This window comes from Musca autumnalis, unplaced genomic scaffold (genome assembly GCF_047663935.1).
Source record: "Musca autumnalis isolate F117 unplaced genomic scaffold, ASM4766393v1 scaffold_5, whole genome shotgun sequence".
NCBI lineage: Eukaryota > Metazoa > Arthropoda > Insecta > Diptera > Muscidae > Musca > Musca autumnalis.
This window is the reverse complement of record NW_027412088.1, coordinates 211,403,355-211,547,533: the sequence shown is the minus strand read 5'-3', so window position 1 is coordinate 211,547,533 and position 144,179 is coordinate 211,403,355. Positions and strand designations below refer to the sequence as shown.

Here is a 144,179-nt window from a genome sequence, read left to right as displayed (position 1 = left end):
TCTGCATCTTGCTACTAAATTCACTCTCTAAAAATGTCACGTCTCTACTCAACTCGACCTGATTTCGAATTGGGTCGTAAAATCTATACGTCTTAGAGTGATTTGAGTATCCAACAAATATGACTTCTTTACCTTTATTGTATAGCTTCCTTCTCTTTTGTTTTGGGATATGGATGACGGCTCTGCATCCCAATACTTTAAGATATTTCAAACAGGGCTTTTTGTCCGTCCAAACTTCCTCAGGGGTAATATTGTTGATGGATTTACAAGGAGTTCGATTAATAAGGTGTACTGCTGTATTTGCAGCTTCGGCCCAAAACTTCTTGTCGAGCTTCGATTCGATTAAAAGGCATCTTGTTTTCTCTATTATTGTCCTATTCATTCTCTCAGCCATCCCATTTTGTTCTGGGGTATAGGGCACTGTGGTTTGATGATCAATTCCATTTTGAATCATTATTCTCTTCATTTGCTTGTTACAGAATTCCGTTCCATTGTCACTTCTGAAGGATTTGAATTTTATGTTCGATTGATTTTCTACTAATTCCTTGAATTCCAGGAACTTTTCTGCAACTTCCGATTTTCTTTTTAAGAAGTATACAAAAACTTTTCTTGAGAAATCGTCTATAAATGTGAGCATATATTTTGATCCACTTATCGAAGGAACTTCCATTGGGCCACAGAGATCTGTGTGCACCAAACCTAAAATATCATTGGCTCTCGTTCGACAATCTTTTAACGGCGCTCTTGATATTTTACCCTTCAAACACGAAACACAATCTTTATCACTTATTTCGCAGTCCACACCTAGAACAGCACCTGAAGACATTTTCCTCAACGTTTCTTTATTGACATGTCCAGTTCGCTTGGCAAATGAGAGATTTGTTATTAGCAATATTCATGCGAAACATACCATCTATCAATTCGCCTGTAACGATGATATCTCCGGCTTTGTTCAGAACTTTACATCCCTTTCTGTTGAATACAACTTCGTACCCGCTTTCCACGATTTTGGAGACTGATAGCAAATTAATACACAAATTTGGAACATGCAGGACGTCCTGAAAAGTTACATTTTCCTTCTTGAACTTTCCAACCATTGAGACCATATCCACATTTCCAACACCATTCACAAGCATCTTTGTATTATTCGCTATAACTACTTCAGAATTCTTTTTTTTAAAGTCGTCGTTAAAAAATTCTGATTTGGAGCACATATGGGCGGTTGCACCAGAATCAAAGTACCAATCTCTATTTTTCAACGTTCCCACCGCAACTGCTCCCATCGCAGAATTGCCTTTATCTTTCTTCTTAGAATCGCCTTTTGAATTTTTGCATGGGCATTTTGCAGCAATGTGCCCGTACTGATTACAGCTGTAGCATTTAGGTCCTCTAGCTTTCCTTACGTTTTTGTTGCTAGCAAATGCCACATCCGTTGATTCCGTCTTTACATCTTGTAGCAATTTCAATTTTATTGAATCTCCCGTGATTTTAATACCGGAACTTTGGATTCCCATAATCATCGGCTTATATTCCTCGGGTAATCCAGCCAGAAGCATAGATCCAATCCATTCTTCGTCGACATTGAGCCCAGCCGACCTTAGCTTCTATGCCGTATTAATTATTTTATTCACGTACTCTTCAACGCTGGAGCAATCCTTCAATTTGGTTGAGCAAAACTTCTGGATGAACCCAACTCTCCTTACAAGACCGCTATCTTCGTATATGCCCTGTAATGTTGTCCATATTTCCTTCGCACTTTTGCACTCACGTATGTGGGGATACACCGCTTTGTCCACCAACAAAATCAGTTCAGCTTTGGCTTGAACTTTCTTATCTTCCTTTTCTTCTGTTCCTTGAACTGAACTCCAAAGGCCTTTCATTTGAAAATAAGCCTCAACTGCAAATTTCCAATCTTCAAAATTCTCGCTTCCACGAAGCTTTTCCAACTGAAAATTGGTCGACATTGTATTATCCTCTTTCTATACACGAAATCACACAAAAATTCAAAATTATATGCGGAAGGGGAGGCCCATAACCTGTTATTTTGTTAAAAGTTTCAACGGAAGTAATACATTTTATTTTTCAATTCACAACTTAGAATACAAAGGTATATTGATGATACAATATTTATTATAGCAAAGTATTATTTTGGGAGTTCATATCACTCTTCAACACCTAAAATGAACTTAAAATTCAAGGATCTACAAGAGGAACACTTGAAGAAGTTCCTATCTATGTTTGGGTTGCCAACTACCGGAAGTAAGGCTGTGCTACAAAAACGCCTTTTGGAAGAGTTAAAGTACCGTGAAGTGGACATCGACAAATGTGAGTTTGATATTAGAGATGAAACTTCAGAGGCGGTTGCGAGTTATACGGAGGTTGCAAAAGTGATTACAGCTACATTGGCGAAGGAATTTAGTAAGAGAATGGAAGAGGAATCTATTGCAATAAATGAAAGCTTCAAATGTCTGACGGAGGAATTGGACGAAAATTCCCAAAAATTGGAAGAATTGGAGGCAAATTTTAGAAAAGTCAGCGAAAGACTCGAGAATGTTAAGCAAGTTATTGAAAAGCGATTGGAGGTTGTGGAAAAACATTTAAAGAAATTGGATGGACAATTTCTGGCCCACGACGAGAAGTTTGTGAATCTGGAAAAGAAAATGTCGGAACTGGAAATCAAAGGAGGACCAGTGCGAGTAATTGATAACACCCTGAAAATCAAGCCTCCTGAATTCGACGGATCTACATCGTTTGATGTCTTCAAATTACAATTCGAGATGGTGGCTTCGAGAAATTTGCGGAACGACAACGACAAGGCGGCACGACTACTTATGGCATTGAAGGGCGGTGCTGCTGACGTATTACAGAATATTCCCGCCTCTTCTAGAAACAACTATGGAGATATAATTGCTGCTCTCGAACTTAAGTACGGTGGCGGACATAAGCAAGAGACAATGGTGAAACCTCAGGCTTGCAATGTGCAGAGGCTGGAAGTTGAGGACAACAATCCCCAGACCGTTGTCGAACTAATGAAAGATGCACTAATGCAGGTAATAGATAAAGTGAAACGAGGTGCTGGCAGAACGAAAAAGGCGTGCTATAACTGTCGGAAGGCTGGACACATTGCACGGGAATGCAGATTGCGACAACAAAGGCCCAGGTCCGCCTCACCGCCTTCAAAAAGCGACGACCAACCGGTGGCCAAGAATCTGCAAAGAGAGACATCAGGTGAATCAAATAAAGTGAATTCCGTCAATCACGAGGCGCCGCGGGCAGAGGATGAAAACGATGGTCCCACAATTTCTATAGCCATAGTCCAGCAGGAGAATCACAACCTAACGGTTAAAGGCTTCATCAATGGTGTATTGCGTACCTTGACATTGGACACCGGCACAACAAAGTCCATTATTAGACCGGATTTGGTGAAAGGGAAGGTATTGCCGTTAAATGGAGTCAAATTACGGACGGCCACAGGCGAGACTACAGCGGTACATTGAAAGGCCTACCAAAGGCTAAGTATGGGTAAAAAATCTGTAAATTTCGATTTTATAGTGGCCGATATTGTGGACGAAGTTATACTTGGTGTAGACTTCATGATTGCCTTCGATATCAACCTGGACATACAGCACCGTGTTATGACATGGTCCAATGTGGAAATACCGATAAGTGTGGGCTACAGCGAGATCGCTGTCGATGTCCGTACGGTGAAGGCGGAAGCCGCCGACAATTAGCCCGTAGGAAAGCGGAAAAATCCAGCAACGAGGACGAAAAAGCGAAGATGTACGTCGAGGAAAGGTCCATCGAAAAGCGGCCGTACAACAAGGAAGGACAAGTCCGATGAAGACCAGGTGGCACTTAAGAAGGTGACCACAAAGAAAGAAGGTATAACGTCAAGATTCCTGGAGAGAAAGCAACGTCGACCAGAAGAGCAAAAGTCCAAATCTGACGTAGTAGAGGGTACATCTAAATCAGGGCTGATCAAAACACAGACGGAGAGAGTATGCGTGAGAGTAGCAAACATTGCACCCTAAGAAATTGATCAGAAGTCAGTGGTTGATATGAATGCGACATTTCTTTAACGATATTAAAAAATACAGTCAACCAAAAAAGTCTACATACACCCTATAAATCTCGGGTTTTAAGGGTAAGGAAACATTTTTATGAAAATCCAAGTACATAGTTCTATTTCATATTCCTAATAAACAATATTACATATAACAGAAATATATTCCATAATACGAATAACGGTAAATTCTATAAAAATTAAAAAAACAATAGGGAAAAAGTGTACATACACCCAATGAAATATTAAGATTACCGTAAAATTTATGGAATAAGCAATACAAATTTTACATTTTATTGCTTTATCGAATGTCTCTGGTTGTCTATGATATATTTTAGACAAAATAGGAACATATTTGTGCTTTAATTGACGTTATTTAAGGTCAGACTTCGCGTATAGCTCGTTAAGGCGGACACTTGCAGATATCTTTGAGTTTTTCAGTCTGGTACTTTATAAAACCCCAGGAAATACAGTGGGACTAATTATTTTGAGATCCTAGAGCGCTTTGAAGTTGTTCTTATGGATAATATATGCCCCTGAGCTTCGCTAAATATGCGAATTCCTGAGTTTTTCATAAATTTTATAGTTTTCACAGCATTCCAAGGGTCAAAGTACAAGCAAGAACCTTGGAATTACCTTGTAATACATTTTTGGACCTTAACTCAATCAGAAATGTACAACATTATTATACAAACCCGTTCCTAAAGTATCCAAAGTATCAAAATAAAAGCACCACCAAAGAATGCATGCAATTTGTATGAAATTTACACTGTTACTAGTATGCTCTCGTATTATGATCGTTAGGGTCACTTGAAGCGCTATAAATGTCGGATACTTTTACATTGCTTATTCAATGGATGCTCGAGGATTGTACCAGACCTTATTACAAGGTAATTCAAAGGCTTCTGCATGTAATTTTTCCCTTGGAATGCTGTGAAAACTATAAAATTTATGAAAATCTCAGGAATTTGCATATTTAGCGAAGCTCAGTAGCATATATTATCCATAACAACAACTTCAAAGCGCTCTAGGATCTCAAAATAATTAGTCCCACTGCATTTCCTGGGGTTTCATAAACTACCAGACTGAAAAACTCAAAGATATCTGCAAGGGTCCGCCTTAACGAGCTATACGCGAAGTCTGACCTTAAATAACGTCAATTAAAGCACAAATATGTTCCTGTTTTGTCTAAAATATATCATAGACAACCAGAGACATTCGATAATGCAATAAAATGTAAAATTTGTATTGCTTATTCCATAAATTTTACGGTAATCTTAGTATTTCATTGGGTGTATGTACACTTTTTCCCTATTATTTTTTTAATTTTTATAGAATTTACCGTTATTCGTATTATGGAATATATTTCTGTTATATGTTATATTGTTTATTAGGGATATGAAATAGAACTATGTACTTGGATTTTCATAAAAATGCTTCCTTACCCTTAAAACCCGAGATTTATAGGGTGTATGTAGACTTTTTTGGTTGACTGTATATGATTATAATTATCAATTTATAAAACAAATATTAATAAATAATGCGAACCTTTGGATATTCTTATATTACTTTTTATAAATATTTATGTGTTTATATTAATGAATAAATTGTGAAGTATTTTATAACAGTATAAATAAGTGTTACTTTTTATTGTTTGAGGATAATTATCTCAAAGAAGTTATACATCTATTTAAAGTAGAACATTTCGACATGGATCGTTTCGTATTACCTTTAATTCGAATGCTTTCCAGAAGTCAAATTATTTAACCCACTTAGCGACTAGAAATTGTTTTCGTTAAAACATAAAAATATTTATGAAAATTATATTTGAGTTTAAGAAAATAATCTTACTATATTCCTAACAAATCCCTGAAGTTATATGAATATAACATTTTTGGCCTGTTCCCGTACTTTATAAAGTGGTAAAAGTTGTAAAAGTCGTAAACGATTTTCATATAAATTTTGTGTACGGGAACGCAAAATGTGTAAAAGTGGTAAAAATTGTAAAAACGTTTTAGTTCTGGAACAGGGCTAATACTATAACAATATGCAAAAAACCCACAAAAACTATGCGAAAATACACGAGTTTTACGTAAATTTTTGGAACCATTTAGTGAGGTTAATATACAGTGAATCACAGTCAAAAGTATCCACTTCAATTTCTTTCATTAAAATTGCGATTGCTAAGAGTCAATTAATGATAGCAATTTCATTCTTTTTATGTTTTTACATTAGGGTCTTAACATAAATATAATACAATAAAATTAACGAAATTCGGGTAAATTTATAAAAAAAATAAAAATTGTTAAACAATTGTTATCTAATAACACATTTGCTATAATTGCTCCTAGTTGATGACAGTTACGAGCTACGCTGAAACGAGATAATGGCACAGATTCTATTAAGCTTCGTTCCAGTACTTTTTAATGGTAAAATGTTCAAAAGAGAAAACTGTCAAAAATGAGTCCAAAATGTACGGGAACGGAAAAATGGCAAAAACGTCAAAAAACTGGAACAAATGTCAAAGTCGGCGTGTCAGCCAATCGGAAGCCGGCAAACATGTTGCACATTTTTGCTCGCTCAAATTTATCGCGTAAAAAGTTTCTAAAGAGAAAGTCATTCAGCGCCATTTTTGTTCAAAGAGAAGTGAACATTTTGCAACTTTTTTGGTGTACGGGAACGCATTTCGGGGAAAAATGTTCAAAATATGTAAAAACTTTTTAGTTCTGGAACGAAGCTTTAATTTTACACCATATTTGAGAGTTCCATTGCTTTAGTTAGATATTTTTTTGATATAAGGTCCATCCGTAAATGGCCTTCCTTGCTTAATTATTTCAAGCGTTATGATTTTTGACATATCTCGATTTAATTTTGTGTATTGTACGCTGTTTTCTTCTTCATCAATGTCATACAACCATTCCCTTATTTTATTAATAAAACTTCTCTGTTTTTCATCATAAAAAGTTCCTTTTGTTCAGTATTATATTTATTTATTTCCCCATGAAAAGTACTAAAATGTTTTTTTAAATCCCGTTCTACTTTACTCCTAAATTTTTTAAAACATAGCAAGCACTGAGCATTGTCATGCGCTTTATTTGTCATAAAATATGATTTTAAGGCCTTGTACACACGCTGCGACTTTTGATGCATGCATCACCATTTTTTTAGCGGTGTTGCAAAAAATAGTAGTGATGGAGGAAATGAAAATGTACGAAATGTATGAAATGTAAAATTTGATGACTAATCATTTAATTTATTAATACCATTTAGAATGTTAAAGTCAAAGTCATTCAGCGCCATTTTTGTTCAAAGAGAAGTGAACATTTTGCAACTTTTTTGGTGTACGGGAACGCATTTCGGGGAAAAATGTTCAAAATATGTAAAAACTTTTTAGTTCTGGAACGAAGCTTTAATTTTACACCATATTTGAGAGTTCCATTGCTTTAGTTAGATATTTTTTTGATATAAGGTCCATCCGTAAATGGCCTTCCTTGTTTAATTATTTCAAGCGTTATGATTTTTGACATATCTCGATTTAATTTTGTGTATTGTACGCTGTTTTCTTCTTCATCAATGTCATACAACCATTCCCTTATTTTATTAAAAAACTTCTCTGTTTTTCATCATAAAAAGTTCCTTTTGTTCAGTATTATATTTATTTATTTCCCCATGAAAAGTACTAAAATGTTTTTTTAAATCCCGTTCTACTTTATTCCTAAATTTTTTAAAACATAGCAAGCACTGAGCATTGTCATGCGCTTTATTTGTCATAACATATGATTTTAAGGCCTTGTACACACGCTGCGACTTTTGATGCATGCATCACCATTTTTTTAGCGGTGTTGCAAAAAATAGTAGTGATGGAGGGAATGAAAATGTACGAAATGTATGAAATGTAAAATTTGATGACTAATCATTTAATTTATTAATACCAGGGTTTAAAATGCTAACTCCATATTAGCAAAAGCACCGAATATTTGCAGCTTTGCCTGCTAAAATTTCTTCGAAATATGTTTAGCAACAATGAACAACGGCAACATGTAGCAACAAATTTCACAAAAATATTGCTAGCGATGCTGATGCTATTGATATTGTTGCTTTAATAAAAAAGCATCGCACACGCATACTCATATTTTGCAGCACACATGATCAACACATATCAGAAAAGAGAATAAGCAACAAAGTTTCAACGCCTTAGCCATGTTTTCAGCAAACAATTGCTTTTGAGATCAGGGTTACCAGTGTAATCCATTAAAAATCACGATATAATTAATTCCACTTTTTCGTTCAAAGGACATGTGAATTTTTGATGAAGCCGTTCAAAATATATTTTTTTATTTTTAAACAATAATAATTAGTATTCTTTAGGTTCTACCATATGATGGGAGCATTTTGACATTAAATGACATCTTTTTTATTACTGCGTTGGCAACTCTAGTGACAAAAAACACCCTCTCTGGCTAATTCGCTGCGACGAATGGTCAGCCGAATGCTAAATATGTAGCGTGGTTGTCGATTATGCCTAACGAAAAAAAGATAAGGCGTAAAAAACGAAATAAGCAAAAATGTACAAAAATAAATATGCGTTCGGTTGCTTATTTAGCCGTGTGTGTGAATATTGTGTAGCAGTTGAAGTGTACAGCTAATGCTAATGTTTTTAGATGCTGGCTTTTAAACCCTGATTAATACCATTTAGAATGTTAAAATTAATTAATTTAATTTTTTGAATCGATTGGATTAATATTGACGTCGTTCGTTGCTCAATTTCAATAATTATAATTCTGTGAACGCCCATATTGTCGGAGTTTTATTACCTGTATCTCGTAGAATGGAATAATGCTTGGTTTACATTACGAAATCCACTCGGTTTAAACTGTCAATTCCTTTGCGTATACGTCAAATGCAAACTCATCCGAAATCCATTGGATTTCATTTGACGTTTAAGCAATGGAATTGACAGTTGAAATCGAGTGGATTTCGTAAAAGTAAACCAAGCATAACCCGAATGTTCCTTTACTTTTGAAAATGGTAAAACCGGCAAAAGTAGTAAAAGGTATAAACTGCTCCCATATGATTTGTATGGTGTCTGAAGTAAAGGAACGCTTTTCAAGTAAAAAGTGGTAAAACTTGAAGATTCTTTTACGTTAAGGAACAAAGCTAATGTTTTTTCCAAAAATTTTGTTATTTACATTTGTATTTTTACCTGTTTCAATAATTTTGGTTTGTCCCAATTTACATTAGGCGAGTTTACTTGCGGCAATTGTCAGTTTGTGGGTGAGAGAGGGTGTTGAGAGGCAAAGGGTTGCCATATACCTCACCTCTCTCTCCTTCAAACTGACAATTGCCGCAAGTAAACTCGCCTAATGTAAATTGGGACTTAAACAATTTATACCTACATGCATTCAACAAACATAACTGGCCTGTTCCCGTATTTTATAAAGTGGTAAAAGTCGTATAAGTTGTAAAAGTCGTAAACGATTTTCATATAAATTTTGTGTACGGGAACGCAAAATGTGTAAAAGTGGTAAAAATTGTAAAAACTTTTTAGTTCTGGAACAGAGCTAACATGTATGCATGGTACAATAATACAGGTAGCATTATCACGCCAGCTGATGGTAACATAATGTGTCAATTGCTTTGAATTGATGTCAAATTTTGACATCTTATGTTGCCAACAATTGCCGATGCGGCTACCTGTGTATTTGTACCATGCATGTATGTAAAATCGTACTTGTTTGTTACACTTCTTACAATATTACGAAAAAATGCAACCCTACAAGTACGAAAATGGTGATGCATGCATCAAAAGTCGCAGCGTGTGTACAAGGCCTAACATATTGTTACGAATGTAACTGATAGGTTTAAGTTAGTTTAGTTTAATTTCCGTTAATTTAAAAATTTGAATTGTAACGTAAAGTTTTTTATTAAGGCCTGCGTACATAAGCTGCTCTGCCTGATTGCCTTGCTTTCCTGCTTCATTTTTGACATAATAAAAATAAAAGAATAAAGAAGGCCGAGGAAATTTCGAACTGGGTTGCCCTTTTCTTTTTTATTCTTTTATCAGAAGTAAGCAAGGTAAGCAGGCAAGGCAGCTTATGTACGCAGGCCTTTACGCAGTTACTTTATTTAAGCAACAACAACTACCATGTAGAACTCTCTTGATTATTCTAGATTTTACTTTACCTTTCATTAATGTGCTTTTATTTTGTTTTGCCATAATCATGTAATTATTGTTTAGTTTGTTACTTCTTTGCACTTGTTTGTTGTTGTTACGTCATTACTGTGCTTGTCGTCCAATTGTATTTCCCCATGTATGTATGTGAGTATGGTTGTTCGCTTAGTGCGAATGTGCGTTTGTGTGTTCGCTGCACAGATTCGAGATGTTGCCATATGTGTTCTGGAGGACTCTAGAACAGGGAGACTTTGGGCTATAAATACTGGGGAAATGGCAATGACGGAGTAGTTGTGTTTTAAGCGTTGAACTGAACAGATCGGTAAAAGAGTAGCTGCGTGCTAACTAGAGATTTGCTGTGTGCTTAATAATTAAAGTCGGTTCTGAATAAGTGTAATAAAGTAAATAAAGCATTGTAGAAACGTAATCTAAAACGAACCCTGTTTTATTTGGTACAAATCGTATCGGGGAATAAAACAACGTCTACACGGACATTAGTTAAATCTAATTCCGTAACAATTGGTGTCAGGAAGTGAGATTACGATCATCCTACAATGAAGTTCAAGGATCTACGAAAGGAAGATTTGAAGAAGGAGCTAAGTAAGTTGGAGTTGTGTTCTACTGGCAACAAGGCCGAACTACAAAAACGCTTGTTGGAAGAGTTCGAGCGCCGTGGAATGAACATCGACGAATATGAGTTTGATATTAGAGATGAAACTTCAGACGCGGTTCCGAGTTATACGGAGGTTGCAAAAGTTATTGCAGTAACGTTGGCGAAGGAATTTAGTAAGAGAATGGAAGAGGAATCTATTGCAATAAATGAAAGCTTCAAATGTCTGACGGAGGAATTCGACGAAAAATTGGAAGAATTAGAGGCAAAAATCAGCGAAAGACTCGATAATATTACGCAAGTTATTGGAAAGCGATTCGTGGTTATGGAAAACCATTTAAAGAAATTGGATAGGCAATTTCTGACCCACGACGAGAAGTTTGCGAATCTGGAAAAGAAAATGTCGGAACTGGAAATCAAAGGAGGTCAAGTGCGAGTTATTGATAACACTCTGGAAATCAAGCCTCCTGAATTCGACGGATCTACATCGTTTGATGTCTTCAAATTACAATTCGAGGCGGTGGCTTCGAGAAATTCGTGGAACGATCACGACAAGGCGGTACGACTACTTATGGCATTGAAGGGCGGTTCTGCTGACGTATTACAGAATATTCCCGCCGCTTCTAGAAACAACTATGGAGATATAATTGCTGCTCTCGAACTTAAGTACGGTGGCGGACATAAGCAAGAGACAATGGTGAAACCTCAGGCTTGCAATGTGCGGAGACTGGAAGTTGAGGACAACAATCCTCAGGCCGTTGTCGAACTAATGAAAGATGCACTAATGCAGGTAATAGGTAAAGTGAAACGAAGGGCTGGCAAAACGAGAAGGACTTGCTACAACTGTCGGAAAGCTGGACACATTGCACGAGAATGCAGATTGCAACGACCAAGGACCAGATCCGCCTCACCGCCTTTGAAAAGCGAAGACCAACTTGTGGCTAAGAATCCGAAAAATGAGACATCAGGTGAATCAAAAAAAGTGAATTCCGTCAATCACGAAGCGCCGCTGGCAGATGATGAAAACGATGGTCCCACAATTTCTATAGCCATAGTCCAGCAGGAGAATCACAACTTAACGGCTAAAGGCTTCATCAATGGTGTGTATTACAGAATATTCCCGCCGCTTCTAGAAACAACTATGGAGATATAATTGCTGCTCTCGAACTTAAGTACGGTGGCGGACATAAGCAAGAGACAATGGTGAAACCTCAGGCTTGCAATGTGCGGAGACTGGAAGTTGAGGACAACAATCCTCAGGCCGTTGTCGAACTAATGAAAGATGCACTAATGCAGGTAATAGGTAAAGTGAAACGAAGGGCTGGCAAAACGAGAAGGACTTGCTACAACTGTCGGAAAGCTGGACACATTGCACGAGAATGCAGATTGCAACGACCAAGGACCAGATCCGCCTCACCGCCTTTGAAAAGCGAAGACCAACTTGTGGCTAAGAATCCGAAAAATGAGACATCAGGTGAATCAAAAAAAGTGAATTCCGTCAATCACGAAGCGCCGCTGGCAGATGATGAAAACGATGGTCCCACAATTTCTATAGCCATAGTCCAGCAGGAGAATCACAACTTAACGGCTAAAGGCTTCATCAATGGTGTTTTGCGTAACTTGACATTGGACACCGGTGCAGCAAAGTCCATTATTAGACCGGATTTGGTAAAAGGAAAGGTATTGCCGTTAAATGGAGTCAAATTACGGACGGCCACAGGCGAGACTACAGCGGTACATTGAAAGGCCTACCAAAGGCTAAGTATGGGTAAAAAATCTGTAAATTTCGATTTTATAGTGGCCGATATTGTGGACGAAGTTATACTTGGTGTAGACTTCATGATTGCCTTCGATATCAACCTGGACATACAGCACCGTGTGATGACATGGTCCAATGGGGAAATACCGATAAGTGTGGGCTACAACGAGAAAAGCAAACATCGTCCAAAGGCAGAATCCGGCGAGATCGCTGTCGATGTCCGTACGCTGAAGGTGGAAGCCGCCGACAATTGGCCCGTAGGAAAGCGGAAAAATCCAGCAACGAGGACGAAAAAACGAAGTTGTACGTTGAGGAAAGGTCCATCGAAAAGCGGCCGTACAGCAAGGAAGGACGAGTCTGATGAAGACCAGGTGGCACTTAGGAAGGTGACCACAAAGAAAGAAGGTATAACGTCACGATTCCTGGAGAGAAGACAACGTCGTCCAGAAGAGCAAAAGACCAAAGCTGACGCAGTAGAGGGTACATCTAAATCGGTTGCCAACTCTACGGAACGAGAATTGTGTCTAGTCAAGAGGAACAGGCTTAAGCGGGAGGCAGTGTTACCAATGCCCATACCACAGAGAGGGAACTGTGCCTATTCGGGACGAACAGGCTTAAGCGGGAGGCAATGTTACGAATGTAACTGATAGGTTTAAGTTAGTTTAGTTTAATTTCCGTTAATTTAAAAATTTGAATTGTAACGTAAAGTTTTTATTACGCAGTTACTTTATTTAAGCAACAACAACTACCATGTAGAACTCTCTTCATTATTCTAGATTTTACTTTACCTTTCATTAATGTGCTTTTATTTTGTTTTGCCATAATCATGTAATTATTGTTTAGTTTGTTACTTCTTTGCACTTGTTTGTTGTTGTTACGTCACTACTGTGCTTGTCGTCCAATTGTATTTCCCCATGTATGTATGTGAGTATGGTTGTTCGCTTAGTGCGAATGTGCGTCTGTGTGTTCGCTGCACAGATTCGAGATGTTGCCATATGTGTTCTGGAGGACTCTAGAACAGGGAGACTTTGGGCTATAAATACTGGGGAAATGGCAATGACGGAGTAGTTGTGTTTTAAGCGTTGAACTGAACAGATCGGTAAAAGAGTAGCTGCGTGCTAACTAGAGATTTGCTGTGTGCTTAATAATTAAAGTCGGTTCTGAATAAGTGTAATAAAGTAAATAAAGCATTGTAGAAACGTAATCTAAAACGAACCCTGTTTTATTTGGTACAAATCGTATCGGGGAATAAAACAACGTCTACACGGACATTAGTTAAATCTAATTCCGTAACAATATTGACAAATTTCGCTTGATAAGAAATATAAAAAAAATTTTCTAAGTGCATACAAAAGAAATCGATGCGTGTAAGCGCCACTGTGTTGTTTCTGCTGCCTGCTCAACAGAGACTGATGTCGGGACAATAACAATGAGTGTAATTTGACTGTTGTGCTAGCACATAAATGAAGACATAAATTTCCATGTAGAGCAGAGATGCACACGAAGAGCATGCTATTCTTGGCAATTGTATGGGAAAGAGAGTTGTGTTTAACGTTTTCGTAAAGGCGCGTGCATGGCTGATGTAGAGACAACGCCTACGTTCTTTAAAAATTAAGTTCGCAAAATGGCGCTGTGTTAATCCAACGCTTAACATGTGCGTAGTTTCGAAATGTAATATTCTAAAACAATTCTGGGGCTCAATTCTGTTTGTCCCAATTTACATTGGGCGAGTTTACTTGCGGCAATTGTCATTTTGTAGGAGAGAGAGGTGAGGCACATGGTAACCCTTTGCCTCTCAGCACCCTCTCTCACCTACAAACTGACAATTGCCGCAAGTAAACTCGCCTAATGTAAATTGGGACTTTCTATGAAACTGTGAAATGAAAACTTTTATAAATGAAAAAACTGTCAAATTAAAAAAAATATGAGCTCATTTACACGAGGAAACAATGAGCGTTTTCAGACGATAGGGTTTGACTGTTCAAAAACGCGTTGTCCGTTTTGGTTCTCATTCGCAAACTGTGCCAGTGTTGAAACAAAATGTGGAAGTAAGTGAACGAAAACGTACATAAAGTACTTTTTTGATAAATTCGTTCATGAAATATTTTTTATTTATTTTGTATTATACAAACATTACTTCAAGAACATGTTATGATTTTTTAATTAATTTCTTTTATAGTTTTCGTAATTGAGATTATTTTAAATATTTTGAAATAAAAAAATGTTCGAACAGAATTGTTTGTATAAAAGGTAACGAAAAAATCCGTCAAGGTAAATTGCCTAACGCTAAAGTTACACATGCCAGTAAATTGGTGCCAATTAAGTAAGTGTATTATACTCGAAAATGCCGAAAAAGTGTTCGACTGGCATGCAGTTTTCTTGTGTGTTTACACATGCCAGTGCAAGTTCAATTTCAAAATTATTTTAAGCCGCATTAAAACACAAAAGTGCATTATACCCCGGTTACACTTAACAGGATTAACCACTGGGTTTGGATTTCAAATGTCAGTTCCATAGCGCAAACGTCAAATAAATCCTCTCGATGTTGGTTAACCCGGCAAAAAACGCTAGTGTAACCGTACTGTTATATTTCAGATTTAAAACACAATTCACAACATATTTTATTACTTTTTATTTTATTTCGTTTTAGAAAGATTGTTTTCAATCATAAACATAATGAATCTGGTATTGCCGTCTTTTCAATTATATGTGTGTTCGTTTACTAAAAATTTGTACAAATTGTTACTGGATGTTGTTCGTTTACTCTACAGTACAATGCAAATTACCTTAGGCGCTTACAAGAAGTTACTGAACTTGTACAAATTTGTACGAATTGTTGAGTAAACGAACACACCTATTGTATAATCCCAGAGGGGAAATTATTTGTCAACCTATATTTGCATGAAAAACATCAAAATTATGTCTTTACTAACCACTAATATACTGCAGCTACCAAGACGTATTATTTGTGTTTCCTAATCTTTTGGAAAATATGCATTAAATCTTTGCATTCCTAAAAGAAACAAAAATGTACATGGATTAAAAAATAGTCTCGGCAACTCTTTTTTCATTTTCGACATACCACTGGCAGCCAGCTCAAAATTTTTGTTGCTTTTTGCCCAAAAAATGACGATTTTTGGTTATTTTGCTAATTAAGTCATAATTAATTTGTTAAAACACGATTTTCTAAAAACTGCTCAAATATTCTTAGTTGATTTTACTAATTAATTCGTAGACAATAATTAAATATAGTTATGTGTATACACAAAGGAATTGTTAACAAAAAACAAAACAGGATTCAAGTGAACCAAGCAAAATATACAATTGCTAGGCTTCAGAGCCTGCAAAAATATATTATTTTTAAATTTTTTGGAAAATTTATAAAAAAGCTGATCAAAGTTTCAATAATAGTATACTCTTGTTTTAAAATTGAAATAAATCTCATTGTGATAGCAATTTTATTAGTTTTTCGAAATCTTTAGAGAATTTTCAAATTTCGTAAACATGGAAAAACAAAAAAATGGATTCAAAATTTCGTGAACTAAGATTTTTGGATATTACGGAAATGTTTGAAAATAATGAAACGGATTTATTTCGCTTTCGGAATGCAATATTCGGTTTGAAACGTGGTGATGTCTCATATGCATTTCCTATTAGAACAAAATTTGTAAAGAAACCCACCAAAAATACCCCATAACAACCCTTTATTTTAAGAAGGGCATGTCGCGCGAAATTTGTGGTTATTTTTGTCCACTAAAATAAGTAATTACATAAGTAGTCACGATTTTAAGCGACTACTTTCTAACTACTTATTTCAATGGTCAAACAATAACAATAATTGACGCGACAGGCCCTTGTTAAAATAAAGGGTTAGTAAGGGGTTTTGTAAGGGGTAGTTTTGCTGGGAGTTAATGATAGGTATTACCTCATTCGTCAGAAAATGTTGAATGTGTTCTCAGCCAAGTAAATCTTAAAAAATAAAATATCAAAAGATGATTTAAAACTTAACAAAACATATTGTTATGCCATATTTATTAAGCCTGATAAACTAAAATATTTATTTACAAAAATAAATACATAACTTAATGGCGAAATGTTTGTTCACATTCTTGAATACCCATTTTATGTTTCTTTTAATAAGAAATATATTAAAATATATCTAAAAGTGCGTATTTTAATTTTTGACGATTTCTAAAATAAAAATCGTCATTTTGACGATTTTCCATAAAAATAATCTGGCAGCCCTGGTTAAATGCTGTAAGAAGGGACAATACCATGGTACAATAATACAGGTAGCATTATCATGCCAGCTGATGGTAACATAATGTGTCAACTGCATTGAATTGATGTCATATTCTGACACCTTATGTTACCAACAATTGCCGATGCGGCTACCTGTGTATTTGTACCATGGACAATACACACATAAACCTTAGCTCTGTTCCAGAACTAAAAAGTTTTTACAATTTTTACCACTTTTACACATTTTGCGTTCCCGTACACAAAATTTATATGAAAATCCTTTACGACTTTTACAACTTTTACGACTTTTACCACTTTATAAAGTACGAGAACAGGCCACTTTTTGGTACATTTATGTAAAACCGAACTTCTTTTTGTTCAAAAAGTATGCTTGTATAAAATGACTTCAAAAACGCAACACTAGATGTGAAAATTACGAATGAGAGTCAAAACGGAAACCACGTTTTTGAGCAGTCAAACCCTATCGTCTGAAAACGCTCAATGTTTCCTCTAAAACGTGTGTTCCGTTTTGATTGAAATGAGGCGCTGCATCGTCGGTGTTCTTCTGCTGCTATGGAGAGGATGGCCTCCATGTACGGCATTCATACTGTTATCTGACTAGTCAGAATGCTATGCAAGCCTGCCTCATAGGCTCCTTGATCTAGATATTTTCGCTCATGAAGATCTCTCCTGACGTGCCTGAGTGGTGGAAGCCTGTCCACTAGATCGTGTCAGGAATCCTCATGGAGTTAACACTCATGCCGGTATTGCATCGACAACATAATAGTCCACTGGTGTCATGAGGAAACATCCTGTTGCAGTCAGTCTTGATTGAGGGCGGTATTCTGGGAACTTTTAATATTCTTCCATCGCGCATCGCTAACTTTTGCTTACCACTGAACGGGTTTTGTCACACATTTCCGAACACAAGCAAACATTTATCAATGTTGTCGGAGGTGGAGTTCTCATCCAATTGATTTGATTTCAACAATTCAAAATTTTTAGACACCGTGACCTTGGGTTATGGACTCCTTAGTGATATTATCAACACGTTGTCCGTTGTCGTGTTTGACTAACTACAATGTCACATTGGAAGACCAGGCGAGAAATTAATAAAATCACAACAATCGAATCCTAAAAAAAACATAATCAAACGTTTGGCTATTAAAATAAATAGATATAAAAAGGGAAAAAATTATTAAATAAATTATGGAAAACGGTAATGTAAGTAAAATAACTTATTTTGGAGTTTCTGGTGACTATTTTTTTATTTTATTAATTTTCTCGTTTAGAGTTAAGCTTAATGATCTGAAATTATTTGCAAGTGAAAAAGGAAAGCCATGGACTCGAACCCACATAGTCACCAAATTACGTTACCTGGTTTCATTGGTGGTAAAGCAAATCTTCGGACGTATCGACTATGTAATGGCTTCTCTGTCCTAGAACTTATCGTTTTTCAAATGCAAATGTGTTTTTATACATTAACGGATATTTGGCCGTTGAAATGTATTTTCTTCACAACAACCGCTTTTTGCGATGCCTTTGAAGTTATGAGTTTTGGCTTTGAACGCTAACACGCCGTGACAACATTTTTTTTGATATGTTTTCAAGGACGTGGGTTCAAATCCCAGCCGGGCTCAGCCTATTTTTTATTTTTTGAAATTTTGCCTGTTAGGGCGAAGATCATTTTTTTTTAATGATTTTATTAATTTTCTCGTTTAGAGTTAAGCTTAATGATCTGAAATTATTTGCAAGTGAAAAAGGAAAGCCATGGACTCGAACCCACATAGTCACTATTTTTTTATTTTAAAGTTATCAAATCTCAGCAAAAATCAGTGCATCCATGGAGTAGGAGAAACACAATGTAGACGGCCAGGTATTTCCAACGATATCAATATATATGTATGCCAAACATCGCACTGCGTTCCAGTATGTTTTATATTTATGCATTGGAAAGCGAATTATAGTTGTAGTAACACTAAGGGCCTCGTCACATAAGAGGAAGAAATGCTTTCAGCCAGAAATCCAGGCTTCTTATGTACCGAGGCCTTAACACGATAGCCGGGTGGAACTCAGTTCCGGATCATTGGCGCAAGTCAAGTCAACGGGTTTGCCTGCATAAGTCAATCGACCACTATCAAATAAGAACGTGGAAGGAGAGCCACTATATTTGAATGCACAAGCTACAACACCATTGGATTTTCATGTCTTGGATTTCCGTGTTGCCCTATCTCACAAATTATTGTCATAATCCAATCCGCATTCTCGCACTCAGAACAAGATGTAGGAAAGGCCAGAGAAGGAGAGATTATTTTCACATCTGTTGACACAAAATCAAATAATATAGCTCTTAAGTGTGTACAAGATTTTATGGATCGAAGAAGAATTTTAAATGGAAAATAAAAAAAATGGTAGACACCTACAATTGTTAAATTGGAACTCATTTCCTTTACCGACCTAATTTCTTTTTCATTGTGAAATAATCGTCAAACAAAAGTCGAAAAATCAGTTCTGCCATTTTTTACCTGCAGAAATTTTGTAGCCTGTGGTAGAAGAGAAAGTCATTTTCGCTCTCTCTCCACTCTCACTCTCTTAAAAATTGCTTCCAGTTTTGCCACTTTTCGGGGTTAAGGAACGCTTTGCAGGTTAAAAATGGTAACCTCAGGTAAGTAAAGGAACACAGCTAACGATTGATGGGACCATGGTACAATAAAGTAGAGGTAGGCCAGGTATGAAAATCACTGAGAAATGCCATCCTGCAGCCATGGCTTAAAACGTCAAATGGCATGGTACAATAATAATGGTAGATATACCTGCATAGCTATCCCGTATTACAAAAACATATGGAACTTAAAGCTTCACTTTTTATATGTTAAAAGTGCCATATAGTGTAAAAACATTTCTTTAACTAGGCTCCTGAATATTCTTGTTGGAAATGTGTTCCAAAAACAGCAAAAGTTCTTCCCAAACTTATGACAGTGAAAAAATGTCATTCACTTATTTTCTACTTGACAAGTTTGGCTAATCTGACATCGTGATTGCTGGTATCCGATTTGCAGATAAATGTCAGCAGAATTTTTACAAAAATTGTAATTTTTACGTTCCCATACATTTGGAACAAATTTAAATTAATATCAATATTTGATAAATTGTTCGTTCGTAAGTTTTGCTATCAATTTTATTTTGCCACGCGAATACACATTTTTTGTCCTTGTTTTCAATTTTAAGATATAGTGTTACAGCAGAAGTTTTTTGTTGGAACAATTCAGCGATACATCTACCTTTATGATTGCATAATGTCAAAAACAGTACAAAATGTCAACCCTGCTTTTGACAGATTAGGCCATAAAAAGAAAAAAATTGTAATCAGCTGTTAGCTGTGGCCTACCTTTACTTTATTCTACCATGGATGGGACTTTTGGAAACTTCCCTCAGCAAAAAGTCCCAACGCAGCGCACACTTTTAAAAGTGGGGGTATTTCTGTTGATCTGTAACTTACTTTGAAGTCATCATTTAACGTTTCCACAATGTAAACTACGGCATCCTTTTCAATCGAAAATACGCCTTAAACCTAATGGGCCGATTCCGTACAGCGAGGCGAGTCATGTCGCGTCGTCTATCGTCTCTGTGACAAAATTTAAAAAATGCACTACGTACTGCGATAGAAAATAATCGTCGATAACAAGTTATTTTTATTTTTTTTTTATTTTATTTTTATTCGTTAGTAAAAATGTACGGCGACAGCTAATTTGTTGTCGCCGGAAAATGAACATTTCGGCGACAAAATTTGACGACGTCAGGCGATATTGCCATACGGAATCGAAAAATTGCATTTGGCAACGCGACACGACTCGCCTCGCTGTACGGAATCGGCCCATAAAATAATTTACTGATTATACAGATCTTTCCAACATGAGCTTCAACTTACAGTGCAGATGACAATTCCAATGGATTCGACTTGTCCCTCAAAATTCTTCTAATAGATGTCAGGCCCTGTACATTTTCTTCATCATCAAAAAATAATTCCACTGAACTTATCATTTTAAAATAGTTTTTAGGCGAATTGTGCCTTTTGCATTAATATAGAGTTCACAAGTTTGAAAAAACACTGATCGATAATAGCTATATTACATTATGTGTATTTAATGTGTATGTTTTGCATTTTTTACATCTACATGTTGTACACATAGTGTGATCCATATAAAAAATTTCATCTATCAAAATGATGTGCGAACCCATGTGTAACTTTTTCGTTTTAGAGCCCTTCCTATTTTTGTATGTACAATAAATAGAAAACAGCTGATTTGTTTGTTTTGATGAAAGCAGGAATTTGCAAAATTTGCTGAAAGAAATAATTTCTTAAAGAAACTTAAATAAATCGATTTGATAAAGGATTTGTTTACATTTATAGGTTATGTCACACAAAAAAACATATACTGGTGTAATAGCAAAAATTATAAATCATATGTAAAATGTCATTTTTCGCACACACAAAGAATTACACGAGGACAAAAAAATTCAAAACATACACATGAAATACACGTAATGTAATATAGCTATAACACGTTTAACGACAACCCAGTTGGGTTGACATCAAAAATACAACATTTCTTCTCAGTTGTGCTGACAATTGACAACGCAACTTAAGTTTAGTGGCAATGCACAATCGACCCCTAATTTTTATTGGAATTTGAATATTTCTATAATCGAGGCACAAAGTAATCAACATAATAGCTGTGTCTGGTTACCCTAAAAGTTGTAACAATTTGTACCAATTGTTGCTGGAAGTCGTCTGTTAACACAAAAAACCAGCAAAAGAGAGCGATTCGAGAGAGACATTTTGACAGTTCTTTCACTGAGAGCTTGCAAATTCTTGCTGGACAAATTTCTTCTAGCAAGCACTTGCAAGCTCTTCTTCTTCCTGAAAACAATCAATCAGCCGTTTTTAGTTTTTTGTTGATTTATGTTTGTGAACATTAAAAACAATTTTATTGTGGAAATAACATAGTCTAATTGTATTGTTTTATGGAGAACAAATTTGTAAAGTGGAAAAATACTTTTTTGTTTCATTTTCTTTTTTATTTTTAATAAAATACAACGTGTTTGCTTCCTTTGTAGGCGGACAAATTGTTCTGTTTTGGCAAGTCAGCTGATTGCTTGCTGGTTTTTGCTGGGAAGGTGTCTGTTTACTTTTTACAATTTTCTAGCAAAAGAGAATAAAAAACCCTTACTCTCTGAGAAAGTTCTTGCTGGACAATTCTTGCTGGGAAAGTAACCAGACAGACTTAATATTGAAAAATACTTTGTTTTAAGTTGAAATGGTGGAAAATCAAAATTCACAGGTAATTTTTCGTTCAGAATAACCTCCATTGTTAGTTTTAATTCCTGTTTTGTAGTTTTTGGAAACGCTCTTGGCCCCTTTGGGCTAGGTTCTCATTTATAAAATCAATTGAATTAATGACATCACCATATGTATACCGTGAAAGTCAAAAGAAAAATCGCGGGAATTACTCGATTTTATTACACGTTCATTACTTTTTCCAGTTATTTAGTTGACATAAAAACATGTACCTATACTTTTTATACCCTACACCACCTTGTGGTAAGGAGTATTATGTCTTTGTGCATTAGTTTGTAACATGCAAAAGGAAACGAGATAGACCCATAGTTCCTTTTAGGGATATACATAGAATCATTTTCTGAGTCGATTTACGCATGTCCGTCTGTCCATGTATTTTTGTAAACAAAGTACAGGCCGCATTTATTGTCCGATTCGCATGAAAATTGGGGAAGATAGTTTTTTTTGGCCAAAGGACGAACGCCATTTATTTTGGTAAAAATCGGTTCAGATTTGGATATAGCCCCCATATATATCTTCGCCCGATTTAAGGCATTTGGTGCACGAAACACGCTATATATGTCCGATTTGAATGAAATTTCGCTTGCGCGACGGAATTTAGTCTAGAAATAAGTGTGCCAAATTATATAGAAATCGGTTCAAATTTGGCTATAGCTCCTATATATATTCTCGGCCGATTTTAGGTATTTGATACACGAAACGCGCTATATATGTACGATTTCAATAAAATTTGGAATGTTTGCCGGGATTTGGCCAAGAAATAAGTGTGCCAAATTATATCGAAATCGGTTCAGATTTGGATATAGCTCTCATATATATTTTAGGCAGATTTGAGGTATTTGATGCACGAAACACGCTATATGTGTCCGATTTCAATGAAATTTGGAATGTGTGACGGCGGTTAGTCTGGAAATAACAGTGGCAAATCATATCGAAATCGGTTCAGATTTGGATATAGCTCCCATATATATTTTCGACCGCTTTGAGTTATTTGATGCACGAAACACGCAATATATGTCTAATTTTAATGAAATTTGGACTATGTGACGGAATTTGGTCTACAAATAAATGTGAAAAATTATATCAAAATCTGTTATGATTTGGATTTAGCTCCCATATATATTTTACATATTCACAGTGGTGTATAGGGTACTATATAGTCGGCCCCGCCCGACTTTGATCCTTTCCTTAATGGTTTCCAGTTGTCTTTGTTATTTCCGACCGATTTCTGCATTTATTGCCTTGATGTCATAAAAACCAAAATTACTGAAAGAATTTCTTGTTAGAACACATGTATTCGAGCGTATTGTAGGTAAGTCGAGCGTATTTTCCCTCCAAACATTTGGAAGTTAAATATATCTTCTTTTAGCAAATGCGTCTGTTAAAAGTGCCCGAAATAGCGTTAAAAAGCGACTGTTGTCATTTTACAAAAACAATTTCATTGAACCATGCTCATTCTTTTTTTTAACTTCTTTTACTCCTTGTGCAGAATACCTTGCGCGCCTTACTTTAGATCAAAAAAGCGATTGTTTACGTATATTTATTTTGTACAACGTTGAACATATAAAGGTCATTAGTACATCTGAGTATTATATTGAACGGTGGTGCAATGGATAGCATGCTCGGCTGGCATTCTGCATACCCGGGTTCTAATCCCGGGCCAGGCGACATCAGATTTTAAAAATGGTAAAATTAATGTTGACGACAATTTCTGAGTAGTTCAACTAAGTATGTAAAGTAGTAATAAAATATAAGTAAAAATATGAAAAAATTACAATTATAATAAAACAATAAAAAAGAAATAAAATATCTTTTTTATTTTTGTCTTATTAAGGCGAAGGTCATTTATAGTGATATTTAATTTATTCTCTTTCGAGTTGAGCTGTTTAGACCAAAGAGATACATTGAAAAATTAGGAGTCTACCGAAGTCCCACGCATCCAACCATTATGCTACTTTTCACGGGTGGTTAGACTGAGTGTCAAGGTTGCTGGCGTCTTAGCGTTCTGAGCCACCATCAACTTGTCAAAACATTAGTAGACAATAATTGATGATAAAAATCTTCTGATATAGAAGAGCAAGTACTAATGACGTAGGAATAAAACTTACCATAGCATTTGTCAACATTGAAAAATGGGATTACCAAGGAGGACTATATAAGTAAATCCCTTATTTTGTTAATACTTGACCATTTATTGTTGGATATGTTTGTAATGCTTGTTATTGCCGATAGACTGTCAGATAGGATCACCGTTTCCTTTTTGGTCTTGATAGCAATATTTATGGCTTCTAATATACCGGCAACTTCAGCAGTGAAAATAGAACTGAAGTTTGATAAAATTTTAGATGCTAATAATCCCCGTCATTTTCAGCGTAATTATTCTTGGACGCATCGGTGAAAAGTTGATTCCAGTTACTATATTGTGTTAAAAGTTCTTTGAAGTGTGTTAAATAAATCTCATTTGGCGTATTATCCTTTTTGTGCAAATATAGTGAAATATCACAGGAGCTTTCTGAAAACATCCATACTGGATACCTTGTAGCATAATTTGTTATTTTACCTTTAAAATCAACAATATTATTGTTTATGCATTCATAAAATACAGATGGTACCTTTGGTTTCTTTTTAGCTGATAATATTTTCTTAACATCTTCATCTATTATCGACGAATTTAGGGAAAGCATTTTAGGCAATAGTCGATTTAGGATCTCAATATATCTTTCCTCTAAAGGTGGTAGACCGGATTCGATAAAAAGAATTTTTATTTGCGTTGTCCGATAAGCGAAAAGAAAAAGTACATAAAATCAGTTTATCATGGATGCATAAGGTCCAGGCATCCATGATAAACTGATTTTATGTACTTCAACGATGAATTTGGACTGTTTCCAAATAGGTAGAAACCATAGTCAATTTTGTAATAAATTAGTTGATTAACTGTATTTCATTGGTCACCACTGTTGTAGAGTTTTGTATTAAAATTTTTCCGGAACTGTCTGTATATTTATTTATTTATTTATCAACTTTACAATAATTCTAAGCCATCGGGCCAATTTAAATGAATTACATTATATTACATATGTGTATGTTATCACTACTCAGAGTGCATATAAAACTAGGTATATGATATAATCCTATAATTACAAATACTCCAAGCCATAAGGCTAAAAAAAATACAAATATTTATATTCCCACTACTCAAACGTAAGAAAAGATTAAAAAAAATGTAAAAAAAATAAACTATAGATAATAATAAGGTTATAACCCTTCATATTTGAACTGACAGTTAAAAATAAGTGAGATCACTAAAATAATAAAAAAAAAAACAATTTGGCGTTCATCAAACGATGGAAAGAGAAAGTATCTGAGCGTCAGAGTAGGTGTTGCAGAAGATGTCTTGAGAAAGAAGCTGGTGAAATATTAAATACTTTTAAATTGTTGGGCAAAATATTATATAGCCGCGCTACTCTTACTTCGAATGAACTATCCATTAAAAAAATAGCACTAGAAATATTCAATTGGCTCCTTCTTGTAAAAGTGGAGAAGTTGAACAAAGACATTAAAAAAGTAGGACATTGGTTACGAACCAACTTATAGAAAAACACCAGTAATCGAAGTTTTATAAAATTTGGAAAAGAGGTCCCTAGTAATTTAATGGTATATGGCGTAATGTGATCACGCCTATTAACGCCGTAAACATAGCGAACTACTCTATTAATTGCGAGCGTAATCAAGTCAATAATTCCCTGACCTGCACCAGTGTAAACCTCCAAGCAGTACAAAACAGTAGGCAGAACTAGACTATGAGCCAGACGATATCTAACACTCATGGGCAAATATAGATCTGTGGCATAAAGACATCTTAAAGAAAAATTTATTCTTGAGACTACCATATCAACATGACGGTTAAAGCTAAGTTTATCATCCAACAAGATGCCTAGAATGCTCACTTCATGTACAAACTCAATAATTGTGTTGCTATATTTCAATGTCAGATCATGAACCGGAACAGTGGAGAAACACAGGGCTTTAGTCTTTGACGGATTGATGTTCAAATTGTTATCTAACATCCAAGAGTACAAAACTGACATAACCAGATCAATTTTTGATTGAAGAACTGGTAAAAATCTGACCTCACCAACAAAAAGCAAGTTAATATCGTCCGCATATGCAAACGGCATGCACCAACTCTGCAGCTTGGGAAATAGGTCATTAATGAACAGTATAAACAAAAGTGGACCCAACACCGATCCTTGGGGTACTCCACTTTTAACCGGAAGAATGCCACTATACCTCCCACCAGCACATACAACCTGCTTTCTGTTCGTTAGATAAGACATAAGGAGCTTACAAGCATTATTAGAAAATCCATACAAAACACTCAGCTTGGTTAGCAATAATGCATGATCGACACGATCAAAAGCTTTTTCTAGGTCAAGAGCAACTAGGACAGAGATTTTAGAACCACCAAAATTAGACCTTACACGGTCAGTTAAACCAAGTAGGAGAGAAGCCGAACTTCTATTCCTACGAAAGCCACATTGTGCATCATGAAGGGAAGAATTACTATCTAAAAATGCAGATATCTGAAATTTGAGGCAGTATTCCACAATTTTAGAACAAACTGGCAGTATGGAAATAGGCCGAAAACTATTAATATCATGGATAGCTCCCTTCTTTACAACAGGAACAATCTTAGATACTTTCCAAGCTGTGGGGAAAGTTGAAGTCATTAGTATGATATTGACAAAATAAAGCAAGTGCCTAGAGATCGCTGTATAAATACGTTTCCAAAACTTCAATGATAAACCATCAAGGCCAGCTGCATTAGATTTAATAGACATAAAAGCTTTATCCAATTCTAAAGAGTCAATGCAACGAAATGAAAAGTTGCCATAATCAGGATTAGGGTTATATTGAAAAGTCGAATTTATATTAATTTGGTTATTTACAAAGATACTATTAAGTTCTTCAGGGCTTACATCGCAGTCATAACATTTATCAGCAGCTACACCAGTAGACCTCAGCAATCTCCAAAAATCTTTACCACTGCTCGCACTATCAAATAGAGTGGAGTGGGCCGTTCTCTTTGCCTTACGGACAATCGACTTTGCTTTATTACGGGCCTTGCAAAAAATTTTCCAATTTGCACTACTTTTGTTTTTCGTATACTCACGAAACGCAATGTCACGCAAGGACGTAAAATAATCAATATCTCTAGACTTATACCACTCATTATTATTCGGTCGATATTTAGGTATCCTTTTAACGGGAAAAATACTGTGAACTTCACTAATGCAAGATTCAAAACTACTCCAAAGCGTATCTACATCAAAAAAATTATACAGTGTAGAAAAATTGACAGAAGAAATATGATCGTGCAGTGTGTCTTGGCTTACAGCACCATAATCGATATATTCAATATATTCCCGCACGGAGTTCACTAACCTATCAACCGATAAAAATATAAAAGAGTGATCAGATATACCAGGACATATAAATTGATCAGACACCAAAACAGACTCTGGATTACTGACAAGAAAGAAGTCTAAAAGCGATTCAGAATTATGTGCAGCGCTATAATGAGTGGGGATAGAGTTATGAATAATAGAAGCATTTAATCTTATACAAGAATTCCGAACAATTGTAGACGTATCAATGTCAAAAAGATTACTATTGAAATCCCCCATTATAACATACTCAGGATAGCGCACCAAAAAATCAGATGCCTTATGCTCGAAATCAGAAAAGTTACCGTGAGGTAAATATACTACTCCAACTAGAAACTTCCGACCACCATCCAACAATTCAACAAACAGATATTCGACATTGCTATTACCATCACTTTTATGCACAACATTAAATTTCAATGTATCCAAAATAAACAAAGCAACGCCTCCCCCACGTTGCGCAAGACGATCATTTCTGACGCAAGAGTAGCCCGTCAAACCAATTTTACTCGAAGGAATGTGTGGTTTAAGCCACGTCTCACTAACACCAACAACTTTCAACAAACTATCTTCCACCACATTTCTCACCTCAGACATTTTAGCTGACCTACAAGACAGGTTAAAACTACGACAATTGAAATGCCCGATATTAAGGCTATTGCTGAGACCACCAAATGATGAACGCAAATAGGAATTATCATGAATAACATTGCCAAGGTTACAAGAATTCATATCAAAGATGGAGAAATTGAAGAAATATATAAAAGCGTAAATAAAGACAATAAAAATAATTATTCTCGAAAACTGCAATCAAACACTACACCACTACTCCCACACTAGGCGTGGAAACATTATCGCCAGACGCGCCAAAATAGCGCTCTAATTCAAGAGCATCCAATACTAGCGGTTCAGAGGAAGAATTAGCTGTGACTTTAACCTTAGGCAGGTCGCCATTAATTAGAACATATTTATCTATCCGGTTCTCTCGTCGCAACCTCCGACATTTATAAACCAGCTGAGCAGCCGGTGGAGTTAGGTGATCATTTAAATAAATCCGTGACATGCCACCACTAACAACCACATCCTTTAGGAGAATCGATTTACAACGGTGAAAATTAGCCATAATAGTATCCCTAGTGTGAACCGAAATGAATTTCACCAGCACAGACTTTCCACCATACACGTAACAACAATGGTTAATGTCACTTGCCTGGATTCCAACCCCACATAAACTTACTATCTTAATGATAGGATCACGAAGGTCGACAATACCTCTAGGTAGGCCATTGATTAATATGTTCGAACGATTCATACGCCTTTCGTTAACATAGTTATCCCGTTGAAATCGGGAAAATTTATCAAAGGAATCGGACTTAAGCTTAGCTAAATTACGCTGACACTCATCCACATTGGTATCAGTTATGCGTAAGGACGCCATTAAATTCCGATCGAAAACTACCCACCACATCATTCACCATAGCTTCGAAACTTGTCATACACTGTTGTATGTGATCATCTATCTGTTTCTTCATAGATGCCTCAAAGTCCGACATAAACTGTTGCATACGATCATCAAGGTTTTGCTTTAAGGATTTAGCCAACTCATCAAACAAAGACTGCACAGGTACATTACGATGGACCCGATCACCAGCATTTACGGAGCCATTAGAATCACAATTTACGGAGCTTCTTGAAGCTTCCCCATTAGAACCACGACTGCTACAAGGCATTTGAACAGCAAAAGATGTCCTAGACGGTAGTTTACAGGCTGCACAGGTATACTTCAAAGTTGGTTTTGTCTTTAAATCCTGTATGGAGATATTTATACATTTCGGGTGAAAATATCTATTACATTTCATGCACCCCACTCTGTACGTTCCTTTTGTGGTGGCTTTGTCGCACAATGGACATTTGTGACTTGACACAGCTTTGCTTGGTGCCATAACAATAACGGCGGCAGAAAAGTAAACAAACAAGATGTGAGTGTATTAGCGAATGTGTGTAATACAAAGCAGCAATCCACAGCTCCACCAAAAATTAATTAATATTGACTGACAGCAAATAATTTACACAGCAACTCCAAACATTAGCAAAAATGTCAATGTTCAAGAACACCACGAACAAAATATATTGGTGTAAAACGATTTTAAACTACTCAAAAATCCACTTTTAATAATTTCTTCAAGAGCGCGTAAAAAAGTCAGCTGCTCATGGTAGGGATCTCAAAGTCGATCTAAAATAAATTAAGCACACTCTTAACAGTTTTTATTATAAGGATTTATTTATATGATTTGATTCATAAAAAATAATCTGGAATAAAACAAATTTCGAATTAATAGATAACATAATCATGAAACATGTTTGCAAGAATTTGTGTAGGTTCTTAATATTAACAAAACATTCTAATGTTAGATACCGGGGCACATTACCTAACCTACATTCGGACTATTTTGTTTATTGTAGATTCGATCATATAACAAGTTTCTGATCATTTACTTTAAATAAACAGGAAAATACAAAATATGTACGATGTCCGTTGTGATCTGGCATAGGGTATCAATGGACCAATATAAACAATTTGCAAATATGTTACGTTTTATCCTTTATCAAAGTTTATTTTTAATGTAAGTATAAATGTTATATATGAATATATATGTTAGATTTATTTTTTATTCTTACTTAACACAAGTATTTGTCTTATAACTTGTGTTTTATTAAGCACATAATTTTGATATACATGCTTCTGTTAACATAGTTTTTTTTTGCATATTTTAAACGTACAAAAAGTATACTTTTAAAAAGCTTGTTTTTGTTTGTTTTTAAGTGGAATAAGTTTTGAATTATTCATTCTTAATGTTAACATTTATATTTAATAAGATCGAATTGGAAAAAGGTCCTCTCCAGTATATATGTATGTGTATGTATTTTCGGTATATTGTTTCGGCAATAAGAATATATGCATAAGAGTTTTACAAATATTGCTTACATTTTGCATCGACCGTATAAAGTAAAATTCATTCAGTATATGTTATTTAAACGATATTCCTTTCCAAAATAAATAGTGCAGATGTCATTGATTTTTAGAATAGAAATGTATTGAAAAAGAGTGACTGAGATTTCCATTGGATTTGATCCTGGATTTCTTTTCCGAACTAAAGTACTGTTGTTAACTAGTGTTTTTGCGATAGAAACATCGTCTTTTGCCGGTATGCATTAGCACGGCTAAACTGTAAGACTACAAAATTATTAAATGACATACACTAATAGTGGCAATACTTGGACAACTTGGCGAAACGATTACATTACATGGAAGCCGGTTTGTAAGATTTTTGTTCGATTCCAATGTCTTGGAAAATATGTATATTAATTTAGCTCAATTCAACTCTTATCCATTTAGTCTTATTACTTAGATTTTATAAATATGCTATTATATATATTTTTTATTAGTTTGAAAATTCAATACCATTGGGAGAAACATAAATGCGTCCTGTATATAAGTTTTATTTTGATAAGGTCGAGTTCTATTTTTTAATTTATTAGAGCGGTCATAGAAATTATGGATAGAACCATCTTAAAAAAGCTACACAAATTAAATTTCGGGGAATGTGGAAAACCAGATACCCGACCTTTCCTAATGTTAGCTACCACTACATACATATGTATTATCCTATGTAGTCTACAATTATTCACTCGATTTTCTGCAAAAAGAGTGTATTTTGTGGGAATAGCACCTGCTTTTCATTCAATATTTGTGGATTTGATTGCCGTATGGTTATGTCTATTCACTATCTGTATTTAAGCCTACACGTTTTTCCTCTTCCAGCATGGCATCTAATTCATCAGTGAGATTTGCCAACATATTGCCGATATCGTTAAGTACGTTTACAGAAACTTTCGGTCCATTGGATGTTGAAGATGAAATGTTTTTTGCATCACTGCCACAGGCACTAGAATTCGTTATGGCACTTGCTTCCATAGGACTACCAGAATCATTTTCGTCGGTGTTAGAATTATCAACTCCAGCCAGTGCTGGTACACTCTCTGTCTGAACTGGAGGATATTGTAATGTCGGCGATCTGAGCAGTGTAAGGCCAACACTGCCCCCACTTGCGGTACTGCCGATACTATCGCTTCTTATCAACGACGCGTCATGTAAAGATGATGACGACTTCAATGAATGGAATGAATGTGTTATATTAGCAATTGTATTAGTCGATGACGAGGACGACGACGACGAAGAGGAGTGAAGGTGGCTGCCAGGAGTTGATTGGGAAATAGAATTGGATGCACCTGCCGTCAGTTCTTGGCGGTTAAGTAAACGTTGCTTAATGGTGCCAGTGTTCTCATTAGCAAATGGTATTGTGTCAATGGAATCAATACTAGAAGTGGACTATAAAATTTAACATCGTAAGTGTACAATTTTTATAGACAATGATTACTGTCCTACCTTATTATCATGTGTTTTTTCGCAATGAATTTCTGCTGTTGTTTGCTGTATTGTGGCGTAATTTGCGTAAATTGGCTGGGACGCCTGCTGCTGTAAATATGCAGCATGGGGATGAATAGCTGATGATGAGTTTGGCGCTCCAACAGATCCATAATACATGTTTGTTGCAAGACCATGACTAACTGTACCCGGACCTGCATTTAATTGCGACCCATCTTGGCATATTGCACGAGTGTTCCGTATACTGCAATGACGTCTTGGAGGTTCTGGAGCAATTTTCTTGCCGGTCATTGGGCTTCCCGTCAGATAAGGCTATAATAAACACATATAAAACGACTGTAATATTTTACTAAAAAATATACATTTAACCCATCTAGTATTACATTATTTAGGTTAGTTGTATCGATTGCGTTTGTAGTGGATGCTGTACCAGATGAAACATTTGCACTGGCACTACCTAATCCGGCGGCGTGACACACATATTCTGCTGCAGCAGCATTCATGTAATGGTGATGCTCTAACGGAGGCATAGTGTTCAGAACAGCTCGTTGAAGAATACCACGCTGTTGACGTGGCAGGGTCCCTCCCCCTTCTTCGTATATTAGTTCACGAGCAGCAGCATCGTTTGTAGGTGTTATGTCACCATCATCATATGAACGTCGCCAATTCTAAAAGAAAATATACATGAGAACAATTATCATAATTCTAATTTCAATTACCATTGTGCTGGGATTGCTTAGGATTCGTTGAGCTCCACCTACCGTTGGTACAGGGCCTCCGACTAATCCAACTTGCTGCAAATGGTGTTGTTGTTGGTGCTGCTGCAACACTTGATGTTGTTGAATCTTGGATGGATGAGCAAAATGTCCATAATCCGTAGTTGTGTAATGACTAAATGTCAAATGGCTTCTAGTGCTGTTATCATGTATGTCTTCGAGAGATTCTAAACTTTTACCTCGTGGTTGACGTACCTGGTATTTTCACCACAATTAAAATAATGAATATAGCAAATTACATTTATTATTTTATTATTATGGTAAATAATAAATATAAATATAGTAATTTAAGCCCAAATACGAGGGTAAAAAGTAAACAAAATAACTCAAAATAAATATCGTAAATAAGTCAAAATAAATGGCAAATTGTAACGATGTATTTTTTTTATCTCGTGTCATTCATTGTCTTTTATGCTGACAAAACTTTTTGGAACAAATTGATTATACGAACAGCTGGCAGAAAAATTTGAAATTTTTACCACAGGTACATCTTCTCGTCCTAATTGCAAAAATGTAAAGTTCTTCGGGGGAAGTCAATACTTCCCGAGATATGGCCTTTGAAGTTCCGGAAATCTATCACTATCATATGCAATACAATGTATCTCTAAATAGCCGGCCTTCGGCCGGGGATTTAAGACTTTCTTCTATGGACAGGTGCAAATCTCGGACAAGGGAACAACATTTTCTTTTAAATTGTATTTTTTTCTAAGTAAACAAGGGAATTTACGGAACTTCAGAGGCCCATATCTCGGAAAGTATGGACTTCCCCCCGAAAAGATTTATATTTTTGTAATCAGGATTTAAGATTTTTCTGCCAGCTGTTCGTATAACACTGTGACACAAAATGGAACTTAAAGTCTGGGGGGTGGAATATTTCTTTTGGAGATGAAAGCCCTTGATGAGTATACTAAGAACCCAAAAGGAAATTTTCGCCATAGGTCAAGTTTCTGAGATATCGCGCGATGAAGTTTTTGATTTTTTCCCTATAGTACTTGGGAAAATAGCTCCATATCTCTGTTTGGTGTTGTTGTAGCTTCGTTTTGAGGTGACATGTCTTCAGTGAAATCGATTGGCGAATCTTTCTGTAGAATATTTCATTCCTCTAACTCAATGATTTTCATGTCCTTTTCGTCGTTTATTTCTTGAACCGTAGTGAAAGTACCAGAAGATGAGATTTTTCAGCATCCAAATATTCTACGAAAATATTGATCAGAAGATTTTAGGTACGGTTCTCTTTGACAACTACTCGATTTTGTTCCGTTTACATTGTCATTTTTGACATTTATTCGGACTTGGTTCAGAATTAAATTACACTATGCAACACTGAAAATGCAAACAACTTCTAGTATGGATTTTTTGAAAGTACATATTTAGGCTACAAAAACCCTAGTTGGGTTTTGTCCTGTCAGATCCAGTTCGGATTTTATGGCCTCATCTAAACCGGGCTAAATCTACACTTTTTTGCATTTATCAGGCATTTATCTCAGAAACGAATAGGAATTTGGCTTTGCTGTCTTTAGCAATATTGTAGCCCTAAACTAGTAGAACTTATCTTTTGAAGAAACCACATAAGAAAAACTCCATCTAGGGCATCAAAATCTATAAAATATAGAAAATTTTACATAATTGCTGAAATTCTGGTCAGTATCGGCTAAACTATTGGGAGTTGAACCAAGTAACCTTTTGCAAAAATCTTCCAAATAAAGTTCTCAACAATTCTTCAGAACATTCTGAATCTCTAAAACGCTTACTTCATGTTGTTTCAGCGGTATTTTGCATCATATCTTTTACAACACGTATTTCAAACACAGTTCACACCAAGAGTTTATTCTCGCATTTCGGATTTCACTACATTATTGAAATTTTTATTAAATCGTCGTTGAAAAATGTACTGAAAACAACGGCATAGAGGCATTTTACAACAATGACATATTCTGAAGAGTTGTGTATTACATTCCAGGCAATATTTTTCCAAAAGAAAATACTCAGAAAAAATTAACGGTTTCTGAGTTACGGTACGAAATTTATAAAAATTGTGCTATTTTTGCATATATTTTGAAATTTGAGGCAATTAATGTAGTTTTTCGAGTTCATTATTTCTCCAAATATTGTATTCTTGTCCTTATCTACAAATTTGCTTCAGAGGTCAAAAGAAGATTCGCATTGGTTCCAGAGATATAGCCCCGAATTTCTTTAAAAACTCAATATTTAACCATGTTTAGATGGGGCCATAAAATCGGAGCTGGATCTGACACAACAAAACCCAACTAGGGTTTCTTGTCGTTTGGGTCTGTACTTTCAAAAAATCTTCAGTTCGAGTTGTTTGCACAAGATCACCTTAAAAATGTTGCACAGTGTTATGTTTTGTTTTTCTGTATATTCGTTATTGGTTATGTATATGTATGTAGACATAACAATTGGATATTGGGATGCTTCTGAAATATTAACCACAAATAGCTCTTGTAATGATGAACACGTTAATAACAAATTTTCTTGGAGGATAGATCCGGTTATGTCAGTTTTTGAACCGGATATTCAGACATTAAAACCGATTTTCGAACCGGTTTTAAGTAACCGATTAAACTTATATATTTACCATTAAAAAGCTTGTAGAGTTGCCAATCACATTAAATTAATTCTAGAACAAAAAAAAAAAACGTTTTTCTTGATCTATGGCAATACTCGACATTCGACATAGCCAAAAAGAATTTTTCACCCCCCAGCCTTTGATCTCTATATTTGCGCGTACTGATATTTTTCCTTAAAAACGGTTTTTTTGTTCTAGAACTGCAACTAGCAAAGTTTTCATAAGCGAATTAATTTAATGTGATTGACAACTCTATAAGATTTTTAATGGTATACATATAAGTTTAATCGGTTACTTAAAACCGGTTCGAAAATCGGTTTTAATGTCGGAATATCCGGTTCAAAAACTGAGATAACCGGATCTATCCTCCAAGAAAATTTGTTATTAACGTGTTCATCATTACAAGAGCTATTTGTGGTAAATATTTCAGAAGCATCCCAGATATCTACATAAGCAATATCTAATTGTTGTCTACATACCTATACATAACCAATAACGAATATATAGAAAAACAAAACATAGTTTAATTCTGAACCAAGTCCGAATAAATGTCAAAAATGACAATGAAAACGGAACAAAATCGAGTAGTTGTCAAAGAGAACCGTACCTAAAATCTTCTGAGCAATATTTTTGTAGAATATTTGGATGCTGAAAAATCGCATCTTGTGGTACTTTCACTACGGTTCAAGAAATAAAGGACAAAAAGGACATGAAAAGCATTGAGTTAGAGAAATGAAATGTTCTACAGAAAGATTCGCCAATCGATTTCACTGAAGACATGTCACCTCAAAACGAAGCTACAACAACACCAAACGGAGATATCAAAATCAAAAACTTCATCGCGCGATATCTCAGAAACTTGACCTATGGCGAAAATTTCCTTTTGGGTTCTTAGTATACTCATCAAGGCTTTCATCTCCAAACGAAGTTTTCCACCCCCAAAAATGCTGCTGCACAGTGTAATCAATGTATGCCAACTTTTTTATAATGAATACCTCATTCCTTTTCAAACCATGGCATTTTAAAGGTTCCTTTATACTCTAAAATTTAAGTTAAGGACTACATTTTTTGAGATGTAGGCGTACAAGTGTATAAAAACGGGAATTCTCCCACACTTTGTTTGCGCTCCGATAATAATTTTGGTACTAGAGACTTTTTTTATCTCGTGCCATTCACTGTCTTTTAAGCTGACAAAACTTTTTTATGAAAATCACAAGGAGGAATAAATGTAACTGAACTTTTTGAACTGATTGAAGTTCTAACATGTATCGCTTTATGTAATATTCAATGGGAAAAAATAAGGTATCAAATATTAGTCTTATGATTTTATAGGTAAGAGGTGTGAAGGGGGTGAAACTCTGGTTCTGTAATCTGAAATTATTCTTTGTGTTTAAATTCGTAATTCTTAAAACAATGCAAAACAATGAAAATTAAAAAATTTTATATGATTTCATATACGATTGTGGACGTCAATGAAAATTTAAAAGAGAGTTTTGTCTTTCCGCCGTTGCAACTTAAGGGAGAAAGTGAAATTCACGGGGAATTGCCGTTCATGATAGCCCCCAAAGAATTTTGTAATGAAAATTTTTATAGTCTGGCATAAGACTTATTTTGAGTTTCATGTCAACATGTGCTCTGTTCCATAACCTGCCTACAGCTACTATTTTTCACTACGATAACATTTTTTCCTTTATGTTATCGGAAAAATAGTAAAAATTAGTAGATTCTTGCATTTCTGGAACAGACAAATAAATAGAGTTGGGTAATCTAGTTCGTGTACTACTTCCAAAACGTATGAGTAACATAATCAACCAACTTGACCAAAAATTATGAAAGTTAAAAATGTTGTGAAGCGTTACGTAAAGCTATTTTAAAGGTTTTTAGTTCATTCTGTATGCAATATTGCCACAAAGTATTTACATTCAATAGAGAGAGATCACAATATTTTAGATACAAGTTTGAAATTTAGATGTTTACAATTGAAAATGAACCATATCAGACCACGTTCGATATAGTCCTCATACAAAAGTTTTTACCCAAATTCTCCAACACAACTGAAGCAATCACTAAAAAGCTTCCAAATGAATACTACCCATATAGGTTTACATTTTGGTGTATCTCAGAATTTTCAACCACATTAGCTCTTATTTTTTGGTTCTAGCTCCATGTTTCGCTTTCTGTAATTCGAAGCTGTTAATTTTTAAAAATATTGTCTGTAATATGGATTTAGGAAATCCTTTTGTTGGGAGAACATCCATGCAGAAAGTGGGGTAATTAGATCGGCGTTCGTATACAGGGTTGCATTCGAGAATATTTCGAATAGAGTTATACAGTGTTTTAATGTGGAGGGTTTAACAGTTCTGCCCGAACATAACGCCTTTTCTTCATTAACACGTTCGCGGACGCAAGCAAATTCAGAGAGGTGAAAAAAATGACACCCAATTATTTTCGAAATTAGTTTTTTTGTTTTCATTTATTAATTATTGATTATTATTATGTACTATTTTTTATTTATTATAGAATGTATCTTGTTGAAATAAATCGTATTATGTATATTAATCACCAAAACTTAAGATTGTATACAAGTAAATGAACAAAAATTGGCTGACAATGTGAATGCTATAGCATTCACGTCCGCGAACGTGTTAAAGTACATATCCAGATATCACACACTAACTTCACTTCCATTAAAAAAGTTTTGTATTATTGTAAGAAAATAATTTTATTTTATGTCATAAAAACACCAAAACTTCACTAATTTACCAAAGGTGATAGAGTCCGTGAAAGCCAACTAAAAATTCAGAAAATTACATTAAAAAAAGAAAATATTTTTATCAGAACTCGGGCGATAAATACTACGACTCATAGACTCCGAATCCAACTCGCAGTACTCTTTGAGACTACGCTTTTAAAAAAGCTCGGCAAAATTTTAGCTTAGTCCTGAAAAAATCAATGGTTGTTGTTCCCGTTTATTTCTTAACTGTTGTTTTCTGGGAAAACAAAAAAGTACTCGTTTCAGTCTAGTTTGCCGACAGTCGGCAAAGCCGACTGATACTTTTTTACTTGTTTAAAATCAAAACAATAATTTGGCATGTATATGTATGTACGTTTGTGTGATCGTTGTCGTAGTCGTTGAGGAGACTAACAGATTTTCAATAGAAAGTTAGTCATCTACGAAATCCACTCGATTTCAACTGTCAATTTATTTATTTATTGAAACATTTTGTAAAGTACGCCTGAAGGCCAATTAGTTTTACAATATTCATAAGAAGAGTTCCTACTCCAAACTATAGTAATATAAACAGAATTTTGTTTCTTCAAAATAGTATGGCTTAATCCCATTTTTGTTGTTTTATTATTTTAAAACAACTAATTTATTAGTGGAAAAGGTTTGGCATTGTTCGCCAAGGGGTAAGGCAAGGAAGACTAGTTTCGATCCACGCCACTGGATATCATCAGTTTCCTTGTTTCTTGTTTGTGGATATTCTCCACCGAAGTTATTTTTCAATAACTTCTTCAACAAGAAACTTTTTATACCCAAACATCTATCGTCAGCTCGAAGTATAAAGGTGTACAAAGAAAAAACTTCGATGAGAAGTTTTTCTTTGGCAACCTAACACAACTCCGACGAAAGTGTCTACGAAACAAACCAAACCTTTTTACCACTGCTATGTGTCGTCGAGTTTCGACCTTTCATTTCATTTCATTTATTAAATTCACATAGTAATATAAATAAGCCAACATGGCCAATAGCTTATATTAACTTACTACAGATACCCTTAAAACAAGAGTTTTTAAGCATTAAAACTAAACAATAAAAAAAAAATATGACCAATATGCAACCCCATAAAAGGAAACAAGGATATATAAACTAAACCTACCCTCACATATGTATATAAACCAGAGTATAGAAAATTCAGTAAGAATAGGAAGTATTTATCCTTTCAAAAAAATGCTATTATCCAGTCTATATAATAGAGCAGACCTAGCCACTACTACAAAAAGCATAAAAGTTCATATAAAATATAATACTAATAAATTAGTTGTTTTAAAATAATAAAACAACAAAAATTGTATTAGCTATCCCAATAAAAACGACGCCACCAATGTTCTATTTGTAATATAAATAGTGTATGTATACAAAATTTGTTTGTAATATAAATAGTGTATGTATACAAATTCATATATAAATACAAGTTATTTATAAGCTAAATTCATAAAGCTAAAACTATAATTTAAAGTTATAAATATGTAATTGTTTTGCCTGTTTATTTAATATAACACATTAATACAACAGGATATGTGAGATATTCCATTGCTTAAAAGTCAAATTAAATCCAATGGATTTCGGGTGAGTTTTCATTTGACGTATACGCCAAGGAATTGACAGTTGAAATCAAGTGGATTTCGTAAATGTAAACCAAGCATTAGGTTAACTTTGTCCATCAGTACAACAAATAATTGGTCTGTTCCTTTACTTTCGAAAATGGTAAAATCGGCAAAAGTGGTAAAAGTTGTAAACTTCTCCCATATAAATTTTATGGTGTCTGAAGTAAAGGAACGCTTTTCGAGTAAAAAGTGGTAAAACTTGAAGATTCTTGTTCTCATACAAAAGTTTTTCAAAAAGTTCGGGAACGCAAAAATGGAAAAAACGTCAAAAAAGCTGGAACAAATGTCAAAGTCATCAGCCAATCATCAGTACATCTAAAAGTTAAAACAGAATTGATCCTTCGATTTCCACTGCAAAAATCTAAAAATCATAATAGAAAATCGATTTTTCGATTTTCTATGAAGTCAAAAGTCGACTTCGATTTTTAGATTCTTCAAATCAAAAAATCGAATAATCGATTACTCGAAAATCGAGGAATCGATTACTCGAAAATGGACTTGCGTATCCCGAGTTGCTGTGCTACATACAAATCACAATGAATTTTTTCTTCCAACACTAATATCCGAGTCAATTTTGTTTTGAACTACTTGAAAGTTTTACCACACATTCTATGCTACTTATACTTTAAAATGGGCCAATAACATTTTTTTGTGGGGGTCACCCCTTAAGGACGGTGTATCTGTTACACGTTCAATAAAAATTACCTTTATTAATACAACGTCATTATCATTGCAACATTCATGGCTATTACTATAACAAGTGCATGTGTCTGGCATTGCAGAGGGATTGGCGTAAATTTTGGAATCATCCCACGAAACTCGAGCTGTGGGTAAATAGGTAGGGGTGGGTGGTAAATGTTGCCAAGGTTTGGCATAAATCTAAACAAAACAAAAAATAATAAGAAAACAATATATATATATATAAAAAAAAAAAACAAAAATAAAACAGTAACATTTTTTGCTAACAGACGTTTCATAGTGTACCTGTTGGTTGTAGAGATTTGATCCCCCGGGATTCCACTTCCCACTTATTATATCCTTTACACGCTTTATGGCGAGCAAAATTTTCTTTTGATGTCCCAGCTTGACGATGCCAATATCTTCAAGATCTTCCCAAGTAACTTGAGTTACTTCCCGAACAGTTTTATAATTTTGATCCAACAATGGCTGTAGATACTCCTCCAGACGAAGCAGTTGCAGCCATTCCTCAATAGATCCCTAGTGAAAGAAGTGGAAAGGTAAAATGAAATGTTTTTTTTTATACAGTAACAACCAAGACATAAATGCCTTTGTGCATGTATAACAGTTTTTTGTCCGAACGAAGCTTTTAAATATTCCCTAATTTTGTATTTCATGTTTGTAATTTTATATATCAATGAAAGTAACTCACCGGTACGAAATGTGGTAAATTGTCCAAAACTTGCAATTTATCGATTCGCTGTTTAATACGTTCACGATGGTGTGGGTTCTTTATACCAATGGCTGTTAAATCTTCCGGCGTCATACGAGCTATTGTTGGCAAATCATACCCTGCAGCAATAAATAGTTGGGCATACTCTTCGTATTTCATTTCCATTAACCAATCCACTATCAACTCCTCGTTGCGTTGTCTATCCATGGATCCAATCGAACATGAACTTAATGAGCTACATCTTGGCGAAGAAAGAGCTCCTCCTCCACCACTGCTGCGTATAGAACCTGCACCGGAAACACCAGTTAAATACGACGATGCTCGACCCGAATCTAAACTAGCAGTTGAGTGGCGAGATCCAGAACCTGCTGAACCAGATGATGAACCTGGAGAATCTCGACCAGGTGATTGTGTTAAATCAATTCCTTGGTCTTCTTGCAGTGCCAGCTGCTGGTGATAGTAGACGGCGGCTTTGTGTGTTAATGGTTCCCGCAAAGTGGCACAAAATACTGGTGGGATGCTTGGTATTATCTGATTTGCGTGTACCGATGATTGGGCATTTTTAGTGCCGGTTGATCCGGATATTGCTGTTTGTGAAGATCCCGAAGATGACATAGCAGTCGAATATTCGCCAATCTCGTCTGTGGGCAAAATCGATTATCCTATTGCTTACTTAGAATTACAAAAAACTCACCTTTTATTCTCAGTGCTACAGTGGGCTCTCGAGGCAAATTGAAGCCGCCTTCCTCGAGTGATGGCGACGATACCATACTACTCATTGTTATATCATCCTCCAACTGTACCTTGCAAGCAGTACTCGGTGTGTTTCCTGCTAAGCGGTACAGTACTGCTTGTTGCTGGTATGATGAAGGTGTAGGTACAGGATCGCCTGGAAGAGCTGGTGGTGCAACTTTTGTTATCTTTTTAGCTTGTGTATGTGGCTTCAGTGATCGATGCATGATCGCAGTGGCCACAATGTTTTATAGCACCCTGATGTAAAATATAAATGTAATCTCGCGAGTAATCCTAAATTAAAAGAAAAGAAATTATTAGACATTAAATATAGGTAAAAGTTAATACTTTTGTATTCAGCCCAATTATGAATATCAACTCCCCGTGAGTTTTCTCACTTTTTTCTTTAAGTTGAAACGGCAGAAAGACAAAACTCACGGGAAGTTTACATTCATAATCACCCTGATTATGTGGAAGAAGGCAATAAGGAAGACATATTCTATCTTTGCTATCCCCTGTAAGGGAGTATATAACTCTGCAACCATAAAATTTACAAACCTACAATAAAGGAAAAAAGAAACTACCAATATATTTCCACTCAAACTAAAGGCATGAAATAATAAAGATTGGACAAAATGCATATGGTAATATTCAAAAAAGTTTTACAATGGTTGAAGTTGAGGTTCATCATTTAATAAGTCGCGAACTGTTAATATATTTTATAAAATATGAATATATGTATTTATATTAATTGAAGTGGATCATAACAAATAATTTTCTTGGAAGCTGCGTTGGTGGTAATATAAAAAAATGGGAAAAATGTGTTGAAGTAAACAAGTTTTTTGTGTTCTTTCTTGATGATTTTCCAACCACGCAAAATTCAACCCTGTGCTCAAAGAAAGAACTAAAGAATACCCCTTGGGCAACATGGTTCTAGTGACTTGACTTTTCGATATATACAATGCATCCCCCTAAAATCGATGCTGTCATTTTGAAGTTTTGATTTCAGTGTTTTTCGAATTTTTCTTATAATTAGAGGGTGCGACTAGATAATCATCCAAACTAGTTATAGGATTGTAGAACTCTCGATTCCACGTCGTTCGATGTATATCACATGTGTGTGCTCAGTACAGCTTCCTAGTAATAGGAGTCCAAAGGCGAAAATTAGGTGCGTAAATTTTCTGAAAAAAAAAACCTATTTTTTGGCTTTAAATTTTACAACTGTCGTACAGGTACCCCTGAACCCCGCGTGATTTTAGTTTTTTTACGTGCCGGATCTAATAAGCCCTTCCGCGTTCGAATCCATCCACTAAAACGCCGGATATAGATACCTTGAAAGTAGGAAAATCTGCAAAAATATATTTTGACAATTCCGCGAATTGAACCGCGACTTTCTTTGATTATTTTTAAATAAATGTAATCCTTTATACGCGATTATAATATTTGCCAAAAAGGTGTGTCACAAATTCCAAAGATTAGGGAGTAATATCCCTATTTATCCCAAAATAGAATTTGGTGGCACATCCGCCGCAGTTCTTGACGAATCTGTCTAAAACAATTTATATTGACGTATTTTTAATAGGTGGCCATTGAAATCGGATGCACCTTATAATCATATGCATATCGCGTAATTTTTGCCCACTTGAAGGTTTTTTGAATAGTAAGATGCAACTGATGGCACACTTTGGCCGCTGAATGAAACATTGGAAAAACCATGCATATTAATAGACATGGACTCCCTGTATCCGAAAAGCACATGCAAGCACATGCATGGACTCCCTGTATCCGAAAAGCACATGCAAGCACATGCTCCTCAACTGATTTAAACGGATTCGCAAATTATACGGTTTTTGACTTCTATGTTTTTTCTTTGATTGTAATTTCAATATTACTCTGTACTTCTTAATTCTATTGCTAATCACATTAAGCAAATATACTTTCACGATGACAAACTATTTTTCTTGAAGAAGTTTTAGAAAAATACTTCAGGCTTTGTATAGAAATTTAGCGAAATAGTAGAATAACTACCAACAATTTTTCTCCGATTTTTTTGTATTAAACCAAAACATATATTTTTGAAATAATATTCCAACAATATGTTTTTGTCTTTTATTGTTGTTGCAATATGCAAGTTAAAAGCCCAATCTTTAAAATTGTCTAGATTCTGTAAAATCTCTACAGAATTTTTTTTTTTTTTTGAGATTTATATGGACCCTGAGTTAGAATAAATTAAATTTACTCTAAGATTTTTTCATTTTTTGTTGATTTTCCGCGAAAATAAAAACAAATTTAGAAATATTTTAACATCAGCGGATAGATATAACATTCTGTTAACGATTTATACATATATTTTCTTATTAAAACCCAAAGGAAATTTTTAAAAATTTTTTCTTTATAAGGGAACAAAACCCAAGCAGCATCCAATTTTGTGAACGCAAACATATTTGAAACCACCATTTTTTCTTAACCTAAGAACCAAAAATCGCGGATGTGCTCGCAAAAAAATGTTGTTTTTTTTTCAATGGTATTGAAGAGGAAATTTGAAATTTACCATATGTAGTTCAATTATACTATACTAGGAGGCTTTTGTGCATAACAGAAACAAAAAATAACACAACAAAAACATTGCAGATACATATATTTTTATTATAAACCCAGCAAAATTTGAAGGATGGGGTTCTATGCGATGACATGATTTCATGACATCTTTTGCATTGGTTCAAACGAAGTCGTGAAAGCTCCGATCTTTTCATTAGCATTTGAATTCATGCAAAGGAAGCTGTTAAAGATCCGATCTTTTCATCAGCATTTGAAACCATTCCATCGATCCAATAAAGATGATGTTTGTGTTTTTTATTTACACACCTTTAGATTTTTTTTATTAATCTAAATATCTTTAAAACTATATAACGCTTATTATTTACAATAGGCTTGATCTTGTCGGACACTCGAAATCACGACCAAAGTTGTTAAAACTCTCGTCGTAATGTTGTCATACATTTCCTGTATATCATACAAGTACGACCTCTAAACAATTGGTGTTGTACCTAGCTCGAAACGTCGTTCAGACACTGCAATAAAAAGGAAGTCCCAATCATCGAGCCAAAAGTAGAATCGGACTGCACTTTTTGGTATTATAAACATTCCCTTGTCTGTTCTAAATCTAACATAGAATGAAATCAATCAAATCTCGTTTCTCGAAATTTGAACAAAAAGTCCGAAAAGAAAAGGAACAAGAATCTAAAAAGAAAGAAGTAACGACTTTTGGAAAGAAAATGTTATAACTTAAAAATAAATTAATAACGCATAAATGATATTTTCTTGAAAAAGCCTCTACTCTCCTTTCGTTACATTTGATTCTCTAGAGATTCGTAAAAAGCAAGTCATTTCTTCCCGAAATAAAAGAGTATAAACTTCCAAAAATCTATATATATAAAAGAGCGGTGAGGTGAGGTATTCACTGACTGACTCACTGACTGACTGATTCATCAGCGCCCAGACGAAACCGCTGAAGCTAGAAAGTTGAAATTTTGGGTGTAGGTTACTGTTGGTGTGTAGGGGTGAGATAAGGATGGGTTTTTGGAAATTCGACCTAGAAGTGTACGAAAAGTACTAAAAGGTACTAAATATGGTACCCTTTGTATTAGGCAAACGGTAAGAGCTAGAATATTGAAATTTGGAATGAGGGTCACTGATGGAGAGTTAGAAAGATGTACCAAATGGTTATTGGAAATTCGAACTATAAGTGTACGAAAAGTACTAAAATTTACAAAATTTAGTACCAATTGTATATTTTGAACGGATATAGCTAGAACCATGGAATTTGGTATGGAAATCAAGGTTGGGAAGTGGTGTTGATGTAATTAAATGGTTTTGGAAAATCGTACGAAAAGTACTAAATGGTACTAAATTAAGTACAACTTGGATTTGGGTGAACGGATAGAGCTGGAATCCTGAAATTTGGAATGAGGGCCACTGATGAAGAGTAACAATGAAAGGTTTTTGGAAATTCGAACTATTAGGGTACGAAAAGTACGAAATGGTACTAAATTTAGTACAAATTGGATTTGGGTGAACAGATAGAGCTGGAATCCCGAAATTTGGAATGAGGGTCACTGATGAAGAGTAACTATGAAAGGTTTTTAGAAATTCGAACTATAAGTGCACGAAAAGTACTAAATGGTACCAAATTTAGTACAGTTTGAAATTAGGTGAACGGATTGAGTTGGAATCCTGAAATTTGGAATGAGGGTCACAAATGGAAAGTAACAAAGAAACGTTTTTGGAAATTCGAACTATAAGGGTACGAAAAGTACGAAATGGTACTAAATTTAGTACAATTTGAATTTGGGTGAACGGATTGGGTTGGAATCCTGAAATTTGGATAGAGGGTCACTAATGGAAAGTAACAAGGAAAAGTTTTTGGCAATTCGAACTACATGTGCACGAAAAATAATAAATGGTACTAAATTTAGTACAATTTGGATTTGGGTGAACAGATAGAGCTGGAATCCCGAATTTTGGAATGAGGGTTACTGATGAAAAGTAACAATGAAAGGTTTTTGGAAATTCGAACTATAAGTGCACGAAAAGTACTAAATGGTACTAATTTTAGTACAATTTGGATTTGGGTGAACGGATAGAGCTGGAATCCTGAAATTTTTAATGAGGGCCACTGATGAAAAGTAACAATGAAAGGTTTTTGGAAATTCGAACTATAAGGGTACGAAAAGTACGAAATGGTACTAAATTTAGCACAATTTTAATTTGGGTGAACGGATTGGGTTGGAATCCTGAAATTTGGAAAGAAGGTCACTAATGGAAAGTAACAAGGAAAAGTTCTTGGAAATTCGAACTATATGTGCACGAAAAATAATAAATGATACTAAATTTAGTACAATTTGGATTTGGGTGAACAGATAGAGCTGAGGATGAGGATTACTGATGAAAAGTAACAATGAAAGGTTTTTGGAAATTCGAACTAAAGGGTACGAAAAGTACGAAATGGTACTAAATTTAGTACAGTTTGAAATTAGGTGAACGGATTGAGTTGGAATCCTGAAATTTGGAATGAGGGTCACAAATGGAAAGTAACAAAGAAAAGTTTTTGGAAATTCTAAGTCCCAATTTACATTAGGCGAGTTTACTTGCGGCAATTGTCAGTTTGTATGTGAGAGAGGGTGCTGAGAGGCAAAGGGTTACCATATGCCTCACCTCTCTCTCCTACAAAATGAAAATAAGTACACGAAACGTACTGAATTTAGTACACTTTGGATTTGGGTGAACGGATAGAGCTGGAATCCTGAAATTTGGAATTAAGATTACTGTTGGAATCTAGAATTGAGATATGGAGGTAGCTTTGGAAAATCGTTCTAATGTGGACGAAGCAGTGCTAAATGGTACTAAATTCGATACAAGTTGTATTTGCGTGAACAGATTACTGTTGGAGTGTAGGATTGAGGTAGTTTTGGAAATGCGTACTTATGGAAAAGTGCCAAATTGAACTACATTGCAGATATATGAAAGTAGTTATTGGAAAGTCGTGTACGAAAACTGCTAAATGGTACAAAATTTGGTACATTTTGGTATTTGCTTTATGGTACAGAATTTTGTTCAATTTGTGATTTTGTAAAGGGGTAGAACTGGAATTTTGAAATTCGGTTTTAGATTAGAAATTGGTGTTTAGAGAGGTGGTTTAATGGAGGTTTTGAAAATGCTTATTTATACAAAAAGTACTAAATAGTATTATAATTGGTTTCAGAGGAACAGATAAAACTGGAAAAGTGAATTGCGGTTGGTATTTATGTTGAATATTAGAAGTAATTTTTGAAACCTACCTACATATGTGTACGAAAAGTTTGGTAACATGTTGGTACCAAAACCATGTTGGTATTGTGTAAACGGTTAAAGTGAGAACTGCATACTATAGGGGAACGAAAAGTACTAAATGAGCCGCTCAGTGCACACTTCGACTAACTCCACTTTTTGAAAAATTTGAGATTTTAGTGTCAAAGCCTTTGATATAGCAATATCTATTTATGATTATAATATCTTGCCTGAATAATAAAGATGAGCACCTTTAAATAACAAGTTTTTATTGACCACTGAATAATATGCAATTTATTTCAGTGCACACTTCGATTAACTCCACATTCAAACGTAACTCTGCTCCCAACGTGTACATTTTTACATGCAATGCTCTTTCGGCTTTTGTTGAAACAATAGATGGCCTTTAGGAAATTATATATATTGTAATAATATGTATATGACATACATTTTTGACGTATATTACATACGTCGGAAACGTCGTAAACCTAGCCATGAAGAATGCCGCTAACATAAAGCTAACATGAATTAATTACACATATTGTTTTATAACCGAACTGCCAACATTAATTTTTATGTAAAACCTGTAATATATGTGTATAAAACTAAGTTTTTCGTTAATAAAAAAATTTTAGACCTAACTTTATTACTTTTTTTCAGTGCACACTTCGATTAACTCCACCATTACCACAACATTACCAACGATTGCTTGTTGACTATTGTTTTTTATTTTATTTTATATACCGTTAGATGAAAGCTATACCTGCTATTATGCATTCCACATTCTATATTTGAATCCATATTATCAGGGGAATTTTAAAAAACAATATACACTTCATCATTGCTTTTCTCAACTTTTTGTTTTATGGAGTTAGTCGAAGTGTGCTCTGAACGCCTCAAATGGTACTAAATTTGGGCTCGGTGTAGGAACAAAGCTTGGATTATATAATTTGGACAAAAAACTACGAAATGGAAAAATATTTGTTAAGAAGATCATTCTGAAATTTAGATAAAGTTCGGAGTTTAAAAATTGTACTGAATATTGTTCTATTGATTTTATGCTAACGCGAAGGTGTTTCTAAATAATAAAAAATAATGTACTGGAAGTATGTAGTTAAACGTGAAGTATCTTTTCAATTTTTTGTTTGTTTTTTTATGTTAATTTGAAAACGTGGTTCAATGCGACAATTTTGTTAACTAGAAAGTTATTATCCCCTGATAATAAAAAGGCTTAAATTGAAATGCATCAAAAAATGTACCGTTATATACGGTTACCGTGCACATTAACTAAAATTTTTTGTAAAAAAGTTTTTTTTTCTAACCATAAATTCCGAATTTCGGTCGGAAAATGTGCATAAAATCTTCAAATTACTCTAAGTCTTCAAAATATCTCTTCTAATAAAAGTGGATTAAAGTAGACATTTTTTTAAATGAAACTTTTGTATCCTCTGAGTATACAAGGTCCAAATTTAAAGAAAATTTGGCAATATAGATTTGTTCTATTTTTAAAATACACTAAGTCGAGGGGTACTGTTATATGGTGATATACAAATTTTTGTGGTCATTTTGAATTCCGAAAATTAGGTTCGTAGAATTTTCGGCATTCGTAGAATTTTCGGGTTCTTGGCGAAACCGCTGAAGCTAAAACCTTGAATTGTTGTGAAAGGGTGAGATAAAGTTTAGTGTTTGGAAACTCGTACTGGAAGGGAATGCTGTGTTAGTGAAGGGGTAAAACCAAAAGTCAAGTCTGAAATTAGCAATATGAGTAGCTGTTGGTGTATGTCTGTGATATGAGGTCGTAGTATTGGTAATTCGAAATAAAAAATATAGTAGGGGTGCAATACGGCAGATATTTTTTTTGGGAAATTCGAAATACAGTATTAAAAGGAATTAAATCAATTAAATGTTGGTATTAAAAATAGGTTTTAGTTCAACAGAATCGCCAGTGTTCACCTCTTCCATATTAAATATTGTTCATATATATTTTATTCCCTTTCCGCATACGAAGTAGCGGGCATTTGCTAGTTTGTAATAAAATTGGAAGTAATTCACGAACAAGAAATTCGTAATGCTGTGCAGTTGGAGTCCATGTCGAAATCTGAATTGGTGTTGGGAAGATAATAGAAAACACATTTAGTAAGATGGGACAAAATCAGTTGCGGAGAGCGGAGGAAGTAAAATCTATTGCGGTACAGCGACGGTGATAAATTGTAATTTTTGATATAAATTTTTTCCTGATAAATTAGTTGTAATTATTTCATGTATTCGTTTAAATTAATAAAGAGTTTTGTTTGTCATGAAAATCATATTTCAATACAGCATTTTTCATTTTCCAAACAATACATGAACATTAGGGTTAGTCATTTTTTCATTTTTTTTCGAATATCAAAAATCTGTGGAAATGGCATGTAGGGCAGGCAAAAATAATAAGAATTGCGTTTTTACTTTTTCGTAATTGTAAAAAAACCTTCCGCACAAAATGCAATTACTTTAGCTCAAAACCAACTTTTTTAGTTTACTTTTTTTTAAATTTTTAAATTTGAGAAATTTTTTCTGCAATAGTTGTTCTTGGAAATATTTTTTTTAGTTGGTTTTAGTGCATCGATTTCAAATATGCAATTTGATCAAAAATCTGCCATTTAGTTTTTAAGCTACATCGATTTTAAAATTTGCAACTCGGTTTCATTTCCCAGTCTTAAAAATTTTAAACGAGTTGCTCTACTAAAAGTTTGACAATACAGAAGTAATGTCATAATACATAATTTATATCGTTTTGAGTTTTAAATTATTTTTTCATAGTTTGTGTTCACATCGCCATGTCGTTTAAAAAAAAGTTGCAAAAATGTCCAAAAAAACAGTGATAACTGGGTCAAAAATTTTAAAGCAAAAAGACCGAATGAAATAAAAAAGCTGTTTTGCCGCTATACCATTTATACGAATTTCCGAAAGAAATTAATATAATTGAAAGATATAGAGGATTAGTGCTTGAGAAATCTAAAAAAAAATATTATCAAATTTTAAAAATCACAAAAAAATTCAAATAAAAAAGTTGGTTTTGAGCTAAAGTAATTGCATTTTGTGCGGAACGTTTTTTCACAATTTCGAAAAAGTAAAAACGCAATTCCGCTTGTTTTTGCCTGCCCTATATGCTATTTCCACAGATTTTGAATCTAAAAAAAATGACTAACCCTAATGAACATGCCATGGCAATATTTATTTTTAAATGTTTTTGGTGTCGTAGGGTATGCTGGGTAACTCTAATTATCATTGTTGATACTATTACTCCCATCGGCCTCCTTTTTTCCTGATTATTCTTTACTCTACCCTCTTTTTGCAATTACCTTTAAAACATTCTTTTTGATCTTGTAACGCATTAACCGTTGATCGCAGTTTTTGCATTAGTGTGGGTGATCAGATTAGCCAATGCATGTTACTTAATCTTTGGATATACGATTTGTCAGACTTACACTAGCCCAGGGGGTGAGTGCTGGCGTAGGATGCCGGAGGCCGAGGTTCGAGCCACCAGATGTTATTTTCATTGTTTTTTTGTCATTATGATGAATGAAGGGTAGAAAGGAGAAGATAAAAACCTCTCTTAATATCTGAACAATTCTCTTGATATTCCCTAAAATGAAACGGTTCAACCGAGGTCAAAATTTCATTCTATTTAATCTTCTGATTCGGCAAATATGCAAAAGGTTACAATACAAACATGTTCATTTCTTCTCTTTGTGGTTGCTGAACGAATTAATTAAAGTGTAAAATAAACTAGATTGAAAGTTTTATTCTTGGCATTAAAACGTAAAGTGAATTTATCAAACAATATCTGAGTAATCCTGCGCTAAATTACCAAATTCCTACAAAAATTTTATTGAAAATAAACAATTCTGTACAATTCCGAAAGAATTTCGTAAACATTTTTCCACGAAACTGCTGATGGGGGAACATTTGTCATCTACATAAACGAGTGTTAAGTGGAGTCTAATAATTCAATAAAGGGGGCTGAGTAGAACTGACCAATGAAGAAATATTCCCCGACCAAAATGCAGACTGTAACTAAATTTCCTCATCCTGAACCCATCTTTATAACCTCTACATTGAATTACATCATCAATTTACATCAACTGAATTACATCATCGATCCAGAAAGTTTGACCACTGTTCTATTGCTAGTGTATCACCTATCCCTACACCAAAACTCAAGTTCCACGATTTCGAATTGTGTAATATCATTAAGCACAATTAATAATTTTGCCTTCATAGCCACAAGCGTCCAGATCGATATCTTCGAGGCCTCGACGTTATCAATGGACCGGTAAAGATGATGAGTCACTTAAAACTGTGTTTCATATTTAACTATATGTTTGAATGAACTTTATTGTATAATTAGAAATCGTAAAGGCACAATTTTCCAAAGCTAAAAAAAAAAAACAAGAAAAAGAAAATTAAAAAAAATACTTTGGTGTTCGGGTAAGAGTATACTTTTGCTAATCCTATTGTTGCTTCTTAGCAGCAATAAAATTTGGGTTTTTGACTTGAATATTAATTAGTTAAATAATTTAAAAACTATTATCTTTAACTTCTTAAACTCCTTAAAAATGAATTTAAAAGTCATATCTTAATCTCCAAATTTGCCAAAAAAAAAAAAACGTTTACTTAATCTTTAAACCTCAATTGTTCCATATTCTAATAAACTCCCCTTACCATTATACAATTTGATTGACCACCATTAATTTAAATCTAACATCATTGAACAAACTTAATTTAAAACTTAATTATTAAGCTAATAATCATATACAAATGTTCTATCAAACCAGTTTGAGTTCGATTGTAGCTTAATGTATTTTTGTGTACTATAAATGAATTTTACAACAATAAATATTAACATGAATAAATGAATTCGAATGTTAATGGATTAAACATGAATCTGTAAAATAATCTTTTAGTATGGTTACGATGCACAGTGGATCCACGTGTATGGAGAAAGTGGCCAAAAATATTTAGAGTGTAAAAATCAAGCCAAATGTGCCGGTTACAGCTTGGTGCTGCTGCGAAGAGTGTTTTAAGAAACCACGAGCGTAACATTCTCCCCCCTTTCCCCTCTGGAGGGGGCATATCGTAAGAATTGTTTTATGCTGTTAATACAAAATGACATGAACAAAGGTCCCGATTATCTTATGATGCAAAATAGGCTTGGGGAAGCAAAACAATCTCCAAAACAACATAAAATCCAACCAATTCAGATTAAAAAAATCATAATTTTTGTCTGAAAATTGGTAAATTTTTTTATATAGATCTTATAGCGTTCTTGCTGGAAGGCACGTACAGCCAACCTAAGACAAATTTGGAAGAAGATTTCTTCATCTTGCCAATGATACCAATTATGTTAATGTACGTGGTCTGATAACAGAGTTATACGCTAATATATCCATAGAAACTCTATTCAATGACAGCTTTAGTCAGCGGCCCACCATTTATAGTCTGGCACTAGATGGCAGCTGATTTTAATAATGAATAATCTTAAACCCATGAACTACCTTGGAAAATTATTTCCAAGGTGGGCACTGGTGGGCATCATGACTAAAACCTTAGGTCAAATTTAAGTATATGATCGGCATTACAAAATACACTAAGAAAATATGCATCTAACTAGAATTCCACAACGCGCTAAAACACTATTTTTTAATGAAAATTAATCTATTACCTCTTTCTTCAAAACCCACTATAATATTTTGCTATACGTATTAGTTTCGCGATACTTTGAATATATTTACTTGCACTTAAAATATAGGTTGTACTCACAACCTACTTTTGAAGCGATTCTTAAGAAGATCACGTTCGAATGAAACAAAAATTAATATATTTTTGAAAAGGTCCATGTCATAGCTATCAGTGTTGCCAGATGTTGTACAAAAATTTTGACATTAATTTTTTTATTTTTGGCCAATGGGTGGATCCACTGTGCGATGTAGGGGTAAGCGAATAGAGTATGTTAGGGGCCTTAACAAAAACAATATCCATAAAGGCCAAGGTTGGGACGTTGGGTCATGAGGCTAACGATTTCGTAACATCAGAAATCTTATATTGCTATCATTGAAATTACGATAGAGTGTTGTTGTTTTTTTGGTTGGGGCAAACCAATTTGACCGATTCCTTTTATGATTTTCTTGTAGTTTCAGCTTATTTTTTTTGGAAGTCTACACAAATGATTTTGTTTATGTTGAGGGTAGGAGCTGAGGCATAATGGGAACACGAACCCCCCAACTGACTGAAGCTAGTGATATACGGCTCCCAGTCCCCGTAAAGTCCAGAGATATAGTTAAGATTTTTTTTTGTCAATTCACCTACCACTCATGCAGCTGTTAAGTGCAAGCATACACTTAACCAGATTGTACATTACACAAAGCACTATGGTCTCAAATCAAAATTTTCTGGCCAAAACTATTTTAACGTCCATTTTGTATTGAAATTTATTGTTATATATAATAAATGTGTTAAAACGGCAATTCTTAAGTTTTTTTTCCCACAATTACTTAAAATGGTCATAATTCGTTGAATAGCGTGGTCCCGTTGTATGGGGTCTAAACCAAAACATTGACATATTTTAATAATGTTTGGTACGAAGGATTCTTACCTTCCAAAACGTCGAAATACCAAATTAAAGACGAATCGGTTATACAAAAAGTGTCGCTAAAACCCCCAAAATATCGTAAATTGGGCGGTACCGTTGTATAGGGGCTATATCAAAAAAGTGATACAGATTTGTTTTCTGCACTCTCAAACCCAGAAATATGAATTTGAATCGGTTGATAAATGTTGGTATTACAGTTATATTTCAATTGGATATTACATACAGTTAGAACAGGTTTTTATAGAAAATTATCTCGCCTTAAAATACAAAAATCCGCTTTATTTTAACTGTGGCAAATTTGAGCAAGAATTTACTTCTCTATTTATTAGTATACATCCCCTGCTTGCTTCCGAAATCGATTTGACTGTGGACATATTTGGACATTTTTTATAAAATTTAAATATATATAAAAAAATCATTTTCAATATACATACAAACATTGATTTTACTACGCTATATTGAAACTTTTCTTCTTTATTTTTTAAAATATTATGAAAGAACTCATCATCAGCTTCCCGATTCATAATAACTCTGGTCTCAATTCTGCATATTTATGCAACCACACAATACCACAAAAAGAGTATATTTTACAATACAACATCTTTTTTATTTTTATACAAAAAAGTGCCAACTTTGACACTGCACTAACTTACGGCAGGTAACTATAGGGGCATAAGTCTACTCCCGATTGCCTACAAGATCGTGTCAGGGATATTGTGCGAACGACTAAAGCCCATGGTCAACGAGATAATTGGGCCATACCAATGCGGCTTTAGACCTGGCAAGTCCACCATTGACCAGATATTTACCCTGCGGCAAATCCTGGAGAAGACCCAAGAGATGCAGATCGACACCTTCCACCTTTTTGTCGATTATAAAGCAGCCTTCGACAGCCCACTACGTAAAAAGGTATTCCAGGCCATGTCTGAATTTGGTATACCCGCAAAGCTCATTCGGCTTTGTAAAAAGACTCTAACTGACACGAGATCCTCAGTTAATGTAGGAAAGAACGAACCTCTCCGAAGAATTTTGTACCAAAAGAGGTTTCAGGCAAGGAGACAGCCTCTCGTGTGATCTCTTCAACGTCCTGCTGGAAAAGGTTATTCGAGAGGCAAACGTTGAAGTGGCACAATTCACACCAATAGCCACATGTTACTTGCTTATACTGATGAAGGTCGAAGGAGAATCTGCTAAAGTGGGTCTGGCGGTAAATGGCGGGTAAGCAGTTTAAAAACAAACCCACATCTTGTCAAACAAAAATAACGCTGTACAAAACACTGATACTACCCGTACTGATGTATGGTTCCGAAGCCTGGGTACTTGCACAAGCAGACATGACAGTGCTTGGTGTGTTTGATAGAAAAATTCTTCGAAAGATCTACGGACCAATCTGCGTTGACGGTGAATATCGACGTCGTATGAACCACGAGCTGTATCTGCTACACAACGACATTAACATAGTTAAACGTATTGAGATGCAACGATTGCGTTGGCTAAGTCATATCATAAGAATGAGCGATGATGAACCCGCTAAAAAGGCGTATAAATATGAGCCGCTTGGCGGTACACGCAGAATTAGCAGGACAAAGAATAGATAGCGCAAACAAGTAAATGAAGAGATGACAAGGCGCGGTATTCCAGAAAGAGAAGCAATAAACAGGGAGAAATGGAGATCTTTTCTTAGTTCGGCCTATAGAACAAATGTTCTGTAATGGGCCAGCTAAATAAGTAAGTATTGTTGTATAGGATATAAATAAATATATTAAGAAAAAAATTCGCCGCAAGATTGTAGTTAAAGTTGTCAAAGGCACTATACACCTAAAAGGCAATGTTTTCAAGGAATCTTAATTTCCAAAAAGATGAAATTTCACATCTGTCCCGTGTTTTGCTTACATCCTGATGTAAACTTTAAAAACGTCATATTTCTAGCCCTACTTTCACAATCTGATTGGCTTTTTCTGTAATTTGGGAAAAATGAGTCTTGTTGCATAGTAAATTGGTAAAAAGTAAGGAAAGGAACAAATACGAAAAATCTCACTATTTTTTACACGTAGAACCCTTTTTACTTCTATATTTCATTTACTTCTATATTTAATTTCATTAGCAATTACAATTTAAAAAAGTATTATTAAATAACTACCACGACTGATTTAATCATAGAAAATAAGTTATTTTCTTTACAATTCGTTAATCCGGACAATTTGATAATTCGGATACAGCCGAAACCTGTGGCGTACGGATTATCAAGATTATACTGTATATGGCAAAAACCAAAATTTCTTTACAATTCCATTTGAAAAAAAAAATTAAAATTTTTTGCGAGCACATCTACGATTTTTGGTATAGAGGTTAAGGAAAAAATTCTGCTTTCAAATCTGTTCGCGTTCACAAAATTGGCCGATGCGCGCAAATGTTATAGCGGTTTTTATTCTCTTATAAAGAAAAAAAATATTTTAAAATTTCTTATTTGTTGTATTGAGAAAATGTATGCATATATCAGTAACACCATTTGATATCCGCCCATAGATGCACCATAATTTCTAAAATTTGTTTTTATTTTCCCAGAAAATAAAAAAAAATAAAAAATCTGGGAGCAAATCTAAATTATACTACCTCAGAGTCCGCATAAACTCTAAAAAATAAATTAAAAATACGTATAGAATCTAGACAACGCACAGAGGGGAAATGTGTGTTAAAAGTTGATCAAAAGCCCTAGAAAGCTCATTTACAGTCGGATTGATGTAAAATTTTGCACAATGCATATCTTCTGTACAAGGATTAATCCTATAGAAATTAATGAAAATCGGTATTGGTTTAGTCAGATAAATAAGAGCCCCGGTTATAAGGCGGAACAAAATTTAGTGTGAGTAAACCTTGCAATTCCATAAAAAAATATTTCCAATTTTAGTTAAGTAAAATTAGATTTTTTCGGAATGGCGCAAATATGCGCAATTTTTTATGATTGAATCCGATATTTGAGACTTAAGCGCATAAAACATTAGAAGAAACTATGGTCGGGAAACGACGGGGAAATAGACTTTTTCACTATTGAAATTGTAGTAATCTTAAAAATTATCATAAAAATTTTTCATAAAGAGGATATGTATCACCATTATTAAAGAGCAAAGATGTAAAATCAATCTTAAAATTATAAATGCTTATCCTGTTCGGAGACTGTACAAAAACAATAAATCTTGAAAAATTTAAATTTTCGCGAAAATAATGTCATATTAATGTTTACCTAATTTCTTAGTTTTCGAAAAATTACTTTTTGTTTTCAGTATGGCTGAGTTCAATCGACTGCTGCATTGGATTTGTTAATCTTACAAAGTCGAGGATGGTTATAGCAAATGTAGAAAAGAGTCTGCTTGCCGTTTATCAACATTTTTTTCATAAAAAACGATTTTCATATTTTGAGTTTTGAGCAACTTTAGGCCTATGTTTCCCCTCTGTGCAACGCGTAAAAAATATGAAACCAAAATTATAAACATTGGCTTTATAAATTGCATATTATAGCAACAACAAAAGAGAAAAAAACTTATTGTTAAAATATTATTCCAAATATATTTTTTGGTTCGATTTGAAAAATTATAAAAAAATATTTGAAAAAATTTCTCTAACTATTTCGCTAAAATCCCATACAATAATTAATGTATTCTGCTAAAACTTTATCAAAAAATAAGGTTTACCATCGCGAAATCATAACTGCTAAAGTCGGTTGATGCGCATCCGATTTTTCGCCACAGCTAAACAATCTCTTTCAATAGCTATGCATATTTCGATGATTCACCCAGCGGATATTGTGTGCCGTCAATTGCATCTCACAACACCAAAAACCTTAAAGTGGGTAAAAGGCGCAATGTGCATACGATTTTGATGCGCATCCGTTATCATTAGCGCCCATCAAAAATACGTCAATATATGTACATCTATTTCAAATAGATTCTTTAAGAACCTCGGATGTGCCTCCACATTCTATTTTGGGTGAAATACCCATATTACTCGCGTATCTCTGTAATTTATGACACGCGTTTTCGCAAATATTATAATCGCGTATAAAGGATTCCATATATGTTAAAATTTTCAAATTTTTTCTGTAATCCTATTATGAGTTTGGAGTATTATCTTGTTGCGCGTCCGGATTATAAAAAAAAAACAAAAAACGCCGAAATTCCGGTTTCAAAATGTCAGCATCAATTTTAGGTGGATGTAGTGGATATATCGAAAAATCATGCACTAGAACCGTGTTGCCCATGGAGTATTCTATGATTCTGTCTTTGGCCATAGGTCTATAAAATGTAAGGTTAAGCCAGAAATCGGAAGGGAACATAAAAAACTTGTTGGCTTTAACCCATTCTTACCCATGTTTCTACATTGATGCTAACACAGCTTCCACGAATATTAATTTTAATGGTCGACATTATGGGAATCCCTCCTAAAACACTTAATTTTAAAGAATTTTGGTCAAATCAGAATTTTCGTATCTTTAGCTCTGTTCCAGAACTAAAAAGTTTTTACAATTTTTACCACTTTTACACATTTTGCGTTCCCGTACACAAAATTTATATGAAAATCGTTTACGACTTTTACAACTTTTACCACTTTATAAAGTACGGGAACAGGTCATTTATTAATAAAAACCAGTAAGGTGAATATATGCAGTTGCGAAAACAATAATAGCACCACCGTGAAAAATTTGTTTGCCACTACAAAAACAATCAAGATTGTTGTTGTTCCCACTAATGTTGTTGTTAGGTGCGTATCCTAAGGTGTCCTCTTTTATAAAAAAGTAACATTTATATTTACATTATTACAAATATTTGTTTTTTGGCAGCTTTAACCAAAAACTATAAAAAGAGGCGAAAAAAATAATAGCACCACTTATATTTTCTATAGAAAATATTTTAATTTTAGGACATTTTCTTGCATTTAAACACTTGTTTGACTTATTGAACATTAAATTCCTTTTTTTGACATTCCACCTTTAAAAAAATACGATGTTTTAAATTAAAATATGTCGTAAAAAGAAGCCCAAAATAATGAACAACACCTCTGTTGATAGCAAAGTTTTACAGATAAGTTGGCAGATTTGTTAGAAAATCTAAGAAAATGATTTATCACGCTGTTAACTGTAAAGAAAATGCGTAAAGTAGTGGAATTAATTGATCCCTCACATAACATCAGGTCAAAATTTCACCTGAAATGCAAAAAGGTACTATTACAAAGGTCCTAGTAGGCTATAAAAGGACCATATTCTGTCTGAAACAGTACAAAAAGTTCGCAAATATCTCAGAGAACATATTTCATCGAAATCAAAAATATATATAGCGTGTTTGGTGCAGCAAATACCTGGAATCGGGCGAAAATATATATGGGAGCTATATCGAAATCTGAACCGATTTCTATATAATTTGGCATACTAATTTCTAGATCGTATTCAGTTACACATCAGCAAAATCGGACCTATATACCTACAAATATACAGTATCGGCCAAAACTAAAGCACCCCTCAGTAAATTTTTTTGAAATGATAATTTTTTTATGAAAACTAAATTATAAATTTATATTTTATTTTTCTTTTTATTTATTTATATCTTTATAATTGGAAAATACAAACATAAGGAATTCAGAATTTAATAAACAAAAGTTAAAATTCAAAAAATATTTTAGGTCGCAAATATGAGCGGACAAAACTAAAGCACCCCCCCATTTTGAGGTACAACAAAAACTATTGAAATCAATATTTCGTTGCGTATCCTCTATTCTGAATGACACAATCACATCTTTTTGGTATAGAAGATACTAAATTATTAATTACTGCAGGCGAAATAATTGATTTTCGGAAAATTTAGCTTAAATCCTCAAAATACTGAAAATCGGAAGGTACCGTTATATGGAGGCTATACCCAAACGTGGACCCAGGTCCACGATTTTTGGGGGATATGTTTTGTGACCACTAAGAATCCTAAGTACCACATATGACCAAATTACAGCTAATTTAGTAGGAACATGTGGCTTAAATATCCGAAATACTGAAGATCGGAAGGTACCGCTATAAGGGGGCTATACCAAAACATTAGCCGATATTGTTCATATTCATCCAAAAATGATGCTACAGCATCCACTAGTCAAATACAATACGCTAACGTTTAAAAATTAGCAAAAGAACGAATTGCAGAAGAACGATAGACGCCGGCTTATTCAGTCGACGACCAGCAAAAAAAAAAACCTTTCAGACTGGCATTCGCCAAGACCCATTTGAACTGTTTTCCGATGATTCTATGTTTAATTTAAAGTATTCAGATGGTAAAAAGCTTGAATCAAATGGGCAACCGTTGAAACCTAAATATTGCAAAGACGCTGTAAAACATGGAGGCGGACGGTTTTTTGCTGGTCGTGAATAAGCCGGCGTCTACCGTTCTTTTGCAATTCGTTCTTTTGCTAATTTTTAAACCTAAGGGATTTAGTATTTGACCAGAGAATGCTGTAGCATCATTTTTGGATGAATATGAACAATATCGGCTAATGTTTTGGTATAGCCTCCATATAGCGGTACCTTCCGATCTTCGGTATTTCGGATATTTAAGCCACATTTTCCTACTAAATTAGCTGTAATTTGGTACTTAGGGTTCCTAGTGGTCACAAAACATATTCACCAAAAATCGTGGACCTGGGTTCACGTTTGGGTGTAGCCCCCATTTAACGGTAACTTCAGATTTTCAGTATTTCGAGGATTAAAGCTAAATTTTCCGAAACCCGATTATTTCGCCTGCAATAATTAATAATTTAGTATTCTTTATGCCTGAAAGATGTGATTGTGTCATCCAGAATAGAGGATAAGCAACGAAATATTGATTTCAATAGTTTTTGCTGTACCTCAAATGGGGGGTACTTTAGTTTTGTCCGCTTATATTTGCGACCTAAAATGTTTTTTGAATTTTAACTTTTGTTTATTAAATTCTGATCTCCTTATTTTTGTATTTTTTCAATTATAAAGATATAAATAAATAAAAGAAAAATAAAAAATAAATTTATAATTTAGTTTTCATAAAAAATTATCATTTCACAAAAATTTACTGAGTGGGTGCTTTAGTTTTGGCCGATACTGTATATGGGGGCTATATCGATATCTGAACCGATTTCGACATAATTTGGCATACTTATTTCTAGATCGCATTCAGTTACACATACCAAATTTCATCAGAATCAGACCTATATAGTGTGTCAAATCGGCCGAAAATGTATACTAGTATGGGAGCTACATACCCAGCAAACACAATGTCGAACGTCCGACACGTCTGCTCAAAGTCGGAAGTTTTTTCCGACACGTCTGACCGAATTCGGTCCGAACTCTGTCCGATTAGACTGACGAACTTTTTCCCCCTCTCTCTCTCTGTAGGGATTTTTCTTATTTTTTCTCTTGTGCTGCTTTGGCTATATTCATTGTAAATAAGCAGAGAGAAAAGAATTGTACATGTTGCGCTCGCACATGTTGGGCAAATTGTGTGTATTTCTTGATGTGCCGATGAAGTGCGAACGAAAAAATGAGTGCTCGGGTTTTAATTTCTGTGACGGAGAACAAATTTGTTTTATTTTTGTTATGCGTGTTGATGCATGATAGTGTTTAAAGATCATTCATAGTGAACCGTTGTATACACATTTGTTTATTTTTATAAAGTTAATGAAAGTAAATATTTTTTCGTCAAACTTCAACGCTATTTCGTGGAAAGTCATATGTTTTATAAATATTGCCAAAGTTAAGTTTCTTTATACTTTCATGTATATCAACTTTTGTATGTGAAGACATGTATTTTTTCATATATTAATAAAATGGTTTTACATATTTCACAGATCCTGTTGATAAATTTGTTGTTCCCACTGCTGGCGGGGACGTACGGATTGAAGAAAACCACTGGGTTTCGAATATCAATTCCGTTAGGTCAAATAAGTCCTCATAGAGAAGGTTAACCTTGCAAATATCTATAATATAAACAGGCTATAAGATGATATTAAAACCCTTCATATGTTTATAGTAGGTGACAAACATTTAAATTTAAGGATTTTAAGTTTTCATGAATTAACTGTGTACATTTTACACTTTTAAATAATAAAAACAAATTCTGTGCGAACGGCGGTAAATAAATCAGAAATTCATACAATAGTTCATCAGACTTCGGACCGTATTCGGTCCGAAAGTCGTCCAAAACTTCCAAATTTCATAAGATTTTTCTTCCGAATTCGGACCGATATCTGTCCGAACGTCGGTTAATAAATCAGAAATTCATACGACAGTTCATCAGAATTCGGACCGAATTCGGTCCGAAAGTCTGCAAAAACTTCCGATTTTCATCCGAATTTCGGTCAGAGAACACGTCAACCACGCCATATGACTTTCGGTCAGAGTTCGGACCGAATTCGCATCCGAACTCGGATGTTTTTTCCGACTTTCGGATCGAATTCGGTCCGAATTCGGATGTTTATTCCGATTTTGGTTTGCTGGGTAGCTACAAAAATACATAGACAGACGGACGGACATGCATAAATCGACTCAGAAAGTGATTATATTTATATCACCAAAAGATGATTTCGCCTCCTTTTGTATGTTACATACAAATGCACAAAGACGTAATACCCCTTACCACATTGTGGTAGGGTATAAATATGCGAAATCCGATGGAATTTTGGAATTTTATACAAAAAATTTTGACATAAAATTATTTTGAAAAGTACAGCGAAGATCTACACAAATGTTATTATTTAAATGTCATTCATGTTGTAAAACTTAAATTTAAACTTAACTTTGTTTTACAGTTCGTTCCGGCTAGGAACGCATAAAAATTTGAACATTAAAAAAAATGCAACACTGTCAGTTCGTTTTGAAAAACATTACACTCTGCAATAGAGGTAATAAATGAAGTTAAGCCATTGGGGGAATACTCCAGCTTAAGCAATCAAATGAGATTAAATCTTCAACAATAAACAAAACAAACATTTAAAATATTGCAAAATGTCATGTCTCAATATCGTAGCATACATTGTGTTAAATTTCAAGGATTATATTCCATTTCATTGTGTATGAACTTAGCGATTGAAAACGCCTGAAATGGTAACTATGTTGTTATGATATCGTAACAACAGAGATTTCCTCCATCTGTTGAGAAATGCTAACAATTGAGTTTTCCTATCTTTATGTTTTTATATCTTTGATTTATGTCTTTGCATGGGTAGCATAATGTTAAGTTACCATGTTGTGCCATAACATTATGTTGTACTTAACATAGTTCACGTGTTTATACGTAATTACTTTGCCCAAACTTAGTTTAAGTTCGAAGATGAGCTACATCGGTCCACTCCTTCCTGTACCTCCCCCACAAATGTTCGAAAATGTTCGGAAAGTTTGTGCGCACGATAACTCTTGAAGGAAGGTACCGATTTGGTCCATACTTTTTCTAGCGTAAACTTTCTACCAGAGTAATATGAGGTTCCAAAATGGTCTCAATAGGTCCACTCCTTCGGGTACCTCCCACACAAAATTACGGAAAAGTTCAGTTTAGGGCCATCTCTCGAATCGCTTTGATTTTTGTTTTAGCAACTTGTATTCACTGCCCTCCATACGACGGTACAAGTTTCATCAGGGGCACGTCCATACTTCCTGAGAAAATAGCATGAAAGTTGCAAAAAACCCCTATGACACCCTGTGAGGTGGTTGGAGCGCAAGATAACTCTCGAACGGATCTGCCGATTCGGTCCAAAATATGGCCTTAGTAATATTTTGTTCAAACATAGTTTAAGTTTGAAGATAAGCAATATCGGTCCACTCCTTCAGGTACCTCCCCCACAAAAGTTCAAAAATGTTCGGAAAAATTTTTCGTACGGTAACTCTTGAAGGGAGTGGCCGAATTGGTCTATACTTTACACATCCTAATATATCTACCAGATATAGATCAGGTTCATATATGGACTATGCTTGTCCACTCCATCCGGTACCTCCCACACAAAATTTTGGATAAGTTCACTTTAAGACCTAATATCGACTAACATTGATTTTTGTTGAAGCAACTTGCATTCGCTGCCTCAATTACGATATTAAATGTTTTTTAGGGGCAAGTCCATACTTCTTGAGCAAACAGCCCGAAGAGTGTAAAAACCCCCTATGACACCATACATATGTTGTGGCTGGAGATCCACTTAATTAAGGGTCAATGTCGATCCATTCCTTTTAGTATCTCCTCCGCAAAACTTTTGATCTTTAATCCTAATCAACATTTTTGTCGGTTCAAACGCCCAAATTTTTTAAAACCCCCTAAATACATACGCTGCGCTTTGCGGACATAACTCCCAAAATTCGTTGGGAGTTATGTCCGTGAAGAAAAGCGGACATAACACCCAAAAAAATCACGGACATAACTCCCAACCATTTTTTTCTTAATTTATAAATTATTTCTTTGCTTAATTTTGAAATTTATAGTTATACGTTCTTTTAAATTTTAGAGTAGAAATTAGAATGTAAGCGGAAATATACATTTGAGAAGGCCTAAGTGCCAACCAATACCAAAGTAGCCACAAAATCCTCCTGATTTAAAAAAATTATTTAAAAACGAAATTATGCCCGAAATTATGTAAGCAGCAATTAGGAGAAGTTTTTAATTGTAAAAATATTTGTTAAGAAAATCGCGCTATTTTTTCAGAAATATTTTCGTTTTTCAGAAAGTATTTGAAAATTTGTACAAACACTTTTTATCTTCTTAAATTGTGAACATATGTTTGTAAAAATCGCGCGATTTTTGTTTTCAAAAGTTTACAAAAACTTTTTATCTTCTTAAATTGTGAAAATATTTTTGTAAAAAATCGCGCGATTTTCTTCAAAAATATTTTCGCCTGCGGCGCTTTTCGTTTTTCAGAAATTATTTGAATATTTTTATAAAAACTTTTTATTTTCTTAAATTGTGAAAATATTTTTGTAAAAAATTGCGCGATTTTTCTTTTTTTTATTTTCTTAAATTGTGAAATATTATTAATAAATATTTTTGTATAGCCGATAGCCCTAGATGCTAGTGATATTTTTTATATAATTTTATTGTAATTTTTTTATAATAAATATTTGAAATAAATAAATAAATATTTTTGTAAAAAACCGCGCGATTTTTTTCAAAAATATTTCCGCCTGCGGCGCTTTTCGTTTTTCAGAAATTATTTGAATAATTTTATAAAAAACTTTTTATTTTCTTAAATTGTGAAAATATTTTTGTAAATAATCTCGCGATTTTTTTAAAAATATTTTCGCCTGGGGCACTTTTCGTTTTTCCGAAAGTATTTGAATATTTTTACAAAAACTTTTTATCTTAGATTGTGAAAATATTTTTGTAAAAAATCGCGCAATTTTTTTCAGAAAGTATTTGTGAATTTTAACAAAAACTTCTTATTTTTCGTTTAAAATAGGTTTGAAGGCAAACTTTGAATATAGTTCGATTTGAGGTGGCTACTACTTATTTTGTACTTAATCTTCTTAAAAATTTTAAATCAGTTATAATTTTTTTTATGAAATGAAAAATGCATATGAACTTAAAGTTAATTTTTAATTTTTTTCTTATACTTTTTTCTTCACTAAGACGATTCGAATACAAATTCGTTCGAACTACTACAAAATGTCTGTTTTTTGAAAAATATTTGAATTGTTTTTATTTTCAATTAAACAAACATTTCCTTAAACAACAGGAGTTTGGTAGTAACTCGAACGAATTTGAATTCGAATCGTCTTAGAGAAAAATGCCATTAAATTTTAAAAACGGACATAACTCCCATTGGGACTTATGTCCGCTAAGGGGGGTCGGACATAGCTCCCAAACAATTTGGGAGTTATGTCCGCAAGCCAAGGCGGACATAACTCCCAAAATCGTTTTGCGAGTTATGTCCGTTGGGAGTTATGTCACGGCACCGTATTTTCCATAGTGGATTCTCTAAATATACCAGAAATGGTTACTTGGAGTAATTTATCATGGCGCATACGTTCATCTGCGTCTTGGGAATGCTCGAAATGGATAGAGTGAATCATTCTGATCAGAACTATTAGAGAAAAAATTGCATTTACCCTACTGTATCTACTGTTTGGAACCAAAAATGTCCCGATACACCAAAGGTGTCATCTGGGAATGGGTAATTTTTCAGGAAAATTTTACAGCAGTCTGACATCTAAGGAGACTATCGTTAAAAATCCTTATTAGATGCCGAAAATGTTGCATAGGATTACATGTAAAATGTTTTCTGTCGTATCACACACAGTTGGCCATGTGCCCAATGTCCTATATATAGGACGGCTTCAAAAACCACTTTTTTCATTAAATATTTAAAAAACTATAATCACAGTGTTTTTTATTTCTCATTTTCTTCCAAAATAATATAAAAATACTTTTGAAATCATCTAGACCAAGCAATGGGAATATCTGGGTTAATTGCAGTCGAAACATATCACATATGCAAGAAATAATATTTGCATATGCAAAAAATATGTTCGTATACAAATATTTCAATAACATGTACAAATGTTTGTGTGTACAATTTTTCTGTTGAAACTTCTTTTCAGACAAAATGTATAATTTAACTGAAAATATACATTATGATTAGTTTCTTCTAATCCAAATAATATGGGAAATAATTTTAAAAATAAAGGATTCGAACATAGTTTCAATGTAATTTAAATTAAAGAATTTATTTTTAATTCTCTAATCGTCGAATGTCCAGCCCATCATAACCTTCGATCAAGGTACTTTTCAGCTGTCAATGCATTGGAAAATCCATTTCATCAGAACATCACCAACATCTACAATTTCTTCAGTTTTTTAAATCTCCATTATAAAATCTAGTTTTTTATATATTTCATACCTAATTTAAATCTACATAAATCCGATGGCCGTAGCCGCTAGTGCTTTTAGCTGTAAGTTTATTATTATTTTTAATTGTAATAAATATTTAAATAAATAAAATAAATAAAGCACCCCCTCCTTATATATTAAAAAAAAACACAAACTTAAGAAATTTTGAATTTAATAAAAAAAGTTAAAATTAAAAAAAAAAACATTTAAGTCGCCAATATAAGTGGACAAAACTAAAGCACCCCCAATAAGGAACAAAAAACTAGTGAAGTCAATATTTCCTTGCGTATCCTTTATTTTGGATGGCACACACATATCTTGTACGCATAGAGGCTATTAATTATTATTTATTTCTGACATTATCGCTTTCAATTCTACTTTTGCGGGTTCAAATAAATTTTCTTTGGTTTCGCAATATTTTCTCTATCAAGGGCTAAGACCAGGGGATTGGGCAGGCCAATGGAGAATTTCCGTCGAATTGTTTTGGAATCATTCCTTAACCATTTTCGATACATGTTTTGGCTTATCTTCCTGGAATGTCCATCGAAGTGGCATATCCTTTTCATCATAAGGCAACATCACGCCTTTTAATACGTTACGATACTTGAAACGATCCATAATTCCATTAATTTTATGAATTGGTACAATCCCTTGACCCGAGAGAAAAAATCCAGACCATCGTGTTCCGCCTTTGCAATATTTAGGATTTAACCGGGCCATTTGGCCCACGCCTTATGCCATCTAAATCCTTTAAATTAAACTTAGATTCATCAGAAAACAGCACTGTCCCCAATTTTTGGACACTCCAGTTCAAATGGGTCTTGCCAAATTCCAGTCTGGCTTTTTCATTTTTTGTCGATTTGAAAGGTTTTTTGCTGGTCGTCGACTGAATAAGCCGGCCTCTACCGCTCTTCTGTGAATCGTTCTTTTTTGCTAATTTTTAAATCCAAGCAATTTTGTATTTGACCAGAAGATGCTGTAATATCATTTTTGAAAGAATATTAACAACATCGGCTAATGTTTTGGTATAACCCCTTATAGCGGTACCTCCCGACTTTTAGTATTTTGAGGATTTAAGCTGCATTTTCCGAAAATTAATTATTTCACCTGAAGGATTTAAGCTGCATTTTCCGAAAATTAATTATTTCACCTGAATAAATTAATAATTTAATATCCTCTATGTGCGTGTGTCACCCAGAATACGCAACAAGATATTAATTTCACTAGTTTTGTTCATGGTGCATATTATCCCCGCTCCTCTTTAATATATACTCCCAAAAAATATTTCAAGAGTCAGTTGAAGGAGAACGGATCGGGATAAGAGTTCAGGGTAAAATTATAAATAACATACGTTACGCTGATGATACCATAATTATTGCTAGCAGTATAACTGGACTACAACAGCTCCTAGACAAGCTCACTCTCGTAAGCGAAAAATATGGCATCAAAATAAATATAAAAAAGACAAAATACATGGTTGTAAGTCGAAAAGATGTAAGTTCTGAAACGCCACTAATTATTAAGAACGAAAATATCGAACGTGTAAAATCTTTTATATACCTTGGCGTTTTAATTAACGATCAATGGAACATATCAAACTAAATTAAGCGTCGAGTGGAGATGGCCAGAAACGCCTTTTTTAAATACAAAAACACACTTACCAACCACGAAATAAGTCTCGCAACCAAGATTAGATTTGTAAAATGCTATATTTGGTCTATATTACTATATGCTGTAGAAATTTGGACCATCAAAAGTGCAGATCAAAAAAAATTGAAGCTTTTGAAATATGGGTCTATCGAAGAATTCTAAAGGTGCCCTATACATCGCCCACTTCAAACCAAGAAATTCTAAGACGAATGCATCTCGACAGACAACTCTTCCACGCTGTCAAATCAAGAAAAACCGCATACCTTGGACACTTGATGAGGAATGATAAATACAAGTTTATGCAATGTATTATTAAATGTACCATAGAAGGACAACGACCAAGAGGCAGAAGAGAGATATACTGGCTAAGTAACATCCAAGAGTCGACAGGATACAGATGTGAAACAAATCTGCTACATGCTGCTAAAAACCGAGAGCTGTCAATAATTTCATAATATAAAATATTAAAACATATTCAAATGTAATACTATAACATTGTATGGTCGCTTAATATCCGAAAAACGGATCCGCAAATAAAGAAGAAGTTTTGTTCATTAAATTGGGGGATGCTTTAGTTTTGTCCACTTATATTTGCGACTTAAAATGGTTTTTTTGATTTTAATTAAAGATATTATAATCTACATTGACTACTCCAAATTTGCGTAAATTTTTATGCAGATATGAGACAAATGTCTGGTGTAGAAATATTTCATATATCGTCTGGATCTCAAGAAGAGGTCGAAAATCCAATTTTAATGAAAACCGCGTTTTTGTTACAGAATTAAGGTACAAGTGCAAACACGTCGTACAAGGCAAAGAAAATGGCATTAAGTTGCGTTTTTCTAAATATTTTACCCTTGCCGAAAAAAACGTAAGTCCAGAAAATGTAGAAATTTGAGACGAAACGGCCGTAAGTCCACAGGGAAATTTATATTTTGAAAGAAAACTGCGTCATGCCTGATTAGGGTACATTGCAAGGAAGCAGTCTACAACTTTGGATGAGATTCATATGATATTTGACAGAGCCAATGAAAATACTTTGCATAAAAATCTGATAATTTATATTTTACAACGAAAATTTGCAGTCAAAAGTTTTTTTCCCTCTATAAATATGTGCATTGATTACACAGTGCTACAGTGAAAATTTGCAGGGGTTCTAATGCATAAATTCGGTTTTGTGGGAGTCCACAGAAGACGAAAATACCTTTGGTTTCTTTGGGTCACTTCGGTTTTTCATTTTATAACCGTAAATGTAGTGAAAAATGGGCTTTCTTGAATTTTCAACTTTAAACGGACATTACTTCTTTCTTCCACAACCGATTTGCACACACTGTTTTTCATTATAAAGGGGAGAGTAATGCCTTTCGAACAAGCCATAGATTTTTAGAATTGGTTAGCAAATGGCTAATTAATAGTGGTTTAAGTGTGACAAAAACGTATTAAAAAACAGTAAAATGTTTTTCCTTGTGCTCCAGGCTGCGTAAATGACACCTAACAGTACAATTATTTACAGTTAGCATGTAGGAAATTTAGTTGGCTTTCCAAAATGGGAAAAACCAACAAAATCCGTTGAAAAATGAATGCGTTATGACATTTTTTGTGTTTCAACTTTTTGGTTTTTTTCATATTTTCCTTTATAAAACATTGATATCTTGTGCGTAATTGTTAAGCAGGATAATCACAATTAGAATCATACATGCTAAGAAACCCATCTTTTATAAAGGAAAATATGAAAAAAACCAAAAAGTTGAAACACAAAAAATGCCATAACGCATTCATTTTTCTACCGATTTCGTTGGTTTTTCCCATTTTGGAAAGCCAACTAAATTTCCTACTTGCTAACAGTAAATAATTGTACCGTTAGGTGTCGTTTACGCAGCCTAGAGCACAAGGAAAAACGTTTTACTGTTTTTTAATGCGTTTTTGTCACACTTAAACCACTATTACTTAGCCATTTGTTAACCGATTTTGAAAATCTATGGCTTGTTCGAAAGGCATTACTCTCCCCTTTATAATGAAAAATAGTGTGTGCAAATCGGTTGTGGAAAAAAGAAGAAATGTCCGTTTAAATTTGAAAATCCAAGAAAGCCCATTTTTCACTACAATTACCGTTATAAAATGAAAAACCGAAGTGACCCAAAGAAATCAAAGGTATTTTCGTCTTCTGTGGACTGCCACAAAACCGAATTTATGCATCAGAAATCCTGCAAAAAAATTTTGTCCACTTTTGTATCACAGTGTTATTAAAGACGGACTTCCGGACTCCTCATTAATACCAATTGTGATGATGCATGTGTCCAAAAACCACGTACATATATATATATTGGAAGATTTGTAAAAAAAATCCCAATATTTTATAGTTATTTTGCAGTATGTCCCAATTTACATTGGGCGAGTTTACTTGCGGCAATTGTCATTTTGTAGGAGAGAGAGGTGTGGCATATGGTAACCCTTTGCCTCTCAGCACCCTCTCTCACCTACAAACTGACAATTGCCGCAAGTAAACTCGCCTAATGTAAATTGGGACTAAATCTTACTTAACATTATAAACAAAATCAAGTATTCTACAGTGCCGCTCACTTGAATAGAATCCCCTACCAAATTTTTTTTCAACCTCCAATTTTTTCTATTTATACAAGATATGAATTGTTGAGGTTTTTTATATTTAGTTTCATGTGTTTGGAGTAAACCTAGCCATTCACTTGTATTCAAATCCGATTTATATAAGAATTATACAACGGGAAAGATTCCTTCTATATCAAGTGTAATGCCTAACAAGGCTTGCCTTATTCCTTCAACAAATTAATTTTTGTAAGCGTATAAGCCATTCCAATACATTCTTGGTAATGTTTACCACCGTAGAATATGGCGGCCCCTTCAGAATATCCGAATTTCTTCTCAAAAATTTAGGTTTTGATGGCTCGAAGTGTACAAAAGTTAAAAAAAAAATGCTCCTCACTGCTGCAACAACACTTCATATCTTGTATTATGTAATTGAAAAAATGGAGGTTAAAAAAATCTGTCAAACTGCTGATTTGACATTTATTTGACAATTAAGGCAAAAGAAAAGGAGAAAACAATGCGCACTATCAAAGAAAAATAAAAATAAATAAAATAAATATAAATAATGCAAAATTTAAACCAGTGAAAAAAAATAAAAAAATAGTGACATTTATTTTGTTTTATTTTTCCGTTCCTTTAATTTTGTGCAAAACTTGTTACGTGTGAGCAATTTTGACAGTTCTCTCTTATGCTACTTTTACACATGGTCATACGTCAAACTGACCTGAGTACGCCTAGGCTAAAAACTGTCGAACTTTTCAAAAAAATGTCAAATGACACCTGGCGACACTGCGTGTTGCTTAGGCCAGACGGTTTTCGAGTGACCCTCGCACAAGGAAGAGGTTATTTCCCAAACGGAATGGAATTTGATCAAATTACAGGTATTGGAGCGGAATAAAAACACGATAAAATATTTAATACAGAAAGCAGAAGAATGCTTTTTGTTTCCCTTGAAAAATTCTAAAGATTGACTTACGACCTTTTCCTGCGATATACATATTGAAATGCACAATGCCAGCCGATTCAACACAAATACTATCAACGACGAAACTTCTTGTATGTATTGTTGTTGGAGAATGTTGCTTAGGGGTAGTTTACACTTTATGTAAATGTCATATGACATGAAATTTTACATCGTTATATATTCGCTAATATGCGTAATATTGGAGATTTTGTTTACGCCATTTACTCTGTGCGTCCACACCAGCAAAAATGTAAAAAAAAAACTACATCTCCATGGAATATAAATATATATAAATACATATATAAATATGGAATGTTTTTATTTCGTGTTATAGATAGATAGTGTAAACTACCTCTTAGTATTTGTAAAGAGAGTATCACATACGCTGAATAGACCCCACTGGCGTAAAGCTACAACGTAAATGCATAAGGCTAACAACACAGTTAGGCTATAACCATCACCTTCTTTAACAATGATTATAGTTGGCTACCGACAGACTAATGTCGTATTTATTAGGGGAGAGATGCAGACGTTTGGAAACGCCAAAAAAGGCTATACAATACAACAACTGAAAAACGCACTCCAAGCCAAGTTGTTCAGATGTCATGAAATGTTCAAATCGAAAATGGAATAACCAGTGTCGAAGACATCTAAATGCTATCTGCTTATATGGAATGTCTCTCAAATAGATGTATGTATGTATATTAGACTGGTTTTAACACAAAGGGAAAATCGATGTCGGATTTTGTTATGCCGCACCCCCTAAAGTGTTTAGTTTTGTTAGAGTTTAAGATTGTCAAAAATGCAGCACAATCGGAATATGTTAACACGTGCCACTGGGGCAAGTTTCCGCATAAAAAATGCCGACACCGATTTTTTAAAACCATCCTAATGTAAATGTATGGTGTATCTACCCAGCAAACCAAATGTCGCATATTCGACACGTCTGAACAATTTCGGAAGCAACATCGTTTAGATTTCGTTTCGATTTCTATACTATTTTACGTAGAGGTTTTCGTTCAAATTTCGTTTCGAATTCGGAACGAAATGTCGGGAATAAATGTCCTTCGAATATACCAATGTTTTTCTTCCGAAATGTCGGAACCAAATTTCTCTTCAAACTAGTGTTAATAGACTCAACCATGGTACAAATACACAGGTAGCCGCATCGGCAATTGTTGGTAACATAAGTTGTCAAAATTTGACATCAATTCAATGCAGTTGACACATTATGTTACCATCAGCTGACATGATAATGCTACCTGTATTATTGTACCATGGACTCAACATATTCGTACAAAGTTTACATTGTTCTACTATAACTACAAAATGATAGCAACAGAGAGAATCATAGCGGTATTAAAAAATCGTGGTAAAGTGGTATTTGTTGATCTTGTACATATTGTTAATATTGTAGATATACAACTGTTTACAATAACGCAACAGCAAAGTACATGACAGTTTTATTTATCACAGGGTTGTTAATTTACTCCATCAAAACCATTGTACAATTTTTTTGTGAATAAATAAGAACGATTGTCAAATTGTGTTGGATCTAACGAAGAACACCAATTTTTTCGGCCAGGTATTCATGCAATATCAAATATTAGTTGTTGGAGAAAATATCGAAGGATGCCTCTATCTCACGTTATATAACATGGCGATGTTGCATTATCCGTTCACGCACGACTTAATTCGTTTCTGGAACAACGGCCGTTTTGGGCGACCCTTCGTTTTTAAGCGAGTATCGGCCACGTTTGAATTCATTTTTCGCTTCTGTTCGAATTTTCGCTTTTGTTGTTCCAACAATTTATTTGCTTTGTTCAAGCTTTGTAATTGCAAATCCAAATAAAAAAAACATATTTTGTTCCAAACATACAAAACAAAAACAACTTGCGAAATTCGGCAATATTGTAAAAATCATTAACAATACCGATGGTAGGAACTATTATACAGGGATGTCACAGAAACCAATTCAGTAGTGCGATTCTGTAACTCTCTACCGATGGAATTAACGACAAATGTCGATAGTTAACGATATTTGTCGGTAAGTGCTATTCTGTATACAAATTTTACCGATTTTTACGTCGGCGAAAAAAAGGAGTCGTTAAGTCTACCGATATAAAAGAATTTTCATATTTTAAACAAAAAAATCAATGAAAATCAATTTTTTAAAAAATGATTTCGGAATATATTTCATGGCAAATAAAAAGATAAGCTAAGATACATTTCTTTACACATAAAAAAGAAAAAAATCACCATGATCGTCATATTCCCTGATAATACGTAATTCTGATAAGATCTAAATAATCCTGTTCAAAATATACATATTAAATGTTAGGATTTTAAATCTTCCGTTTCCAACAATTCAACCAATTTGTCGAATATTACACCATGTTTACATTAGAACTTGCCGGCTTATGAGAATTTATACGTATGTATATCCAATGGGCTTGACAATTAAAATCCACCGGAATAAATAAAAAATAAAATAAATATAGTTATATGTATGTAAACGTAGTTTTAACTACGATTTGTAATATTTAATAAACCCACCCAAATGTCAATTCCATTGCTTATATTTCAAATAAATCTTCATAGAGAAGGTTAACCCTGCAAGAGGCTATAATAAAAACATGTCCTAAAATTTAATTTTTCTACATGTAATTTGAAACATACTTATTTTATATACAATAGTTATTTAAATAATTTCATTAGAAATTTGAATTATGTTAACTTTGAATGAGCATTATTTCGTTTAAGGTGTGATTTTTCCTATTTCTCTTAAGAAAAGAAACGTTTAAAAATTAGAATAATTTATATACTTCGTATACGCTTTTCATTTTGAAATGACGTGCATCTTCTTTTAAATTCCGTCATTCTACCGATATTCGCCGCTAAAATTTTTGTATCGATAACATTGAGTTACAGAATAGCACTTTCGGTAATTCAACCGAAAATTTTCGTTAATTATCAATATCGGTTCGGTAGAAAAAAAAGTTACAGAATCCCACTACAGATCGAAAGTGGAATTGATTCCGTATTTAGCTTCTTCAGAAACCGAAAAACGAAACATTTTTTTTCGAAATGAAACCACTTTTGGTTTCTCAAGTGGAATTGTAATTTTTTGAAAACATGTGCCTTTAAAACTTAAAAATAATAAAAAATATTGTTTTATAACAAAATCACATTTAATTTCATATTTTTTTATTTTATTTAAAAAAATCGCACATTTTCATTATTTCTCAATCAACGAAACCCATTATTAACTAAGTATTGCCACATAATTTTTTAGTGAAAACATTTGTAAAAACAAAACAATCTGGCATTACGAATGATAAATTAAAGCAAAAATAAAACAAAAAAGAAAGAACTCAAACAAGGTATTTTTCAATGTTATGTTGATTTTTGCGCCTCAATTACAGAAACAATAGAAAAATTGGAAATCCAATAAAAATTAACTTTCTTTTCCCACAAAAAAAGGTTTCTTTAAACACAATATTTTCGCAATTCCCACTTCATACGTTTCTGTTTTGTTTCTTCTGATTTCTTTAATGTTGCCATATTTATACTAAATAATAAGATTTTTGGAATTCACCAAATCGATCGAAATCTAAAGAAGCTAAAACAAAAACGATCGAAATGATATTACGGAATTGAAACCATTCCGATCGGAACCTGTGACATGCCTGATAATCTACAATTTTTACAAACACTATTGTTAGCCCAGAAAACCTGTTATTGAAACTTTGATTTGGTTATATATAATTCTCATCTACTTCCACATAACTTTGGTATAAATGTCACGTACGATAATTGAGAACGCAGCACATGATCAAGTTTTGACCCTTTAGCTGACAATAAAGACAAACAGAACTACTCCATTGTGCTCATCAAAGCACCCACCACAATATAAGGAATAAAAAACCATAACAGATATGAAAAGAAAACACAAATTAGTTTCCTCTCAAAAACACTTCTCAGATTGTGCCGGTATAACTCAATCATCAAAACCCAAAGAAGAATGAGAAAGTAGAAACGAATAAAAAAAGAATCTCATCGTGTGCATACAGAAAAACAAAGATAAAATCATTCTGTCATACAAACAAACCCACAAATTTTTTTTCACTACGCATCGAATACCGAGAGAAAAGAATAATATTTTCGATGAAAAGAGAATGATATTGTCCAGTTGACAAAAACGATTGTTGGACTCACAATACTAAATCCGGAATCTAACAATACCTTTACAATACATATTTTGTTTGCTCTTCGAATATTGTTGGATCAAACATATTTTTTTTTTTTTGTTCTCTGGGTACAGTTTTTTATAGTGCTATAGGATGATCCTTTATCGACATACAAAGATTTAATTTGATAGATACACTATTTGCGTGATTATCCACGTTAAAGAATATGTATACTAGGATCATACATTTGTTGTATTTTTACAAACACCGAAAATACACCATAGCATTGTAAAAAAGCTCCCTCATCGAGTTTTTCGTTGCAGTTATTTCTTTTATTTTATCATTACGGCAAAAAGTCGTTTTTCAAAAAAGCTATTTTTATTGAATTTGAATATAATCTATATTATCCAACCTTTCCACACAAGTCTATGTTATACTTTGTAACAAAACACGTTTATTTTAACTTAAATCTAATATATTGTCACCATAAATGCCCAAAGACATATAAAAAAACACAATTTTACAGGAGGGCGAGCATTTTGGCTATTATCAATCACGTACGAATGGGAGTAGGTAATGAAATCAAAACCGAAAAAATGATTGGTTCTGGGCTTCTTCATTATAACAATATCTGAAATAACATTTCATAAATAGGGTCGGTATTTTAAAACGTAGACCTTTGATTTTTAATTTTGCAACAGCTTTAGCTGATTCTGATCTTTTGGAGCTACATCTTTAGGCATTTATGGTGACGATATATAAAGTTCACCTTATTTTATATCAATCGTGACAGAGTGTTGGAATAAAAACATACTCCTCCGAAACGACTTGCCCGAATTTGATGAGATTTTGTATGTAGAGTTTGTAGATCTGAGGTTTGTCACTAAACTTTATAATTGGAGATTAATTAATTAATTGAAATCTTTAAAATTGCAGATAAGATATCTGGATTTAGAAGCGGGACTGTAAAAATGCCAGAACATTGATTTCAATACTTGAAATGACTCATGTATCATATTTTTGAATACAGTAAAATATCTATGATTCAAACTACCACTTAAAAGTATTTTTTATAAATTTTTCCAAATTTACAATATGAATAAATTATGAATTTTGAATTATAAAGATTTCCTATCTAAAATCTACAAATACCATTGTACGAGAGTTATGACGAAACGTGGATTTATATTGTGAAGTTTTAAGAAGAATGTATAATTATGATCAATTTAGTGCATACTTAAGAAAATTCTACTGAAAAATTAAATAATTAACATCTGGAAGTATGAATACTTGCATTTTTAGGTAGAATTTGCGTACTGCAAAAGGCTCGGCGAGAGCCAAAGATAGTTTATCGGAAGAACACAAACGATCCATCAAGTACACTTTATGGGGTCGCAAATGATTATTTCGATGAGTTACAAACGGAATTACATAGTTAATATACCCACCATATTATGGTGGAGAGTATACAAACGGGAGGTCATATACGTTTATTTTTGGTTTTTTGCTTTTAACATGTCTCTGTTATACAGCAACACACCTACAAATTTAGGGTAAACTTAAAATCGGTTATCTTTTAAACACAATTTATATCGGAAACATTGTTTAGAATACACGTTGGAATAATGGTTTTCAGATACCACATATTTTTGGTGATATTTTACCAGAAGGCCTACAGGTTATCTGATAGAACATCACTAGTCTTCTCATCTTGTATTGTATAAGAAGTCATTGCTAACTTCTATGAAAGTTAATACTGGACTTCTATGGAAGACCTTGTGGTATTTTAAGGAAAATCCTAATGATCTTCAATGAGATGACTAACTAGTAGTTTATATAAGATATGTATTATATTGATATCATATTAGGGGACCTACTCGACTTCTTGCTGAATTTTTGTGAGAAAAGCTATGATCTTCTATAATGTATAAAATATACCCTATAAGGAGATGTTTTACGAGAAGGCCCTTTTGAAGACCATTGACGAACCAGGGGCACTCTATGAAGAAATCTGCTGTTTATATAAAAGAAAAGCAAATGGTATTCTGAAAGAAATTTTACTTGATCTTTTGCTATTCAATGAAAAAAACCTATTCTATGAGAAATTCTGTATGTGCGTGAAAATAAATACGTATTTATTTTCACGCACATAAATTCTGTTGTTCTTAAATGAGAAGAGCCACTGATCTTCTATAAAGACAATTTTATTTCCTTAGATCAGATTACATTTTGATGAAATGTAAAGTCCATGTCAGGCGTGTGGTGGGGATAAATAGTTGGAATTTGTGGTGAAGAAAGATAAGACCTATTAGCGTTCTTTCCACAATATTTTTAAGACCTATAATTTATAAAAAAAAAGTTATAATTGAAATGACCGCATCAAATAATGTTAACGAATCCGCATTAAATTACATATTGACAATGCTCTTTTTAACCTACTCCATAAAAAGGAGGATATATTAATTTCTGTGTCGATTTAACCATTTCCGATTGCCTCACAACAAAAATTTCTCTTAAGGGCATGCCGCTCGAACTATTCGATGATTTTTTAATAAATATATCCCTCCCAAATCTAAAACAATAAATAATCTTTTTGATGAAATTACATCTTCTTATATTGAAACGACACCATATGTGGAGTGTTATGTGCTATGGGCATGCCGGACAGGTACCGATGAATCCTGGTGTACGTGTGTGATTGACTAGTGTCCGGCATTCCTTCAATCAATTTTTCAGAAAATATATATTTTCCTCTAAAAACTCGATTTTGAGTTAAAGTTTTCCAATTTTGTATGATGGTCGGATGACATTTAGCAGTTGACCTGGACCATAACTTACAATTTTGTATTACGATCGGGTAATAGGGTAATAGTCGGCCATTTTTATAATCAAACTCAAATAAGTAATACAGTTGAACCTCGATTATCCGTGAATCGATTATCCGGGAACCTCCATTATCCGGGATAGAAAAGAAATGTTGGTCTTTTTTCCATTTCCTCTATTTTTCGTTGTAAAATTCATTATTCGGGAGTAAAAGCATACTTTCCAATAAATTTGATTAAGCAAACAAAAGATATCTGGAAGTTTTCCCGTTTTACACAATTTGTGTATTTATGGTATCACAAAAATCTAGGGACAAAGCCAATTCGATAAATTTGATGATGACGATGTTATGCATCCTTTTAAAATTTGGTGGATTACCTTAACAAATATTATAAAAATTGCAGAGTTTACTATTATTGTACAATATACAATTTCATTTTAACTTAAAAATATGATCAAAAACTGCATAAAAACATTGCCTTTATTATCCGGGAAAATCGATTATCCGTAATACCTCTGGTCCCAACCATCACGGATAATCGAGGTCCGACTGTAATTACATTACACAAAATATGAAAATGAACTTATGGAAGCTTTAACACTACTGTCAATCTTTTTTGTGTAAAATTTCATTGAGATATGATGATTTATTATGCCGGAATTTAGACTTTATTTTTATTTATTTATTTTATTTATTTTCGACAGGGAGAAAAAAGATGCAGCGAACAAATAACATGTTTGGGTTTTGGTTCAAACATTTTATTTGCTTGCACCTAAACATATTATTTGTTTGCTGAATTTATTTTTCTGTGTGAACTGTGTTTTCTTAAAGAAAAAAAAGAAGACTACTTTGTATGGTCCGATTTTATACGAAAACTAAAGTTTTTTCTTCAGATTTTCATTTATTCTAGTAACGAACAGTCCAGAGAATTGTCAAATGTATTCCAGTTTTTATATTGATGTAAATTTCGACGGTGTCAAATACCTGAGAATGTGCATTCGGGTCTTGTTAAATGAGTTAGTCGGCCTTTTGGCCCACTATTGTAATAAGGATGTAATTACTGACCCAGCCAAGAGAGTTTGAATAGAATCAGGATTCTCATATAAGACAGGTTCATATCATTGAGTTAAAAGTGGAATCAGAATTTGCACTCTGACATCAAGGAAGGATCCGCCTTTCGTGTTCTGACGTATTTTCGACATAGTTTAAAGAAACCATGTATCGTTTGAATGAGGAGGTGTCTGCGTCCCTTCATTGCTGTACCACCCAAAATATTTAATTTTTAATAATTTTCTCGTTGAAGTTGAGCATTCATCATCAGCATTGATCAGGAAAGCCGAATATTCGAATCCAAACAACCACCAAATTATGTGACCTGGTTAGACAGCTCATCAGAAATATCGGCTGTGGAGTGTCTTCCCTGTCAATGAACTTTAATTTCTCAATCTGTATGTTTTCCATGACAAACGCTTTTTAGCGCAGCCTTTGGAAGTTATGAGTTTGGATATATGTATATGTTTTTTACATTTATGTTGTAACTTTGGGTCTTTGGTTATACAAAATATATGCACAAAGAGACAATATACATGTAAAAAACGCATGGTTTAATGTAGCAATTAGGAGGACAATAAGAGCGAATTTAATAAAGACGTTAGAAAGGCTATAAATCTGAATTCCTTAAAGGTTTTAGGAGAACAACCGATGACACTTTATCTAAAGGTAAGGTCACATTAGGGCAGCAGTGCTCAATTGGAGTCCCATGTGCTGTCGTTGTGTGTCAATTTGCTCACTCACACAATTAAAAAAATAGAGCTTTCCCTGTCGGACTTTTATTAACCAGTTGATAAAATGATTGATAATAGATCGATAATTTTTAAACTGACTAAAAACAGGCTGAAAAGTTATCTAGAGATGAACCACTTTGAACAGCTTTCGGCAATTGTCCATGTCTAGATAACTTTTCGACCAATATAAAGTTAGTAGAAAAGTTATCTACAGATTAACCACTCTGAAAACAGAAACATGTACCTTCTGCAAAGTATTTGTGTTTGTCGAAAAAATAAGGCACAAATGTATAAATAATTCGCACTTGCTATTTCTTAATATTCTTATTTTATATTACAAAAAAGTTACTTTGTTATAGCAATTCGCCGATGCATCTACATAGGTAATTGTGCCATGACCTTAAGGAATCCGTTTAAAAACGAGATCACATCTCGACTCAAAAAACACTGACACCAAAGTATGAATCAAAGGCAGACAGTATTTGTTGTATTTCAAGCATGGTAGGTGTGGTCAGGGATGACAATTCTTCTTAACCTTCAAAATGTTGGAGAATCAATAGGTTATGGGCTCTTCACCATGGATATGTTAAACCGTTCGCGGACGCAAAAAAAAACTCTGAGAGGAGCAAAAAATGACACCCAATTTTTTCCGAAATTAGTTTTTTTGCATTTATTAATTAATTATCAATATCATTATAATGTTTTATTTGTTATATTATGGATATTTGTGAAATCAGTCGTATTATGTATATTAATCACAAAAACATACGATTGTATGCAAGTAAATAACGAGTGTAAAAATCAAGCCAATGCGCCGGTTACAGTTTTGTGCTGCTGCGAAGAGTATTTTAAGAAACCACGAGCGTAACATTCTCCCCCCATTACCCACTGGAGGGGGTACAATTTTTAATATAGATCTTATAGCGTTCTTCCTGGAAGGCACGTACCGCCAACGTAAGACAAATTTGGAAGAAGATTTCTTCATCTTGCCACTGATGCCAATTATGTTAATGTACGTAGTCAGATAAAATAGTTATACGCTTATATATCCATAGAAACCCTATTCTAAGGCAGCTCAGTCTACGACCCACCATTAATAGTCTGGCTGGCACTAGATGTCAGTTGATTTTAATACTGAATAATCTTAAACCCATGACCTACTTTGGAAAATTATTCCCGAGGTGGGCCCTGGTGGTCATCATGACTAAAACCTTAGGTCAAATTTAAGTATATGATCGACTTGGCATTACAAAATACACTAAGAAAATATGCAGCTAACTAGAATTCCACAACACTCTAAAACACTATTTTTAATGAAAATTAAGGTATTACCTCCTCCCTCAAAATCCACTATAATACTCGTATTTTGCTATACGTATTAGTTTCCCGATATTTTGAATATATTTACTTGCACTTAAAATATAGGTTGTACTCACAACAAAAAATATTAGTCAAATGTTCCGACTTTTGAAGCTATTCTTAAAAAGATCGCGTTCTAATTAAACAAAAACTGATATATTTTTAAAAAGCTCTCAGAGTTGCCAGATGTTGTACCAAAATTTGACATTAATTTTTTTATTTTTGGCCAATGGGTGGATCCACTGAGGAAGTGAGAATGAAATCTATATTGAAAGAGGTACACACGTGGTAATCGCCTGCATTTGTACTTTTTGTAAATTTAATATTCAAAAGTTATTCTTATGTTACACATTGAAACATTCACATGCAATTTTTTTAGCTATTGGAAGAAAACGGAAATCAAAAAAATTTCGAATGAAAGTTTTAACGTGTAAGTAACATAAGAGTTAATAGGGTCTACTAATAAAATTTCGAAATTAGTTTCAAGAACCTATTGTTATTACATTATTATTACATTTTGACTCAAATCTGTTATATTTTAGCGCACTTTCGAAACGATTTTATATTTTTCCTAAGAACATTTTTAGAAAAATCAAGCCTATTATTCATTATTTTCTTTGACATTTTGTTATCTATAACAACAATTACTCTGTTCCAGAACCTGCAAGTATCTACTATTTTTGAATTTTTTGACAAATTTATAAAGGAAAAGGTGTCAACTTTTCAAAAATAGAAGACTGTTGCAGGTTCTGGAACAGAGCAATAGTTGCGGCCAAAATAGTAGTACAAAATATCGAAATGTGCAATTAATCATGGTTTCACTGTTCAATAGCAAGTTCTCTTATATTCACAAGAACGTATTATGCAAAAATTTTATCCAAGATCACTCACTCATTATTCAACTACATACTTCTTTGCCATGAAATATTTTCTGGGTTATGTTCGATGCTATGCTGTTGATTTTGTTCATAGCACAGTACAGCAATAGTTTTCGTTTTTGTGTTTATCATTGCGGCTGTTTACTATGCTGTTAAAATGGCTGCAACACAACATAGCAATAGCATTCGTTTTTGATTTTGATGACTATGCTGCGCAGAATTCACAAGCACAGCATAGACACTGCGCTGGTAAAATGTTCGCAGCGTAGCACATAAATAGTTTTCATTGTTGATTATGATGGCTATGCCATGATATGAGCTGTGAAGATTTCACATGCACAGCGTAGGCAATGTGCTATGCTGCTTTCGTGTTCGCAGCACAGCACAGCAGAAATTTTCGGTTTTGTTTTTGATAACAGCATAGCAATAGCATTCACTTTTGGTTTTGTTGACTATGCTATGTGCTGTGAATATTTCAAAGCCGTAGCATATATCATGCGCTATGCTGTTTCAATGTTTGCAAGCATAGCACATGAATTGCTTTTGCTATTGAAATAAAAAATAGCGCAGTATAGCAACAGCATATTTTTGGTGTTTTCAGTGCTGTGCTGGTAGCAAATTCAAACACTCTTCTGGACATAAAATAAGAGAATATTTAGAAAGCAAAAGAAATGAGGCAAAACCATTTAAGTTTCCGATGGATCTGGATGGATATGGAAAAAGCTAATTCGAATTTTTTTTTTTGAATAATGCTAACTATCAAGTACTACTGGGATCTCTTGTACATAAGTGTGAACTCGAGGCCAGATACAGCGGCTTGTGTGTCGATTTTGGCACAAAAGGTTAGTGCACCAAGTCAAGAGGATTGGATTGGAGTTAAAAACAGTGTTAAAATATTTAAAAGGCACAAAAGACTACTTTCTCAGACTCAGCTAATCAGAAACTGGGCAGCAGAAAATCAAATTCAATCAAAGCTGTATTTCGTCAAGGATAATGTCGATACAAATTTTGTTAGCTGCAATTACTGTCCCATCGAAAAGATGATGGCCGGCCATTGCCAGCACAAATTTTGCGAAAGTTTAGATCATCTATTGGAATTGAATTCGATTGAGGAAGGGTGTTGGAGAATCAATCTAATTCGCTTAACTTTATGCAAGCATCTTAACTTCTTTATGAAGTATGCTATTGTTTTGTTTATAAAGGGTGGTCCATTAAGAGGTTCCTACTTTCTTTAAAGACAAAAAAAAAACACACAGAAATATCAAATTGAATTCGCTGAAATATTCGAACATTTCGACTGGTAACTGACGAATGATACGCGTGATGTTTTCCGCCAAGGCATGAATCGAATCGGGGTTGTCCGTATACACTTTAGACTTTGCATAACCCCACTGGAAAAAGTCTAACGGAGTAATATGAGACGATCTTGGTGGCCAGTCGACTGGTCCAAAACGTGCTCACCGAAGTGTTCTTTCAATAAATCCATTGATTGATGCGATGTGTGGGAAGTTTCGCCGTTTTGTTGAAACCAAATGACGCCGGGATTACGAGCTTCAATTTCAGACATCAAATAGTCGATTATCACGGCGCAATAACGGTCGCCATTGGCGATGAAGTCCTTATCACAGAACAAAATTAGGCTCAAAACACACTCCCCACAAAACGCGAATTTTCGTAATAAAGTTGAACGATTTGTAAACGTTGTAGAGGCGTAAGCCTTTCCATGATAAAATGCCAAACAGTAATAAACAAAAATAACATGAACACATGACACTACTCACGCATGATCTGTCAAAAAAGGCTGTTGAAGAAAGTACCTCTTGTTGGATCACCCATTATATTCAAACCATGGCACAATTACCAAGGTATGGGTTTCACACCAGCTGTTCGAATATGAAAAGTCAAATTCCTTTATAAAAAAAATATTTTTGTTGTAATTTCCCCAACAACATAAAAAATGTTGACATGAGATATTCAAAATTTTACGATACCACTTCCTGGGTAATTGTGCCATGATTCAACATAGTATGACTTGTATTTTGAATGTATAAAACGGCCCATACACTATCGAATTGGCTTGTCCATCCGATGAACTCCTTCTGTACGTGTGTGCTTGATAAATGTGTAGCAAAGCATTCAATCAGCGAAATCTTCAAATTTTCCTCTAAAAATGAATGAACTTACATTTTTTATTTCTTCGCAAACAATGTTCGTTTTTTCAATATTGCTATTTGACAATTTTGAAAATGAACCATATCATCGGATTGGCTGGGTTTCATTTTGAAAATCAAAACTATTTTGATTTTCCTCAGCAAAACAGAACATTGTGTTTGTGAAGAAATAAAAAAAAACACATTTCAAGTTAACTCATTTTTAGAGGAAAATTTGAAGATTTCGGTTGCATATTGGAGGCTGATTAAATGCTTTGCTACACACTTATCAAGCACACACAAATTAACTCGTGTGTGTTTGCCTTCTCGGTAATTGGTACGAAGCAATATCCATCCACAAAATATTACCTGCAATACAAACTGACTACACTTTTATGATTGATATTCCAAAACTCGGGACGATGGACAGTGATCGAAATCACTGATATAGCGGCGCGAAATTAGTAACTTGGAAACGAATTCAGATATCTTTCTGAAATTTTGCACAAACTCAGTCTGTGTCCCTGGGTAATAATGGACTAAAAATGAACAACATCGGCTAATATTTTGGTATAGCCCCCATATAACGGTTCCTCCTGAAATTTGGCATTTTGAGGATTCAAGCCACCCTTTCTTTCCAAATTAGTTGTAATTTGGTACTTAGGCTTTCTAGTGATCACTAAACCTTTCCACCAAAAATTGTGGACATAGGTCCACGTTTGGGTATAGGCCCGTTTTAAGGTACTTCCTGATTTTCAGTATTTTGGGGGTTTAAAGCTACATTTTCAGGCCAAATTAGATGTAATTTGGGGTTCCCAGTGGACACAAACATTCTCCACCAAATATTGTGGACATAGGTCTACGTTTTGATATTGTCCCCAAATAATATATTGTCCCACCAAAAATTGTGAACATAGGTCTACATTTTGATATAGCCCCCATATAACTACTGTACCGACAGATTTTGGGTATTTTGAGGATTTAAGCTATTTTTCAAGACCATTTATCAGCAAGATTTGCAGCTATTTGCAGCTAAATTGTGATTATTCGGAATCCAGGTAGTCCAAATTAATTAGTAAAAAAATTGGACTGGACCTTAGAGAACCTTTGTTGCAATAAAAACATAAAAAATATACATAATTTTTGATAATTTATTGCTATGTAAGTTCAGGCCCAAACATTTTTTTAAATTTAAATTACACCCTCCCCTATCAATAAAGAATAAACTTTGTTTAGTTTTATTACGAATTTATTTAACAATTAGGTTTTTAGCAACAATTTTGTTTAAATCTGATACATCAAAATTTCTTGCACTTGACAGTGAATAACTGAGTGAATATTTACAACAACAAAAAAGTAAATACATTTTAGCCAGCAGAGTGTCTGTAATCGATACAATGGAAAACATTTCGCAATTTTATACTTTGATTTTTTTACTTTCGCGCCGCTAGATCAATGGTTTCGACCAGTGTGTGATGTGGACAATGTTCTCTTTAAATATTCTGATTTATATAATTACAAGAGTCGCATTTACACCAAAAAGGTTTAAGTAGAATATATAACTTATGTTGTCATTTCCATTGAATAGCTGTGAAATGGCGTATTTGCTCCAAATATTTATTTTAGACGACAGTGTAAATTACGTTTAAGTAACGTAAAGGGGAGACATGTAGAAGACATACCAAACTTTCCATACATGAAGCTGACCGATTTTTAATGAACCCCTACATCAATAACCAAAAATAAGTAACATACTCGCACATCTTGTTCATACATCCAGTTCATTTTGCATTTTGTACCATACACATAAATTCATTTTTTATGCCATCACAACTGCAACCGTCGCCCTTCCGTAACTTCTGCTTCAATCGTCAACAGCAAATAACAAAAACACCAACATACATTTCATCGAAATACATGCCCGTTCTCTTTAAAGTAATATATCTCTCTTAGATACCGAAAGAAAATAACGAAAAAAAGTGTAGTATTGCAATTAATGAATAACTTTTCATAAACATACATACGAATTAGTTAAAAAAAAAAAACACAACAACAACAAGAAAATATTTTTTATTCACTGTGTTGTATGATTTACGCTACTAGGGATAGGCTACTAAAAACGATAGTACGGCGGCACACTTTCAATTGAAAATTACCATCTTTTTCATATACACACTTATTGCACACATTTCTTTCACAATAATTAGAAAACGGTCGTTAAGGATTTTTCTTCCTTATTTCATTTGTTGGTTTCGGTAGAAAATTTTTAAAGATATTTTTATTTTGTATGTGTTGATTGATTTTCAATGTTTAAATCAAATTTTTTCTTTCAAAGAAAACTTGTATGAGCCGTTTTTCAACTTTTAACGAATATACACACACACACTTTTGTGAAATGAACAAATAAAATTCAACTCCCGACAACTAGCAGCGATGTCGAATGATGGCGAAGGAGCAACGATTATTGAAAACAGCACAAATTGAAATCAAAGTCACACACAAAACGACTCCAAGTCGACAAAAAGCTCAACGCTCTATATTAGGAAAGCATCCAGAGAAGAGAATTGTTCTCATGTGTATCTTTCGCTTTGTTATCATATTGTCGTCCAATGTTGCCAACATTTGCTTCTATGTGAATGTGGCAAACAAGTATGGACATGCGATGTGTAATCGTATTTTTTATTGAGATTCTTTTATTTCATTAAATCCATAGTATTAACAGAAAATATCAGGAACACTTAAAACTATTGCGTATTATTTTAATAACATTACAAAAAATGAGAATCTTTTTAACATCCTCGACACTAGCAAATATAAAAAATCAACCCCCTATGTGTGCCAGGTGTAGAGCAAGTATAACAATTTTCTACAGAAGTGTTTGGCCACTCATGTAGTATTTCAAAAGCGGAAAGATAATTTGTATTTGTCCAATTCAATTCATTTTCGCTGTTTAAAATATCATGGAAAATAGACCCATCGAAGTCAGCAAGTCTATCTACAAATCGCCTCATCAGATCCAGTGCATATGCTGAAAGCCGTGTAATATTGCTCTCTTTATAAATGAATTCATTTGAAAATCTCTTATAACGTGACTGAAAATGTCGACCTATACTTTTCTTTATCGTGGTTGGAGAAATGTTAAACCATATAGTAATGTAAAGGCATACAATAGAACGATTTAACGAATAAAAATTTATTGTTAAATAAATTTGAAAAAGAACCTTTAATCCGATTTGCTCTTTCCAAATTAATCAGCATGCCTGTTTAATGGTTTATCCAAATTAACTTATAAGTGTTACGAACTCAATTCTATCACTGCAGATCTAAAGGTAGAAACACAATGAAATACGCCGCTTTATCTCGCTCAGTTTCATGTAAAAGACTAAAGGCCCAGTACTACCTAATTCAAATGAGTCAGGCATCATTTGAATTGGGTAGTACTTGGCCTTTAATCTATGACAAGAAACTGAGCGTGAAAAAAGCGGCGTTTTCGTTCTGTTCACACCTTAATAGTTTGCTTTCCGGCCCTAACCCTGTGCATAAAGTTTTCACTCGTCGATATCTAGTTGGTACTGATTGAAAGCCTTGCTGGTCTTTTTGATTAGCATTTTACATGTATTTAATACACCAAATAGAAACAGAGGTATTTATCACTAAAGTAAAAAGTTCAAAACATTAAAATTGTGATAGCTTAGCTCCTTTTGCAATAACTCTGATATTTTACCATTAATGTCACATTTTGTATTAATTTAAAGCTCAGGTGGTTTATCTGCAGAAGCAGAAATATCTGACATTTAAATAAAATTCTATAAATTGGAAATTGGGATATCCCAGCGTTTAAAGCTCAGAATGGCTTCATTGTTGAAATGCATCCAACCAAAGCTGAGATACTCGTCAGTACAATTCAAATAAAAAATGGGAAAGTGGGATATGCGCCAACCAATTTTGCATCATAATAAAGGTGATATTCTCCTCATCCATTGACGGGCTTTCCTTTTGGAATACGACTAGCGTAGATACTTTGAATTTTTGTCCACATAAGTTGTTTGCCATTCCCACACTCCCAGACAATCCAAACATATTTCTAACATATATTTTTCTGCGTATACGCAAAATAAATAAAGAAAACGATATTTCTAACATATATTTTTCTGCGTATACGCAAAATAAATAAAACGATTGAAAAATAAAATTTTGCCGTGCATAACGAATTACATATGGGCGAGAAAAAGTGACAGTTGCTATGCATAAATATCTAAAAAGCAGTCCGAGTAAAAATTGCATAAGGTGAAACAGTAAGGCCAGCTGATTTCACACAATCTGTCAAATTCATTGGTATTGTTAATTAATCGTATGATAGCGTAAACAGAAATTACGACAACTTGAAGTATTTTCATCCATAATAGTGTTGTTGTAGTTTCTGTTTCACCTTATTAATTTCATCAGGATTGAATTCAATAAGATATTTCAATTTAAATCAGGGCTGCTCACAGAGATAAAGATACCATTTAAGAGAAATTAGGAAAAAAATATTTACAAATGCTCCCTTTATGTTTAACATTGATTTAGATCAGGGAAGCACAAAGAGAATCGCACACATTTTTCTCTTAAATATTTCACACTGCATTTTTGTTGGCTTTTCTTAACTTTTTTATGTTTTAAAACTTTAATTATTGCATATTGTTTAAAAATATTTATAAAACAATGTGTATATTTTTGATTGTACTTGTGTCAATTATGGCTGATACCCTAGACAGACGGCAGAGTTAATTTGCATTAAAAATGTCCTAATTTGAATTAATTTTTCACCCTGACAGACGATAGTTTCTGCATTTATGAAACAGCTGTTTGTGTTGTTTGTTTGTACCCAGCAGACCATTTCATAAAGCTTTACAAAAGTTCGTCAAAAATATGCGAAACAAATACACTTTCTACCATTGACCTTTTTACAACGATGAAGCAAAAGTAAATTTAATTTATTCGCGATATTTTTGAGACTTTTTAATATTATAAAAATATTGCAAAACTTTAAAAAAAATTTGAAGAAGATATAATTTTCGATAGAATTGGTATGGTGGGTAATGACATTTTTTGTGAAAATAAAAATTATAAAAAGAGATTTGTTAGAAGGCGTGAAAAACGATTAGCTGCTATTCTACTCGCGAAAGACCACTACTTATTGTGAAGAAACGCGAAAATTGCCGATTTGCTTTCCCTTTTTATTTTCTTACACATGGAAGTTTGACAAAAGACAATTGATTTTCAACAGCATTGCCATATTGAAATTGCTAAATTCAGTTAAAATTCCCTTTGATTTTGTGCATTAAGAATGTGGATAATGTACGAATTAATTTGAATTAAGGCAGTTAATGCAAATTAACGCTGCCGTTTGTCTAGGGTATGAGATTAAGAGCATAGATGGTCAAAATTACTCTTAAATATGTTTTAAGGGAAAAATATAACAGCGTTTTTGTTAGAATTTTTTTTACTTTTTTAATATTTTTAACACACAGACGACATCTAAACAATTACAAAAAACGATTTTATAAATAATAAAATAACTAAACAACATGTAAATGTTTATTTATGTTGTAACAACGAAAAAGAGAAACAAACCACAGCAACGCTGGCGTGCGTGAAAGCCCATCTATGATTAAGAGTAATCGACGCTAGAGTACTGTTTTATTCGCAATTGATTTAGATCATGGCTGCTCAAAACGGTGTTTTTTCACACGAAAGAGAATAAAACACCATGTAAGAGAAATTAGGAAAGAACGATTTTTAGAAGTACCTTTCGACACTTCGTCCATTTTTTGTTTATGTTTCAACAAAAACCGCAAGAGAATTGATGATGAATCATTTCACCGTTCTGAGCAGGGTTGATTTAGATCAGAGGTGAATAAGGAGATTACGCGCCCTTAATTTAAGTTACGATTCTTTATACAAATACTCCCCCGTATTCATCTCTGAGTGAGCAACGACTGTTGTCATTGTGTGTGAGAGAGGAACTGACTGGCTGATTTAGATCAGGGATGAACGAAAGCATACTCTAGCGTTGTTTTTTTATTATCTTGCATTCAGTCGCTGATGAGTAGAGTTGGGCAATATAGTTCCCGGAGCGGATCGATCTTTCTAGTTCCCTTTTAAAAAGGAACTAGTTCCTAAATATAGTTCCATAGTTCCAAATATTTCTGAGACTGATATAATTCAATGAATCTTTTTCTTTCGTCGTTATTTTTGTTTCCTTCGCTCCAAATAGTTCCGAGACCAAAATAGTTGCACGAATCATTCTCTTTCATCGTTCTTTTTGTTTCATTCGTTCCAAATAGTTCCGAGACCGAATTAGTTCCACGAATCTTTATCTTTGGTCTTTCTTTTTGTTTTCATCGTTTCGTGGATTAATTGACATAAAAAATAAATAAATTGCAGTGATATAAAGTGCATGTGATTTACATTTATTTAAGATCAAAATGAGTGTGGAATTAAAGGGGCGAGAATGAAAGGAACTATCAGCCCAATCATGAATGAAAACTCCGTGCGGAATTTCTCTCCTTTCCCTTCTTTGCTATCACATACAAAAAATCCGCACGAAAAGAAATTCCGATGGAGAAAAAGTAGGTATCATGAATGCTCTCAAACATGTGGTTTCCTCCAAAAAAAATCTCCCTTGCAAAACTGAAGGGAGTTTACAAAAAATCTTAGTATTTCCCACAAACTTTGTACAAAACATGCAAAATAAACACTTTTGTTGGGATTTTATACTAAAATCTTTTACTTGTGGTTGGAAATTTATTAAAAATTGAACAAATTTTACAAAATAACATCACTTTGCAAACTCAGTCACTCTCCACTTTTTGTACCAATCAACGATGGGATGAGAGAATTTTGGACATACAAAATTGTTGCACAACAATTATTAAAAAAACACTGGATAAAAGCATATTTTCAATTATTTTTATTTCAGAATTCGGAACAAATTGAATACTCTACCAGCTGACGGAAAAAATCTGAATTTTTTTTTTTTTTAAATTACAAGTTTTTTTCTATGTAGCCGGCCATCGGCCGGGAATTTAAGACTTTCTCCTATGGACAGGAGCCAATTTAGGGCACGAAAACAACATTTTTTTTAATTTGATTTTTTTTCCTTCCTTTAACAAGGGAATTTTCGGAACTTCAGGGGCCCATATCTCGGGAAGTATGGACTTCCCCCCAACAAACTTTACATTTTTGTAATCAGGACGTAAAGATCTATTTCAACAATTTTCCTCCAATTTTTGCCATTATTTAATTAAAAGCTCTCGTTTCTAACACATTCATGATAGTGGCAGTTCCATAGCTCAGTGGAGTCAGTTGCACTGTCTTCATAGAAATTTCCAATCACATCTGATGTTTTTCATAATTAGTAACATCTTCTGAATGTCTTTGATGTATAAAAGTGTAATTTATTTGATTAAATTTGTTGATTTTGTCTAAAAGCACAAACACTTAAAAATTTCTCTTTGTTTTCACAACAATTAGGGCACACAAGGTATGAAAAAGACCCTTCAGTGCTGCCATTACATTAGTTCCTTGTCCGGAATAGTTCTTTGGAACCAGTTCGTTTCGGAACTACACAGCTCTACTGATGATACGTCAACGAAAGCACACAAGCACGGACGTACGTACTGCTTTCTATATGTTGTACTTGAATAGTTATTTTAAATTAAAAATAAAGTTTAACATTTATTATTTGTTATTTAAAATTATTTCTTTGATATGAACATACTAAAAAATAAAGAAAATATATTAGAAACAACATTTTTAAATTTTGTGCTCTATCGGAGAGTAAATTTGGTGCTCTTACCACTACAGTCACACATATTGTTCTGTGCATCCCTGATTTAGATCAACAATCGGCACACAATAACAAAAAATTGGGCAAACACTGTTGTCCTTGTGGCTGACTTAATAACCGCGAAGCTACGTGTTTCAAAACGTCAAAATACGCTATTTTACTGCAGGTAAAAAGCAAACATGTATCATTTTTATTGCTGATGCATTTAGTTGCATTTTCGAGGAACAATGCATGAGTGTGCAACTGAAATATTTTGACGAATTTAAACAACACCCTGCCAGCATTTGGAAGTGAGTTTCTCACTCCCTCGCCTATGACGTCACTCCGGAGACACGCCAATGAACATAAAAGACGATCGTTGGTGAATTACACAAACAATGCCTATAGCATTATTATGATTATCTTTTATCGCGTGTACAGACACTTCTAAGTGACGCCTGAGTCACTTAAAAGGCGATTGTTTACATTTATTTAAGAATTCAACACATTTAATATGGGAAATTTTTCAATCTGATAATTATATGACTCGATGTTGCAGTGGTAAGCATGCTCAATTTGCACTCTGATGGTCCGGGTTCGATTCCCAAGCCAGACAAGAGAACAAAATCACATTTTTAGAATGAAAAAATTAATATAGGCAGAAATTCCTAATTCTCTAAAAGCTTACTTTAAAAAATAAATAGAAAATAAAAAAATAAATAGAAAAAAATAAAGAAATATAAAGAGAAAATAAAATATTTTTTTTTATTAATTCCAAGAACTGTCGCGGAAATGATCTTCTAGAAGAGTCGCCGAAGTGACACAAGTAACCTGAAGAATTTTTTCTTTGTTTATTTGAACCATCAACAACGTTTCAATTTTATAATTTTTTTTTTTAAATCAGTTTCATTAACATTTTAGAGAATATTTATGCTAAAACACGTTAGCATAAGTAATGGAACATTAAGAAAAATTTAATACTCATTCTCCCTTAAATACTCTCTTTTATTATTTTGCTCAGCATTGATTTAGATCATAGCTGAGCTCGCATGTGTCCTAGCACACAGGCAAATAATGTGAAACTACTCTTAGTTTTTTGAACCATAAACAATTCAACGTTTGTGCAATTATTATACCCTAAGTTTTTATACTAACGATGCTATATACACTTTCATACCGGCAAAATGTGCCTCATCACAATAATGGTTTTAGACCCTAAGTATGTTTGGACGAAACCCGTTTCAGACAATTTGGGGTCGATTTAGCCCCGTCCGTCCGTCCGTCTGTCTGGCTGGAGCGTACGATGGCTCTCGAACGGATTAACCGATTTGGTCCAAAATTTGGCTTTCGTAATATTTTGTCCAAACTTAGTTTAAGTTCGAAGATAGTTCATATCGTTCCTCTCCCTCGCGTACGTCCCCCACAAAAGTTCAAAAATGTCCGGAAAAATTGTGCGCACGATAACTCTTGAAGGTATAAGTTCAGTTTAGGACCTGCTTGTATTCGCTGCCCCCATTACGACGGTACAAGTTTTATCATGGGCAAGTTCATACTTCCTGAGAAAATGGCCGAAAGCTGAAAAAGCCCTGCAGCATCATGTGTAGTGGCCGGAGCGCACGATAACTCTCGAACGGATCAGCTGATTCGATCCAAAATTTGACCTCCGTAACATTTTCTCCAAACATAGTTTAAGTTCGAAGAAGGCCTACATCGGTCCACCCATTCCGGCACCTCCCCCTCAAAAGTAAAAAAAAATCACAAAAATGGTACGCACGACTATCTTGAAATTATCTTCAAATTTAGTTTAACTTCGAAAATGACCCATGTCGGTCTTCTCCTTAGGGTAGTTCCCATTTTTTTAAAGTTATGTTGCAATTCACACAGGCTGAAGGTATATCTCTGTCGACAAAGCCGACTGATACTTTTTTACTTGTGTGTATATATTGTTAATCATTTGCATTTTGAACGATTTTAAACAGTATTAATGTTTAAAAATGAAAAACCAATGAAATTAGTAATGAAACAAGAAGAGAAATCAATATTTATTCTCCCTTAAATTTTTATGGTAAGCTCACCATTGATTTAAAATTCATTGAAAGAAGCGATAGAACAACCTTCTTAATTGACTTCAGAGCAACGGTGTTTAAATAGAATTTAAGAGAGTTTTGCGAATGCCATTTTTCTTAATTTATGTAGTAAGTATCTCCCAAACATAAATCTGATCTAAATCGTCCTTTAAATAAATTATTATGAAATAAAAACAAAAAAATGCATAAACGTCCATATGTTGTTAAATTAACAAAAGTTAAGAGTATCGTGCAGCGACACCAGTGGATGCTCGTGCACACGGCTGCTTCTGAGTGAAGACGTAATGGTGGTTGTTTTGTTGTTGCTCTCATCAAACACAAGTGTACCCCTTTTTGCCCAATGCTGATTTAGATTGATCGATCAAAATATTTTGTGCATTTGTCTCTCTGAGCGAGAACGATGGCTTCGCTGGTGGTTTAATTCAGCTCATCAGGCATATTAGATGTGGTGCTACAAATCATGAGGGGAAAACGCCTTCGATTTGTATATGTGTGTGTATTGAAGAAGGATTATAGGAAGACCAGAGGCACTGTGCTGACTTGATAGTAAAGTTTAGTATATGTATATACAAGTTTTCAAACCCAGCCTTTGTCTAGCACCACATCTAATATGCCTGATGAGCTGAATTAAACCACCAGCGAAACGATCGTAGCATATTGGTTGGATGTGTTTGGACTTCGCTAGATATCACTATATCAATACAAACTCCTTAGGTCATGAAAGCTCAATTAATTCAATTAAATAAAACTCTCACAAATAAGTGGGCTTCGTCCTAATAAGGTAACAATTAAATAAAATGGTTTATTTTACACAACTTTAATTGTCACATTAACTAAGACAATTGGTATTTTTGACTGCGTATGAAGGTCCAATTCAGTATTGTAAATTATTTCTATACATGGCAACCCCATAAAGTATGACTATATATCTGTTCCAGAACGTACAAGAATCTACGAATTGTTTCTTATGACTTTATGATATCGAACAAATAGTAAATGAATAGATTCTTGCAGTTCTGGAACATAGCATAATTTAACTACAGATAACGCCAGGGTAATCACCTGATCACCTTAAAACTCTTGATTATAGAAACATAGGAGCATTGATAATAATAATAAATAAGTAACGGAGGTCTAATTCAGTTTGGTACATTATTTCTATACTCGAACATGGCAACCCCATAAAGCACTGATGCTCGCCCATATACGAAAAAGTATAAACAAAGCACACGTATTCTCTCTTTACTTTCATCTGCCGTGGTTTAACAATGGGAATGTTCGCTTATCCCTACTAATGCACTAAACATGTTGAGCACCAATGCCATAAAGTAAAACTATTTTAGCTCCAGAGAGCTTTGAACATTGAACAGAGAGCAAAATGCAAATAACAATAAACCGGCAATTGTGCATAGAGTGTAAACCGGTTATAAACGATGAAAAGGAGTGTGGGCAATTGGCAATAATAAATGAATGCCTTGCCATCTTTAACCCTAGTTTGATAAACTGGTCTAAACGGTCCACTTATTGGAGTTATTAAAATTACGTACAGATTTTTTATTTTTTCGTGTACGCACGCGAAAATTTCGGATGGACCGAATATTAGTTGCTGTCAAAATTACCTATAACGTTGTAAATTCGAGAATACATCTACATTTTCTATATCTTTTTTAATTCGGATGTTTTCAACGTATTTACTATATATCATATATATATACATACAGTATCGGACAAAACATTTGCAACAGACGCATATAATTCAGTTTTAGCGTTACAACATTTGTAAAAACCAATTTTTTGTTCAGATTTTTAGCTTCATTCTCCGAACAAAACATCTACAATTAGTTTTTGTACCTTATAACGGTGTTCCGCTTTAAATAGCGTTCTTAAACAAAACCCCCATATTTTAGCAAGACAAAACAATTGCAACGCACTCCGTCGTTATAAAAAATAAGGCTTAAAATTCAGATTATTGTATTAGTTTTGTGTCATATCAATTTTTGTTTAGTTGACAGTCTCCTCTTAGACTGAATACATCAATTTATAAAGCTACATATAAAAGTGACATAATGAATAAAATCAGAATATTATAATCTAAGTTTCATTAGGCCCTTGATAATGTTGGAAAAGGCCTAGAAAAATCGTATAACGATAGAATTTCATCTAGGATTATCATTTAAAGTAACTTATAGTTGAATATAAAACCCACACAATATAAATTTAATGAACGTTTTCACATTTTTTCGACTGATTTAGTCTCCTGAAGTCAATAAAAATGGTCTGGTCTGTCTGCTGTGAATAACGGCGCCATACCGGGCCCATTAATGTGGATTGCTTAAAACCACAAAAGTTACCAGACAAGTCGGACTATAGGAAAGGTTTGAAAATTAAATAACTAACATAAAAAAATAAATAATTCGAATATAAAATTTTCGGATGATTTGTGGTAGAAATGCTTATTTCCAAGCTTAGCCTTCGTCCACCCACTAAAATAACATTCTAATATGCCTGATGATCGAATTAACCACCCGTGAAACGTAGCGTGATGGTTGAATGTGTGGGACTTCGGTGGATTCCTAATTTTTCAATGTACCTCTTAGGTAATAACATCTCAACTCGAAAGACAATTAATTCAAATATTACTATTAAATTACCTTCGCCTTAATAAGACAAAACAAAAAAGTAAAAAAGTTTCATTTCGTATCGGAATTAACATTAGAAAACATAATTGTTGGCGTTTTGTTTGGAGAATGAAGAACATTTTAAAGCGCTAAAACAAAAATATATGCGTCTGTTACAAATTTTTTGTCCGATACTGTATATGTAAGTACAGTCCATCAGGCAGGCGTAGTCTCACGGGACTACGGTGTGTGAAATTATCCACAGTCGTCACAATGCGTTTAAACGTTTCTAAAACACTTCCGAGCAGTGTGTTATGGCGGATTTTACATTTTTATAATAACATAGTATCCCATAAATAAAGTGCAATCAACATTTGTCCAATTTGGGGTTCAATGTTCTATTGGGCAGAGCAGTGATATGATTGGGCGTATAAGAAGGTGTGAAAAATAATAGAGCCAACCTAGGTTAACAAGAATATTTCTTAAGAAAATTGTAATTTGACCATTAAAATCTTAGAAGAAAAGTAAGTTATCCTTCCTAGGATTATCCTTCCAGAATAAATTCCGCACAGCTTATTTCAATTTAAACCCCCCGGAAAGGACTGAAAACCTATGTGGACCCAGAAATAAAGATAATACCCTATAAGGACCTCGAATATACCGCAATATTGTAACAATAGCTGTAATTTTATTAGAAATGGCTAAACTTCTTACAAAAATAAGGGAAGACTAAAATCGGGTTGAAAAATCTTGGTATTTTGAAGATTTCAGTGCAAAAAATTGTGGGTCTTGTAAAAAAAATAAAATTTGGTTGATATCAACTCTAATAGAACGTACGTGTTGTTTAAACATAGTCTAAAAGTATTTATTCGAAGAAAAATCACAAGATTTTGAAATAAAGACAGGATATGTTTATGCATGTCCCCATAGGAACATTTGGTTTGGCCTATGGCTGAACATTTCCTGAGAGAAAAAACAGCGAAGGCACGCGCAAAATGGAATTTTTTAAGTAAAATTCCAACAACATACTCACAGGTAACTGTGCTGATGTTATATCAACTTAACAGAAATCGATGATTTCTTAGTTGAATCGTGCTGTCAGCTGGGAAAGCCGAAAAGTGAGCACCATTCTCATTAACATGAGAATACTCGATGCTTAAAGAGTTCAGGTTTTCACTAAAAAATCATCATTTCAAAAACTGAAAAAGCCAATTAATAATTCCCTTCGCCGGGATGAAATCATGATATTGGTAGCGATCAGTAAATTTTGCAAGCTGTCAATGCGTTTTGTAAACATAACTCTCTGCCAAGAAAGTAATGATGAATGAAGTTAAGCCAATGGGGGAATACTCCAGACTTAAGCAATCAGACTTAAGCAGATAATTTGAACATAGGAAAATTATATAACAAATTGGCACGACTTTCTCTAGGCGCAGATGAGTTTCCTTCGAGTACACGAATAAACATATCCTGTCTTTACTTCAAAATGTCGTTATTTTTCTTCCAATAAATACTTTTAGACTATGTTTAAAAAACAAGCACCCCCTATTTAAGTTGATTTCAACCAATTTTTACTTCATTTTTTGTAGTAAAGGAGGGTAAAATTGTGATATTACAGGACCCACCATTTTAGCTCTGAAATCTTCAAAATACAAAATATTTCGAACAGGTTTTGGTGTTTCCTTATTTTTGCTATTGCAATTACAAATATTGTTACGATATTTAAGGTATAGTCTTAGTCCCTTAAGGCTATTATCATTATTTCTAGGCCCGCATCGGGTTTCAGCCCCTTCCGGGATCTAAATTGTAATAAGCGGTGCCGAATTTATTCTGGAAGAATATGCTAGGAAGGATAACTTACTTTTCTTCTAAGATTTTAAGATTAAGATATTCTTGTTAACTTAAGGTGGCTCTATTATTTTTCACACCCCCTTATAGGCCCAATCATATCACAGCCCTGCCAAATACAACATCGAACCCCAAATTGGACAAATGTTGATTGAATTTTATTTATGGGATACTATTTTATTATAAAAATGTAAAATCCTCCATAACACACTGCCCGGAAGTTTTTTAGAAACGTTTTAATGCATTGTGACGATTGTGGCTGTATTATTTCGCACACCAGTGTATGTCTATAGATTAGTGAATTGTCAGACCGGTAAACAATTTCTATTGATAATAATTTTAATAATATACATGTGTACTATAACAGCAGTTATCGTCTGAATTCAGAGAGTCTTCAACTTGGAACATGTCAAAATGCAACTAAAGCTATTTTCTATGTTTCAAGGTTAATAACTTTAGATGTTTATGGAAAGTTGCCATTTAAAGGACTCATATGGTTATTTCATCATATATCTGGTGGCAGGGGTGATAAATCGTGTTCATTTATAGTTTGTAGAAAAGTTTTTCTTCAAACAAAGATCGCTGTATACTAAAAGACACCACCTTACTGCTAAGCCCTTAAATTTCCGATTGTCAGAGAAATAATAAATATCTTCGGAATTCAACTTTATTAGTAGTGGTTTAAACAACCCATATGTCAAAGAATTAAAAACTTTGGGTGCGATTTTCGAGAAAAATATCGATGGAAGCAGCATATCAATAAGCTGAAAAAGGATGTTCTGCACAGGTCTAATGTAATCAAGTACCTGTCCTCCAGAAGCCTTGTACACATCAACACCTTAACTTATTTAGTTAAAACCTTGATTCTGAGCAAAATTGACTTTTGTTTATATTTATTCGGAAACAGTCACAAATCTACTCTTAAGCAAATTAAAATTACCATGACTGCATCAGAAATAGTATCTATGCTTACAGGACGTCTCCGATAAATGCGTTGCTAATCGAACCTGGGTTATCATTCCTTGAACAGAGAATCGTTGATGTCCTGACACTTTCTTACCCAAAATCATGTCCTCTAAATTAATTGATTAATCAGCTACACTTTGACATTGACGAAATAGACCTAGATAACTGTCAGTTTTGTTGGTCAATGTGTACCTACTATGTTTTAGTGTGATGAAATTGTCGAACAAATATATTTGAAAACTCATATTGAAGCTGAACTTGGAAGTATATCCAAACAACACCAATCCCAATCGCACCAGCCCTAATTATCCTACCAACGCACAGTGGTTCAGAATCGTCTTTCTTGGTCAAAATTCTGTAACTTTTTAACGGATAGAGTTATTTCCATAATTCTTTTTTTTTGGTAGCTTTCATATGAATTATAAATTCGGTCTTGCAGTAGCAGAGAAATTGAAGGTCAAAGTTAAACTTTTGAGTTTTTACTATTTTTCATCAAAATATGAGTGTTTTGTGGTTTTTATTATATCTTCATATTATTAAAGATTGTCAAACACCATGGTTTCCTTAGCTTCAAATATGTTTACTATCGAATCCCATATAGAAATTAAATATCCCTCCATACCAGTTGCTGAAAATGTTTTTCGAGTGTACACAAGCACGTTGTTCTTTTGTTCGTCAAAAGTTCGAAAACGACATCATTTTTTACTTTGAATTTTTTTGTTTTCAAAAATAATTTTCTGTAGTTTGTAAAATATTCCCATTTGCTTTTTTCAAATAATTTCGATATAAATGCTACGTAGTGTTGATAAACACAATACAAGACACCAATGTTTATCAACAGTTACTAGGCGTTTACACACAGACAGTATTGGCAAGACAATAGCAAAGTTACAAACCATTTTCACCAATAAATTCATACTTTTCTTTATACATTTTTTAAAATTTATAAATGTATTTGTGAAAAAGGTTTGTATTTTTGCTATTGTCTTGCCAATACTGGCATTTGTAAACGCAGGGTTACACATCGAATCGCAAGCACATAACAAAGAAATAAAGGCGAAAAAGGCACATAACAGAAACATCAAGAAACTCCACCAAAAATGTTTTTCGCCATTATCATAAAAACTATCGTAAATCATTCAAATAATATTATTAACGATATTCGAAATCGAAGGATTTTCTGCCACAAACTGAGTGACGAGTGCATCGTGTGTCACTCTCGAACAAAATATTCGCAAAACTATCGAGAAACATTCGAAAACGATATCGTTTTCGATAGCAATGGTATGGTGGGATCTTTGACAAAACAAATTTTTGGCCAGGAAAATCGATTCTCGAACCATTGTGTAACGTAGAAAAAAGAAAAATACGGTTATGATCCACACAATTGCCACTCATCAACGCCTTCTTAACAAAAACATTGACAAGAAATATCCAAAATGCGGTAATATCAACTACATAGAACATATGCTACAAGCATGCAACGTTTTCGCAAATTTCTTCATCTTATGTACCTCAATAATAATGGATTCAAAATTCTAAATTCACCGACTTCCGCTAACATTAATGCTGTATATAACTTTGTTACACCTTCTCATTTTATTGTATAGCAAAATTAATCTTTGATTTGTAATTAATACTATAAAAAGCGCTAGCTTATGGCCTTAGTAGCCAATGATAGATACCCTCTTACTGACTTTATACTTACTACCAGGGTTTAAAAGCCAGCATCTAAAAACTTTAGCATTAGCTGTATACTTCAACTGCTACACAATATTGACACACGCGGCTAAATAAGCAACCGAACGCATATTTATTCTTGTACTTTTTTTGCTTATTTCGTTTTTTAGCCTAATCTTTTTTTCGTTAGGCATAATCGACAACCACGTTACATATTTAGCAGTCGGCTGACCATTCATAAGAGTGAATTAGCAATCGAGGGTGGTTTTGTGATTAGAGTTACCAACGCAGTAATAAAAAATATTGCTAGCGATGCTGATGCTATTTGATATTGTCGCTATAATAAAATAGCATCGGATACGCATACTCATATTTTGCGGCACACATGATCAATTTGTTGCTACATGTTGTCGTTGTTCATTGTTGCTAAACATATTTCGAATAAATTTTAGCAGGCAAAGCTGCAAATATTCGGTGCTTTTGCTAATATGGCGTTAGCATTTTAAACCCTGCTTACTACTAATTAATGTAATAATAAATAAAAGTATTACACTTACAGTGGTGACCAATATATTTGCAACAAAATTGCACCTTTTAAAAATTGAATTTAAAATATTTTTTGAAAGTAAAATTAGGTATTTTCTTGCAATCAAGGCGAATTTAAGAAGGTGATCCAAAAGGCGAATTCTGGCCGTAGTCTTCATTTGCTGTAAAAAGTTTTTACGCGAAGAATCCACAAAAGAGGAAAAAACGATAAAATATTCTTGGCGAAGCTTAAATAAAGTTGTTGTACACATATATTCTTGATAGAAGCGAAATATTTGTTATTTATTTTTGATTAAAAATAAGTTTTGACAGCAAATAAAGGCATCAGTTGGTATTTCTTGCACCATGGTTGCAATTATTTATAATTCATGGTTTTAAGCATAACTTTACACGCAGAGGCAATCAAGATGTTATCCGATGTGAACTCAACGCAATAAGGTTCGAGATAATGCCGGTTTATTTAAGATGGGCTAATGGAATTCAGATTTCGAAATCCTGAAGAATGATGTTGAGATTTATGATGAAAGTAAAATTATTATTGGAGATCACATTATTAGAATCGGCGATGAGCAAGAGGTCCCAGAGGATATATCGAAAGTGTTCGCAAGAAGGTCGAACGACAAGGTCACTAACAAGAAGGTCGAACGACAAGGTCACTAACTCAAATGGAAAAAATACATCGAGGCATGCAATAATAATGGCCTGGTAATCCTAAATGAACGGAGCTCTGAAGATCTTCACGGAAAATTCACATTTACAAACAAAAATGGAAGCTCCGTGATTGACTTATGTGCAGTAAAAATTGATATGCTTGATTTTGTGAAGACATTTAAGGTTGTTGATCAAATTTGGTCTGATCACTTCCCCATTAGCCTCAAACTAGCTATACCATGCTCAAATGAGGAGAAATCTGTAATATCAAACCTTAGACCAAAATTAACATGGAGGGAAAGAAACAAAACTCTCTACCAAAATGATTTAAGTATAAACTTGAGGAATTCACCTAATAATCCAAGAATTTGTGATGTAACTAAAACAATATATGAATCGTATCCCAGTAGTTGAAATACACAAAAAAGACGCCTTAAAAATAAATGGTTCGATACGGAATGTCTTAAGACCAGAATGAAGACTTTAAAAAGTTTAAATAAGTTCAGAAAATCGGATAATATGAGAGATAAGATAATGTATATTGAACAAAGGAAAATATATGAAAAGCTCTGTAAAATTAAAAAAGCAAGCTATTAAGCAAGTATCGAAAATAAACTGGAAAATATTAACGATAGTATACAGTGGTGGAAATTGGCGTATTAAATAAGGCAAGTTGAGAACGAGACGATACCTACTGACGTATTAAAAACTTATTTCGAAAGACTCCTTAACCCTACATGTAATACGGAACCTATTTATTCTGCAATAAATCAGAGTGCCGATGTAATCCTAGACAGAGATTTCACTATAATGGAGATTAAGAATCAGCTCAAAAGTGTAGAAACAAACAAGGCGCCAGGTGAAGACTGTATACCGTACGAGTTCTTCGTGAATGCGACAGACGATTTCTTAAGAACTATGTGCAATGTCTACAAGGAAATTTTCAATGGATACGACGACTATGAAAACCTTTCGTAATATTCCCAATACATAAAAAAGGAAATATGAATGATGTGAGTAATTATCGTGGCATAACCTTTATGAATTGTATTGGGAAAATAATGATTGGAATGATTAATAGTAGAATATCAGAGTGGGTGAATAGACACAAAATATTAAATGTATACCAAGCGGGGTTCAGAAAATCACATTCTTCACTTGCAACAATAAAGCTAAAATGGAATGAAAATAAGAAAGTATACGCATATTTCGTGGATTTTAAGGCGGCCTTCCATCGAGTACCCAGAGATCTTCTAATATACAAACTCCAAGAAATTGGACTTTCGTCAAAAATCGTTGGCTTTGTGGAGAACATTTATAAACATACAAAATCGGCTGTTTAGTCTGGTACCGAGTTATCAGAATATTTCGAGACGTGCACGGGAGTGAAGCAAGGCTGCCTGCTATCTCCAATCCTATTCGCTCTATATTTAAACGACTTACATGATTATCTGGATGGAGGTCTGTATAGAGCTGGCAAAGTATCGATAGCACTATCGATACTATCGATATTTTATTATTTGGGCTAATATCGATAGGTATTTTTTCTATCGATATTATCGACAGAATTCCACCATGTATAATTAATTAATTAAATTAAGTAAAAAAACAACGCCAAAACCAACACAAATGAAAATTGCTTGGATCAATTAGAGTTGAAAAGTCTTCAGTCATTTTTATTTTTATATTTTGCATACCGTATAAGCAGCACAATTCAATTAATTACACATTTAATTTGTAAAAGAATAGCTTGTTTATGCTCTCAAGGATCAAATTTTGGCGCTTTTCACTTTAAATTTAAAAACATTTACAAGTTATTGTTTATGGGAACACATACAGCTGTGTTCAAAATAATAGGAGTGCTCATTCACACCAAGGGAATGGTCGAATAAACATGGTTAAACTTACCCATTTTGGTTTATTTTGAATTTGTTTAACATTGTTGACATCCCAACAGTTAATTCATCAGCAGAAATGTGATAATCTGTTTTAAATTATTTACTGTTTACACCCAGAAATTTGTGTATTTTGATCCTTGAGCCAAGTTAAAGCCGGTTTCCGTTACCTCTTTACGTAAGGATCGGTTAAAAAAAGCGTATCTGTAAGGCATTAATTTCTCAATCAAGTGAACGCTTTGTTGAGAAGGAAACTTTAAAGACAAACTTTTGAAGTTGGCCTAAGATTATGTTTATTAGGTTTTGCATCGTATAATAAACAGTTTTCTAATGAAAATATCCCAAATGAAGTATTTTTGAGTGAAAAACGTAAGTTTATATTGAAAAATATATTACGGCGTATACCAACCTTAGTGCAATCCCAGTCTGCCTATCACTAAATGGTTGAAAGTACATTTCAACCGTTCACGTTTTAAACATTTTTTGAATAGAAGCGAAACTGATTGCATATACAAGGTTGGCATCCTAAGGACTTTTAAATATTATTTGGTTAGGGGAATAAATTCCTTATAGATACGATTTTTTGGACGATCCTTGCCTTAAGGGCTAATGTAAACTGTCCTTAAACTTGGTTCAAGGATCAAAATACACAAATTTATGGGATACCAATCATTATATATTTTTAGAGATAACATCCACAGCATCAAACTAATCTAATCGTTAAAGCTTTTGTCTACAAAATCCATTGAGTTGCCCAATAAGTGCTCAATTCATGGAAACAATTTCTGCAAGGACAATCGCCTGTTTCTTGGCTACCTCCAAAGGACTTTTGTTTTCAAACAGCAATCAAATCTCATAAAATCTATTGGATTTACTAATGTTAACTAAAATATTGACAATTTTGATCCTAAACTCAACTAAAGCTATTTTTATCGTCCTTTTTCTTCCACACTCCTATTTTTTTTTTTTTTTGAACAAAAACTTTAAACACGATTTATAATGTTGGTGTAAACAGTAAATAATTTAAAACAGATTGCCACATTTCTGCTGCACATTTCAACAATGTTAAACAAATTCAAAATAAACCAAAATGGGTAAGTTTAACCATATTTTTTGACAATTTTCTTTTTTTGTATGGGCACTCCTATTATTTTGAACGCAACTGTACGTACGTTTACTGTACGTTTACATATAACCGGACTTAACAAACCTACTGGATTTCGAATGTCAACATCAAACTAGTTCTCATAAAGAAGGTTAACAGTACGCTTACATTTACGAAATCGAGTCGATGTCAACTGTAAATTCCATTGTTTTAAAGTCAAATGAAATCCAGCGAATTTCAGACTAGTTTTCATTTGACGTAGGAATTGACAGTTGAAATCCACTCGCTTTCGTAAATGTAAACGTAGTATAACCCGACAGAAACTCCAATGTGTATGGCGTTTTAGATTTAGGAAATCCACTGGATTTTAATTTTCACTTTCATTGCGTATACTTCAAATGAGTCTTATACTATGTTTACATTTACGAAATCCACTCGATTTCAACTATCAATTCCTTTGCGTATACGTAAAATGAAAACTCATCGGAAATCGATTCGATTTCATTTGACGTTTGAGCAATGGAAATTGACAGTTGAAATCGAGTGGATTTCGTAAATGTAAACATAGTATTAGCCAATAAATCCATTGGATTTGATTTGACGTATACGCCATGTAATTGACATTTAAAACCTACTATTTTGATTTCAAATACAGGCGATTAAAAACTGACGATAGTATCGATACTATCGATATTTTGTAGGAAATATCGAAACTAGCGAATGGTGCGACTATCGATAGTTTGCCAGCTCTAGGTCTGTGTGTTGATGATCTAAATATCCGCTTGGTTATGTATGCAGACGATATAGTGCTGTTAGCAGATAACCCCAAAACTCTTCTTCCCTGCATTTCGATGACTAACTGAATTGTGACGAAGATGTCCAGTGTTATGTAATGATGATATGCTCACTAATGGCTAAATTTCTTATTGACTAAAAAATATAAAACTTATATATTTTTAGACTTCAAATGAGCTAGACTTAAAATGAGGATTTTCTTAACTACCTTTCCCGCATAACTGCCTCAATTTTTTGGAATTTTATGAGACGTATTTAACCGGTATCCAGTGTATATTGCTTTAAGGATTTTGAAGCTCAGCTCACAGATAATATTGACTTTAGTAATATTATGTCAAATAAGTGAAGGTGGATGGAAGCAGCCCAGAATTTAATAACAGCAATTAAAATTAAGTATTTTAATTTGCATATAGAAAAAGCTCAACAATGTGTCCAAAGACTGTATAAACATCTGGATTATAGCAGAGGACCTCTCTATTGTAACGATACCTTCAGTCAACAGCAAATAACACTTATAATGAGAGCAAGAGGTGATATACTTTGGCTAAATGCAAACAAACACAGAACGCCGTAAGGTGTTCCCTATGTCATCTCGAAGAACAAGAAACTATAACTCATTTTATCGGCCGGTTCCCAATACTAAGGAATATACGGATTAAATATTTCAATATAATTGCACTGTCGCGAAGCGAAGTACTTAATATACTTAACAGTGAGCTCAACTTATATAAATACTTAAAGGAAGCATTAGGTTACCGAACATTTTTGATTCAAGAATTTAATAACTAATAAATATTGATATTAACACGTATTTATAAATTAAGCACTCGATTTTCCAGCTCAAGGTTTGAAGACAAACCAAGCTGTATAACTCTTTATTATGTTTAGCAGAACACGAATGTAAACAAATTGTAATCTTTATAACGATATTTGAAAATAAAGAACATTGAATTGAGTTAAATAAAATATGATTTAACCCTTTCGGCCCCAACGTTGCTTATAAGCAACTTCGATTTTAACGTCGTTTTATTTAAAACTAACGGAATTTTTTCCTCAAACAACACAGTTGTATCCCGATCAACAGAACTACGATGCATTATTCAGTGTGAAGTCTGGAAAATCACGGCATGTCAAAAATCGATGTGTACAGTCCAAATTATTTAAATCGTTTCTAAATCAAAATGTATGAGCTTTATGTTAAACTTTAGTTTTGATTCTTCAAAAGTAAGGTATATTTACATAATTGCACAAAATAATGAGCAAATACATTTTAGATTAAATGTACTGTATCTTCCGAAATAGGTGGGGTAACGCCCACCAATTTATGTTATGTCTTAGTTTTGACTTATACTTTAATTATATGTTTTTAAAGTAACTACTAATGCGAGGAAAAAAGTTCGGGGCCGAAAGGGTTAAAAAAATTAAGTTTCAGTGTTTTATTTAGAAATGCACTTAAGACTAGGAAATATTTTGTCGCTTAGCATCAATAAATATATTCTTTCTCATGATGGAATCTCTCAAATAAAACGCTTGCCGTTTAATTTTGCCACCATTTATAATTTAAATGCAAGCGTTTTATTTGAGAGATTCCATCATGAGAAAGAATATAAGCGACAAATTATTTCCTAATCTTAAGTGCATTTATAAATAAAACACTGAAACTTAATTTTTATTTAAATTATATTTTATTTGGTATTTTTCAATAGTTTGCCTTCTAATAATTTATTGTGTTGTTGTATTGTTCGGCTATAGGCTTTTCAATTAAAAGACTTGATATTTTTGTTTTTTCAAGTATTTATTAATTTCCAATATTTCGATTGGAGTCTCCAATCATCTTCAGGGAACTACAATAATTATATGTTCTATCAATATGTAATAAGTAACATATAATTATTGTAGTTCCCTGAAGATGATTGGAGACTCCAATCGAAATATTGGAAATTAATAAATACTTGAAAAAACAAAAATATCAAGTCTTTTAATTGAAAAGCCTATAGCCGAACAATACAACAACACAATAAATTATATTTTATTTTTAATTTTTTATGTCCATAATTTTTGGTGGGAATGTTGCTGTACCATTGGGGACTCCAAATGCCAAGTGACAGCCAATTCTGGCTACAAATGAAGATAAAATCCTTAAAACACTTAAAATCGGGTGGTACCACTATATGGGGGCTATATCAAACCCCGGACTTATGTCAAACATTTTTGTGGAGAAGTTTCTGTACCTTTGGGGACTGCAAATGCCAAGTTACAGCCAATTCGGCCTAAAAATGAAGATAAAATCCTTAAAACACTTGAAATCGGGCCGTACCGCTATATGGGGGCTACAATTTTTGGTGGGGAAATGTCTGTATCATTGGAAACGCCAAATGACAGCTAATTCAGGTAAAAATAAAGATAAAATCCTCAAAATATCTGAAAAGTGTGCAAAGTTTCAGTTCGATTGGTCAACTGTAACTGTGAGGAAAATGAGTTAACAGAGTTGAATTGCAAGTTAAATAAAACACCGTTAAAACACTGTGAAATGGACCAATCTTTGTTTTAATTTCATATTCATGTATTGTCATCCAAATCTGAGAAGTGTGCAAAGTTTTAGTCCGATTGGTCAACTGCAACTGTGTCAAAATTGAGTTACCAGATTTGAAATGCAATTTAAATAAAACACCCTTAAAACACTATAAAATGGATCAATATTGATTTTGATTCCATATTCATGTATTGTCATTTAAACCTGAAAAGTGTGCAAAGTTTCAGTTCGATTGTTCAACTGCAACTGTGTTAAAAATGAGGGTTGCAAAATATTTTGATTTTGGTGTTTCTTTGGAAAAGCCGAAAAGTGAGTGTGATTCTCATTCATATGAGAATACTAGACAATTAAAGAGTTCGGTTTTTCGCTAAAAAGGCATTTTAGAAACTGAGAAGCCAATTGATAATTCCCTTCGCCGGGATGAAATCATGATATTGGTAGCGATCAGTAAAAATTTTGCAACACTGTCAGTTCGTTTTGAAAAACATTACTCTCTGTAATAGAGAGTAATGATGGAGTTTAAGCCATTGGGGGTAACACTCCAGACTTAAAAACAATAAAATGAGTTACCATTTAAAATGAATATGAAAATGAGTTACCAGATTTGAACTAAACGGACCAAAGCATGTTAAATAAAACACTGTAAAAATTGTTTCAAAAATAAGAAAATGACAAGTTTTGATACGATATACAAAAACAAAATATGAAAATACTTAACACACATTAAAATGTAATGGTAATAAGTAATAGAGGGTTATAGTCGGACAGGACTGACAATGTGATACCATACTCCACTACCCCTGGGCACTAGCTGCCACGACAAACCAGAGTAGTATTAGCTAAACTACGCTCGGGATATTGCAGTCGCCTAAAGTCTTATTGGGCGGAAATCGATCGTGCAACACATCTGCCCAGTATGCGGCATGGGCCCGCACGACACAAAGCACCTTTTCAACTGCCACGCCTAACCTACTCATCTAACTCGAATGGATCTGTGGCTACATCCCATCGAAGCAGCCACTTTCCTGGAACTGGAGATAGAGCCAGATTGAACAGAAGAACGAACATACAAACATAAAAATAAACACTGTTACGACAACAACAACTACACTATTTTCAACTGTAATTCAGAAAATAGCAGTGGTAATTCAGAAATTCTATTTGCAATTCAGATATTTTATTTGTAATTCAGAAATTCCATTTGAAATTCAGATATTTTATTTGTAATTCAGATATTCCATTTGATATTCAGAAAATCCATTTTAAATTCAGATAATTCATTTTAATTTCAATTGATATTCCATTTGAAATTCAGTAGTGCGAATCTCTAACTCATTTATTGAATTACCAACAATTGTCGGTAAAATTAAAATGCTTATATTTCGGTAGTTACCGATGTTTTTCGGTAAGCTAGCGACGAATAAAAAACAGTCGTAATGTTCTACCGACAGCAAGAGTGTTGTCAACTTTAGCTACTCCCATTGGGTTTTTTAATTTTAAACTTTAAAACTTTCTTATATGGACTGGTGCAAATCTCGGACACGGGACCAAAATATTGGTTATATTGAAAAATTTTCTTCAGCAAAAGAATTTTCGGAACATCAGATGGAACTTCTCGGGAACTATACATTTCCCAGAAGAATATAATATATCGTTGAAAGCGATATCTAAAGGAAAGATAAGCCACTACTTAGTATTTTTTGACACGTTATGCAAAAAAAAAATGAAAGAAAATATGAAAATGCATAACAAGCCTTAAAATTTTTTTTAATATTTTATTAAGGTAAAATTAAGAATTTGTTTGACACGTTATACAAAAAAAATATTAAAATGCATAACACGCCTTAAAATTTAATGGTCAAAACATATGCAACTGAACCAAATCCGATGCCAAAATCTTCAGTATTTTGTAAAATATCATTTTTTATATGATTCAAATCATTTGTATTTGTTTTGGGAAGAATAAAAGTGAATAACATCTTGAAAATGATATATGTAAGTCATACGTACTTCTTCTTCTTCTTGGGAGTGGCGGGTCGTACGGGAGAAGCATGGACATGGGCCCAAGGGTCAAAATTTTGAAAAGTAATGGAAATTTCTTCAAAAAATGTGTTTATAATGGAATAAGATGACAAAAACAGATACTTAATGTTCGAAAAACAAGAATACAATCAAAAATTTGCTCAGAAGATTATGAAACACTGTTAATGGGCTCTGGCGAGTTCTAAATGTTTTGAAAGATTTTCCTTTTGGTACTGGAAGTATCTATATAATCAATGTTTGTGTTTTGTTATCATTTGATGACCTTTCTAACATTTTTTTAATTTTATAGAATCCAAGATTTCCAATGATACCGCCAGTTATAACTTCAATACATCCAGCATCCATCATTTTGATATGGACCCAATTTTCGAAAACTTCAAAAATAGGGTTTTGGCCAAAAATTTCCTGATTGAAACCCATGTGCAGTGGTGAGAAAATTTGATTTAAAATATTTTTTGAAAGTTAAATTAGCTATTTTTTCTTGCAACTACTTATACTTCATTGGTTCATAAATAAGAAAATGACAAGTTTTGACACAATATACAACAACAATTATGTACTTAAAAAATATGAAAATACTTAACATGCTTTAAAATTTAATGGTACAAACATATGCAACTGAACCAAATCCCTTGTAAAAATCTTCCATATTTTGAAAAATTTAATTGTTTATATAATTTAAATCATTTGTATTTGTTTTAGACAGTTTAAAAGCGGATAAAATTTTAAAATTAAAAAAAATTCTTACGTACTTCATCAGTGTGGTGGCGGGTTATACGGGAGAGCATGACAATAGGTTCAAGAGTCGGAAAGTTCAGAATTAATGAAAATTTTTTCCCATTTCATTATTATTTTTAACAAAATCCAGAATATAAAATAGAAAATGTTTCTACGTTTGTGTCTTAAAACTGCTAATATCAAATAATGAAATGCTTTACACTCATAAGAAGTTATGGTCCAAATTGTGGGAAAAGTAGGACCAAACTACAACAATTAATATTTCTGCCTTTTTATCGAGAATTGTCAAATGTCAACAGTCATCATCACGCTATTGTTTATGTCACTAATGATAACGAAAGAGAGTAGTGGCATAGGGAAGGTACCCCATAATGCATCAAAATAACCAATTTAATAAATCAGACTGACTTTATGTTTGAGAAATATCAACCTCGGTAAGGATCAATTTTATATGTCCATTAATGGACATCAATTATGTCCATTAAGATAAATTCGTATTTAATTAGCGAAGACACAAATCACTCTAGCGTAGACACAGAGCGCTCTGTTAACGCTTTTGCTAACAGCGCGTTAGCAGAGCACTGTTAAGGTTAACAGAGCTATTCAAAAATGGGTTTCTTTGTAAAAATATCTTTTTTAGGGTCTTTAAGGAAAATTCTGCCGGGACAACAAGGGTACCATTGGAAAGCTTATCGAGAGTGCTATCACCTGCCATAATAAAATCTATAAAAAATATTGCCCGATGTCGCGATATTAAGTGTTTTTGGGATAAACCCTGCAATAACGATAATTATTTGGACCACAGATCCTTTTAGGAAAATTCTGCCGGGACAACATGGGTACCATCGGAAAGCTTATCGAGAGTACTATCCCCTGCCATAATAAAATCTTTAAAAAATATTGCCCGATGTCCCGATATTTACTGTTTTGGGACAAACCCTGCAATAAGGATAATTATTTGGACCACAGATCTATTCAGAGCTATTCAAACAGAGCTATTCAAAAATGTGTTTCTTTGTAAAAATATCTTTTTTAGGGTCTTTAAGGAAAATTCTGCCGGGACAACATGGGTACCATCGGAAAGCTTATCGAGAGTACTATCCCCTGCCATAATAAAATCTTTAAAAAATATTGCCCGATGTCGCGATATTAAGTGTTTTTGGGATAAACCCTGCAATAAGGATAATTTTTTTAACCACAGATCCTTTTAGGAAAATTCTGCCGGGACAACATGGGTACCATCGGAAAGCTTATCGAGAGTACTATCCCCTGCCATAATAAAATCTTTAAAAAATATTGCCCGATGTCCCGATATTTACTGTTTTGGGACAAACCCTGCAATAAGGATAATTATTTGGACCACAGATCCTTTTAGGAAAATTCTGCCGGGACAACATGGGTACCATTGGAAAGCTTATCGAGAGTACTATCCCTTGCCATAATAAAATCTTTAAAAAATATTGCCCGATGTCCCGATATTTACTGTTTTGGGATAAAACCTGCAATAAGGATAATTATTTGGACCACAGATCCTTTTAGGAAAATTCTGCCGGGACAACATGGGTACCATTGGAATGCTTATCGAGAGTACTATCCCTTGCCATAATAAAATCTTTAAAAAATATTGCCCGATGTCGCGATATTAAGTGTTTTTGGGATAAAGCCTGCAATAAGGATAATTATTTGGACCACAGATCCTTTTAGGAAAATTCTGCCGGGACAACATGGGTACCATTGGAAAGCTTATCGGGAGTACTGTCCCCTGCCATAATAAAATCTTTAAAAAATATTGCCCGATGTCGCGATATTAAGTGTTTTTGGGATAAACCCTGCAATAAGGATAATTATTTGGACCACAGATCCTTTTAGGAAAATTCTGCCGGGACAACATGGGTACCATTGGAAAGCTTATCGAGAGTACTATCCCTTGCCATAATAAAATCTTTAAAAAATATTGCCCGATGTCGCGATATTAAGTGTTTTTGGGATAAAGCCTGCAATAAGGATAATTATTTGGACCACAGATCCTTTTAGGAAAATTCTGCCGGGACAACATGGGTACCATTGGAAAGCTTATCGGGAGTACTGTCCCCTGCCATAATAAAATCTTTAAAAAATATTGCCCGATGTCGCGATATTAAGTGTTTTTGGGATAAACCCTGCAATAAGGATAATTATTTGGACCACAGATCCTTTTAGGAAAATTCTACCGGGACAACATGGGTACCATTGGAAAGCTTATCGAGAGTACTATCCCTTGCCATAATCAAATCTTTAAAAAATATTGCCCGATGTCCCGATATTTACTGTTTTGGGATAAAACCTGCAATAAGGATAATTATTTGGACCACAGATCCTTTTAGAAAAATTCTGCCGGGACAACATGGGTACCATTGGAAAGCTTATCGAGAGTACTATCCCTTGCCATAATAAAATCTTTAAAAAATATTGCCCGATGTCGCGATATTAAGTGTTTTTGGGATAAAGCCTGCAATAAGGATAATTATTTGGACCACAGATCCTTTTAGGAAAATTCTGCCGGGACAACATGGGTACCATTGGAAAGCTTATCGGGAGTACTGTCCCCTGCCATCATAAAATCTTTAACAAATATTGCCCGATGTCGCGATATTAAGTGTTTTTGGGATAAACCCTGCAATAAGGATAATTACACTATGCAACACTGAAAATGCAAACAACTTCTAGCATGGATTTTTTGAAAGTACATATTTAGACTACAAAAACCCTAGTTGGGTTTTGTCCTGTCAGATCCAGTTCGGATTTTATGGCCTCATCTAAAACGGGCTAAATCTACACTTTTTTGCATTTATCAAGCCTTTATCTTAGAAACGAATAGGAATTTGGCCTTGCTGTCTTTAGCAAAATTGTAGCCCTAAACTAGTAGAACTTATCTTTTGAAGAAAACATATAAGGAAAACTCCATCTAGGGCATCAAAATCTATAAAATATAGAAAATTTTACATAATTGCTGAAATTCTGGTCAGTATCGGCTAAACTATTGGGAGTTGAACCAAGTAACCTTTTGCAAGAATCTTCCAAATAAAGTTCTCAACAATTCTTCAGAACATTCTGAAACTCTAAAATGCTTACTTCATGTTGTTTCAGCGGTATTTTACATCATATCTTTTACTATACGTATTTCAAACACAGTTCACACCAACAGTTTATTCTCGCACTTCGGATTTAACTACATTATTGACATTTTTATTAAATCGTCGTTGAAAAATGTACTGAAAACAACAGGATAGAGGCATTTTACAACAATGACATGTTCTGAAGAGTTGTGTATTACATTCTAGAGAATATTTTTCCAAAAGAAAATATTCAGAAAAAAATTAACGGTTTTGGAGATACGGTGCGAAATATATATAAATTGTGGTATTTTTGTATATATTTTGAAATTTGAGTCAATAAATTTAATTTTTCGAGTTCATTATTTCTCCAAATATTGTATTCTTGTTCTTATCTACAAATTTGCTTCGGAAGTCAGAAGAAGATTCGCATTGGTTTAAGAGATATAGCCCCGATTTAACCATGTTTAGATGGGGCCATAAAATCCGAGCTGGATCTGACACAACAAAACCCAACTAGGGTTTCTTGTCGTTTGGGTCTGTACTTTCAAAAAATCCGCAGTTCGAATTGTTTGCACAAGATCACCTTAAAAATGTTGCACAGTGTTATTTGGACCACAGATCCTTTTAGGAAAATTCTGTCGGGACAACATGGGTACCATTGGAAAGTTTATCGAGAGTGCTATCCTCTGCCATAATAAAATCTGTAAAAAATATTGCCCGATGTCGCGATATTAAGTGTTTTTGGGATAAAACCTGCAATAAGGATAATTATTTGGACCACAGATCCTTTTAGGAAAATTCTGCCGGGACAACATGGGTACCATTGGAAAGCTTATCGAGAGTACTATCCCTTGCCATAATAAAATCTTTAACAAATATTGCCCGATGTCCCGATATTTACTGTTTTGGGATAAAACCTGCAATAAGGATAATTATTTGGACCACAGATCCTTTTAGGAAAATTCTGCCCGGACAACATGGGTACCATCGGAAAGCTTATCGAGAGTACTATCCCCTGCCATAATAAAATCTTTAAAAAATATTGCCCGATGTCGCGATATTAAGTGTTTTTGGGATAAACCCTGCAATAAGGATAATTATTTGGACCACAGATCCTTTTAGGAAAATTCTGCCGGGACAACATGGGTACCATTGGAAAGCTTATCGGGAGTACTGTCCCCTGCCATAATAAAATCTTTAAAAAATATTGCCCGATGTCGCGATATTAAGTGTTTTTGGGATAAAACCTGCAATAAGGATAATTATTTGGACCACAGATCCTTTAGGAAAATTCCGCCGGGACAACATGGGTACCATTGGAAAGCTTATCGAGAGTACTATCCCTTGCCATAATAAAATCTTTAAAAAATATTGCCCGATGTCGCGATATTAAGTGTTTTTGGGATAAACCACAAACCATAAGGATAATTTTGTTAACCACAGATCCTTTTAGGAAAATTCTGCCGGGACAACATGGGTACCATCGGAAAGCTTATCGAGAGTACTATCCCTTGCCATAATAAAATCTTTAAAAAATATTGCCCGATGTCCCGATATTTACTGTTTTGGGATAAAACCTGCAAAAAGGATAATTATTTGAACCACAGATCCTTTTAGGAAAATTCTGCCGGGACAACATGGGTACCATTGGAAAGCTTATCGGGAGTGCTATCCCCTACCATAATAAAATCTTTAAAAAATATTGCCCGATGTCGCGATATTAAGTGTTTTTGGGATAAACCCAGCAATAAGGATAATTATTTGGACCACAGATCCTTTTAGGAAAATTCTGCCGGGACAACATGGGTACCATTGGAAAGCTTATCGAGAGTACTATCCCTTGCCATAATAAAATCTTTAAAAAATATTGCCCGATGTCCCGTATTTACTGTTTTGGGATAAAACCTACAAAAAGGATAATTATTTGAACCACAGATCCTTTTAGGAAAATTCTGCCGGGACAACATGGGTACCATTGGAAAGCTTATCGAGAGTACTATCCCTTGCCATAATAAAATCTTTAAAAAATATTGCCCGATGTCGCGATATTAAGTGTTTTTGGGATAAACCCTGCAATAAGGATAATTTTTTTAACCACAGATCCTTTTAGGAAAATTCTGCCGGGACAACATGGGTACCATTGGAAAGCTTATCGGGAGTACTATCCCCTGCCATAATAAAATCTTTAAAAAAATATTGCCCGATGTCGCGATATTAAGTGTTTTTGGGATAAAACCTGCAATAAGGATAATTATTTGGACCACAGATCCTTTTAGGAAAATTCTGCCGGGACAACATGGGTACCATTGGAAAGCTTATCGAGAGTACTATCCCTTGCCATAATAAAATCTTTAAAAAATATTGCCCGATGTCGCGATATTAAGTGTTTTTGGGATAAAACCTGCAATAAGGATAATTATTTGGACCACAGATACTTTTAGGAAAATTCTGCCGGGACAACATGGGTACCATTGGAAAGCTTATCGCGAGTACTATCCCTTGCCATAATAAAATCTTTAAAAAATATTGCCCGATGTCGCGATATTTGGTGTTTTTGGGATAAACCCTGCAATAAGGATAATTTTGTTAACCACAGATCCTTTTAGGAAAATTCTGCCGGGACAACATGGGTACCATTGGAAAGCTTATCGAGAGTACTATCCCTTGCCATAATAAAATCTTAAAAAAATATTGCCCTATGTCGCGATATTAAGTGTTTTTGGGAAAACCCTGCAATAAGGATAATTATTTGGACCACAGATCCTTTTAGGAAAATTCTGCCGGGACAACATGGGTACCATTGGAAAGCTTATCGGGAGTACTATCCCCTGCCATAATAAAATCTTTAAAAAATATTGCCCGATGTCGCGATATTAAGTGTTTTTGGGATAAACCCTGCAATAAGGATAATTATTTGGACCACAGATCCTTTTAGGAAAATTCTGCCGGGACAACATGGATACCATTGGAAAGCTTATCGAGAGTACTATCCCTTGCCATAATAAAATCTTTAAAAAATATTGCCCGATGTCCCGATATTTACTGTTTTGGGATAAAACCTGCAAAAAGGATAATTATTTGAACCACAGATCCTTTTAGGAAAATTCTGCCGGGACAACATGGGTACCATTGGAAAGCTTATCGAAAGTACTATCCCTTGCCATAATAAAATCTTTAAAAAATACTGCCCGATGTCGCGATATTAAGTGTTTTTGGGATAAACCCTGCAATAAGGATAATTTTTTAACCACAGATCCTTTTAGGAAAATTCTGCCGGGACAACATGGGTACCATCGGAAAGCTTATCGAGAGAATTTTCCTGAAAGGATCTGTGGTCCAAATAATTATACTTATTTTGCAGGGTTTGTCCCAAAACAGTAAATATCGGGACATCGGGCAATATTTTTTAAAGATTTTATTATGGCAGGGGATAGTACTCTCGATAAGCTTTCCAATGGTACCAATGTTGTCCCGGCAGAATTTTCCTAAAAGGATATGTGGGCCAAATAATTATCCTTATTGCAGGTTTTATCCCAAAACAGTAAATATCGGGACATCGGGCAATATTTTTTAAAGATTTTACTATGGCAAGGGATAGTACTCTCGATAAGCTTTCCAATGGTACCCATGTTGTCCCGGCAGAATTTTCCTAAAAGGATCTGTGGTCCAAATAATTATCCTTATTGCAGGGTTTATCCCAAAAACACTTAATATCGCGACATCGGGCAATATTTTTTAAAGATTTTATTATGGCAGGGGATAGTACTCTCGATAAGCTTTCCAATGGTACCCATGTTGTCCCGGCAGAATTTTCCTAAAAGGATCTGTGGTCCAAATAATTATCCTTATTGCAGGGTTTATCCCAAAAACACTTAATATCGCGACATCGGGCAATATTTTTTAAAGATTTTATTATGGCAGGGGATAGTACTCTCGATAAGCTTTCCGATGGTACCCATGTTGTCCCGGCAGAATTTTCCTAAAAGGATCTGTGGTTAAAAAAATTATCCTTATTGCAGGGTTTATCCCAAAAACACTTAATATCGCGACATCGGGCAATATTTTTTAAAGATTTTATTATGGCAGGTGATAGCACTCTCGATAAGCTTTCCAATGGTACCCTTGTTGTCCCGGCAGAATTTTCCTTAAATACCCTAAAAAAGATATTTTTACAAAGAAACCCATTTTTGAATAGCTCTGTTAACCTTAACAGTGCTCTGCTAACGCGCTGTTAGCAAATGCGTTAACAGAGCGCTCTGTGTCTGCGCTACAGTGATTTGTGTCTTCGCTAATTAAATACGAATTTATCTTAATGGACATCAATTTTATAGCAAAATATGAAGTCGCGAAAAATGCGATGGATAGCCTTGTAACAAAGAACCCAAATATAAAAATTGGTACTTTACTGCCATAGGACATAAAAGATGAGAATAATTGGGGCAGAGATAATTTCTTTTGGGGATGAAAGCCATTGGTGAGTATATAAAGAATCCCGAAGGACAGATCCGCCGTGAATTAAACTTCCGAGTTAGGCATCTGAAATTAACGTGTATATATATATATATATATATATATATATATATATATATATATCGTCACCATAAATGCCCGAAGACGTAACCGACTTGAAAATCGAAATTCGTTTTTTGACGTAATCTGATACATAAAGCTAAAATACATGCTTTGGCAAAATGTCAAGTTTCTACGTTCAAAAACAACGATCCTATTCAAGAAATGGCATTTCGGAAAATAGGATAATATTGCACATTTTATTGTAATGGAGGATCTCAAAACTAAGCACTTAAGCGGTTTTGGTTTCACTACTTATTACCATTCGTATATGATCGATAATATCCCATATACTCGCCTTCATGAGATTAATAATCCATAAAACAGTTTTTAATTTTATAACGTTTTTTGCTTCTCCTGTAAAGTTTTCGTTTTGTTGGTTACGTCTTCCGGCATTTATGGTGACGATATATATATATATATATATATATATATATAAATATTTGTCAACTGTTGTTCTAACTTATTTATTAGATGACATGTCTTCAGTCAAATGGAATGAGGATTATTTTCGTAGAGCATTTCGACCTTCTAACTCGCTTCCTTCAATGCCCTTTTCGTCCCTTATTTTAAGAACCGCTATAAAAGTACCACAAGTTGACGTTTTTCAGCTTCGAAATGTCGCTCAGAAAATTTTAGGTACGGATCTTACTTGCAACTAATCGATTTTGTCTTGTTTTCATGGTCCTTTTGTGCATATACCCGGTTTTTGTTGGAATGCTTTTTCAGGCAGTTTTGGTCTTGAGAAAGTGCAAACTTTTCGGAAAATGACGATAAATGGCAATGTGCTACAAAAGTTGACCAGAAAAATATTCAAGCGTTCTGATGCATCCCAGGAATCAGAAACGCGAAGGGTCTATTAAGGTTTTAGCCGTATATATATATATATATATATATATATATATAGGGTAAGTGCACCTGTAGCACCGAGTCTAAATGTCCAATCAAATTGAATTTAAGCTGTTATGATTCGTTATTTTGTTTATTTTTAGATTATTGCTTTGTTCCAGAACCTGCAAGAAGCTACTATTTTTTACTACGATAGTATTTTTCCCTTTATGGTATCGGAAAAAATAGTAAAAATTAGTAGATTCTTGCAGTTCTGGAACAGACCATATATAAACAATTTTTTTGATTATTTCTGTTCAACATACACAAATTACAATTTTAGTGAAATACTGTTTGTTCAGCAGTAGTCGACACCATTACCCAATAGTCGGCATGATATGATCCAGTAGTCGGCATGTTATATTTAAATAAAGAAAAAATGCATACTTTATATTAAAAATGCATACTTATTTATACATTTCTAGTTTATTATATACACTTCTGTTGATTTTACTTCAAAAAAATGAGGAAATTTAAACATATTGTTTAAATAAATTAGTTCGTACCAATTTTCGGCATCTATTACCCAGTTGTCGGACCCCACAACGTACGTACTTTTTGAAAAATAAATAAATAAATAATTGAAAAAAAAAAAAAAAATCATGGCTAATATTGCTTAAAATCGCTAAAGTTTCTTTCAAATTGAAACAATTTTTTATTAATTACCCTTTAAAGTATTTGTTTAGTATTTTTTATAATTTTTAGCTAAAAGTAAACGATAAAAACCAATGTTCATAACCCCATGCCGACTTCATTTTTTTTTGTTTTGCATCAGCAAAAATTGCACAATTATAAATATTTTTTAAAAATTTCTTTTTCTAAAGTGTTCTTTTAACTGTTCTCTACCTATATAACAAAAATGTTGTGGAAATGTTCTTCATTTTAATATAATTGCAGAGCTTATAAGGTTAACATCTCCACAATTTTTTTCTTAAGAAACATGCATTTTCGGTTGTGTTGAAAACCCTTCACTGGCAAAAACTTAAATTTCGATATAAAAATTGGTCCTAGCTCAATGAAATTTTATATAAAGTTAGCTGATAATATTGTTAAAGCATTTTTAAGATTATTTTCCTATTTTGTTTTCTTAGTTTTCAGTTATTTGAGTTCAAATTCAAAAGGTGCCGACTACTGGTACATGCCGACATTAAAGGCCGTCTACTTATGGGTACTTTACACGATATGTTTTTTACATATGAGTTGTCACTTTTTATATACAAAATGTATACGTAAAATTACATATGTAAAATAAACACACATTAGTGAAAAATTTACAATTTAAAAAATATTTTGTTACCGTGCCCGAAATTAGCTCTTAAATCCCCGGCCGAAGCCCGGCTATTTAGGAAAAAATTACATTTTTAAAGAACATTTTGTTCGCGTAGTTCCCATAAATCAATGGAACGAGTGAATAGTGTGGGTTTGCAGTGGATTGGGTTTATAATCAGACGAATGCAATATTTTATAGAATACATGAATAATGCCTGCTCTCCATGCAACTTACACGATGAAACTGTCAATTTTATAAAATTGTGGTTTAAGCAAAATACACTTAAGTTTAAAACTTAATTATGTCTGGATGTTGTTTTGTTTGCAACCCATTAGGTTAGGTGACAAGTAGTGTGGATGTATGTATATCAAGCGACGTTCCACAGGTCACCCATACAATATATTTTATCAAAATAATTTATATTTACCTCGTTTTGTTAGTTTTATGCTCCATTCACACTTTGATAGAAACACTAGCTTCACATAGTTTTCTATTTCTAAACTTTAACTTTGTTTGGTTGCGTCTACTTCAAATATTTGTTTATTGAAATCACACTGAACATTTACCAACACATTTACAAATGACAACAAAATTCTTGCCTTTTGTCGTCGTTCGAAACCCACACAAAAACAGCTATGGTAACTTTCACACACACACTATCTGATGGGAAAATATGAAAACGAAGACAACTTTTATTTTTCTCGAGTTTTTGTTAGTACTTTTTATGAAAATCAACTTATAATTATCGACGGCATTTGTTACCAACTTTTCACAAATATATACAATCGTATTTAATGTACGTCTCCAATAATTTATTTAATTTTATTTCCACAAAATATCATATGATACCAGACCAGAGAACGAAGCCGATGGTTATTTGCGGTCGGCGGCCATACAAAACATTTAGCGGCGGCTAAAAGTCGACTAAAGCTGACGAAGAACATCGACGTCGAACCAGCGGCTACAAAAAGTCGACTGAAATAATCGGCTGTTAATGAAATTTCATGTTATTTATAAAGTTTTTAAGTTATTTTATATATCACATATATATTTCATAATTAGAAATACACTTTCAAATGCTCTAATTTTTTACAAAAGTGATTCCACGATTTTTTATGCTGACAATATACCTACGCTGGTCGACTGAAAATTACAGCCGTTGAAAGTAGCTTACACCGGCCTCGGCTCACATCTCTTGAAATATATCGGCGGCGTCTGCTCGACGGCTTTCAGCCGATCGGCTTCGTTCTCTGTACCAGACTGACATTGAACGTTTTCACACGATAAGGTTTGCCTGCTCAAAAATGCGTTGTCCGTTTTGGTTCTCATTCGTAAATTGTGTCAGTGTTGAAACAAAATGTGGAAGTAAGTGAACGAAAACGTACATAAAGTACCATACATACAACACTAGCATGTAAGATATTATCTACCTGTTTCATCATATTTTTTACAAATAAAGGTGTTCTATAAAACATGACTTCTATGTACCTGTTAATAACAAAGGTATTTCCCTATTTCATAAAAATCGTTCTTGAAAAATTTACGCTGGTAACGCAGGTATCATCTTACCTTCAGGTGGTAAGAATTATTACATTATTTTTTACATGGCATGCGCGCATGAGGCAACAATTTTAACAACGCATACATTTTACCCAATTTTATGGGATTCACAAGAATTACTTTTTTAATTTTCAAATACAATACACACATAAACCTTTTTGGTACATTTATGTAAAACCGTACTTCTTTTTGTTCAAAAAGTACGCTTGTATACAATGACTTCAAAAACGCAACACTAGATGTGAAAATTACGAATGAGAGTCAAAACGGAAACCACGTTTTTGAGCAGTCAAACCTTATCGTCTGAAAACGTTCATTCTCTCCTCTGGGATAGGGACAGGTAAGTCGACTTTCGATTAATCGGATTTTTGCACTCAAAAGTCAAATGCTTGGTTTACATTTACGAAATCCACTCGTTTTCAACTGTCAAATCCATAGGTTAAACGTCAAATGAAATCCAGATGAGATTTCATTTGACGTTTGAGCTATGGAATTGACAGTTGAAATCGAGTGGATTTCGTAAATGTAAACTTAGCATAATAATCGTAGTCGACTTTTGTCTGTAGGAAAAAATACATAATCGATTATCTTTTTTTTTGCGAAAGTTCCCACGCCTCACTTTCCCACCCCTGCCGACCGGGCGACCACCCTTTCACGTAGGGATCGCGTACTCACCATGATCCGCATCAAGATGGGGTATGAAAGGGAAATTGAAAACCAGCTCCAGATTCTTCTTCATCAGCTAGTTAGTTAATTACTACATCATGCGTATGCACTATTCATTTAAAAATAAAATTATTTTAGTTTGTATAAAGGCCTGCGTACATAAGCTGCTCTGCCTGATTGCCTTGCTTACTTCTGATAAAAGAATAAAAAAGAAAAGGGCAACCCAGTTCGAAATTTCCTCGGCCTTCTTTATTCTTTTTTTTATCAGGCAGAGCAGCTTATGTACGCAGGCCTTAAGGTCTAGGCTCATGGCAAAGTCTACATTATATGCTGTTTATATTAGAGCTTTTTGCAGGGTTAACCTTCTTTGAGAGGATTTGTTTGAAATATAAGCAATGGAATTGACATTTAAAACCCAGTCGGTTTGTTAAATCCGGTTATATATAAACGGGGTATTACAGTATATAAAATAAAATGGTCTGTTCTAGAACTACAAGAATCTACTAATGTTTATGTGCCGTTTCCACGGTACGTCGTTCGTTCTCTATTCGTTGTTCGACACATAACTACCAATAAATTACTTATTTCCCCACACAAAATTCTATGAACGAACGACGATTTTGCTACATTGTTCGATTAGAAATACTCTCTGAACAACGAATAAGTATTGTTACGGAATTAGATTTAACTAATGTCCGTGTAGACGTTGTTTTATTCCCCGATACGATTTGTACCAAATAAAACAGGGTTCGTTTTAGATTACGTTTCTACAATGCTTTATTTACTTTATTACACTTATTCAGAACCGACTTTAATTACTAAGCACACAGCAAGTCTCTAGTTAGCACGCAGCTACTCTTTTACCGATCTGTTCAGTTCAACGCTTAAAACACAACTACTACGTCATTGCCATTTCCCCAGTATTTATAGCCCAAAGTCTCCCTGTTCTAGAGTCCTCCAGAACACATATGGCAACATCTCGAATCTGTGCAGCGAACACACAGACGCACATTCGCACTAAGCGAACAACCATACTCACATACATACATGGGGAAATACAATTGGACGACAAGCACAGTAATGACGTAACAACAACAAACAAGTGCAAAGAAGTAACAAACTAAACATTAATTACATGATTATGGCAAAACAAAATAAAAGCACATTAATGAAAGGTAAAGTAAAATCTGGAATAATGAAGAGAGTTCTACATGGTAGTTGTTGTTGCTTAAATAAAGTAACTGCGTAATAAAAACTTTACGTTACAATTCAAATTTTTAAATTAACGGAAATTCAACTAAACTAACTTAAACCTATCAGTTACATTCGTAACAGTATGTATGTCCCATCCCTAACAAGCATGATGAAATTATAAGGTGGCGTAAAACGGCCAGCTGATTAGTTTCAATCTGTCAAATATTTTGTTATTGTGAATAAATTGTTTGAAAACGTAAACAAACATTTTGACATATTGAAGAATTTTCGGCCAAAATAGTGTTGTTGTTGTGCTACTTACGTGACCTGTTAAATAGATCTTGCTAACAAGTAAACTCAAATGTGGTTGCATTTAATGCTAATGCCAAGATTACACTTGCGCTCTAAAATCCACTGGATTTCACGAAATCCTGAAATACACCCCGGTGTTTAGACTTATTTTTTTGTTGATTTCGAACATATCACAATAATCAAGGTAGATGCATATGCGCAGCTGATCGACAAAACAAGTTTTTGCAAATTGAATTAGTCATCAAAAATATACGACAATATAGAACTTTACAACTTTATTTCGAATATTATCTTAAAATTATCTATATATCGTATTAATTGTGTATAGTACTAACAAATTGAAAACTAAAAAACGATTTTATCGTTGAGACTTCATAATAAATTTTGATAGATAAAAGTTGTGTTCAGAACCTGCAAAAATATTACTACTTGCAATAGTTTTTCCGTTTAGTGCTAAAAATGCGTTCTCGTACTCCGAAATCTGTCAAAACTTGCACTCCTCTTTAAACAAAAATAGCGCCGAATAACACCCTCTTCTTCTACATACAACATTAAAAACTCCACAGATCTAAAACAGAAACTAAAAGATACAAGAATTGAAAGTGACGAAGTCCTGATATATTTTGATGTAATTTCGTTATTTACAAACATACCAGTCAACTTGGCAATCAAAATAATTATGAATCAATGGGAAGCAATTAAAACACACACAAATATACCAAAGACTAAATTCTTAAACATATTAAATTTCTGTCTCAAAGACAACAACTATTTCAATTATGATAATGATATATATCACCAGATATTCGGAATGCCTATGGGGAACCCCCTTTCACCAACCGTAGCAGATATTGTCTTAAATGATCTTCTTGTCAATACTATCCACGAACTAAGCCAAAAAGACATAAAAATGAAATTTATAACCAAATATGTGGATGACACACTTGCAATTATTAAGAAGAAAGACACAAATGAAATTCTCAAAACTCTTAACAAGTACCACGAGAAAATACAATTCACTTTTGAAATTGAAACAAACAACTCAATTGCATATTTGGACACAAAATTAATCAGAAATGGAAATTCTATTAAATTTGATTGGTATCATAAAAGCATTGCTTCTGGTAGAATCATGAATTACCATACAACACAGCCAAAATCCCAAATCATTAATACAGCTAAAAGTTTTATAATGAGAGTTTTGCGCATAAGTGATCAAGAATTCCACAAGAACAACATAAAAGAAATCACCACAATTTTAAGCAACAATAGTTTTCCCCAAAAATTAATCCTACAACTTATCCAAGACAGCATACGAAAGCTAAACGATGGCAACCCTGTTAATAATGAAGAGAATAAAAAATACTGCAGCATAAAATACATCCCTGGTCTAACAGACAACAGAAACATGAGATTGATAACAAACAGAACAGAAAACATATGTTATGCCTACAAAGCAAACCAAACAATAAACAGAATAGCTTTGTTCCTTTACTTTTTTAATGGTAAGGGTGGTAAAAGAGAAAAATGTCAAAATTGCTCTCTCATAAACATTTTTACCAGAAAAGTAAAGAAACGGAAAAATGGTAGATCTGGCAGCAATGTCAAAAAGAAACATAAAAAAATCAATGTTCGTCTTTTTTAATTTTGTTTTGTCAGCGTTCGACTTTTTCTTCTGTGTTTCGTCCAGTTTCGTCGTAATCGTCAAACGAAAGTCGAAAAATCAGTTCTGCCATTTTTTACCTGCAGAAATTTTGCTGGTAGCCTGTGGTAGAAGAGAAAGCCATTTTCGCTCTCTCTCCACTCTCACTCTCTTAAAAATGGCTTCCAGTTTTGCCACTTTTCGGGGTTAAGGAACGCTTTGCAGGTTAAAAATGGTAACAAATGGTAAAAATGGTAACCTGAGGTAAGTAAAGGAACACAGCTAATATTTTCAAACGTCAAAACACCCATAGAAAAAGAACAACAACACAATGTAGTCTACGAAATAGAATGTATGGGAAACGATAAACAAAGCTGGCATCTTGTATACATTGGCACAACAAAACGAGCACTTCAAACGAGAATGGGAGAACACAAAACTGACATTGAAAAGGGAACACAAAAAACGGCGCTAGCACAACATATTTCAAAAACAGGGCACCAAGCAGATTTTGAAAACGTCAAAATTCTGGATAAGGAAAATAAAGACAACAAAAGATACACAATAGAAAGTTTACGCATACAACAAAAAATAGACAGAACAATGAACCTCAAAGAGGATGGGGAAGCAATTTTTGACAATTTGCATCTTTTTCTAATATTACCATTAAACAATTAGACCGTGTTTAGACATTCAAACTGGAAAGAAAACTTTTCTTCTCAATTTCTTTTAAAATTTACTCGTTGTTTAGACACGGAAACCATTTTTGTGTCAATTTTATATTTTTCTTATTCTTCTTCACACTCATTTTCTCATTGCGCCGTTCAAAAACAAAGCCAAGGCAAAATTGTAATGAAAAGTAAAAATGGACGTGAGTGATAAACAATTAATTATGAAAGGAATCCTTGAATTGCATTTTAATTTTGATATTTCCACTTATTTCGAATTGTTTTTGCCTAAAAAATAGTTTTTCCTCCAAAAGGTTTTTTTCTCAATTGTCTTCGATGTTGTTTGTTTCTCGACAGAGAAAATAAAATGAAAGAAAATGCAAAAACAAATCTGCAGCCAACTTCAGGTTGTATACGAAGAAAAACGAAACAAAACAGAATTTCCCAGTACAGAGGTGTGTGTACCCCCTCTTATTCCTCTCTACTCGCTCGCCCATAAACTCAATTTTCTTTCCCATCAACTTTTCCTGTATAAACACGGACTTACGGGAACACAAGGAAAAATAGCATTGTAACAAAGTAATTTAATATTTTTTTTCACATGTGCTCTGTTCCAGAACCTGCAAGAAGTTAAGGCCTGCGTACATAAGCTGCCTTGCCTGCTTACCTTGCTTACTTCTGATAAAAGAATAAAAAAGAAAAGGGCAACCCAGTTCGAAATTTCCTCGGCCTTCTTTATTCTTTTATTTTTATTATGTCAAAAAATGAAGCAGGAAAGCAAGGCAATCAGGCAGAGCAGCTTATGTACGCAGACCTTTACTATTTTTTACTACGATAACATTTTTTTCTTTATGTTATCGAAAAATATAGTAAAAATTAGTAGATTCTTGCAGTACTGGAACAGACCAATTGTTTATAAATTTTCATACTTGACCATCTACCTTGTTTATTGTGATACGTTAAAAGTGTTGCAACTTTTGGTACTTTTTTAGGCAAAAACAGGGTTGTATATCATGTGTACTGTGATTTCGATGTTGATTTCGCTGAAATCACGAAATGAGATGATTTCATTTTTGTATGCGAAATCAAGATAAATTTTGCATGATTCCGCGCGAAATCACGAAACTCCTTCGAAATCACGAAATGACGCCGAATGTAAACCAAGCATTAGCATAATGTTATATTACGATATGGTCATATAACATTTTTTTTCTTTTATACATTTTTACGTATTTAACCGAATTTACCGATATAATTGACATAGAATTATTCTTGAATAGATCCTTGATTTCATAAATTTCGTTTCTGATACCATTACATGAAATGTTCCTCCTTGGTTGCGTTTTTGAATTAACTGCAACCTGTTAAGGGGAATGTTTCTATACAAAGTTTCGTAAACATTTTTTTTGTTGCATGCATTTTGTCTAGTCTTAGTTGTATTTATGTCTTTGACAGTGTACAAACATCGTTGTTCATTCTCACATTTTGTTTGGGAAATGAAGTAATCCTATTCTCATTTGGGTTCGAACAACGAATAGAGAGCGAATTGGCCTTAGTATGAACAAGCCATTACAAGCTGTGTTCCTTTAATTACCTCAGGTTACCATTTTTACCATTTGTTACCATTTTTAACCTACAAAGCGTTCCTTAGTCGAAGGTCACACTAGAGTGGTTTCATTGAGCTTTTAAGGATTCTTAAATCGAGTTCACCACTACAGCAACTTTATGATTTTACTCTAGTATGGAAATCGACCTAGGAACTCTAGATTTCATGAAATTGTTTCAATGAAACCAGCTAGTGTGACCAAGGACTTTACCCCAAAAAGTGGTAAAACTGGCAGCAATCATTTTTTAAAAAATTGATTTTCATTGATTTTTTTGTTTAAAATATGAAAATTCTTTTATATCGGTAGACTTAACGACTCCTTTTTTTCGTCGGTAGCTGACCGATGATTTTCGATACTTACCGACGTAAAAATCGGTAAAATTTGTATACAGAATAGAACTTACCGACAATTATCGTTAACTATCGACATTTGTCGTTAATTCCATCGGTAGAGAGCTACAGAATCGCACTACTGAATTGGTTTCTGTGACATCTCTGTATAATAGTTCCTACCATCGGTATTGTTAATGATTTTAACAATATTGCTGAATTTTCCAAGTTGTTTTTGTTTTGTATTGTTACGAATGTAACTGATAGGTTTAAGTTAGTTTAGTTTAATTTCCGTTAATTTAAAAATTTGAATTGTAACGTAAAGTTTTTATTACGCAGTTACTTTATTTAAGCAACAACAACTACCATGTAGAACTCTCTTCATCATTCTAGTCGTTACATTACCTTTTGTTAATGTTCTTTTGTTTGTTTTGTTTTGCAACAATAATGTAATTATCGTTTAGTTCCTACTTCTTGTATTTCGTGTAGTTGTTTGTTGTTGTAGTTACGTCATTACTGTGCTTGTATGTATGTGAGTATGGATGTTCGCTTAGTGCGAATGTGAGTCTGTGTGTTCGCTGCACAGATTCGAGTTGTTGCCATATTTCTAGATATTTCTAGACCAAGGAGATTTTGGGTATAAATAGAGTTACGAATGGCAACATTGAGTGAGTTGTGTTTTAAGCGTTGAACTGAACAGATCGGTTAAAGAAGTGCTGCGTGCTAACTAGAGACAAGCTGTGTGCTAGTAATTAAAGTCGGTTCCGAATAAGTGTAATAAAGTAAATAAAGCATTGTAGAAACGTAATCTAAAACGAACCCTGTTTTATTTGGTACAAATCGTACTGGGGAATAAAACAACGTCTACACGGAGATTAGTTAAACCTAATTCCGTAACAGTATGTTTGGAGCAAAATATGTTTTTTTTTTTGGATTTGCAATTACAAAGCTTGAACCATGGTACAATAAAGTAGAGGTAGGCCAGGTATGAAAATCACTGAAAAATGCCAGCCTGCAGCCATGGCTTAAAACGTCAAATGGCATGGTACAATAATAATGGTAGATGTACCTGCATAGCTATCCCGTATTACCATGGTATAAGTAAAGAGGTAGATTTAAATGAAAAAAATCTATAGAACCCTTGTTTTTAAGGAATTCATAAAACTTCAAAATTAATAAACAAAAAGGCAACAAGTGGGTTTGTTTACAAAATACAAATTTTCAGCATTTTATGAAAAACGCGAAAATGAATGAAGGGCCAAGGTTTCTCCACATAATCGAGTTGTGGATATGATAAAATGTTTGTTACAATAACAAGCTGAAGGATTTCTTCCATACAAATGTTCTAAAAACAATTTTGAAAATCATTGAATTCAATTGTTTTTAAAATTGTTGGCATATTATTCAAACATCACACATACATACAAAGATTGTGTATATTGTTTTGACGTTTTAGGAACTGTCGAAAGAAAAAAATTTAAATTGACAGGAAGCTTTAGCTAACCTTTATTATTAAACCATGCGTATTACAAAAACTTAGAGCTTCACTTTTTATATGTTAAAAGTGCCATATAGAGTAAAAACCACAGTCTATACAGTCGGACACTCAGCCCTGTTTACTGTCAAATACATTATTGTGACATAAAATACAAAGGAAATCAAATCACAATAATGAACAATCTATTATGTTTGTTGTCAAAAGTTGTTAACAGAACACTAATTGGCCGACCTTCTGTATGCCTTGGTAAAAACATTTCTTTAGCTAGGCTCCAGAATATTCTTGTTGGAAAAGTGTTCCAAAAATAGCAAAAGTTCTTCCCAAACTTATGACAGTGAAAAAATTTCATTAATTTATTTTCTACTTGACAAGTTTGGCTAATCTGACATCGTGATTGCTGGCATCCGATTTGCAGATAAATGTCAGCAGAATTTTTACAAAAATTGTAATTTTTACATTCCCGTACTTTTGGAACAAATTTAAATTAATATCAATATTTGATAAATGGTTCATTCGTAAGTTTTGCTAAAAAAAATCAACATTTTTATTTTGCCACTCGAATACACATTTTTTGTCCTTGTTTTCAATTTTAAGATATAAGCCGTGTTCCTTTACGTGCAAGAATCTTCAAGTTTTACCACTTTTTACACGAAAAGCGTTCCTTTACTTCAGACACTATACAATTCATATGGGAGCAGTTTACAACTTTTGCTACTTTTGCCGGTTTTACCATTTTCAAAAGTAAAGGAACAGACCAATAGTGTTACAGCAGAAGTTTTTTGTTGGAACAATTCAGCGATGCATTTACCTTTATGATTGCATAATGTCAAAAACAGTACAAAATGTCAAACCTGCTTTTGACAGATTAGGCCATAAAAAGAAAAAAATTGTAATCAGCTGTGGCCTACCTTTACATTATGGCTTGAACAAAGCAAATAAATTGATCCTTATATATTCTGACAATTCAGTTAATAAAAAGTTCAATCCGTATGATTGTCACTTACACCTTATATTATACCATTTGCGGAATATTTTTGAAGCAGTACGGAATGCTGATGCATCTACCTAGTCAATATGCCTTGGCTGTCATTCATTGTAAATTGATATCATACTGGGCGTTACAACGAAATGGCTTGACTCTGTTCTCTTATTGTTGCATTTTCGTGGAGGAGAAAAGTGATTAATTTTTATTTATCAATTTGTGAAAGTTTAGTTATTTTTTAACAGTGTCCAGCATTTAATATTTTTGGATTTGCACGTTTTACCGCTTTTCGTTTCGTGGTAAGGCAATAGTCGTTTTAAGAGTTTTTCTTGAGTATATGGTCGTCAACTGAAATTAATTGTAAAGATAGGAATTCCATTTGCTGGTTTCGCTTTTTGTAAAAAAGAGGTTAAAAGTTAAAAACTGCGTTAAATTGTTGCAATAGTAGATACACGGATTCGATACTGATATGACTTACTCGCAATTTTATAAAATTATGTGTGCAAACAAATTGTTTAAAGAAATAATACATCTAAAGCTACTTGTTGATTCTTTGTTGCTGGAAAAGGGAGGATGCTGTAATGATGTTACCACACTTTTTAGATATTGACTTCGCAGGGAAAACTGTTTTTCCCCAAAATAACTCCCTGTTTATCTACCTACAATGTCGACCGAAAGGTTTCTTGCGCTTCCGAAGTGGAAAAAATCATTTTCTGTTCATGTAAAACACCTTCGAAGTGAAAATCTATGCGACCGACGAGGCATACGAAATAACACGTAAACGTACACTTTTCTTGTAAATTTGGGTTTATGTCCAGTTAGAAAACAAATGTATTGCAAAAACCAAATTTGTAGAGAATTAATAGCTGTGTCTGGTTACCCTAAAATTTGTAACAATTTGTACCAATTGTTGCTGGAAGTCGTCTGTTAACACAAAAAACCAGCAAAAGAGAGCGATTCGAGAGAGACATTTTGACAGTTCTTTCACTGAGAGCTTGCAAATTCTTGCTGGACAAATTTCTTCTAGCAAGCACTTGCAAGCTCTTCTTCTTCCTGAAAACAATCAATCAGCCGTTTTTAGTTTTTTGTTGATTTATGTTTGTGAACATTAAAAACAATTTTATTGTGGAAATAACATAGTCTAATTGTATTGTTTTATGGAGAACAAATTTGTTAAGTGGAAAAATAATTTTTTGTTTCATTTTCTTTTTTATTTTTAATAAAATACAACGTAAAATACAACAACAAAGGAAGCAACTTTGTTGGCGGACAAATTGTTCTGTTTGGGCAAGTCAGCTGATTGCTTGCTGGTTTTTGCTGGGAAGGTGTCTGTTTACTTTTTACAATTTTCTAGCAAAAGAGAATAAAAACCCCTTACTCTCTGAGAAAGTTCTTGCTGGACAATTCTTGCTGGGAAAGTAACCAGACAGACTTAATATTATGGCCTGTTTCTCTAAGACGATTCGAATTCAAAGTCGTTCGAATTACTACCATGGTACAATTACCATGATTACTACCAAACATCTGTTGTTGTAGCAAAGGTTTCATTGATTGAAAATAAAAACAATTCTAATATTTTTCAAAACAAACAAGTTTGGTAGTATTTCGAACGAAGTTGAATTCGAATCGTCTTAGTGAAACAGGCCATTAATTAGGTGTTTACGATAACTTTCCCAGCAATAATTACTCAGTCAGTTCCAGCAACCTCTCTCAGGGAATTTTACTATCTCAGGCAAGAAAAATTGCAGAAAGTTATCGAACAACAATTTGGAAAAAATGGCATATCTTTCCTTTACCGACCCAACGCAGAAAATTATGAAAAAATTACCACAGATAGTGCTTTTCATGCCGATTCCAACAATGTATTTCTTTTGTTGAGGAAATGTATACTTACCGAGATATAGGCCTCCGAAGTTCCGAAAATTCATTTGTTTACTTGGGAAAAAATTTACGATTTAAAAAAAGTTTGTTCGCGTAGCCGAAATTCGCTCCTGTCCATAGGAGAAAGTCTTAAATCCCCGGCCGAAGGCCGGCTACTTAAGAATACTTGCGATTTAAAACAAAATTTTTTGATTTTTTCTGCGAAGGGTCGGTAAAGGAAATTTGTTCCAAACATACATTTTAAAATTGCAGTTTACTTATTAAATGCTTTAATTTTAATTTTAGAATCTAAAAAATGTGCAATTGTGAAATTTTCTTGGTAAAAAATGTTAACATTTCGAGTTGTTTACATTGAACAGGTGATTAAAAGTCAGCTGATCAGACTTGCAAATTTTTGCCGGACAAATTTTCCCAGCAAAAATTTGCAAGTTCTCAATCACAAAACTCTCCAAAAATCTCTCCAAACTCGCTCCCTTTTGCTGGATAATTTTGTTATCGAACAGCATTCAGTAAAAATTTGTTCGTTTATGGCAACAAATTATAGGTGTGTACGATAACTTTCTCTCAGTGAATTTTACTCTCTCAAACAAGAAAAATCGCAGAAAGTTATCGAACAGCATTTCGCAAAAACTTGCAAGAAAGTCTGCTGTTTCCGAAAATGTATGAAATTTGTTTGTGTTTCTTTTGATATTTTAAACCAAACGGAACAAAAACATAAATTTTAAAATTTCAGTTTACTTATTTAATGCTTTAATCCTCTCCACAACGCTTTAGAATCTAAAAAAATGTGCAATTGTGAATTTTTTTTGGTCAAAAATGTTAACAATTCGAGTTTACATTGAACAGGTGATTAAGTCAGCTGATCAGACTTGCAAATTTTTGCGGGACAAATTTTCAAGTTCTCAGTCACAAAACTCTCTCCAAAATCGCTCTCTTTTGCTAGATAATTTTGTTATCGAACAGCATTCAGTAAAAATTTGTACGAATTTGTACAAATTTTTGGGTTATCGTACAGACCTTATGTAAAAACTATACGGGGTTTTTTGTGTAAATCTCTTGCTATTGGTCCTCAAAACAATATTCAGTCAAAATATGCAAAGTTTATTTTCGATTTATAATAAATACGGCCAAAAATAAGAATTACCTACTACTTTGAGGTGACAATAAATGCATTGTAAAAATTACCAAATCTATGATTTCTTGGAGAATTAAGAAGTGTTTCTCAATAAGTTGTTTAGTTGTTTATCCACTTTGGACATTGATTGGAGCTTTATTGAACTTAGTCAACCCAAAATTAAGGCTCGGCATGTTCCACTCTAAGGGTTCTGGTTCCCCGATTTTTAGTAAATCTTGATCCTTCGTTGGAGGATCTATTTCGAGTTTATTTCTTAAAATGGACCCAAAAAATTTATTAGGGTTGATATCGGGATATAGGCCTGAGGTATTTATTAGTCTAGTGTTGTTCAATTGCATCAGCAATTTACACAAATAATGTCATGATCTGGCCTTGGAGTGGTGGTAGTTGAACATATTTGATCTTTTTGGATTTCTTTTACTGACTTTCAAAATAATGGCTATTACATATTTCCTAATTATTCCATTGGGGATGTCTTCCCAATCATTATGTCCGTGAACCCGAATTCGCATTCTATTTTCCATGGTAAAGGATATAGTACCCAAAATATTCGGTATTCCAGCTTCTCCAGTACGAACTTAATTTCCATATTTAATAGATTTTATTACATTTGGCGCAATTTTTGGGATTTATTATGATAGCAGAGTATAATATCTATCCATTTAGTAAAGTTGAAGTGATTCCGATAATACTGAGAGAGGAAATAGTGGTCTGTTCTAGGTCGTTTCAAAATACAACACTGAGGGTCTATTTTTCCCCATAGTTTCCAGTGGTATTTTCATGTTTTCAAAGCCAAAATCGGACTGTTTTGCATTGGCCCATTATCCAACAATACATATTGAGTCAAATATTCATTCATTACATACTTGTCTGCGGCCGATTCGCCATTGTTTATTGTTAATATGGTCTCATACGTTTTATACCTGTCTGAAGACTTTCCACGACGGCGTTTATTATCACTGAACTTTATCACATTTAATACTGTTAGTCATTATTAGCAGCAAAAGTCATAAAAATGCATAATGACTACAAAATTTTGCAAAAATGATTAGTTTTATAGTACTGCTCTTCCATTTGCAATACATTTATTGTCACCTAAAAATAGTAGGTAATTCTCATTTTTGTCCACATTTGTTATAAATTACAAATAAATGGTGTATGTATATTTTGACGGAAAACTGCTTTGAAGACTAATAGCAAGAGATTTGCACAAAAAAACGTATAGTTTTTAGAAAATTTGTTGGCACAATTACCAGGAAGATGCATCAGCCAACAACTACAACAAAAGCCAGTTCAGTACTGTGAACTGTCAAAAATGTTTTCCAAAAACAAAGCGATTCACATAATTTTTTCAACAAAATTTTGTTAGGCAGGTATTAATAAAAGCATTATTACAAAAATCTGGTATGATTGTGCCATGACGCAGGTAAAAAGCAAACATGTATCATTTTTATTTCTGATACATTCCCAGCAAACCAAAATCGGAAGAAACATTATGTGTTCGGCCCGAAAGTCAAAACATCCGAGTTCGGTCCGAACTCTGACCGAAAGCCATATGGCGTGGTTGACGTGTTCTCTGACCGAAATTCGGATGAAACTCTGTAGTTTTTGCAGACTGTCGGTCCGAATTCTGATGAACTATCGTATGAATTTCTGATTTATTTCCCAGCATTCGAACCAAATTTGTTTTTATTATTTAAAAATGCTAAAACAAAACAGTTAAATCATGAAAAATTATAATCCTTGCATCTAAATGTTTCTTCATCTACTATAAACATATTAAAGGTTTTAATGTCATCTTAGGCTGTTAAATGTTCGTGCGCCAATTCGTAGAACAAAGAGTGGAGAACAACAAATTCATCAACAGAGTCTGTGAAATATGTGAAACAATTGTTATTAATATATAAAAGTATGAAGCAACTTAACTTTGGCAAAATATATAAAACATATGACTTTTCACGGAAGTGTTGAAGTTTCACGAAGATAATCTTTACTTTCATTAACTTCATAAAAATAAACAAATATGTATAAAACGGTTCACTATGAATGATCTTTAAACACTATCATGCATCAACACGCATAACAAATATAAAGCAAATTTGTTCTCCGATGCAGAAATTAAACCCCGAGCACTCATTTTTTCGTTCGTACTTTATTAACGTCGGCACATCAACAATTACACATTTAAAATTTTACGAGCGCAAAACATGTACAATTCTGTTCTCTAATTATTTATAATGAATATTTCCAAAGCAGCACAAGAGAAAATAGAAACAAATCCCTTCAGAGAGAGAGAGAGAGAGAGAGAGAGAGGGAAAATGTTCGTCAGACTAACCGGACAGATTTCGGACCGAAGTCGGTCAGACGCGTCGGAAGAAACTTCCGACTTTGAGCAGACGCGTCGAAAAAAACTTCCGACTGAGCAGACGCGTCGGACGTCCGACGTTTTGCTTGCTGGGTGGTTTGCTTTCGTACGACATACAGTGACTGTCACTGAAAATGATGCAACATGAAATAAAAAATGTAATCGTTGATAAGTTCGAAACGAGTAGAGATTTTTTAACAATTCAAAATATAATTTTGTAAGCTGAAAAGTTGTCTTTAAGATGTCATAGAAAAATATTTCATTTTCAATCCCTTTATACTAAAATTTTATTGGAAAACAAAAAATGGGCATATTTAAATTGAGCATTAAAAATCGATTAATAATCGATTAATAATTTCCAAATTGTTGGCTTTTTATGCCATTTTAGTACTCAGAATGGTGGAATAATTGGTTCCCTATCGTTTTCAGTAGTTTTTTCTAAAAACTATTTTGAAAGAAAAGTGCAAAAGCTTTTGTTCTTTGTTTTGTTTTTTACTCTATCAGGGCAATGCAGTTAAAGACTAGTCTATTTTTATTTCATGTTTCATCATTTTCAGTGACATAAACTGGCGGTTAATGTTTTATTTTTTATTTATTCCCATTGGTACCGAAAACGATATCGTTTTCGTATGTTTCTCGAGAAACGATAACGAAATTACAATGATTCATCCGCTCGTCAATATTATTATTAGCGAACGAATTGACGATAGCTTTTACGATATTGTGCCGAAAAACATTTTTGGTTGAGTTTAATTTTTATCTCACATTTCTTGATATCTCTGTTATTTGCCTTTTTTATTTCTTTGTTATGTTTGCATTTATCGTATGTATGTATGTATATCGAAATTATTTTATAAAAATGACGTAAAATTATTTTTTGGAACAAAAAATTCCAAATTAGAAAATGTTTCTCGAAACAAATTGCGAAATGATCGAAACTGATACCTGTTTCCTAAATTTTAGCAAACGAAAAAAGAACATTTGCCAAACCTAGACAATGATAGTCGTTCTCAATATCTATGGCGTACATTCGAAAAATATCAGCAACTGGTTGGGGGTTTAACAAAGGGTTACTTGTATTTATGCGCCGAGCTTTTATTTGTCAAACATGCAACATTTCGAATTACTCGCTATTTTATTTCTAGCAAAATGCCCTCACAAATAATGCCTGATGGCGATGATGGGACAAGCAATGAAATCAAAGTGAAAACCGCTTATAGTGGTAAAGTAATGATCAGTTATATTAAGGAGAATATCACTTACGATGAATTGTGCTTTGAGATACGCAAAAATTGCAATTTTACCATGGAACAGGTAAACAATAATCGATATGAATTTTTAGTTTTCGTTTTATAAGCTTTATTTGTTTTTGCAGCCGTTCACCATAAAGTGGGTTGATGAAGAACACGATCCCTGTACCATATCCACGCAAATGGAACTTGACGAAGCTATACGGTTATATGAAATGAATCACAATCCGGAATTACTAATACATGGTAAGTTGAACCCATCTCATATAAAAAGGAGCATTATGGTCATGGTACAATCATTACAAGGTAGGGCATAGCAACTTGCTGACCTCATTTTTTTCATTTGGACGCCCAGCTGTCTGAACTGTGCTGTAACATTTCTGCCAAATTCTATACGACCTTTTATATGTTTATTTCTGATTTCGATGTAGATTAGGGATAAATATTTTTGTGGACAAAATATCATAAAAAACTATTTCCCATGGAAGAATCCCTAGCAAAAATACTCATTACAAAAAACCATACTAACCCATTATTTTAACAAGGGCATGTCGCGCGAAATTTGTAGTTATTTTTTCACCACTTAAATAAGTAGTTAAATAACTAGTTACTAAAAGTCGTGACTACTCATTTAACTACTTATTTAAGGGGCCAAAAAATAACTACTTAAAGAAATAGTTACTAAAAGTCGTTACTATTCATTTAACTACATATTTAAGTGGCTAAAAATAACTACTTATTTCTCGCGACATGCCCTTGTAAAAATAATGCCTTGGTAGGGGGTTTTGTAATGGATATTTTTGCTGGGCTCCTATCATATCAGTGATATGGAACCTACTTCAAGTCAGAACGACGTACCGCACACTATATCACACCACTTATAGAGTTTCCCAGAAAATGAGTAGTTTAAATATTCCTTACTTATTACTTTATTTTATATTAATTTTGTTATATAAACATTATAATGTAGTATACAGCTTAAGGTCGAAAGACTAGGCAAATATGAATTGAAATAAAAATAAAATAAAATAAATGTGGCCAAAATGTTGCTACGGGATTTTGAGTTTTTTCGGACTAGCTCTTGCATGTGTAAATGCAGTGATGCAAATCGCCAGTTGTTTATTTTTTGTTTACTGTATCTCAGTCTTGTTCATTTCGTCGTCATTGAATTGTATTCTAATATTAACGATGGGTTTTGCTTCTTGTTCACCTCTCGCCGAGACACTCTCGCCGAGACACACACGCAACAGCGTAGACCTATATTCTAGGAAGATATATCGCAGCCGCCAAAGGCACCTTCAGTATCCGTAACTTTATCGTTCTTACGTGGTTGCAAGAAATAACGTCATTCGGCATAACGGGAACGTCGAGTTCTCACCGAGTCGCCGCGCACCACCACCAAATTCTACAATGATATCAAGGGCATTTATATCAAAACACCCTTTTAACTCAGCATAAATTATTTGCCTCTTGCATTTCTGTTCGATGGCTAGATTTTCGTGTCCTCATACCACCGTGCTTCTTCCAAGTTGTTGACCATGGAATACATCCAATCTTTGGCTTGAGGGAATCCATAATCTTCCAGGAAAAACTTGGTTTAGCAATGAATCTCTGCGCCCTGTGCTACAGCCAGCTTCCAAAACAAATATTCTGGGAAAATCTATAACAAAGTCACGACTTCTTATTAAATCTGCCTATGCTCCTGTCTGTCTTTGATTAGTGCTGTTGTTGCTAAAAATTCTAAAAGCTTAGGTGGTTTGGCGTTTTTTATTTGGGATGACGACTTCTATTTTGTTTTTCAAAATAGTCAGGCTTAATCCCATAGTCGTTGTTTTAATATTTTATTAAAACAACATTAATTTATTAGTGGAAAAAATTTGGCGATGTTTACCAAGGGGTAAGGCAGGGAAGACTATAGCTTTTTTCCACTAACAAATTAATGTTGTTTTAATAAAATATTAAAACAACGACTATGGGATTAAGCCTGACTATTTTGAAAAACAAAATTCTAAAAGCGCGTACAGGAACACCTAAAAAAGTAAAAAATTCTGTTTGATAACTTCACAAGTAAAAAGTACTTGCAAAAACGTTTTCTCCCAATTTGCTATCTTGTACTGAACAAGATTGTCATCGAACAGCAATTTGTAAAAATTTCCAATTACTAGACAATCAAATAAACATTTTTGACAATTATATATTAAAATATCAAGTTCTTGTTGTGAGACATATGCTCTGTTCCAGAACCTGCAAGAAGCTAATTGGTCTGTTCCACAACTGCAAGAATCTACTAATTTTTACTATTTTTCCTATAACATAAAGTTGCTAGAAGATTTTTTCCCAGCACCATTTAGCGAGTTCGATCAGCTGTTTTTATACCCTATTATAAGTTGGTTTTGCCCAAAAAGTTTGTAACGCATCGAAATAATGGTCGTAGACCCATACTTATATATACCAAAATGAATGTCCCGACGCTGAGTCGATCTGGCTATGTGTGTCCGTCCGTCTGTCCATCTAAACCTTGTAATCACGCTACAGGTCGCAATTTTGAGCGGATCGCACAGAGGGGAAATTTGTGTTAAAATTTGATCAAAAGCCCTAGAAAGCTCATTTATAGTCGGATTGATATAAAATTTTGCACAAAGCATATCTTCTATACAAGGATTAATCCTATAGAAAATAATGAAAATCGGTCCAGATTTGGATGCAGCTTCCATATATATTCGCATCTGATGTGAGATAAAAACATGCAACCAGAACTAGCCTAAAAAAACATTGAGCCAATTTTCAAACAAATCGGTACAGATGTACATATATATTGTCCCATATGCATACATATATTTCATTCCAAATTTTATTTTTTGAAACTTACTTAAATTAAATGTTTCTCAATTCACATGAGAAAACCCGTGAATGTTTCTGAATAATGCAAACATATTTGATAGGTGTTGGTTTAGTCTGATAAGTAAGAGTCCCTGTTATAAGGCGGAACAAAATTTAGTGTGAGTAAACCTTGCAATTCCATATAGAAATATTTCATATTTTAGTTGAGAAAAATTAGATTTTTTTCGGAATGGCGCAAATATGCGCAATTTTTTATGATTGAATCTGATATTTGAGACTCAAGCGCATAAAACATTAGAAGAAACTATGGTCGGGAAACGACGCGGAAATAGACTTTTTCACTATTGAAATTGTAGTAATCTTAAAAATTATCATAAAAAATGTTCATAAAGAGGATATGTATCACCATTATTAAAGAGCAAAGATGTAAAATCAATCTGAAATTTTTAAATGCTAATCTTGTTCGGAGACTATACAAAAACAATAAATCTTGAAAAATATAAATGTTCGCGAAAATAATGTAATTTTAATGTTCACCTAATTTCTTAGTTTTCGAAAATGTACTTTTTGTTTTCAGTATGGCTGAGTTCAATCGACTGCTGCATTGGATTGGTTAATCTTACAAAGTCGAGGATGGTTATAGCAAATGTAGAAAAGAGTCTGGTTGCCGTTTATCAACATTTGTTCATAAAAAACGATTTTCATATTTTGAGTTTTGAGCAACTTTAGGCCTATGTTTCCCCTCTGTGGATCGTCACGAAATTTTGGATATTGATGGGGGTCCCGGAGGTCGAGAAGCCTATTGATTTTGGTGATGGTCGGATAATATTTAGGGGTCGGAAAGGGCAAAAAACTTAGGGGGATAAAAAGACAACTTTTTTTCCAAAGCGAATATCTCAGCTTCTGTATGGGGTATTCCAAAAGCAAAACAATGACAATGAAAGTAGAAAATATCACCTTCCTAATGATGTAAAGTAGGTGCTCGTAGGTGATCAAATAACGAAGATATCACAATAGTAGCAAATAAAACCCCAATTTTCATTTTTGCGACTTTAATTATATTGACGAATATCACAGCTTTGGTTGGAAACTTTCCAAAAGCAAAGCCTGACTATGAAAGTAGAAGATCCCGTCTTTACAATGATGCAAACTAGGTCGGCGTAGGTAACCAAATAACGGAGATATCGCAATAGTCGGTTATACATCCCATTTTTCTATTTTTTTTTCGAAATCACGCTACAGGTCGCAATTTTGACCGGATCGTCACGAAAATTTGAGGGTTAGTGGGGGTCTCACAGATGAAGAAGCCTCTATTGCTTTTGGTGATGGTCGGATAATATTTGGGGTCGGAATGGGCAAACACTTATTTGGAGAAAAGTCAACATTTTATTTCAAAGGCAATATCTCTGTTTCTTTAAGAGGTATATC

General features: G+C 33.8%; 1 protein-coding gene and 3 long non-coding RNA genes across 13 annotated transcripts; 1 reads left to right on the top strand and 3 right to left on the bottom strand.

Annotated features, from left to right (window-relative positions):
• The first annotated feature begins 21,483 nt into the window (after nucleotides 1-21,483).
• On the top strand, nucleotides 21,484-23,998 carry LOC141406633 (uncharacterized). Its single transcript, XR_012413453.1, has 3 exons — nucleotides 21,484-21,886; nucleotides 21,965-22,188; nucleotides 23,695-23,998. It is a non-coding gene; the product is annotated as an uncharacterized lncRNA (long non-coding RNA).
• A 5,916-nt stretch (nucleotides 23,999-29,914) lies between these two features.
• ckn (CRK like proto-oncogene, adaptor protein) lies at nucleotides 29,915-124,083 on the bottom strand. 10 transcript variants are annotated; one of them, XM_073992455.1, is made up of 10 exons: nucleotides 123,956-124,083; nucleotides 123,249-123,796; nucleotides 41,957-42,288; nucleotides 41,242-41,903; nucleotides 40,836-41,069; nucleotides 40,557-40,730; nucleotides 32,819-33,070; nucleotides 32,483-32,767; nucleotides 32,100-32,411; nucleotides 29,915-32,042 (listed from the first exon to the last, which is right to left on the bottom strand). In XM_073992455.1, the coding sequence occupies exons 3-10, from the start codon at nucleotides 42,219-42,221 to the stop codon at nucleotides 31,431-31,433; spliced, it is 2,796 nt and encodes a 931-aa protein (XP_073848556.1). In that variant the 5' UTR covers nucleotides 42,222-42,288; nucleotides 123,249-123,796; nucleotides 123,956-124,083; the 3' UTR covers nucleotides 29,915-31,430. The 10 variants fall into 10 exon arrangements, with proteins under 10 accessions (XP_073848556.1, XP_073848559.1, XP_073848564.1 ...); XM_073992458.1 differs by having other exon boundaries at nucleotides 32,861-33,070; nucleotides 123,249-123,809; nucleotides 123,956-123,983; XM_073992463.1 differs by lacking the exon at nucleotides 40,557-40,730 and having other exon boundaries at nucleotides 32,861-33,070; nucleotides 123,952-124,083.
• LOC141405663 (uncharacterized) lies at nucleotides 77,013-80,060 on the bottom strand. The gene is made up of 2 exons (XR_012413248.1): nucleotides 80,024-80,060; nucleotides 77,013-79,988 (listed from the first exon to the last, which is right to left on the bottom strand). It is a non-coding gene; the product is annotated as an uncharacterized lncRNA (long non-coding RNA).
• Nucleotides 124,084-133,439: 9,356 nt separating the features above from the next.
• Nucleotides 133,440-134,048, bottom strand: LOC141406631 (uncharacterized). The gene is made up of 2 exons (XR_012413452.1): nucleotides 133,758-134,048; nucleotides 133,440-133,670 (listed from the first exon to the last, which is right to left on the bottom strand). It is a non-coding gene; the product is annotated as an uncharacterized lncRNA (long non-coding RNA).
• Between the last annotated feature and the right edge of the window lie 10,131 nt (nucleotides 134,049-144,179).

What these genes read in the sequence shown, in the direction of transcription:
- ckn (XM_073992455.1), bottom strand. Translation starts at nt 42,221, where the DNA reads ATGCATCGATCACTGAAGCCACATACACAAGCTAAAAAGATAACAAAA. An exon ending in TGTAGCACTGAGAATAAAAG is followed by an intron (nt 41,904 to 41,956) that starts GTGAGTTTTTTG and finishes TTTTGCCCACAG; the next exon opens with ACGAGATTGGCGAATATTCG. An exon ending in ATGACGTTGTATTAATAAAG is followed by an intron (nt 33,071 to 40,556) that starts GTAATTTTTATT and finishes TGAAAATACCAG; the next exon opens with GTACGTCAACCACGAGGTAA.